This window comes from Chelon labrosus (assembly GCF_963514085.1).
Source record: "Chelon labrosus genome assembly, chromosome: 11".
NCBI classification, from domain to species: Eukaryota; Metazoa; Chordata; class Actinopteri; order Mugiliformes; family Mugilidae; genus Chelon; species Chelon labrosus.
Window position 1 is genome coordinate 14,417,631 of NC_140344.1, and position 121,896 is coordinate 14,539,526.

The following is a 121,896-nucleotide window of genomic DNA, read 5'->3' on the forward strand; positions in this document are numbered from 1 at the left end:
AAAATGACAGTCTAAAATCACTGTACACTCCCTTAAAGGCCAATCATGTATGTTAACATGATAAATGTAAAATGCCAGCAGTCACCCACACTGTACAACAGAATAATCTGACGTATTTCATTGTGAGACTGAGACCTCTGACCTCATTTGAATGATTTCTTGAGTGATCTATGGCTCAGCTGTGACATTTCAGCTGGCTCTCTTGTGAATGTTTTAGAAAATGAATTCTCCTGCAGGTCACGCCAGACCTCGCATTTCACATTGTGTCCCGTTACATTCTGCTGGAAGGCCGGTGCCAAAGGTCGGGTCAGGTGTGGTAAGAATAGCTGGAAGCTATTTCTTGTCAATACTTTCCTGCAGAGGCTCAGAGGAATGAAAGGAGACGCAGGGAACAGCAACGTTTGACCCAAATTCTCTAGCACCCTATAGTATTTCAGTAATTTCTCACCAACAACGTGACAGGGAAGGAAGTCACATGATTAGAAAAGGGCCAGATCTGAGGCACTTTATTTTAGGGTTGACTCAAACTTTTGTGTCAAGAGTTCTTTAGCAGACTATTAGTCGCGTGGTTGATTTAAGACATGAAGTTCAATAAACACACTGACAAGTGTTTATAAGTTTAAACCGCACATTAATAATGACATGGATATGAGTGATTACTGTGGTTTTTACTGTGTTCACTTGTGCCGCGTAAGGAACAGAGTCCATCCTGTATATGCAATAGATTTTTGTTTTTTCATTTGGTTGGCTTTTATTTTGCAGAAAGTACACAATGGATCAAAGACTGAATCGGCGATTAAAAAATGACCTGAACCTTTGTGTGTGAGTGAGAGTTTATTCAGTGCAGGAGGAGGAAATGTCAGTCACTCAGCGGGCAGCTTGGACCAGTATGAATGTTTTCATAAGAGATGAACAGAAAAGCTCCGCTGAGACCAGGGACAATGAAAGGTCACCGTTGTGTTAAGCACCAGCAAGTGCACTGCCACCTTACTTCTCAAGTGTTTCCGGATCAGGCGCGAGAGAGAAGTTGCGCGGGGTCGGTTGTCATTTCTGTGTACGGCCGGTGACTTCTGGCAGGGATTAAAGTGAAGCCTTTCTTTTTCCCCTACGATCAGATGACATAGATCTGTAAATGAGATTACATCATGTTCGGTGCAGTCTTCGCGGAGTGGAAACGGAAAGTTTTGAATCCAAATTTCCGTTCATAAAAAGACATCATTTCACTAACTGGTTGCTTAAAACACTAATGCAATAATGGACGTGGCTTTACATACATTCACGAGCACGCAGAAATATACACAAACCCATTGACCTGCTGAAGGCCCATCCCCCTCTTCTCTGTTTCTCTTTGCTAAGAAATACCAGCTTCTCAGGGCTCAGCCATCTGTGACACTCTGAACCTAGTGACCTGGTAAAAAAGCAGACCCCGTAAATTAGACTCAAACACTTGGCTGAAACCTGTCCTCCTGAGGATCGGTTGTCAGCCTCTATGTGCTTAGCTGTCTATTGAGGTCATTTCCTCTCTGTTCACACCCCTTTACCACCATACACGTGTGTCTGAGATGTACGTTCCACAGGGCAAAACCCAAAATATATGTTTGTTTCCATTACATCATTTATCCTCCATAATTACGCATGTTCCCCTGCCCCGGCCCTTACATGCCAGAGAATGATTTACTGCACCCCGCTGCTGTCCTTTGATAAGATGAAAAGTTCAGGAGGATTTATTCTGTATTGTCATAGAAATGTGCTCTGCTGTTTCACGGCCTTGATATTTACCGAGGGGAAACACAAACACTAGCGCAGACAGAGATATTTATCAGAGGGGAAGTGGTGAAGGTGTATCTGGAAAAATAACCCACAGTCTCACTGCATGGTCACGTTTTATTGACTAAATGAAAATACCACAGAGAGGATGGGCTTAACTCCGGACGGGCCAACCCGGTATGAAATCATAAGTGGAAGCACATTCACAAGAACACACAGGGAAAATTTAGCGCTTTATGGGAAGAGAAAATAAATAAAATTCCTGAGTCTCGCGGAAAAGCAGATTTATCGCCGTATAACTGGCTGTAATGTGGACTGTCCTTGACTGGATCAGTTTGCGGTGATGCATAATTAGCTGTGTGGCCATTAAACTGCTAAACTAAGATCCTGCTGAGCTGAGCTCCGAACGATTCTGCACGAATTCAGTCCTCCTAGAAAAGTTAATGGGCCAAGGGGGAGGCTCGGGCTAAAATTAGGAGACAGCGTTTCATCCTGACACTGAGATTTGTGCCCAAAGTCCACAGAATACCCCTCCACCTCCTCCCTCCTCCCTGTCACTGCTACTCTTTAGGCTGTTGGCAGATTCATTTGCGCTTGACCTAGTTAATGTCTCCGGAGAAATGGAGGAGTAAACACACGCAACTGCTCCTCTCCTCAAAACCTGGAATTTTCCACACTTTACACACCCAGTTCACAAGCGAGGCCATGTGAGGAACATTTTGGGGACGTAATCTAAAATATGGGGGGAAAAAATTCCCCCAGCCTGATAAGACATCAACATCATACCAGCCCTAGTTGTGAGGTCGCCTTTATCTGCTGAGGTACAGCTTGAAAACATTCTGCGCTACTGATATTAGACTGAGATTTGTCCCTGGTGGTCTGAACAGCTTTCAAGTAAGCACGTGTTTTCATTTGATCCGGCCTCTCATGTACACATGTCGTAAAATATGGTTTCTAAGCCAGCGAGAGGCGAACAAACAGCGCAGTACATAAAGAACAATTTTTTTTTTATTATTTAAACAATGACCAGTGCAGTAAAGCCCTCAACGTTCAGTCTCTCTCAAAATTTCCTAAACCTCACCCTTTTGTTTTAATGCCGTCCTTTATCTTCTTTCTATAGAAGTGGCCTGTACGCACGTGGCTGGTGTAGGCTTCGTCATGAATCCCTGACGTCTGCTCAAATATTTACATTAACATTAAAGCCAGTGTGACAGAATTACGACTGTTCTCGGCGTTCAGTACACGCTGTTTACTTGCTCCATCCATTCATCCACTAAGTCTTCCATTTCATATGCTGAAGGTATCACGGGCGGCTGATTCATTGATGCTTGCGCAAAACAAGATGCAGTTTTGCGTGAGCTCCCTTGTAGACCTATATAATTATTTCTGTCTCAGGCTTAGGGCCGTGACGCACCAGGCAAAAACTTTTTTTGTTTTCTGGTGTCAGGCAGTCTGTGAGAGTCTGTGACACTTGTTTTTCAGGTGAGTCCTGCACCGTTGGCACTAATCAGACTCAACGGCCTCATAGCCGATTCAGCATGTTGAATCTGTGGCAGACCATGTCGGTCAGAGTGATCTCTCTGATTGTCTGTTCAATACTGTTCACACGGTTCACACGGAAGGATTTCCTTATTTTACATCTTCTTCTAATCCGAAGATTCAAAGTAGATGCAAAAACTAAAAAGCGGACCACGTGATCAGCACGATTCAGGAGAGACCAGCTCTATCTATGTACTGTACGTGCTAGCTGGTTGTTGGTTATAGTCTTTGAAGCGTGTTCATGTGCAGACGCAGGTGACTGGAGGTGACGTCACAGTCGACCTTTGTCGCCAGTAGTTCTTTAATGCCAGCGTGTGTCCGTACATTTATGTTTTGCATTATATCTGTGTATGAGTGAACGTGTTTTCTTTAATGAGATCAGACGTGTTTTGATAAATCTTGCTGCACAGCGGCTAACGCTGTAGCGTCGCAAAGAAAAAACAGTCAGCAAATCTGAGCAGAAGTCTCTGGCCTGTGGTTGTGTTAGTCTGTCAAATAAGATCTTATCCAGCTAGTTAGAACTTATTCTTCATTGATAGGTGACCTTGTTTCTGTCCCATCTGATAGTCAGCTAGAGTCTAACCAGTGTCTTCTTCTTTGAAAACCAAACCGAGCCAAATATTTACAATGCATGTGATGTTACTTGTGCTCTGTGGTTCAGCATAGTTATTACAAAATTACAGTCCTCAAGGCGTTCTAGCTAACTCTGCCAAGGTAACATTACCAAACCTGTTTGTAAACCCTCACAAGTAGCGGCTAGCTGATTGATTTTACTCATTTGAAGTTTTGTTCACGTGGATTAAACAGTGAGTGTTGTAAAATGCTTGTCTGAAACTCTCGTTGGGATATTGTTTTAAAAAATGCACAAAGCGAGCTGTGAAATAAACCTGCTCGACCTGTGCTTCTTGACATAAATGTTTACCCTGCTGACAGCCCCAGGCCTCAGTAGACCTGATCTCACCTCACGTTCCTGAACATCATAAAAAAAAAAAAAAAGGATCCAAACAAGGATGCATGGTAACATGGTTGTACTTAGTTACTGGCGTGACGCCATGGCTTATCAAAGTAGGAAAACCACAAGAAGCCATAACAGTGTGAGTGGTGAGCCAGGAGCCCTAAACTGGATCAGCTAAAAGGAACTATTAATTATTAATTATTCATTTTATTATTTATTTCTTGGTGTGATATGTGAGAATGTCGTCAGGGAAAGACACTGACTGAGGTGTGTCTGTGCTGGAGTGCTGAGCTAAGTCTACTTTTACTTTTTCATTCAGTACGCCCTACTTAGTACTTGTTGTCTCTTGCACTTGAATAAATCAGAGCTATGATTAATGTTTACGAAAACGCCTGCACTTCACATGCTGTAACAACTAAATAGATTTTCTTTTGTTATTTTTTTTGCCCTTTTTTTTCCTCTTTGTTTGACAGGTACCGGTAAAGAGCGACAGGAGCTGACGGGGTGTGGGAGCAAAAGGGTTCAGACTGGCATCAAACCCGCGCCACCGCAGTGAGCACTGTTGCCTCAGAGTAATACAAAGTTTAAAACGTCATCATCTTGGCCATGATGCCAAAACTGTGCCCAAAATTGGGGTCTGAATCACACGGCTCTTTCTTTTTCTTTCAGCGCGACTGCTTCCTGAACTGCACCGGGAGGAAAAACAAAAGTCTGCGGCTCACATCATATCCGCTCTCTTCATTAGCTCCGTGGTGTCTTTATTTGACGGAAAAGATTTTGTGTGCAGAAGTGTACACGTACAAAAAAAATGGCGAAAAAAAAATAAAATCTTTGGGGTCTGAATTCACCTCGGGTTTAATATTATCGTGAAAGGGCAGCAGTTGTGTTTTATGACAGGAAAGTTCACGTGGAGGAAGGATGCTACTGTACATGTGTGCTCCTCTGGGCTAGCTCGGCAGGATGGCACAACAAAGAGACGAGGTACGACAAAAATAAAAAAATAAAAAAGGCTGACTGGCAGATCCCCGGAGGAATTAGGAGAGTGTAAAAATGTGAGAATGGGAGGCGAGGAGGGGCAGGGACAGGATTAGTGTACTGTATGTAGAGTGATAGGAGGTACAGTATGTGTGAGTGAGTTGGGGGCAGGGGAGAGAGAGAGTGTCACGTGTACGCCAGAATAAGCACGTAGCTGCAGCGGGGCAATCTCTGGACACAGCAGCAGCAGAAGCAGCAGCAGCAGCAGCAGCAGCTAGTCAGAGCCTCAGTCCCTCAGGTCCCTCATGCTCCTTCCACATGTATTTTCTGCAGAAACCACGCTCTGACACCTGTCCTCCCCCTCGCCTCATCTAACCCCGTCTTTTCTCAGACTTCTCTCCTTCTCTTTTCTCCGCCTCGAGCAAACTGCTAACACAAATCAGACCCATCTCGTGGCACTGATTCAGTTCTATTCCCCCTCCACTGATAAATATTTCCCTCGCTAAGCCCGGTGGATATTTTGAATGACTTCATCTCCGCATTACTGCACATGCTCTTGGAGCAGAATGCTTTGCTGTAAATGTATGTTGTTGACATTTGAAAGCCACTTCACATACACTCAATTCGCGCAGGGGAGCAGGTCCAGTAGGCGCCCCGCGGCTGAGTATAGGGTACAATCATCAGTTAATGCGGCGTCATGGTGTTTCTGTTTCAAAAGAGGCGATGGAGGGGAAGCGGAGTTTTCTCTGAGGCCCTCTGATTCTCAGCACTACTCCTCAAAAGAAGAACGCTGGAGAGATGCCAGGTACTTTTTCACTGTAAAAGGTTGGGATGACATGCGAACAAAAGAGCTGTAGTCCTAATGTGGCCCTCCTAGTGTTATGCAAGCGTGTGAGTGCAGCAGCAGCAGCAGCAGCAGAGCCACAATAATAAAAAAAAATATATATATATATATATAAAATACATAAAACCCACGTTGAAGCTTTTCTGCTCCTATTGGTGAGGAAAGCAGAAACCTCACACCTGGGGCAGGGCCAAGGACACGTGTTAGCCACAAACAACCCCCGCTATTAAAGATTTGTTCTGGGTGGAAATTTCTGAGGTCTGACTCTTTACCCACACTGTAAAGTAACTCCGAATGGGTGACTAATGGCCGTCTGCTGCTCAGCTGCAGCAGGGAGTTGCGATTGTGAGGCATCTCAAGGTGAAATCGCGCTCTGACATTCTGCCTCCCGGATGAGGGCACGGTGACTCCGCGTCATCGCATGGAACAAACATTATTGGTGACATTCGGCATAACTCAACGGCTTCTCTGGTGGCAAAGAGTATGACCGAATAATATTAGATGCTCAAATCCCCCCGTTGTTTAGTCCAAAATAAACCCTTAAGAGTACTTGTGCCGTTTCTTATTTTAAATGCGCATGCTACTAATTTAACGAGACATTGCTTTACAGAATGAGAGATGAAATAAAATGCTGCTGTTAAACTGACTGCACACATTCTTCATGCCTTATTGTGTAAATTGTAATATCCTGGAGCAAGAAGAGTTGTGATCGATTTGATAATCAGTAGCTTTTCCGGCAACTCACGTTTGATAAGATGAACTTTGTTTTTTGAACTGTGACCCTTTTTATAGACTACACAATCAACTGGTTAAATTTTTATTTTCATTATCAGCGGACTAAATTTACATTAGCTGCAGCTATATCACCAAGTCAACAGCTTATTTATGTACTTTTTTAAAAAACATAACCACAGTAGCTGCACAAATATTTGCAGAACAAACCGACAGAACAAACTTTTGATGATTAGCTTAAATTTTTCTCCTGTCCCCCAAAAACTTATCGGTCGGCCATTAAAATTTAGCCACCAAGCGCATTTATCAGACTCAAATTTGGCCTCACCACGAAACGAGTGAAACCGAGTGAAGTAATAAGACAGACTGATGAAAGGTTTCCCCGACAGGAACGTATTTTGAGTTTACAAAGTGCTTAAGCCGACTGGTTTTATCTGACTGGTGTCTGCGCCGCTTGCCACTGCAGTTTCGGGTCAAAACTCGCCGCTACGAGAGAGCTGCGACCGCCGGCTCCTTCTCCAAGTGAAGCTTGGCCGGTTGCCTGCTGAATTATCAGCCCATATCACATCACTTCTAGATAGGATCTCACACTAAAACGCCCACACGATGATCCCATAAAAGTGGTAGCAGAGGGAGCGTGGGCAGCTCTGCATTGGACATAAATTTGGCGGCTAGCCTGTTGTCAGCCATCTCATCAGCTCTCCACGGGGAGCCTCAAATTAAAACTTGGTCAAGAAGTCTCTGTATCGTGTCTACACGTAACGACTATCCAATTATCCGCTTATTTCATGCCACATGACCACAACCCACAGATGAATTTCTATTTAACAACAGGAGAATAGTGCGAGGAGAGCTGTCAGTGCTTGTCGGGTTCACTTTATTTGACTCTGGCTTTTTTTAATCTTTCATAAATCCTCTTACATAACCCTAACCTTCCCATTAAGATTACATTATACTGCTGCTACTAACTCTGCAAAGTTACATCATCTGGAATCAATATGAACACATTTGCTGATGGGAAAGATAAGCTGTAAGAGCTGCGGATCACATGGGGCCATCTTTAAAGGTCTTTTTGAAGTGGAAGGCAATACTGAAAAGCCAGTTTCTGTGAAGTGCGTACTGGCCCGAGTTCCAGCCCAGCGTAGGAATTATTCAATGTGCTGCAAAGGCAATGCTTGTGGTGAGCTCACAGTCCTCTGCATCATGCGTAGCCCTCCTCATCTGTGCGTGGAGAGCGCAGGCTGGAGCACTTACATAACCTAGTTAAAATATACCCCAGTCACATGTAACATTCAGCCCTGCAGATAGATATCCCACTGTCGCCTGAGCCGCTCTGGCAGCCGTTCAGACATTAGAGAGAGTATAAACACACACACACACACACACGCACACAGAGCCATAAAAGATTTGACAGTGATTCGCTGCCAGACATTCTCAACTGCCTGCATGTGAACTGTCTGTGTGGAGAATGGTCAGGGAGCTTTCTCTCTGGGTGAAGCACATGTGACTGACTGAAGTTGGCCCGTGAACAAGGCGCAAAAGGGAGAGGGCGGGTATATGACGGGGCGACGGAAGTCCAACCCTTTAAAGACGCACAAAAAAAAAAAAAAATGCAGCCAGTATCACTTCTCCTCTGACTACATAACCTCTAACACCTACTCTGAACGCGATTGGCTGCGCACACAACTGGCATTCCCCCCTCCCACCCCACACGCCGCTGCAGCATGCCCACACTACATGCAGTCACATTTCTAGTGTGTGGGCGGGGTTAACTCGCGGAACCAACGTTTACTGTAACAGGATGACATATCTGGAGGAGTAAGCTACACTAGTGAGAAGAGGAAGGCACGTTTTCGAACCAGGAGTTTCAAGAGTTACGGGGTCCAGGCATGGTGAATCTTTGATCAAATGAAGATTCAGTCCACAGTGGTTTCAGGTTCTCCTCCTTGCTTGTCATGTGTGGAGGTCATTATGCAACAAAAGCACTCCATTATGAAACGCAAGTCCTGTCTCAAACCAAACTGATGAGTGCAATTTAGGTTTTAATCCCTCGTAGACACAGACAAGATCTGTTTACCTCAAAAGCTGAGAGGTGACATGAAGAAGGTTTAAGGCTTTGCAAGCGCTACAGAAATAAATTATGTAATCTTGTTATTGCAGGGCTATGAATTGCCGCAAGGACGGAATATTCTGTACAACAACAATTGTCTTCAGCCAGCGAGCTTCTTAAAGGTCTCCTCCGCACCGTCACGGCTCACATTGTGTTTACGTCTGTGCTCCCTGCTGCAGCGTTTGACGTGTTTAACACAGTTATGAACATTCCAGTTGGTTTTCTCCTCCCTCCGAGCTCAAACTAAAACCTGCGCCTGGGTGACACTCCTGCTATTAGTGGTGAGCAGTCATAATGTGAACAGTTCTGTGGAAAGCCTGCTGATTGGCGTCCCCATTTAGAGGCACACTGCATGTGTATCTTGAGCACACACACACACACACACACACGTCAGCACAGGTCCAGATTTGGGTTTAGGACGGCACATGGCCCGGAGCCAGAGTACACAGAGCTGAGTCATATGCACAGTTCATTTTAGGGGATAGATGGTAGTGAGACGAGAGAGACACAAACACGTTCCCCTGCCAGTAGTACCCAAACACTCACATGTGCACCTGTATCCACTTGGAGCTCAGGACACGTTCTCTCATTATGTGCAAGTGATGCAAGGGTCAGTCTGGGCCAATAAGTGCTCCGCATGCCAGGAAATACTTTAATGGTAAGCAATTGCAAAATGAGAAACAGATTTTGGAATACTGTAAAGTGTACACGCACATAAGGACACATGGCTTCTATACTTATTTCAGTCTATAGGGTGAGGCACTGGTGTTCTCCCACGTACACGTGCTGCATTTCTCTGAGAGGCAGGGTTAGACAGGGACAGATGTTCACTGTATGCCCTATAATAAAGTGGGTGCGCGTCTCTGATTGGGCTTTTATTTTTTTTTATGAATGAGAGCGGGAGACATCCAGTCTCTGTGGGATACAGAGTCAGCCAGCCTCTCTGACAAATTGAAAATCGCAGTGCCAGTTTGCATCGTGTGACTCATTTCGAATCCTGACAGGAGAACGAACGGATAAAAGAGTTCCCCTTTGAGAGGAGCCTGCAAATTGCTGCTGTTGTTCTTCATGCAAATGACGAATCGCGAAATTGCGGTGCAGCTAAGAGGAGCTGGATTATCAGAAATGCGTAAACATCGCAGGAGATCACACGGAAGATTTGCTGAAACGTTCGGGGTAATCTGCATTTAACACAGAAAAGACACTAAAAAACACAAAGGACAGCTGAGCAGCTACGTATTATTACTAAGCACCACATAAAAGCACTGACAGGTGAAGTTAATAACACTGATTATCGTGTTATATTCTTGCCTGGCGAGGATAGGCAGTCGGTTCTTGAAGATGATGTGTTAGAGACAAGAAAATAGCCCATCGTAAGGAAAGAAGCAACTCTGATGAGTGATGGCCCAAATGGCCGCTCTTGTGAGGTGTTTTTGATAAACAGGAATTAGTACCTAAACTAACTAGATGTGCTTCAAGGGAGTACAACTGCTGAACTGACAACAAGACTAATTCACTTTGGGTAGGGGTCCAAGGCTGGTCTATAATCCCACGGATGAATTACTCTAGCACAAAGCTAGCGATGATAGCAAGGTGTCAGAACACATAACTACAACAGAAGCGTGAGGATCAGAACTGGACCACGAAGCAATAGAAGATTGTGACTTGTTTTGATGATTTAGGTTTAATAATATGTGGATGGTGGAGGATATGTGGAGGTTGTTTAGCTGGGGAAGAGGTGGCAGCAGAATGCACAATGCTAAGAAAACAGATCAGAGGAGTGATGATCTAGGCATTTTTTGTTGGGAAACCTTGGGTTACTTTGAGAGATACCTACTACCTAAGCAGACCATGTACACCCATTCAACATACCATAATAACAGTGACCTTCAACAGGACAATGCGCCATGCCACACTGAGAAAATTGCTCAGGAATGATTCAAAGAACCACACAAAGATGCACTGACTTGAACTCTAATTTCCCCAGACCTGAGATGTGCATGGATAACAATGTACAATGTAGTGAGGCCACACCCTGCAGTGTGTTAAATCTGATCTATTGCTTATGTCGTGGTGCCTAATAGGACAGGTCTTCCACTGAAGGTCTTGTGGAGTCCTTGAGTTGACAGGTCAGAACTGTTTTGGAGACACAAGGGCGAGGTACACAGTACCGGCCAGTTGGACATTGTATATCTTGGCATTTTATGCTAGGCATGTATAGCTCCACATGCTGCACGCATACGCCCAAAATATCTCTTTGATCCGAAAACAAATGTAGATGTCTGTTTCCTGCGCTTTGAAAGGGATGTGATGTATTCCACAGAGACGTGGGAGTCTCGAAGACAAAAAAAGGGAAATGAGAGTTCGCTGGAAAGCTGTAGGAAGCTCTCGGTCGTCACAAAGTCTGGGGGTCACCGGAGGACCTGAGCCCGAGGAGCGTAAACGACAGGAGACTGTTTATGGGATGTTTAAAAGATTGCAGCGGCTTATAGGACAATTAAAATTAACATGAGGGGCTCGCCGTGCCAGCATTCGTCTCACCCTGACCAGCTTTATGGGTGCTCTGGTGTCTGTGGAGAGCATTCTTCACAGCAGGATGTGATTAAAGGCCCAGTAATAGAGTAAACACACAGCTTGTGCACAAGGCTGCTGGTGCCCTTGTCCTGCCTGCCCGTCATTTTGACAGCAGAACATAAAACAAAAGTAGCCACATACTATACACTCCTCTATGATCATTTGACCACAACCGCTCTTAGAATCTAATTACCATGGTACACGCTCATTATAGAAAGCAGAGAAGCACTCCAAGAAGTCCTTCCGCACTTTATGTCTGACAGATTTGCACCCGGTTGTTAAAAACTGTCTGGGCAGCGTCTTTGGTTCAGTAAACATCTCGCAGAGCCTTTTCGCATGTGACCTGTTAGCGCTGCAGACAGAATAGGAAATATGTGTTGTTTAAAACACTGCTCGTCCTCACAGCCAGTCGAGGGAGATGAGGAGAGGAGGCTGCCTGTGCCTTTTGAGTGGGTGTCTCCCGAGCGCACGTGATCCCTGCTAGCTGTGAAAGGGTTCGTGACTCACTGGCTCCAGGCTCAGGATTCTCGTCTGGCCTCTGACAGAGTGCTCCTAATCCCACCCTCTCAGGCAGTCAAACAGAGGTCCTGTGAGTCATGCCTTTACCGTCACTGCTTGAAAAAAAACAAGAAAACAATGAAAAAAAACAACAACGCGTGTCAATTACACCTTCAATAGCAACCAGCTCTGCTTGTAAAAGCAATGTTATTTAGCTTTTAAAGAGGCGCAGCTTGAAATAATTAATAGTCCATTTGACTATAATCCATCTTAATTCATCACTGGATCTGACACAATTTGAGACGCCTCCTCATGACTGTACAACTGTACGGTACTTGTACATGTTTTTGTTTTAATCTGCTTCAATACACTTGAGCCGTTCTTGAGACGGAAGCGCACTTTTCATGTCCCTCAGCCCGTATTGTTTTTCCTAGATTCAATATGAAATTGCACAATCAGTTTAAGATCCACTGATTAAACTGCAAGAGCGTGCGTCTGTGAATGTCATCCAGGTCACGGTTTGTTTGTTTTTTCAACCACCTCTTCACCATTTCCTCCGACTGCAGGTAAATATCTGGTCGTTGCAGACCCCAGCTATGTGAGCCGTAGGCATCCACCACCCACAGATGTTCCAAAATAATAAAAGCTAAACTCCCTATGAGTCATGTGGAACTGAAGAGTGGTTAAGCGTCTCTTAAGAAAACCTACAATCCAGGTTGGCTTGGTTTCAGTTTTGTATTTTGGAAGAACCAAAGCAGTTCTACGCACTATAACATTACTATTCATTCATTTAGTGACTAAGTAATATGTTAAACCGACTGACAAATCTTCACGGATACTTTTAGCGTGGTTGTTTCTACCTTTAGTCACTTGTGCTTAACAGTTTTCCACCAGTAGTTTAAAAGAAAAGTGACAGGCTGACCAAATGGCCAGACAGTCCCTGTTTATCCCTGTTTAAATATAGTCTGCTGAAGTGTCCTTGAGCAAACTCTTTCATTAACAGTTGCTTCTGAAACTGCTGACTGCGCCTTTAGCGTGCCTCGTCTCAGCTTACCGACATGCCTCGAGTCAGGGCATCATCATCCAGATGATATAATGAGGAAGAATGCCTGCAGAATGACCAAAGCTAGCCCTGGGTTGACTTTTCCGCCCAGCTGCTGAAATGAAACCGATCCGCGTGTCCACGTGTTTGTGTCATTTCCATGTCATTTGCATATGTAAACCGGCCTCGCCTATTGCTCCGCGCCTGCACCGGGCGGGGCGGCCGATTGGTCGCACGCGTCGGCGGGGGGAGCCAATGGGAGAGCCGCTGGCCGCCGGTCCCGCCCCCTCAGACACGTTGCCTTGGGAGAAGCAACACGGGCCGATCACTGGCTGTACTGCCTCCACGCTCACACGCCGCACGTCCAGCACATCAGCTGCTCTCCGCCCGACAGTCCTGCTGGATTTACCCGCTGAACAAAGGAAGGAGTACGAGCAGCCGCTAGATCCCGGGAAGGTAGGCACCGTCCACACCTCGGACCACCATCCTCATACACATCTCCGATTCTATAAGTGTGTGTGGAGATAACCCTGAGGTGGTCCTGTTTTTAAAAAATATCATCCGGAGGAATTTGACATGACGATCGCTAGAAAGCAACCATTTGTGTTGGATGTTTGTCTCCAATATGTCACAGTTTAGGCTTGAAATACTCTATATATCCAGTGTGCATGTCTGGTTTTATATAATCTTAAGAGTGCATGCTGCCAAATTTACTATGAGGAAGTCTATTGTGTCTGTTACCCAACTGATCTGAAGCCTGCTTTCAGGGGGATAGATCGGATCATTCACATGTTGTTGTTTTTTTCCCTCTCTGGTGGAAGATAACGACGTTTGACCTCTGAGGTGTTTATTGTCATTGAATTTAGACATTGGTACGTGTGAGCACCTCCGTTAAGGAGAACCGCCTACACAGGTGGATGGAGACGCGGATTACTGGTATTTTATGTATCTTATATGACCCCCTTTTCTTGGAATAAACAGCAGGACTACAGCAGTGATTTTAATCTTTACCAGAAAAAAAGGAGTGGAGGCCTGTGTGGTGCATTCAAAGGCCCAGGGCAAGTGGATATTTGGCTGCATGTGTATGTTGCTTCATGTAGGAATCAAATCAAATCAGACAAGTCATGGCACTGACTTGATGCTATTTTAAGATGTATAGGTTATAGTCTGTAATCCTTATTAGATGATAAGAAGGAACGACTGGCTTCCGTCTTTTTTTAATGGCTGAAATGTGACCAAGAGGATTGACTCCTTATAGAAAGTATTGTTACATAACAAAGGTTTGATAAAGGGCACTTTGTGCAGACTTTGCAACAGGGTCAGATAAAAGTCTTTTACTGCCTCGCCTTATTGATCTGGGCTTGAATTTTAAGCATCCGGATTCAAAATACACAAAGTTTCCACAGAACTGCCTGTCACACCCAGGGGGCATATCACATTATAATCCTGGTATCTGTTGTATTTGTTGTCGCCTGCTTTTTTTTTTGTTTTGTTTTTTTGCGTTCAGCGAATCTGCAAATCTCTGCTCCACCCTGCTCGGTAACAATAAGATCAGAAGGTGGTCATCCCGAGACAAAGAACAAGGGAGCAATTAACTCTTCTGCCCTCAAATTTCACAGGAAGCGAGAGACATGCCAGACGTCAACCATACAAACGCCCAAAATAATCCTAGCGCTGAAAACGCAGTTCTCACTTCCTCCATGCACTAATCACTGAGGAAGCATGTTGAAGATCCCACAAGCAATTAAGCCTCAGCGAAGAGCATTTGGCCGCAGCTTTTTCTTCACAAGGCATTCTGCTGTCGGGAAGAAACCGTGCCGGTCTTCCATTTTGTTAAATTTCTTGTTCTTTTCTTGGCCCACAAGTGTCTCTTGTGTTGATGGGAGGTCCGCAGTCTGTTGAGGTGCTCGGTCGTCATGGTGGCAGACTCCTGCCCCCTTCTGAATAAACAAGCTAACAATGTTTATGAATGAGTGTGGTGGTGGCAGCTGGCGGCCCAGCTGACGGAGCCAGAGTGAAGGCGAACGCTCGGATGTAAAAAATGCAGAAATGCGTTTCGCGGGTGGCATCGTGACGTGGAAGGTTACAGTAATCTGGAGAGACCAAAACTCGAGCCCTGACGCATTTGAGAGCGGCGCAGCAGGATCGTGTGGTGTTTGCTTCTGATGGTGGCTGGCCTGTGTTTACTGGCTCAGGTGTTGCATCTGCAAAACAAACAGGTCATTGTGGTCTCAACAACTGTGGCCTCGGTGCCACCATCTGCTCGGAGTGCTCTGCTGTGTCCCTGCCTTAAATTCAGGTCTGCTTGGCTGGGGATGCACCGTTTTTTGGATGTTATTTTTTTTTCTTTTTAAACGTGCAGTGTTTGCTCAAGGACACTCCAGTTTGTTATTTTGGCTGCTGGGCTCACAATGCTGTTTAGCTGCCGTTTCTCATTTGAATAGAATTATAATCACTTCTGCCTTTTACTTCTTTTGGTCTTATAGCGAAACATTAACAATGACCCTTCTCCCTTGTCAGGTCAGTGATGGTCAGTGCTAGTTAGAGCCTGCAGCTGAGGATGTCTGCTACAGATTCGGACAACTCCATTGACTGGCTGGCTAGTGACAATGAGGAAAACGAGAGTGAACAGGAGTCTGACTGTACCAGAGAGCACAGCCAGACGGAGGCTCCTACATCCCTCGGCGCCCCTCCGCACCTGGGCCCATCCGAGGGCAGCCGCCGCCGGAGCAGCGAGGTGAAGGAGGGCGGTGGTAACTGGAGCGCGGTCAGGGAGGTCTCCGGCCTGGGATCTCCCGGCTGCGTGGAGAAATGGGGCAGAGGCGCCGCCACTGGGCTGTGTAAAACGCAGCAAGGAGAAAAAATGACTGGCAAAAGCACTCAGCAGGCACTGAAGAGACCTCACAGCTCCGCAGAGGAGGAGCGCAAGGAACGGCAGCTCATCTCCAACGCGTCGGAGAAAGACCGAATTTTCAGCAGAAAGGTGAGCCGTGATCTGTGACTCACACTTGTTTCCCACAGGAGGTGGTTGTCAACAAAACCAGATCATGCCCTGTCGCCTAGACTGACTCCCCTGCTGCTGGTTTTACACGGAGAGCCTGATGCATGACATTTCCAGTAAAGATGACCCTCCTTTATTTGTCACGCTGTAATTCTGAGGAACTAGTGTCATGAAATCGTAAATCAAACGTAACCTCAAACGGCCATCATGTTACATAACTTATCAGTAGCAGTTTGTGGAAGTTGGTTTTATGTCAGCTTTTGCTCTTTTCTTTCTAACACATGGTCTATAAATCAATCTCTTATCATTTTCAGTGCTTGGAGCTACAATGCTACATTCATCCACTGTCAGCAATCTTGAATGGCCTTCGTTCAGGGAGATACAAAGAAAGTAAGTCAGTCTTCTGTTTTTGTTTTGAACCTCAGCACATGAGCCTACATCTATCTGCGTCTCTCTTTGCTGCTATCTTTCTTCTGCCTCGGAGAAAAAAAACAATAGAGGGAGCAGACAGCGTGCCAGTCTTTGTTGAGTATGTGTCCCTGAGATTTGAAAGTGAGATGTCTGAGACGTGTATTGTTTTACGAATATTGAGTAACCACAAATGTTCCGTGTGTGTGTGTGTGTGTGGGTTGGATTTTAATTAGGGAGCTCTCTGGGTGAAGGGTCACCGTTTTAAAAACAGATCATAAAAACAATTTGAATGTTATTTTTCCCCCCTCTGAGAGGAAGAAATGTCACACTTCAGACTTGCTCATAAGCCCTGCTTGGCAGAGGTGAGTGGGAACATACTGTCCCACGGTCTCCAGTAAAGCAGCTGTTGTTAGTGAATTGTCAGATAGGGATTGTTAGGGCATTTGAAAGATAGCACCATGTCCAGACAAGCTCTGAAACTGCTTAGTTTGGGATCTTGGTCAAACCCAAACCTTGTATGACCCAACACTTCCTGGCCACATGAGCAGGGAGTCTGTTCCCTCACACACACATTTCACACAACCCATCTGCTGCGCAGACTCAGGCCTGCTGTCAGCACAGTTCATGTGGCTCATGCTACAACTTTCTTCTTTTCCAGGACTCAGCAGTTTCCAGGAGAGTGTGGCCATGGACAGGATTCAGAGGATTATGGGTGTCCTGCAAAACCCCTGCATGGGGTGAGTGTCCCCGGCGTGACCCACATAATGTGCTAGTGATATCCAGTATTTTCCCATACATATGCATGCTTTCATAAATAACGATCTAGCCTAGAATACGTGCTGTTGCTCAAGCGCTCTCTTCAACTGTGCTTTTAAACCTCGAGCACAATTAATATACGTCCTCCAACGCGCAGCTAGAAGAGCTGTTTTGTATCTGCGGGTCAGCGGTGGTCTACATTACGTTCTTGACACACGGCTCGCAGCAGGCTGCTTGCTACCCCCACACATTCAGGATACATTTACTGCAGAGATGGCCGGCTCTCACTGTAGCCGGGCATCTTGTTAAAAATGTATCAGGCTCCACTGCGGGAGCAGCACACTTGTGTCTGCTTGATTAGCTCTTCACTGGCCAGACAGCATAATGGATTGTGATATCACCCCTTTAAAGGAGAAAGCCTCGGCTCGTGTTATACGATCCCTTTAAAACATTTTACATACATAAAGTAGGCAGTCGTATATTTGCAAATTAGGTAAAAAAAAATATATCACGATGTAAATATTTTACAGTTAATCACTTTACCTACATAAACTTGTGGAAATCAAAAAATCTAGCCATTTAAAGCTCAGCGTGAATTCAAATGAGATTAAGTAAAAAAAAAAGTTCCCACGTGTGAGAAGTCGTAATCACGTTCACTCGGTGCTCCTTATCTTTTTAAGAGTACAATATCTTGGAACGATACCAACTCGGGATTGTTAGCAACGTGATACGATTAGACTCCGAATGAGGTGCGAGCTCCATCTTGCTGGGCAGTCAAGGTGTAGCAGCACAAGGCAAAGTGCTGCTCAGTCTGGCACAGACTAATTGAAGCCCTCACCCACCAGCTGCTGCCTTCATGTGGGAGACAAAGAGTGGGTGTGGCAGCCTCCCTGCAGACAAGGACAGCTGGGGTGGAGGCTGGAAGGTGGACTACACCCCTCCCTCGGTCGCTCCCCGTGCCTGCTCTGTGTTGCCAGCTGGCAGTCCCCGCAGCAACACAATAGTAGATAGGATCAAAGTGACTTTTTTAGCAGTCACTGTTGCGGATAATCTTTCACATGAATTTAACATGCTCCGTATGGAATACAGCAGGAAGGCCTCGATCATATGACACGAGCTAATCCCCACTCGCCATCCGGTTTTGACGTGTGGGAGTTAATGGGACGCCGGCTGTGACCACCTCCGACGAAAGCCGCATGGACTGGTTTTATTTCCACAATGGCGCTGTCGGAGGCCGTTGTGGCCTCGGCGTTTATATTTAGAGGCGAGCAGAACCATTATACGTCGAGCCACGTGTGAGCTCAAAACATGTGAGAAATGTACTTAAGACAATTCCCCCCCACACATGGAGCGCAGGCTCTGCTGACGAGTGTACGCGCTCGCTCGCTGTTCAAGATTGCATATTTCCTGTGTGAGCTTGATGGAGAGATAATATTTCAGAGAAGAGGTTGGCAAGATTTTTCGGTAGATTACTTGCATTCATGCTTGATAGCTTGAGTAAACATTTCCCTCTTTCTCTCTTTCTCTCTCCCCTTCCCTCCCTTTTTTTGTTCTAGGGAGAAATATATTAATATCATTCTTAAAATGGAGGAAATGCTGAAGAGCTGGTTTCCTAATGTAAAAATCCAAGATCAACACGCTGTCGCCCAGACAGAAGAAACAGCACCTACAAAGAAACTGAAGGTATGGTTGTGTGTGTGTGTATATATATATATATATATATATATATATATATATATATATGTATACTATTTTTTTATTTATATATATACATATAAAAAATAAAAGATTGCAGAGCTCTTGTGTAAGAGCTCGTAAACATGGCCTGCCGCCAAGAACATATGGTGACGACGCGGTGAAAGAGGGACTAAAATATCTGTTATTATTTAATCACAGGTCTAGGACAGGGAAAGGAGGATTAAAAGCTATTTTTACTGAGGCATTACTGCAGTCTCAGGTTCGCTAAGAACAATGACAGAGGAGAAAAGGTAATTTTGGAGGAGTGTCCCTAAGGGGATAAGAAAGGTCAGAAAGCTCTGGAACATTCCTATGCTTTTTATTGGTGAGGATTCATTTCCGTGGTTAATCGTGACACACCTTCCTGTGAACAGGAATTTCATGTTACGCGGTTTTTTGTTTTTTCACCTTGTGACTGGACGTGTGCTCAATCCTGCCGCTGTTATCAAGTGTTTTTTTACATACACGACAAACCGATTAGTCATTTAAGATGTGAATCATCGCCCACCTGCGCCATTCTTAGCTCAGAGCTTTTAATCTTCTTTCAGCTGACTGTTTCGGTTGTTTTTTTAGGCCAGCAGCTTTGCTTTTATTTTCATTTTCGGACGTGGCACTTAACCGTTTTCTGAAAATAAATAAATAAATAAATAAAATAGATCTCACTGGGCAAGACATGTCCGGCAACAAATGGCAGACAAATATAGCTAGTAGCCTCTACTGCAAACAGTGGTAACATTTGGTAGCTAAAGATCCCTCAAGAGCTGGTGAAAACAAAAACTAAACTGGACCAAAGATGCCCAGAATTAAATTCAAAATTCATACTACATTTGTAAGCAGGTAACATAGCTATGTTTTAGGCGGTGGTACGTATGTCTGATGTTATCGGCTTGTGGCATTGCCCCCAAGTGGCCAAAAAAATATGTCTGAATGTTTATCTGATTATTTTCTATTATTTATGTGGAAAAAAACAAAAAGAACCCAGAGAAAATTGGTTCCAGTTTAATGTTTTCAACCTAATGTTTTCACATTATCAGACTGAAATAGGTTTTCTAGGCAAAATGCAGCTGCAGTGTTGTTGATCAATTGTCACTCAGTAGTAAACTGTGGAAATTAAATCCAGTTTCCATGTCTCCCTACAGCTTTCTCCAGTGGCCACCACTGCAGCAGCGAGCCCCGTCACTGTCAGTGATCCTCCGGCCGGCGCCAAAGCCCTGAGAGTCACAGACCTCACTCCTCCCGGAGCCTACTCCGCCAATAACATGAAGTGGCTCCACACATCACCCATCTGCTCCCCCACAGCAGAGCAGGCCCAGGCTGGTCCCAGGCACTTGCTATCCCCCAGAGACAGAGACCTAACGCAGGACAGCGCTGTGTCCTCCAGCACGGACAGCCACACTAAGACTAACTCGGTGCCCAGAGGCCCTCCGCCGGGCAAAATCAACGCGCCGTGTCTAGAGAGGCTCCTTAAATCAACAGACAGCATCATCACACGCAAGGGGACAGGGGGTTTGATGGACAGCAGCTGGTCCTAGTCCACACAGAGGGCTGGGTGTCCAGCCGGAAGCGGTGCACAGCCCAGCCTCGCCTTGCCCACCCTGCCGGGAGCCAGTCAGCTCGCTCAGCTCATTCCAGCCTTCAGGGGAGATGGGAGCCTTCAAAAGGGATGTCACAGATTCCTCTGCGATGTGGAAGGAGTGTCGATGAACATGTTGTACTCTCTGTATGGCGATGTGCCCTCTCTGACATGACAAGTGTCTGCTTTTGTTCCCTTTTGTTGACTTTCTTTTTTTTTTTTTGTTTTTTTTTTCGTTTGCACTCTTGAGTAGCGCGTGTGAGAGTTGGAAGGATAGATTTTACATGCCGAGACGACCGGAGCAAGTATTTTCACAACTGAATAGGTCCCACTGGCTTGTAGATGTTAACGGTGCAGCTTGAGCATCTGTGAAACTGCTATTATGCCTGAAAGGGAAAGAACTGCAGGAGAAGCTTGTGCTGGAAGGAGGTATTTTCAGATATTCAGACATGTCAGTGGTCTACATATTGTGCTGAAAATGTGGGTGAAATGTGATGTTGACTACCCCCCCCACCCCCACACACACCACCACCCAATGACTCCACTCTTAAGTTTATCGATGTGACTGTTACTCATTTGTATTCTTTATAAATAAGTCTTTTGGTACAACTGTTCTACCTCAGTGAGCACCACGTCACGGTTAGTGAGTAGGAATGTGAACACTATGCTCAAAGTCTGGACACCTCACCAGATCTGCACTGAGCCAAACGGCCTCTGACAGCGAGGTCCGCAGTGCAAGTCGCCCTGCTTGTACAAACAGAGGATGCTCTCTCCGTGGGGGATGCTCTCGTGGCCTGACTGGTGCCATTGTAAAGAATGTCAACTGCAGATTTCTTTTCTGAGTCTCCCAGTAGAAGGCAAACAGTGCCTGTAACGTCAAGCTGTGCCTGTAAGCCGGTTTCATACAGAGAGAGAACCGTTCAGAGTACCTGCTCCTCCGTGGGATGTACAAATCAGGAATTCTCACTCTCCTGCCATTTTCCTGTATTGATTAAATTATTCAGATTTTGCCAACTACTTTCTGTGGTGGAGTAGAACAATTACTATTTTATTTTGCCACAGAACTGGACAGTATGCTAGACCAGCAGAGAGGGACAAGCTATTTTGTCTGTGTAAATCTTACAGAAAGGTTGTCAACTTACCCTGAAAAGTGGCCTTTATAGTGTGAAATTTTATACTTTCGAAATAAATGTGGTTATATTTGTTTGATGCAAGACGGCTGCAGATTGTTTTATTGTGAATTTCAAATACTCGGACCTTACTTTTCTTGGTACGCCCGCCGTTAAACTTCCCCAAAAGAGCCTCTAATGTTAGAAATACTGATGAATCTATGAGCTTCTTTGTTCGCTCACTTTGAAAGAGTCAATGTAAAGTCTCACACGAGATCTTAAAAAGCCCAATTATGCATCAAAGAAAGGGTGCTTTCTGATTTATATCACAGTTGGACCAATTATAGGGTGAGCCGACAGAGAACACTCAAAGGGAGCTTACTTCCTGGGGGAATAATACGATTTATTGTCGGTACGGCAGGGTGTCATTTTCAGTAACTCACGTTCTGCTTTTACGGGAGTGTTAGAGAATTATGCCAGATCGGTATCACTTCACGTTTCTCAGAAACCGTTACCACTGCGCTGCTTTCACATGCCTGTAGATGAAGCAGACACCTGAAAGTGCGTTTGTACGCGACCTCTTTGCACAACAAAAAGAATGGCCAAAGGAATGGGTCCGCATGTGAAATATATCTCATTTCAAAAGGCATTGAGCAAGCTGCTGGAGAAAATAAGAGGAAAACATGTTCACTTGTGAAGTTCTGGGTGATTCAAGACACATTTTTCTTCTCCTGCTCCCTGGAGCTGCAATCTGAACCTGGCTTTTAAGAAACCGTATCTGCACTGCTGGCAACAGGCAAACACCGGTCCCTGCCAGCTGCAAGAAACAATTTGCGACCACACACACACACACACCTAAAACTGAACACTGCCACCTGTAGGTGAAAAGGTAAACAACACGAGTTTGTCTTTTGTTGCTCTGCAGACAGAAAATATTTGAAAAAGGCTATATATAGTCCTGCTTTGGCACCCCTTCCTTTGACTTTTTGACTAAACTTCGACATTTTTTCATGAAACCACAGTGAAACCACCAACTGTGGATTCAGTTTCAGTCGCCTCATGTTGGATCCTTTTTATCTGGTGTCAGCTAACTGTGTCAAAGTGAAAACAGACATTAGTACATGTGCTTTAGCTTGGACAGCTATCTCTCAAACCAAAGCAATGACATTTAAAACTGGCACCCTGTTCCTCTGAGTTACACACTACGGTCACATGTCTCTTTTTCCGGACCAAAAAGGCCGATTTGGTCAATCAACCATTGTTTCAGGGCTGCTGCCCCAGATCCCATCTCCAAGGGCAAGGCTAATGGTCGATGGGGGGGGGGGGGCCCTCACGTGCAGGGACGACCCGACGGCCTCCATGTCTAACGGCAGCTGGCACAGATCGCAGCTGAAAGCGGAAGTTGTTATGAATGATAGGAAGAGCTGCATCAACAAAAAAAGGCACCACTCTCGCAGAGCTCTTTGTGGCATCAAGGCTGCCAAAAGTGAACATGTGATGTGATGGGCTGGGGAACTGCATGGAAAACAAAGGACAAGGAGTATAATTAAAAAAAGAAAAGAAAGAAAAAGAGAGAGAGAGAGGATTTGCAGATTATGATATCCCAACAAAAATGTGAGGTTGTGAAGGTCTACAAGGACATATGCTGAGAATGAAATGTTCTTTTTTACAGAATATTTCTCATATTTTGTCTGTTTTGTAATAACCGTGAATGGTAAATAAGGGATTTTCGGCATTATTGGAGGTTTGTGAAGTCAGAAAAGAAAGGTAAGTGCAGAAAAAAAAATAACCAGATGCCAGAAAATCCCGATAAGTGACAGTGAATTAGATCTTTTAGTCAGATACGTTCACTTAAGATTTACCTGGTAAAATAATTATCCAATATTAACACGGACAAGAAATCATATTGCTTTCCATTATAAAGGTTATGCTTTACAAAATTGATTGATGTCTGAGTTTTTTTTTTTGTCCTCGTACAGTATGTGACTAATCATTACTGGAGCGACCAGAGATGGGAGGCTTTTGTTGAGAGCGTTCAAAGGCGAGTGGGAGAGGAGAAAAAAAACACGAGGAGGGAGGGAGGGAGGGAGGGTGGGAGGACAGGTCCTTGGTTCCAGTTGCAAAAAGCTGCAAGGAATAATAAATAGGGCTTCGTTCTCTCCAGCTACTCTTTTATTGTAAATTGGCCCTGATTTGTGCTCCAGCTGTGTGTGAAATGACAAGGAGGTGAGCTTGAATCCCAGGTGGTGGTGTTGTTACGTACATGTACAGTATTTAATGATCCTGAGGGATAGAAAGAGGCAGACTGGGTGTGTGCAAAGTCGCTTCCCTGCAGATGACAACCCAATCAGGAAATCAGTAAACATAACTAAATCAGAAGTGCATTGTGTAACACTTCATGCTATAAAAGGGCCTAATTGCATCCGTGCAGGTAGTGAATAAACGGCAACCTCAACCTGTAAAGTAGTAGTAGCAAAATCTGATAATGCAACAGTTGGATGGGTTTTGTGTCTATGCTCATCATAGCTCTGGTTTTTAACACTGCAGTTTTAAAAGGCACGGTCATCCCAGACTGCACGTGTGTCACATGTTGTGACCAAAACGGATTTGCCATCAGCTGATTGTAACCTCCTCAGATTAAAAAGAATAGTTTTGTTAAAAAATTCTGCTTTCCACGAGACTGTCACAGGTTTCAGTCTGATCCCTGCAACGCAAGGAATGGAGTCATTATGTTATTATGAACTGCAGCTGATTCATCCGCACTCCACAGAGATAATGGTCTCATCTGTCAGAGAGCGGAGCACCTTTAATTAAGAGGCGTGTGAACCCAAAATATCCCCTGCTCAATTATTAGAAGAGCAGGTTATACAAATGATGAAACAGCCGCAGCAATCCATAGCTGCCCGGCACTGCGGCGGTCCTCTGTTTGCCAATCAACACTTAGTGTGTCTGGCTCGCATTAACACTGTGAGGTCGGTCTTTGTTTCAGCTCAGTTGTACAGCAGAAGCATTTTAATATATTTTACAAAGCTACGAATGCATTTCGTGACTTGTTATTAGCTTTAGACATGTGTAAATCCAAATCTGTGCTTCTTGAGGTTGACTTGCTATATTGCAGTGGGAATATTCTGGTCTCTTGAGCCAAATGACCACCAAGCACATTGATCACGGATGTAGACGGTAAAAGGCCCCTGCAAGTGCAGCGCAATTGATTTTGCCTTCTCCGATAGGTTACCCTCAGCCCTTTTAGGAGAAAGAACAATTTTCAAAGAGCACCATTGCTGATTCTGCGTGGGTTTTAGCAGCAGCATTGATATTGAATTTCTCTTCAGACGCCAGGTTTTTGATATTTCAAATGGCAAAAGCCAAACAGCGAACTGTGCCCGTAAAATGATGAACATTATGCAAAAGGAGGGTTATAAAATGAGGTAAATAAACATTTAATCACGGTGTATTAATGCATGAATGGAGACTGTCTAATAACACCATGACAAAGACTTTTAAAATAAATGATTAAACGCAGAAATGTTCCGCTTGCTAATTCATATTGTGGCTAACAGTCGTTAACCCAGCATCGTCACATAGTATCTTACACAAGCTCTGCTCTTCATGGGTTAACCGTCTGCACTGTTTTCAAGATGTGGACCGTCAGTGCCTCGGAGACTAATTATATGAGCAAGGCATCATCAAGCCCTGACACCACAACCATCCACATGTTGCCGGCTAATTACTTGCACTTACTCTTTTAGCAGAGGAGCAGGGAGCTGACTCTCGTGGGCTTCAGATCTTCAAACGACGCTTTAAAAGAACAAACAAGAAGCTGTTTAAGTCCGGCGCGTGTGGGCCTTTGGGAGACTGGAAACTCCTTTGGGTGCGTGTACGGTACAGTCTGTGTGGATTGTTTTGCAAAACATGCACCTGTACACACTGTCTGAGAGAAGGGAAAATGGACGTTACAGGTGTGTAGGAGCGTTCTGATGTACAAAGCCACGTAACACATTCAACAAGTGATTCACACAACCAGTTACGGCCTCTTGGCAAAAGGCTCGATTTGGCCTGTAAATATTATAATCATTATTAATATGTATGAAAATGCAAAATGCATCGTGTTAATTAAAAATGCTTTCAAATCCCTGAGGCACAAAACTGTGACACAAGTTAGCTTTGTCAGTTGATCTTCTAGCTCCAAAACACGACTTTGATGAAAAGGTCAGCCGATCAAATGACGGGCTTTTTGCCTTTAAGGGGGTGAACTAGTCCTCCTCTGTATACTAATGAGCAGCACTTGTCACCTCCAGTGGGTCTAATTGCGCAGGTACCGGTGAAGCAGAGGCCTGAAGTGTGAAGGGGAATGAGATCACTGAAAAAGACGTGCCACGTGGTGACACACCAGGCGCATGGAGCCCAAGTATGCCCCCCCACCCCCTCCCTTATTATGTCTCATTTCCAAGAATAGGGGGCAGACTGTGCTCTTGTAGGTATGAATAATGGAAGCAGCCTCCAGGAGCTCATTTCCAAAGAGCGATCATCACACTAAAGCACAGCCTAATGATCACACAGATAAAGTGAGAGGCTGGCATTCATGATTAATAGCCCCAGGTCTGACTCCAGAGCTACGCAGCATCTGTCGTCAGATCTTCCAAGCATCAGACGCATCAAGGTAAAATACCACGAGTCACTGGAGTCGGCTAGCATTTGTCAGTACTCGCACAGCTAGTTGTATTGTTTCATGTTTAATACCGGAGACAGTACATAGAAGTCATGTTGTGTGTTTTATTGGATGCACTTTAACAGCACTACAGATTACATCCTCCAGCATGTTCATACAGTTAAATCAAATGTCATTTCTGATGCTAAAAGTAATGAAGATAGTACAGGACTGATACATTAGAATGCATTACATTGAATACAGTGAACTGGTGATTTAACTGGTCAATGATTTAATTGCAAACTAAACAGAGCTTGGATCACTGTTTATCCTTTATTCATGAACATGTTGAATGATCATTATATCAGTAAACATCATTTTTTTCTTTTTATTTTATCTTAGAGCAGATGTTTCTTGTTACAACCACTAGGTGGCACCATTGTAAAAGAAAACACATTTACGTCTTTAACGCTTCATTTCTCATCATACTTATTTTTTTTCCACATGAGGACACTGCATGGGGCTGCATGCAATGATCTCTTTTTCTTCCGTACTTGAGACAGTAATGTTGAAATGATTCACGAGTGAGCTTTTTGTGTTCAATTGCGATTTTGTTTATGCATCATTTTACTTTGCCTTAGTTGACAGATTTACCTGAAAGTAAGTTAAGATTCCTCTCTTGAGGAGTGACTGATTTGTACCAGACTTGTTAATGACATATTACAGTCTGGCTTCATGACACATCACTGACTCAGACACTGCTTCAAAGACATCCGCGAGGACACGGCTTGTGTTACACGCATTGAGACCAGAGCACGATTTCTGACAGCGCTCCTTATTTGTCTGCGTGACCAGATCATCCACCACATCATCCCGCCATAAGTCTGCTGGAATCCCATGATCCCACACTATTGATCCCATCATGCCAGCTGTGACCCTGGTACATGAGAGGCCTTAGCGCTAACTGTACCGGCTGACTGGAAGGCATGTCATTTCACGCTCTATACCAATGACAAGGCGACAAAGGAGTCAGCTCAGATTTCAGTGAGACATGGCTGAAATATTTACAGTCACCAGCCCGCTCCGTTGCCTGATGGAGACGAGCGACCCGAGCCTGCACTAAATGTTTTCTCTTACTTCATCTTATGCCAGTAACTCACTGGCTGTCATTAAACTGTATGGCGAGCTGTTAACACAGAAACAACAGTGCAGTCATCAGAGAGAAGAGTGCCAACATTTACACATATCTTGATGCCAGCGTTCACTTATGTCCAACTTATTTCCATACGACCTTACATATACAGTACACATGCTCAACATTGTGTAATTCTGTGATGAGACAATGAAGCACAAAGAGGCAGATTCCAGATTGACCCACTTGTTGATTACGACTCCTTTCTCCTGGCCACTGCCAAAATGTATTTGGTTCAGGTCAAATTATCCCCTCAATCTCTTTCAGCTCAACTGAGCTCAAACAGCATTACTGTTGTGAGAATAATCAACTGAAAAGCGGCCGGAAGAAAAACCAGTAGCCACCATGGAGCGTGCATTATCACACTAAGTGCTTGTTGATGTTCAGAGATTGATTTATTGTCAGGATCCACTGGTATTTGCGTAACTAATTCATATTTTGGTCCAGCTGGGACACCGACTCATCGCATCTCAATGAAAAAAGCACATACATTCGTATATTTTGTATATTTGTGGTTGACATGTGGGGATCATCTACATGGGACGCTACCTTGACAGTAAAAGAATACATGAGATCAGGGGCTTTTCGCATTTTTACGTGTGATGAGTCATTGATAAAACGGACCAAAAAAACCCCCCAAAAGAAACAAATCACATTCATTAATTTATTAAACACATTTTCAATTTACAGTTCATACAAGCATACAGAAACAATGTGAATGGAAACAAATGAAAGCTCCATTTAATGAGCTAAGATAAAAGCACAAGTGGACTTTAAGACATCGGACTGACTCGAGTCTATTTACACCATAAATACATTAAAGACCTAACAGTTGCATTAAAAATTCAGTTCAATTGCAAAAATTAGTTTCACATATGTATAGAAAGTATTTATATACTGTCTTTATGTACACATAAGATGAAATGCAGTTATTAATGTATGAGAGCACTTTACAGTTAAGAACATCTTATGTCACATACCGTAAACAAGTTGCTCTGTATAGACAGGCTTAAGTTCATTATTGTCGAGGTGGCAAGTGAAGAGGTTAACGGTAAACAGTGTGTCTGCGCAGACACCGCTGCGTGTCAGGCAGAACAACATGTAAACGTTTGGTTGTGAAGATCTGCAGTGCTTTTATATATCAATACTTTGGACAACAACACCTCCGCGAATCCCTGCGTGTAAAGAGGGCAAAATAAAGAGGGCAAAATAAAGAGGGCAGAATCTAACTCTATGTCAACACTCAGACGTCAAACGACAGCTGATGACGTTTTAAGACTGCATTTACTAGAGGAAGCTGTCTACATTCTTGTGTATGCGCTAACATACACAACAGTTCCTGTCAGCAAACAACCTGGTTATATCTTCTTACATCAGAAAACACTAGCTCACATTTAGCAATGGAAGAACACTATTTAACATACAGCAGAGGATTCGCTGGCTTTGTGGGTGAAATTGCCTTGACCTCTAAAAAGGGCTGCCTTTACAGCCGTTGCTTGAATAGATACTGCAGAGGATCTTCATGACATGTAACAGCTGCAGCGTCACTGCTCTGCAGCCACAACACAGATGACTGACACTCTTAATGTTGCTCTCAGGAAGTGCTGCTTCTCTTTCTGGTTCTTGGTCTTCGCTTTAGAATTTCTTCTTCCTGGTCACTTTCACAATTCCTCTGAAAAAAAAACAAAAAAACAAGCACACGCTTGAGTTACGAAACAGCTGTACCACTTTTAATGTGGTGAGGAGAGGATGACAGTCTTAGAGGCCTGCTGCTGAAGAGGGCTCTCAGAATGCAAATAAGTCCTTGTGGTCGAAACCTAACATTTTTACAGCAACTTTGTTTTTAGTTCTCGTATTTCGTGAGAATAAGTCATTGAAATCATAAACATTGTATTCCATTTAAAGTTTGTGCTTTTCTTTGGAAAAAATGTGTTTAAGTCTGTAAAACAACGGTGTTTCTTCTGCTGATCCTTTACTGCCATGCTTTTATTGAAAGTTTTTGTAATAATTCACCAAAAAAAAAGGAAAATTACACTTTTTCTCTGCAAAACATGCAGTAAAAATAACTGTATTATTTCTATATTCATTTGAATTGAGATATTTTACTTTCATTTTATTAGTTTAGTCATTGTTACTAACTCCAAGACAATATACCAGAATGAATTAGTGCAACACAGTTCATATAGTAGCTACAGCAAAGTTGCTAAATACTGCACAGCAAATCATCTATAGCAGCTGTCACAGATGCTCCTTAGAAACAGGCTGGCGTCTGCTCAGTCTAATGTCTTTATAATAAATAAATAGCTGCAACCTACAGCCACTTTTCTTAGTTTATAGCTTTGGGAGTCTTACTGTCACTGCGCCGTTGCTAGGCAATGGTCAATGAAAAAGCCCAGAGCGTTTTACACATTGGTTTTTGTATGGATTAGTTGAATAATTGTGATTAGGTGGATTATGGTTGAGGTGCCACGTCGTGAGCATTAGAGGCGCTGGCAGACAGATTAGTTTACCTTCGAACAGAGAGCAGGCAGTTTTTATGCTAAGCTAAGCCAACCAGAGCTGCTGGCTGTAGCTGTATACAGACATGACAGCAGCATCAATCTATGCTGCTGTCAAGAGTGCCAATAAATTTGAATATTGGCACTCTTGACAGACTCAAGAGTGCCAATATTCAAATTTTAAAGCGAAGCATTGCTGCTAAACGACAGTGTGTTCCTACCTCGTCTTGATCGGGCGGCTTCTGGCCCTTCTTCATGATGCGGGTTAAGTGGTTGCACAAAGCCACGATTCTGAATGACAGCTGTTGAACAGATAAAGGCAAAGAGAGTGAGTTACAAAAACAGCAAAGGGTGCTGTATGGAAATAATCTAAGCAGGCACCAGATACTGTACTTTACCTTCCACCTGCGCCTGGCGTACTGCCTCTTAAAGTTCTCCAAGTTGACCACTGACAACCTCTTCACCATGGCCTGTCTGGAGTTCAGGGGCTGCAGAGACACAATGAGCAATGAAATGGCAGAAGATGAATATGTCCTGTCTATGTCTGAAAATGTTCCAAGAGTTTCAAATACCTGTCTATTTTTAACAACACAACACAAGAGGAACCATACTGAAATAACTGATCGAAGGAATTTAGAAACTGGATTCACAATGAACGACTGAAATTTATTTCAGGGTTGACAAAAATGCCTGAGTGCAAATAAAAAGCGATGAGACGCTAAACAAATTAACACTGATACACTGATAAGGAAGTGAGAAGTGTTTGAACACGCAAGATCTTATCATTGATGCTGGCTGCTTTTACGGTAAAAACAGCTCAAAGAACATCTCCAAAGCAAGAAAGAAAAAAAGAGATGTTTAAAATAAATAAATAAATTCAACCTTCAATGAAAGTGCACATTTGAATCCAAGAATAATTTCTACACATGTAACTTTACAAATTGGTAACCACTATTTTAAAAAAAGAAAACACTGTAAAAAAAAATCAATGGAATGAAACAAAAATTAATCAATTATAAAACTTCTGATACATTCCATTAAAAAAAAAAAATCACATTGTTTGATCCAGTGTCTTCCTCTGACCACAACACTGTAAAAAAAAACGCTGTTCCTTGAACGAATGGGATAAACTCGGAAAATCGAACAAGATCAAATACACAAAAAAATCTGGTTTAATCATCTATCACTTCAGGTTCAGAATAAATCCTGAATCGTGCCATAATTATCCTGCTGAAAGGAATAGTTTCTTGGACAATTTGCTCATTTGCTCCCTTATACAGAATTCAGAACAGTAACACTGTAAAAAAAAATAAGTTTAGCTCAGCTTAGTTTTTTGTTTTGTTTTTTCCAGACCTATGCTAGATTTCCGCCTGTATCTGGTCTTTTTGCTAAATGTAACCTGACACTCCATAATCTCAGTCCAAATTTCCTATTTGTACACCTACTATTCCTTTACCTGAAGAGAGCTGTTTCCACAACACAGTATTCTTTTTCTTGTTTAAACAAGAAAAAAGTCAGAAGTAGAGAAAATGTAAGGACCACTCAAGCTATACATTCAAAAGTCTCTGCCAAAGTTTCTGCCAAAATAAATCAATGTGTTGGATTTGTACTAAAGTTCAGTTTTCAAAACCACATTTGCATTTTTAAGGTCAACAAAAGTGTGTCTTCATTGGCGTTTGTTAGCCAGACTCTGTGAGTGGCTGTTTGGCCTCGGGGCACAGCTCCCCTCCATAGGACTGTTGCAGCAGCTCCTTCAGTGCTTGCTTTACATCTGTACTCAGACCGCCGCTCTGGATGCTGCTGTTGGCTCCTTCGGGATGCACGGAGCTCATAACCTGCTGCAGCCACTGCAGCTCAGAGTTCAGCTCCTGCCTCAGAGCATCAAGCTGGCTCTGCCTGTGGTTGTACTTCCCGCTGATGCTGTCCAGGCTGGCGTCTATAGACTTGAGGTCCTCCTGTAGAAGCCTCCTGGTGGCCTCGACTTTACGAAACTCGTAGCCGGCAAGGGAGAGTTGTTTCCTTGCAGTCTCACTCTGCTCCTTGTACCAGGCCTCCTTCTCATTGTAGATGGAGAGCAGTGCTTCTATGTCACCTTGCAGGGTTTGGTGTGCTCCTGCCACCTCCACCAGCCCCGTCTCCATCAAGCTGATGTCTTCCACCACATGAGCAAAACGCTCAAAGTTGGCGTACGTGTTGTTCTGTGGCATGCTGGAGTGAGACTGGATAGTGTACTCCTTTAGACGTTTCGTTTTCAGCTGCTCTGCTTTCTTCTCGACCTCAGGGGCAGTGCTGTCCTCTTCCATAGGGCCGCAGGACTTCAGACAGAAGGGTGGAGGGGGAACACTGAGTGAGAGGCTGTCTCATTGTTGCATCTTCAAAACACTATATAGCGGTGAAAATCCCAGCAGACGTGGTACTGTAGGATTAGTGTGTGAACCTACAGCAAAAGCCATGGCCGGTAAGAGTGCCAAAAAAAAAACCATTCTTGATGAGTATGTAAGACTTCCTGCTTGTGGCCAAACAGGATGAAGACTCCACAGCAAAACGCCATTCACATGCAGATCAGCAGCCAGTGTGGAAGTAGACTTCTTCAGCATTGAAGGTTGTTACATTTTCATGCCGTTAAAACACAATTAGTGAGACCTCGGTTTGATCACTCGAAGTTCTCTGTGAAAGACTATTTCAGACAGTATTACGATGTAGAGGATGAGTGTAGATATGTGTGTTGATAGGTGAAGGTTGGGGCACGTTGTCCTCTGTGTTACAGTGTATTTCCAGTGAGCCAAAACATACAGTATACACTCTGATCAGGCATAACATTATGACCTATTGTGTAGGTCTTCCTTGTGCCTCCAAAACATGGACATGGGTCTTCTGAGGGTGTCCTGTGGTGTCTGGCAACAGAATATTGTAAGGTGGGGTCTTTAGGTCCTATAGGTTGAGGGGAGGGGCCTCTGTGGATCATCCCACAGACACTTGATCACTTTGGGATCTAGTGAATTTGGAGGCCAGGTAGACACCTTGTGCTGTTTTTCATGTTTTTTGAGTTGTTCCTAAAGAATTTTTGTGTGTGTGTGTCTGTGTCAAGCTGCATCCTGCTGGGGATGGCTTCTGCCATCAAGGAGTGTCATTGCTATGGTCTGGTCTAGGTAGGTGGTACATGTCTAGGTAACATCCACACAAATGCCAGGACCAAAAGTTTCCCAGCAGAACATTGCATTGTCACAAGATGGTCAATGTTATTTACTTCTCCTGACAGTGGTCATAATATTGTGGCTGGTTGGTGTACAGTTTGTGACTGTAGTCAAATGCCTTTGCACATTTAACAACTCCTATAAGAACTGACCTTGTTACCCGTATGTTTCCTGCAACATTTGTCGTTAATGTTTGTAGAAGCTCAGTCCTGACCTCAGGACAGTTATGTAGGATACAAAACATGCAACAGTGAAGCATAAATCAAGTGCATACCTTAATCCAAGGATGGTTCAGGGTGTCTTGTATAGTCAGCCGTTTTCTGTTACGACAAGAAAATTAATAAAAAGCAGCTGAGTAAACACATCCAAACTACTCGATCAGACAGAGAGCATGTAGTTCAGTCATGCATTAGGATGTAAAACTCTAAGGAATACAGTTGGACCTCAACGAATATTCAGTTTCCTGGAAGTGCATTTAAATGGGAACCACATGTTAAGACACAAGAACAAGATTACACACGGTACCAAGAAAGACCTCAAATAATTAGTTTATAAGTAATGCTTATTTAGCTTATTTTATTTCACACTGTGTACCCAAAACAATTGTGCCTAAATCCTTGCTCTAGATTTCTGTAGACTGGCTGTTCTTTCATTCTCATTTGGATCAGGGCTGCACATGAGGATTTATTTCAGCGAAACCCCTAATGCTGGGCTTTGTGTTGAACTTGACCTTTGGCGTTCAGCTGTTTGTTACCTCGTGTCCTTTTCCAGGAGCTGTCGGATGAAGCTCTTGGCCAGCTCGCTGGTGTTGCTGAAGAACTCTTCATCAAACTCATAGTTCATCGCCGAGATGTTTCCCAGCGTTTCCTGCTTCGTGTCGCCAAGGAAAGGCGAGGCGCCACTCAAACTGAAACAACAGCACAGACGTTCAAATGCTGACTCAGACCTCCCTCGATAATCTCTTCAGATACATTAAGAGTCCAGTAAATAAACACAAATCTTCCCAACTTACAGTATATAAGTGATGACTCCAATGCTCCTGCGAAAAACAACATAAGGTTAATCCAAAGCTATTCACTGCAGCGTGTTGTATGGAGGTCCGAAGAGTCAGAGGTAATTAAAGGCTCTTACCACATGTCTGCCTCCAATCCCAGTTGCTCATAGTTGACTATCTCTGGAGCTGAAAATAGACAGCACACACTCAACATCACAAACAGCACCAGGCCAAACACCAAGCCTCTTCTTCAAATGTGAAAAGCTTACCAACGAATTCAGGGGTGCCAAAAATGTTTTTGAAATCTGCCCCGGCTTCTATTTTGTGTGCAAGTCCAAAGTCTATGAGCTTAATGCGGGGTAAAGGAACACTCCTGTCCAGCAGCATTATGTTTTCAGGCTGCAGAAGAAGAGAACAGAATCACATTTTTCAGCAGATTACTACTAATACCAAGATTGGGTAATACATAAACGGCACTAATATCAAAAGAAGTTACCTGGATAAAGTCACCTTTTGTGTAAGCATTAAAGCAAATAAGTTATAGTCATTGTTAGTGCACAGTTTTAAAGTCTGACACGGTGGCAATTTTTTTTCATGCACTCCCTTGCCTGTAGAGCGGCATGCTAAATGTGGTTCTTCTGTTAGCACACCACTAGCTTAGTGCAGTTCAGTAGCAACCTCCAGGGATGAAAAATGAAACCAGTTCCTCTAACGGCCACTTGAGACTGGCTCCAAAAGTGAGTCAATAGCCTGCTATAGCAATAGCAATACCTATAACAATAGCTATAGCAATAGCAACACGAAATAGCAATAGCATGAACAATAGCAACACGAAATAGCAATAGCATGAACAATAGCAACACGAAATAGCAATAGCAACACGAAATAATAGCTATAGCTATAGCAGTAGCAAGAGCATTAGCAATAGCAACACGAAATAGCAATAGCTATAGCAAAAGCAAGAGCATTAGCAAAAGCAGCACTAAATAGTAATAGCAATAGGAAAGTTTCGTTAAAATTATATTAAGGCTTAAAATTATGCGTAGTGAGGGTGGACACTTTTTGAGTAGAATGAAAAGTGGCCAAGTCCGTTTGGTGGACTTAGTCACTTTTAAACACATTCAGGTGGGATGTTTCCAGTCTTTGTGCTAAGATATTGTAAGCTAGCTGTTGCCAGAAGGAGTTATCGCTTTTCTGATCAAACTCTTTGCAGAAAAGCATAACACAACATTCAAACTTCCTGCTTCCATTCAAGAAGATGAGCTTATTTTGTTGTGGTTCAGATAGTGTTCCCCACAAATCAATGTGAAGGTCAGTAGCTTTGTAACATCCACACTGGCTGGATGAAGTACACAGTTTCAGCATTTTTCCATTAAACCTCTGATTTCACGGAAAATATTAAACGGTAATTAAAAGTGCACAATGTGTACACAAAATCAAGGACTTAGGCGGAATGAGCACTTCACTCATCCTCCTTTTTCCTTATTTGCCGAGCAAAGGCATGAAGAGTGAATAGGAGCTGTAGCTACAAACAAACAGGACAGACTTTCAGAGAGCAATGTGGGCGACACCGCTCTCTGAAAGCAAAGAGATAACCTTGTGGTGTCAGTATCTGAGAGTTTGGATAGCAGCCACAAAGCACAGGAAGGATGTGTGAATCAAAATAGCAAGACTCCACCAAGCACGTACATTAGACACCTGCTACACTATACACCAGAGTCCTTTTTGACATTGCATATGCCATACAGTACAGTTGGTGTGGCAGTGAAGAGTTTCATCTTCAACACGAGACAAATATAGTATAACAGTTGAAGCACAAATGGATCGTGTTGTACCTTTAGATCAAAATGTGCAATCTGCTTTGAGTGGAGGTACTGGACTCCATCCAGGATCTGTTTGATAAACTGAGTGGCCTCCTCTTCGCTGAGAGACTCCTTCTGAGACAGGAAATCAAACAGTTCTCCTCCTGAGACCCTGCAACACACATATACACTCAGTGACCGTGGGCTCAGATAATCTGGAGTAAGGCCTCTCTAGAACTTTATCTGAAGTGTGCTCTTGGATGAAGAAGTACTGGATGCCTTAGATATGTTTGTTTGGGGTGACAACCTGGATCCATTTAGAGTTAGCTTGTCCTACTTATGAATCATTGTATTTCTCCGTGCCATGTGGTGGCAGCCCATAATAAACACCGTGTTCTTTTATGTTCATTCAGAGATATGCAGCTAACAGTCCGTCAGTCAATTCACATTCATTATTTGATTAGACTTAGTTCTTCAATTAGTTCTAATTACAGAAGGCCCTCTGTGTTCCCAGGCACTAGCTGGACCCAGAGGGGGACGCAGAGGCCTCTTTTCAACACGAGCATTGTTGACTTTGTCAGAGACATTCGATTCTTTCTGGCACATGTGCTCCCGCCAGAAGGTTTTCAGCAAACACAGCTTCAACAAACAATGCGTGTACACAGGAATATGCTCATAGATCAGAACATGGACACCAGTAGGAAACATTCAGAGCACTGCCCTGCACACACATTAAAACAATAAAACGTAATGTGTAGATTTTAATCACTTCACTCAATCTAAAATACCAAAAAAAAGAAATATGAATAGGTGTTTGAATATTCTCAGAGGTAACACTGGTGCATGATCTAACTTTATTCTAGTAAGTGCTTTGTGACGTCTTGCACTGACTCACAGTTCGAGGATGAGCACCACATCTGTGCGGTTCTCGTACACATCGTGCAGGGCCACAATGTTGGGGTGTTGGAGCTGCTGCAGGATGTCCACCTCCCTTTCAATCTCCTCTCTTCTCACACCCCGTCTGCTGGCCCGACTCTGACGCTTCTTGATGAACTTGGCTGCAAATTCTGTCCCTGTGCTCTTCTCTTTGCAGCGCTTGACGATTGCAAACTGCCCGCTGCAGACACGAAAGAAACAGAAACACACTGAGATAAATAACAGCATTATTACTGTGATCTTGATGTGCCCAGTTAGTCAAATCTTTCACTATCAGTTGTCTCTGCTGTGTATTACATGTCATTTTAAGATAAAGACATTCTTTACACTTAACGACAGGATATGACTGGACAGACAGACATCAGGGGCGGAAGCAGTGTGTCAAAAATGGTTGAAATATTGTGGTGTATTCCATCACTTCCTGTTTCCCGTCGAGACAAAGAACAATCATCGGTGGTGTGGACAGAGCCTCTGTCCTCCCACCCCATCTAACATCCTGCCAAATTTCTAGCCATCCTCAAGTGTTTGGCGCTCTGCAAAAATCCCAAAAACTCTGAATATTTCACAACAGAGGTGTGGCTCAGAGACTACTTCTCACTGGATCACTGTGTTCTTGTTTCGTGTTTTACAGTCGATACAGTCGATGTGCTTATGACATCTAATTAGTGCGCTTGCATACCAGACTCCACCATTTAACACACTGGAACATTTTCCCTTGTTGTCACTCTCCCCCTAACGTAAGTCATTCACTCATTGCTGTCCTACTGACAGGCTCAATGAGAAGTGTGAAAATATTTTCCAACACTCTCGCCCGGTTATGTGGGGGAGCCTCTATGTCTTTATTATCAGACCAGCCCTTGTAATCTTAGACTTGACTAAGCATGCAAAGTCACTCCTACTGCTTTTACTCGCTTCCTGCTGCCATGCGCTGACCCGCCTGCTCTATACATTCAGACTGTGAAAATAAGTCATCCTTCAGCGTTGGGCTGTTTGAGAGTAGTTGCGTAAAAACAGAATTTATATGTTAGCAAATTCTGCATATAGTAACAGGAAGGGACTTTTTTATATAACTGTCCACACAAAGACTCCTGAGTGGTTGTCTAGTCTGTGTCTGGTGGGCTAAGAATATCCAAGCAAACACGCATCTTCTTCTCCATTTGCCACCTCTCTGCTGCTGCTGCTGGGGAGAAGGAAATGGCCTGCTGAGCGGCACGAGTGGACAGAGGAGAATGATGAAAAGGAGGCTTGCTACGAAGAGCTGCTGGATCACTTAAACATATGTCATCCAGCTGCTTTCCAGACTCCCACACACAGCCGGTTCCACCTGACTTTGAAGTGCAAGTGCTTAAACAGACCAGAGCATCACAAAACAAACACATCCATTCCGTGGTTTAAAGCGACTTTTGTCCCCTTAGATTTCCCTTAACCGCAGTTCCAGTTTGCCTCCTTTCGAGCCACACCCTAGTCCTGCGCTTACTCAGTTATGATCACATCTGGGAGCTCCGAACTTATTATTATGCTCGAAAACATTAGCCACAAACATGCACATGATGTGCATTTTTATCAAACACGCACAGATATCCACCCACTCCCACACTGGAGGGAAAGTGGAAATTTAAACTTGTGCAGCGACACTCCTGTGAACTAACAACTCAAAAAGCTTCACAAAAATACAATAGGATTAGTTGCACGTGTATTGTGTCCAAATTAATGCTTTTGAACAATAGATTTTAATGCCTCTGTATAGCTTCCGGATTGTGAAAAGGCAACTACTCAGCCACAGAGCCCCCAGGTAGTTCATTTAAGATCATTTAATATTTATGTGAACAAGTCTCAACAGAGGACGCAGGAGAGGAGAAGAACAAGAAGAAGAAGAGAGAGAGTGAGGTCATACAGTATACTCCACTACACATTACTACAACCGTCCGCAAAGAGTCACACACACACGGCGAGAATGAAAAACAAAAACAGAGCGTGTGGGGTGACCAAATACAGCAGGAGTGGAATCTCAAATACTCCCTCTGTCTGTTCTATTCACAGGACATCTCCACCCCTGAGTCCTCCCTGAAAGGCTGACCCTGTTAGAGATGACTATGATAATGTGTGAACTGAGGAGGAGGAGAAAAGTCGCCCAGCGAAATTCCACTTGCAAAAACAGGCCTTAAGTACCCCAAGGGGAGGAGCAGTCACATGGCAAGAGCAGCAGCAGCAGTGCCCTTGATTTGCCTCTTAAGCAACACTGAGGAACAGAGTAACCCCTCCTGATGATAGCCGTAGCTCCGATGCGAGAAAGCGCCCGACACAAATGTCAGCGTAGGGGCTTTATGTTAGCGTTGCTACAAAGTGTAGAGTAACACAGTGATGCTGGGGGTGGTATTCCACAACGGGCCAGGCGTGCCGTCTGTCTTAGCTCTAAGCCGCCCGGTGGAGCTGAAAGTACCATCTCTCTGCAGAGTTTCCACTTCCAACAGCTGAAGGTCATTATCCACGGCCAAGGTTGCAGGAATGCTCGGACAAGTGGCGCCGACCCAATATTTAAACACATTTCTCGACTGAGCAACCTCTGGGGCGGCGTGACAAACACTGCCAGATACGTAATTGGCCGAGCCCTGCGCCTAAACCACTCTCATGATCTGCAAATCTAATGTGAAGGAGGGCCAAGACAGCAGCGACGGCTTTTAAAAAATAATTGACCTTTGAAGATGTTATAGTTTCTGCTCGCTACTTCCTTTAAAACACAAAGACGCGATTCATCAACCGTGTCACATTGTGCACTTCATTTGAAGTCCCTCAACATTTGTGCCTTCAAAGTGTTCAGCCAAGCATCTGTGAAGCAGCAGGGCTGTTTGCTGACAGTAATAGGATGACCTCCATTAAATGGGAACTCTGGAAACGTCCAAAAGGTCAGCGTGGAGTTCCCTCCGCCAGGCCGCACTGAATAAACACATATTTTACTTTTACTTTACAGCAGGAATCTCTGCTCCCCAGCTCCATGTCTCTCTCCCTACACATCAGTGCCCCTGTTCTATACATACACTGCGTACTTTACCGCCCCTGTGTCACTTTACTGCCCTGCTCATCTGCAACACCTGTCTGCCTCGCGACTGTCAGCTCTTCTCACTTCAACACATCTAGCGTGTGAGCGCAGCAGCCTAAAAATGAGCGTTGCCGCCGTCCCTGCGTCCTCCCCACAGACAACGCACTTCTGCAAACTGAAAGCATTTCTCTAATTCATTTCCTTCTGCATGAATTACTTCTAAAGCGTATTATTGCAGTACCTGGAAATACCAGCCGGGGCTCATGTGTGGTGAGATGTGACCTTTCGAGTGTTCCCACTGTCTATTCTGAACTATTTTAAGGAGTAACAGCATTGTAAGACTGTATTTATGAACAGATGTTATTCACTATATATAGAATAAAACGTTGTGGCTTCACCTGAATGCTAACATTAGCATAAGAATGTTCGCCACCATCACTTTCTCTGTCAAGACAGCTGTGAATGATTGAAATGTTGTTATACATGCATTTAAATATAAAATAAAATATATTTACACCGATCAAGCATAACATTATGACCACCTGGGGGCCTTTGGGTCCTATGGGTTGAGGGAGGGGCATCTGTGGATTAGCTGTTTGGGATCTAGTGAATTTGGAGGCCAGGTCAACACCTTGTGCTGTTCTTCATGTTTTTTAAGTTGTTCCTAAAGCGTTTTTGTGTGCGTGCCTGTGTCAGGCTGCATCCTGCTGGGGATGACTGCTGCCATCAAGGAGTGTCATTGCTATGTGGTGGGGGTGCCTGGTCCGGTCTAGGTGGGTGCTACATGTCTAAGTAACATCCACATGAATGCCAGGTCCAAAGCTTTCCCAGCAGAACATTGTATTGTCACAAGATGGTCAATGGTGAGTTGAGTATATATCAACTTCACGGCGGTGCTACAGGAAAAGCGGTCACCACAAGGAGTCAACACCCAGAGATCACCTAATATTTTTGACTTGGCCATCTAGCACACCTAAAAACCAAACACAGACCCGCGACCGCATGTGCAAACCAATGTGAAACCTGTTTAGGAGTCATGCCACTAGTGGAAGTGTCATATCCTCTATGTTGTATATTACTATTTCCTGATTTCATCATTTGGACGAAGTTCACGTCTTTTATTTTTGTTCAGGCATGCAAAGACAATAGCTGTCCCCGTCTTACAGTGCATCCTGTGAAATGATGAGATTGTTTGACGATGACTCTTTCAGGGCCATGACGTTACTATGGGCCTCTAGTAAAGGTAAAACATTTCTTAGATTTAACAGTTGACCAAGGACAAGAATGAGTTTGAAAAGGAGCTCAAAAAGTCCAACCTCTGCACAGATGATCTATTTCCCAGTCTTTCAGTCTTTCTCAGTCACTGTCATAAGCAGACCACCAGTTTGGGATGTGTGTGTATTGTTTGTGTGGGCTGTACACACACTCTGTACGTCATCGTGTATTTCCTACTATACGTCATCATGTATTTCCTTCTGCATGTCTCCATCTGTGTCATCGCTCAGATGGTACGACATGTACAGTTGTCAGTAAATGCCTCACATCTAAAGCAAAGACTGGTTTTACAGATTAATGCAAAGCTGTGCGTCATTAGAGGAAAGAACCTCTCATCATCCCGTAGGGCATATATGACATTAAACAGGAGGGCAAAATGATGAATTAGCTTTCCTGTAAGGCAAACAGCTCAACAGTTCCACAGAGGACACAATGTGTCAAATGGTGCACAAAGATAAATTTTTTTTTTTTTTTTGGCCCCTCTGTCAAATTCCCCCACCCTCAAGAGGACATCTGAGTAACAGTTGTGTGGCGTGGAGAGGTGTGATCCCACAAGGCCATCAGAGCTGTGGGCGGCGTGAGATGCATTGCCCGAAGCTCACAAGACAGCTGTCAGAGAAAGACCGGCGATCAAATTCTGTTCTGTAGAAGCGAAAATCAAAAGCGTCCGTGGCTTACAACCGCAGTAGAGCCAGGTTTGTGATCTATGTGATAGTAACCTGTACGAAGCTCAACTCAGAGCAGAGCCACAAGCTGAGAGTTCAAAAACAACTGATACCATCAGTCCTCAAACAATATTTTTCCATGTCAGCCAATTAAGCTTTGAAGAAAAATAATTATTCAGCCTTTTACAGGTTTTATAACTCTTTAGAAAATAATTAGAACTCGTTACTAATGTTTTATTCATTCTTATAAATGCTTATAAGAATGAAATACTAAGAAGAAAGTATACTAGTGTGTATTACTAATCAATGACCATATTATATTAGTATAAGACTGATTAGAACGGTCAAAAACCAGTAACAATTTTTGCAAGTTGTGAACTGTATGATACTTTACTTTGTCTCCTTAGCTCTTAATAAAGTTAATAAATTATTTTCAACATATAAACCCTCAGTAATGGGTGTCTTCTCAGAGAGTTGGAGCCCTTATCGTTCATGCATGGTTGATGAACATGAAGGAAAACACGAGGAATGTCACCTGCATCATTTGTCTAGACCCTGATTGATAGTGAAAGGTTAGAGGTCAGACGCTTTCCTTTCACACCCTCTCCGTCTGTTAGTAAGTGGTGCACATGCCCAAGTCATCCTTCCGCGCAAAATGAATGCGTAGCTTCCTCAATCCACACCGTACCCTGCCAACTTCCTTTAATTTATTTCCCCAAGGGAGACCTTTTCCTCGATATCTTCTCTGCACAGGGCCGACTAACAGCGCTCAACTTCAACACACTGGTCCACCGCCCAGAATAAAGCTCTGTCAAAAGCAGTAAATCAGTTTTCATTCCCATTCCTGGACTGGCCGAACTGTTCCCAAACACGACTTGTTTTCTTAGGGTGAGTTAACACTTGAAACGTTATCTCGTTGACGTAAACTTCACCCTACTTCAGTGCAGCGACACTCCCCGGCTCGGGCTTAAACAGGCCAGCTGTTTGCATACCTCTGTGCGCCGAGGGGACCACTGAGTCAGTCGACTTGAAAGGGAGAGCTGAGCAACACTCTGACTGAGTGGGGATTAAATATCTTCTTCAGAATGTGATTCATTCAACGGCTTTTGCTTACCTTCCCAGTTCTTCCCCAATTTCGTAGAAGTCATCCACGTTCTGTTGCTTGAATACCGCCATGCCAGGTGTCCTCATTGAGGTAGTTATCTCCTCGATGTGCACCACTATATCCTGAAGATCTCTCTTTCCAGGAGTAGTCTTCCCTTTCCCCACAAGTCCAACCCTGCTGGTACAAAGAAGTGTTCCTGTTGCTTTCTGACTGCAGTGATGAAAGTGTTGACTACATGTTCCAGCTTGCTGTGCAAGCATACCATCACTGGATTACTCCTACTTTCACCATGTAGCTGAGAAAGCCTTTATCTTATAACAGAAAAGGAAATAAAATGACACTTACTCTTGCCTTCACTAGTCTAACTGCTGATTATTGGCTGTTAAATTGAAAGCGCGACTCATAAAACTGTGTCAGTCTGAGCAGCGTAACAGTGTTTAGTTCTTGTGATTAATAACAGGATTACAGATAAAAAAAATAAATAAAAGAGCCTTTCTGGATAATTAGGGCAGGGCATCTATTGTGAAACATTTTTGTCTGGCAAAAAGGCAGGAACACAGGCTTTGTAAATATTACAACATGACCACTTTTGTAAATAGGAATTTAAAAAAAAAAAAAAAAAAATACAATATGAGAGGGAACACAGAACACACAAGTGTGAGAACAACCAAAAAAAACTGTTCTCAAACTGAAATACCACAAACTTCCTATCTGGTGAGTTTCATGAGTTTCAAACAAGTGGCTCAAAACAATTCTGTTTTTACCTTCTGTCAGATGCAGAGCTGATGACAAACCGTTTGCATATGTCTCCCCAACGTTTCTCACAGCTGCTCTGGTCTTCTCATGGCTGCAGACGGCCGAGAAAGCTGCTCCTTTAGCGTCTCTTGTTGTTTTCTGTCACTTGCCGCTGCCCCATCAGGCTTTTTGTGTCTGCAGAAGTCCCTCCCCCTGATGGCTCTATTATGAAACTGCAGCACGGCAGAGGGAGGCCATCAGTTAAAGCTGAATGGCATTACTGGTGCTCATGCCGAGCGTCAATTTGAGGAACTGAGGCAGAAGCAAGGTGTCCCTCCCTCCCTGCCCCACACCACCCCCACCCCCCACTTCTTACCAACACCTGTGAATAAGACACAACGCATTCAGTCAGCCGTGGTTTATTGAACTTCTTTTGCATTAACAAAAACACACAGTGGCATACATGTACACGTGATTCTGCATACAACATTATTACATGATAGAGAATAATAATAATTAAAAAAAGAATAAGACTGATTTACGTAGACAAAAGTGAAGTGCCCTAAACAATATTCTGAACTGATCTCGTCACTACGCTTGTGCAACACGCTGCTGTGGGAAAGCAGAAGAAAGAGAGAAAGTAGAAACAGAAGAAAAGAAACGATTACCTTTAAACGTAGCTTATTCCAACGTGAACATCTGACAAAAAGATGAACAATGCAATCAAACTAGCCTCAGAGGAGAAGTCGTGCCTTGAGTAAACTATGAAATCTACCATGGGTTCTTAGGCAATGCGGACATTTGAAAATCTACAAGAACTTTTGACCTCTGGAGAGACCCGCTCTCAAATTTATACATGTCGATTTGATGTATCTTTTTTCTCCCTCCCACTCAACTCTGCCATTTGTTCACAGGTGGTTCAAGGAGAAACATGGCTATGGCTGATAATACTGCGGCAGAAAAAAAGGGCCGTTGATTTTGTAATGGACATTAAGAAATCTCCGTAAACATCACAAAGTGAAGCTGTAAACAACACACAAGCACGCAAGGGAAGGGAGGGCGCTACGTGAGGAGAAAAACACACTTCCCTCTCTCGGGAGAATCCCATTAGATCAGTTTTACAAGTGATTGATCAAATACAAACACGTTACAATGACGTGTTGAATACGAACTGGTTTGTTAATATGAAGGAACTGCAAAACAGGCGTATTCTGTAATAAAGTCACAGAGCTAAAGAGTACCTGTGGAATGTGGAAAAGATTTGGCTACACAACAGTCTCATAAATACTTCCGCCATAGGCTACAAATCATATTCCCGTTTTTACGCCTCAATCATGCCAACAGGCTACTCCGTGTGAGGGTACCTGTGAACAAAATGTTATACTGCCACTCTGAGGACAATGAACGCAAATACATCAGCATTTTTTTTCTGTGTTTTTTTTTTTTTTTTTTTTAGTTTGGGCTCAGAACAACAATTTCAGCATTGTACATGGCAACAAAAGAGGGGTTCGAATCATTTAAACACCTATCAATAAAGAAATGACAAGAACTTAATAAAACTAAATACACTTTCACAATTAAGAGCAGTATTCTTAGGTCAGGGCCATTTAAGGCAAATAAAAATAAAAAACAAAAAACAAGGTAGTTTGTTTCAAATGATGTTTCGGTGTCACTAATCAGGTAACAGATAGACCAGTGGTCATTATAAAGTTGAGTATGAGTTTAAGAACAAATATAGATGTAGTTTTTATGTTTCTTTTAAAAAAAGTAAATAAAACTGGACTGTTCCTTGAAACGACAATACTGGCTCCCGGCATTAAACCTGAACGGCTCAGGTTCGTGTGCCTTAACATATTCGATCGGAGCGAGAACAAGTCTTTCTTTTCGATCCTTCCTTTCTCTTCTACGACCAAATACAGCTGGGAATGATATGCGTGTTTACGGCGGCCTTAAGACTTAAGAGTCAGCGATGTTTCAGTTTCAGCATGAGTGATTCACGGTGATGCATCAAGAGACACGCGGATCGAATAGAACAAAAAATGTGCTGTCGGGTGGTAATTAGGACAATAAAAGAAAAAAAACGACTGAGGTAAAGAGAGGTGTGCAAAGAACTGGAGGGCAAAGAAAGCAGAAAAAAACAAGATAACTCCTTCAACAGGCAAATAAAATAATAATATTGAAAAATGACAAGTGTTTGAAAATACTGATTTGGAATTGCCGAGTGTTGAGCTTAGAAGTGAGGAGCCCTAGATGAAGTATACTGTTTTTATATAAACACACAAGCATACAGCAAAAAGGAGTTTACATAATTATTTAAAAAATTGGCAGGAATACTGATAAAAAGCCTTCTCGGCCTGTAATGTTTTGGTCCTTGTTTGTTGATTGTTCCAGCTCTGATGCAGAGACCAACTCCCAATGATTCACTGGGGGGGAAAAAAATAAACTCCCTTTACGCCTGCAACACATCACTGGTCCGCGGAGATGATCCCTTTGTCTTCAGCCTCAGGCCACGCGGCCTGGAAATGTGACAACCTCAGTTCTCCTCCTCGTCGTCGCTGACGAAGCTCCGCCTGTCCTGACTCGTCTCCCTCTCCCTGAGGAAGGTCTGTCTGATCGCCTCCAGCTCTGTCAGCTCAAGGCGGACCTTCTCCAGGTGGAAGGAGCGGCGGTTCTGGATTAGCCTCATGGGGAACGGGTTCATTTCCACAAAAGCGATGTTCATCAGCTTCCTGGAACATACAGAGCAACACAGTCCTATCAGTCTGGAAGGACTTTGACTTTGAGGTGCTTTGAAACCTGGTACAGACATTCACTGTCCCCAAAGGACGAAGCCTACTCCTCTATACTCTTTCTTATTCCACCAGCAGTGATAGTTTTACTATCATGGCATTCACATCAGTTTCATCAGTGCTTTGTGTTTAGTGCTGTGAAGGTTATCATATTCAGGCTCTGACTTTAGCTCAAAGCACAGCTAACACACGACGGCTAAACACTAAGACAAATTTCACTTACCTTGAATCCAAGATCGTGCGTGTGAAGTATCTAAGATATTTGAAGATGGCCGTGGAGTCCTGCAACTTCAAGAACTCTTCTTCTTTGTACTTGAAGAGAGCGAGGGCGAAGCGAAACATGATCTGTGGAGGAAAATGATCCGAGCCATGAAATCCATGTGTGCCGTAACGTTTTTTTTACAACTTCACAGTTTTGGTTCACTCTCACCACTCAATTATCCATAAAACAAATCTCTAAAAACTGCAAACGAACTGCTCGGCACATCTCAGCTGACATGGTTAGCAACTAGCCAGGGGACCATAGCTGAGCATTTTGCTAAAAAGCTAAATATTTCCTTCAGAAGTTGGAGGACACCAAAAAAAACACACTAAAAGGAGAGAGGAAATATTGGACATCAGGTACGCAAATACACTCCAAATCATTCATCGTTTATAAAAAGAGATGTGTCAGTGTGATACATATCACTGTACAGCTTGCATGGGGCCATGTATCATGAAATGATTTTCTGGCAGCTCAGGGCTCTACTGTAAGTCTAATATATTGTTTAAATTCTGATTTGGTTTAAATAAAAGGTTTTGTCAGTGGTAAAAAGACTGATAGATACGATAGAATGTAAGTGGAACCGCTTGGCAAAACCTGTGTTAACACTCATCTTGGTTGTGTCTCATAAGAAAAGAAAATCTTTGTCTTTAGCTCTGTAGATGTTTGACTTTCTTTCTTTCACTTCCACGGTCATTTAACTTTAAAGCAGTTGAACAACAGGTTGAAGCAGGCTTAAAATAAGGAGGGCGTGGAGTTAGGTGATCATTTTAAACATTTTTCATTGTTGTTCCATTATTGTTAATAAAAGAGCTTTACTGTTACCATAAACCTGAGGCTAAAGTCGCGTACCACCTTTAGAAGCAGCCTAATTTCATCTCAGCTGACTGAACAGTCACCTCACAGTTTCCAAAAGTCTCCTTATATCATACTTTACAACCCGTCAGCGTGCCCAGACGGAAACGTGAACTCTCACCTTCGGCCCCTCGAACAGAAAGGCGTCCCAGATCTTGAAGAGGATGTCGCTCACCACACTGTCCACAAACACCACCAGGAACCAGTTGAAGGTGATGAGGGAGAAATCGACCTTGTGCTGCTCGAAGTGGGCATGGAGCCGCGGCAGCTTCTCGTTCATCAGGTCCTTGAACACACGCTGGTCAACCTGCAAAAAAAAACAACAAGGACAGATTTATATTTTTGTGAATAACGGAGGGGCTGATTTTCACAGCAGATAAGGGCTCAAATCCAGCAGAGGGAGACGAGACATTGTGCTGGACATTAAACGACAGCAGCAGCAGCAGCAGCCTTAGTGATGCGATCATGACTATATAACATAACTTATTCACCTGTGAGCCAAGCAGAGTCTTGGTGTAATAGTCTCTTGGCATGAAGACCTCCACGATGGCTATAAGGCTCCAAAAGGCATCCTCTTGGTCTAAATAGAGCAAGGCAATTGCTGCCAGCCTGAGGAAATGGCACGCAATAAATATTAACGGTTACAACGCACAAAAGAGAGAGAAGGAGAGAAAGTAAATTCCTTGTAGTACCTGTTTAGTCCCTGACAATAGCCGATGTCTGGATTTCTCCAGGAGAAGGCCAGCAGGACGTTCCTGAGTTTCTGGATGCCGCCTGCACTAGGCGAGGCGTAGTGCTTGTTGTTGGGCAAAGTGCGCAGCAAGTCCAGCTCGATCTGCTTGGACGCCGGGTTGGGCTTGTCCCGCGCCACATTCAGCAAGGTCTCATAATAGTCTGGTGCCAAGTGGTCACGGAACTTCTTGACGTGGAAGGACACGCACCAGCGCCACAAGTGGGACCGGTGCTCGTGGGGGACGCCGCAGCGAATCAGGGACTTGAGCTCGGGGGAGCGCGTCAGGTCTCTGTTCATGGTGCTGGCCAGGTAGTTCTCCCACTTGACCCCGATGGACACCTCCTGATTCGTCATGGAGAGGGACTTCAGCTCCAGGGCTCTCACCTTTGCAATCAGCTTTTCCTCCTCTTCCTCCTCCTCGGGCACCGTCTTGAAGCCAAACACGTCGTACTCGCTAAGATGAAATCAAGGCACAGAGAAAGTGAGGGGAAAGGCATCATCAACCAGTGATTAGTGCTTAGGGGGGGGTTCTAGGAATACATGTAGTTGAGCCACAAAGAACGTGCCTGAGCTTGCACAGAAGTATGCGCAAACAGCAACACAGATACCAATTAGCAGATCTAGTTTTTCCATTCAAGACAATTCACATGCAGCAGTTAATGAAAGTAGAACAGGTCTTGCGACTCCATTGCATTTGCATCTACTTAGGCAACACCAGGGTCTTCTCATGAAGTGATCATTTCCTTAATTTGTATTTCTACGAATTACTACACACCAAAGGGTATGTAAATGAAAGTAAAACCCAGAACTTAAGAGCTCACGTTTTGCTAAAAATCCTGTAAGCATCCATTCACAAAGCTTGTGGAGTGAACATACCTGACCGTATTCGGCTTGAAAATCGGGTGCTCGTGCTGGTCCGAGGTCTCCACCTGCAGTGCATCCTCTAATAATCTGGAGATGACCTCCCGGGCGGGGCTCTGCTCCGAAGATGAACACACCGGCATCTTCAGCTCTTGAAGCAGCACCAAATACTTGCTCTCCACCTGGCACAGCTTGGCCTCCAGGGCCGTATACTGCGGCAAAGATAAGAGGAGAGGGGCAAAAACAAAAGGTTTCATTTTTCCTGCTTGGCATCTTTTTTTTTTTTTTTTAGGTGTGCGGACTTCCCCTAAAGCTACTCAGACTTCCTGTTTTTCTAACAACAGCATAATGCACCATTAACCACAAAACGCAAGCTAGTACCTTTGCTTCTAGAGCCTTTTCTCTACTCTCTGCATTCCTGCGCAACACTGTCAGCTCCAGGATCTCTTTGTTCAGGAACTTGTTCTGGGATTTGTAACCTTGAAGACTGTCCTGAAAGTGTTAAAAACATACAATGAGTTAATCAGTAGGAGGGAAGAACACGGAAAGAACATTTCTGATGTTCAACTAAAGCTTCTACAAACACAAAAATAACTTCTTTTACTAATTTCACAACCACACACTTCCCCTATTTCAGATTAAGTGGTTCAAATTCATATTATCTGCAGCTGTTTCATGTCCATCAACTATAAACTGGGTTATGTTTTTTCTTCTGTACCTTGAGGTAGTCCAGCTCCTGCTGCTCTTTCTGGGGCGGTGGTGAAGTAGTATCATTTGGGCTTCCACTCAGCTCAGCGCTCTCCTGTGACAGCTTAATGATGACTTCATCCTTGGCCTGGATGGTCTCCATCAGCATTCCCAGCTGGTCGTTAATCTCCCCCACCTTGATTTTCAGGCCCTTCAACTCCTGCTGCAGGCTCTCCTTCTCCAGGGCGAGGCGCTCCATGTGGCCACACAAGGACTGAATCTGTCCATCTTTTTCCTGAAGCAGGGCCTCCAGCTGGGTGATTTCTTCCTGGGTCACTGCCGAGGTCTCGGTCTGTTCGGAGGCTGCGGATGGATCTGGAGGCCGGGCCGGACGGCACGCTGTCGCCCGGTCGCACTGAGAGGTTCTGAGAGTCTGCTGGAGAAGTCTCACAAGCTCCTGGACGATAAAGGCAAGGAGCATTTAGTTCGGTCAACACATCGTCTTGAAAGATCAGGATCATGACTTAAAAAGTGATTTGCAGAAAATACGGATTTGTTAAACTAGGGTAAATATCTTTGCAGGGATTTTACCCTGCAGCACAACTAACAGCTCACCATATTTAATATGAACAGAATGAGATAGTTGCATATTGCGCAATTTGACGTGTGAAAAGTGTGACCTTTGGCACTATATTGCAACCTGTTACTGGGCCTCAGTTACATTACAAAATAATTTCAGAATAATGACGAAACCGCCAAAATAAGAGCATAGAATTTCTCATTTTCTTTTTGAACTTGATAACTATGCATTTTCGCAATGTCGTGTTGTTTGGGCCACAAAATTCAAACTAAATCGCTAGCATCAGGATGTGACACTTTATTTTACCACCTCAGCTGAGCAATTTCCTGAGAGAAACCCCCGCTGTGTTTACCGGAGCTATGCACATCACTACACAGGCAGCGTGGCTGAAGTGCGGCCAACGTGCAAATGCACAGGGGAGCATTTGGACTGATAGTTGTGACATGTGCACTCACACCTACGTGCACTGGGGTCACAGTGGCACTGTTAAACTGCCCGCAGTGAACTCTGCGGGTTGAACTGTGAAACGCTGCCGTCTTGCAAATGTCATGTTTAAACACCATGAGCAAAATTAACTCGGATATTAGGATAGTACATCAGAAAATCCTAATCTTATCAGGCGTAACATTATGACCATATTCCTACTATTATTTATGTCTCCCTTGTGCCTGCAAAACAGTTGTGACTCATCAGAGAATGGACATTGGCCTTCTGAGGGTGTCCTGTGGTGTCTGGTAAAAGAATGTTGTTAGTGGGGGTCTATGGGTTGAGGGGAGGAGCCTCTGTGATCTAGTGAATTTGGAGGCCAGGTCAACAGGTCAACTCCTTGTGCTGTTTTTCATGTTTTCTGAGTTGTTCCTAAACCGTTTTTGTGTGTGTGCCTGTGTCAGGCTGCATCCTGCTGCCATCAAGGAGTGTCATTGCTATTGGGTGGAGGTGCCTGGTCTGGTCTAGGTGGGTGCTACATGTCTAAGTAACGTCCACATGAATGCCAGTTCCGAAAGTTCCCCTGCAGAATAGTGTATCATCACAAGCTGGTCAATGTTATGTACTTGACCTGTCAGTGGTTTTAATGTTGTGGCTGATCGGTGTAAATCAATAGTATTAACTCTACAAAGTCAGCTTGGGTCTAAGTGACAGGGGCAGGGCTGACAGAATATTCCCATACTCTATGTCCAGTGATTGCGCAGAGACTCCCAGCTGAGTTACTCAGTCAGTTCCTGTTAAAGTTTGACGTGGAAGCTCACACATATACATTATTCATAAATCTGCCCAGCTTCTGCTGTTGTGACCAATCGGCTGGTCTGAAAACACAAAAAGGAGAACAGAGAGTAATGGGAAGGAGCACCACAGCTGTTATTGTTGTCCGGAGAACTGCTATTTCCTCATTCCTAGCTGAAGTGACTCATCATTTTCAGTGTACTGGTGAGAAAGAATTACACCGAGCCACTCAGTCACACACCTCAGGCATGTGCTGCATCAACTAAAATCATAGTAAAGCCACTCCAGTCAGTTTTCCCCTAACGGAGCTGGAAGAGAGGTGACTGTACCTTCTGACTGGCCAACTCCTCTCTGAGTTTGACCTGTTCCTGCTGCATCTGACTCAGTTCTTCCTGCTGGCTCTGGAGGCGAAGCTGCAGCTCCAGAGGCTTGCTGCCGTTACACTCCACTTCTGCGTTCTCGGCACCGCGCGGCTCAGCGGAGCGCCCCGGCCTCCCAGAGCCCGTCAGGTCTCGAAGCAAAAGTTTCTTAGGACGCGAGGAGTTGCGCACAAAATCGAAGCTAAACGCTGATCCGAAGAAATCAGAGAGAAGAAGAGTTAAGCAATTATGATCCGTTATTCCCAGGAGTGACGCAAGAAGGGCATTAAACCCTGGTCAGCGTGTGGGTGCATGCGTGAGTGAGTGAGTGAGTAAGCAAGCAAAGAGTGGACGTACATCTGTGTGCCTCTGGATGATGTTTCTGTTCTGGGAAGTCCTTGGGCGGAGCGTCCACCATCTCCCATTCATCTTGGGAGTTGCTGTTGCTGGTGTAAAACACGCTGCGTCTGTTCTCACTTGCTTTGCCCGGACGCAGATAGGACATGGAGTTCCTGGAAATAAAAAATAAATGTAAAAGCAGTTCAGATCCACAGGGATTCAGGGTTAACTGCGGGGAAACCTAATGTTTACAAGAAAAGTAACAAACAGTGTTGACATCTTTACGCCACTGCACTCCAGAGGACACGGACCGCATATAAAAGATGAATGCAGACACAGAGACGTCGCCCATCGTTTGTGAACTATTGTTTTAAAGCCTTGAGTGTGGCATTCAGGGCGGCGAGTGGGGTGGTGGTTAGCGCTGATGAGTCACAGGAAGAAGGTCCTGGGGTCTGAATCCAGGCCGACTGGGCCTTTCTGTATATAATATAATGTTATTTTGCATCTTTTGCAAATCCTCCTGGTGACTTATAAAGGCTTTGACTTCTCCTAGATCACATGGGCACCGTGCCACTCGCTGTCAAGTGCAATAAACTTAAAAATTAACCCGATGTAAGCGTATATGCTTCACAGATAAATAGCTCTGCAATGCAGCAACAAAAATCAATCATTTTGATGTACGACCCAACACTAGAGCATTTTAGTAGCACAAAAATAAAAACACCTACAGCTGCATGGTTTTACCGAAATAAATAACAAGCAAACTAACTTCTATATCTTTAGTAATATCTCTGTGGCGTATAGTTTAACTTGAACATTCACACCGTCACAACAAACACTACATCATTATTCCGCTTTGACCAGCGTAACAGAAATCTCTTTTCAGTTCTGCACAGAACTTCCACAAAGCAGACGAGACATCTTCGCTCACATTCTTGACGCCGTGAGAAGGTGTAGCCGTGAAGCAAATGCAAAAGGTCGAGCTCAGCTACTCAATCCGATCATTTTAAAAACACCTTGATCATAATGCCAGGTGAAGTTTGTTTTTGAATCGGAGTCTATTGCAGCCAGAGATTTTGTGCTGTCACGTTGGTTTCAAAAGCTGAACTAAAAACAAAACTGAACACAGCCCCCCAACCTGTCTAGTGCATGTAAATGGAAAGCTAATAAAAATATCGCCGCCTGAGATAAATGCATCTGAATCCTAATGGCGAAGGCATTCTTTAATCTTCAAACACAATTGTAACCGACTGTAACTCAACTCTGTCTCAAACTCTTTGTTTTTCACACCTACGAGGCAACGCGTTTAAACCGTCTCAAGGAGGGTGCAGCAGAAAGCGGCGAGCGTGTTGGCCTGTGTTGTGTTTCGGTCACATCCTTCAGCCGTCCGCCTCACGTCCATCTGACAAAACAGACTGCGCTTTAACCAGCGCGGCCTATTTCGGGTCACACAAAACTGTGATCGATGTTCTGTTATCACTGACCTTTGGCCGCTTTTGACTTGATCACGAGCTCTCGCCTCGCAACTGCCATATTTACACACTTGGACACAAAGCAGACAGCCGCTGTCAGCCATATGAGAGATTTTGCAACCGTTCAGAAAGAAAAATATTAGCACACAACTAGCTACTGTGTGCAAAATGTAGAAGAGTCCGCCATGGAGACTTTTAAAACACTGCAGCTCAAGATTTCTCTTAAGTGAACTAGCTTTCCATTATGGAAACAAAGCAAATTCCAGTCCACATGTCACATTTTTAGCATTTCAGCATGTCGCATCTTCTCAATAGATGTGTTGTACACCCAAAAGGGGAACTGTTGATGACTGCATACTAGAGCAACTAGTGAACTATGGATGTAACCGTTTCCTCTGCTGCAGTCAGCCTCAGGAAGAACTGAAGAGGTGTTTTCTTTCTTTAATACAGCCCTATTCGGGCATGTTGCAGACAAACTAGTTGCGCCTGTTTGGCAGGGAATCAGACACTTGACATTATAGTCTTAAACGTAAGCGTGGGTGGCTATTTGGTGGAAAGCTTTCCTCGAGCTCCTGGACTTACCTGAGTTCTGTACCAAAGTTTTTAAGGGAGAAGTTGAGGGGGCTCATGGATGCAGCGGCGGGCCCCCTGGCTGACTGGATCCCCACCATCGTCCCGCCGTCCGTGTCCGTGTCTATGGCAAAGTCGTTGCGCACCTTCTCCATGCTTTCACTCAGCTTCTCGAAGACGACGTCTGAAAACACAACACGGCATTGGATCACTCCTGCGACAGCTACTGTTCTGCAAGGCATGTGTCTTGCTTATAAAGGAAATGAAGTCATTATGACTAGAATCTGGAGTACTGCTTGAAGTAGGACAAAAATATCTGCGTGGTCGTGGCCACCTTTTCCGTCTATGACTTAACACTAGGCAGATATCAACCTGATAAAAAATTATTTTTTCTCTTAATATAAAATTAGCCGTGAAGGTGAATCAGTGAGATTCACTGATGGCAGAAAATAGGGCTGCATGTGTATCAACGTGTTTTAATTTTCAGCCCTTTATGGTCAACATCTATTACCAGAGGGAGCGACAATCTTTCATTATGTGTTAACCTTTCCACCAAACAGAGTGACATAAAACGCAGCTAGAGGGGAAAATAGTAGTTAACGAGAAAGCCACACAGCTCACTGACAAATGGTCATGGTCTTCTGAGAAAAACACATTTGATAATAATAATAATAATAATAATAATAATAATAATAAAACACTTTTCTATTAAAATGATCTTACTTAGAAGCACTTTTAGGAACTACTTACTCTTCTGCATTCACAAGCAGGTAGTCAAAACGTTTTTAGCTCAGAGATATTCATTCACGAGAAACAATGAGAAAGCATTCAGATCAGCGGTTGTGAGTTGGGACAGCAAGTAGGAAGTTTAGAATAATGCTGCCAGGAAGAGACAAGTGTCCCCACTTAACATTCACTTCTCAACTAAAGTACAATACAATGATGAGTATGTTAAAGGGGAACTATAGTTTTTTGCAACCTGGACCTTATTTCTGGCATAAAATACGATCGTTTACTCGCCCATATAACTTTTGTGTAATTTGCATTCCTTCGGGAGATATTTAGATCAGCGTGTATCCATGTAGTGGGAGTGACAGTCGGCTTGTTTACCTGTAATTTGCTACTGCTATGGTTCGTCCACGACCTCAGAATCGGAAAAATATTCAGCCATGTTGTAAAAAACTAGCAGTAGCAAATTACAGGTAAACAATCCGACCTCAACGGGGAATAGCACTAGCGTACAATAACAAAATATTGGTGAAATGAACGAGTTTCGCAGCAGATAATGCGTTATTTAGAGGCTGCGTTTCGGTGCCCCAGTCACTCCCACTATATGGATATACGCAGATCTAATCGTCTCCCAAAGGAATACAAATTACACAAAAGTTACATGGGTGAGTAAACGATCGTATTTTATGCCAGAAATAAGGTCCAGGTTGTAAAAAACAGTAGTTCCCCTTTAAACAAAAGAAGGTTTAGTCGAAGTAAAAAGAGTACATAACAGTCTCAGCTCTTCAACAGTGAGCTACCTGGCATGCAGCGTTAGATCCAGATAGCTGGTAATGTGGCTAGCTTAGCTCGGAGCTAATCGTACACAGATGAAAAATGTAAATATTTGTTTCATAAAGCTAACAAAATGAGCAGCCACTACCAGTTGCTACGAGCAACAGGGTCTCTATTGATGAAATCCTGGATAGTGTTTTATGTTAGACTAAATACCACTTTACTGATACTGAGGGTATCTGTGTCTTTTGAGGACAGACACACACCAAGAAGATTGTGGCAAAGACAAACATTGGTCACGTGTCTATGATGACGGGAGAACGGAAGCAGGATTTACACTTCATTTCACGCATAACAGAAAAAAACAAGTGGTGTTATTTAACACGTGAGTGGGTTTAACCACCCGAGAAATAAAAATGGACAAACACACACACACACATTTGTCTGAGTCTCAGTCCCTTATGAGCAACGATACGACTCCTTCTCCTTTTCAGAGGAATCGGGGCCGTTTGAAACTAAGTAAATACTTCACGTGAACAGCCGTGTCCTGTATTTGTGCTGCATTTTATACATCGAGAAACATTTAGCGACAAAATGCTTGTTTGTTGGAATTTGGCGGTGTTGGATAACATCGCTAGCTGCAAAACAGTTGCCAAACAAATACCTGCTCAGAGCAGCATCAGATCCTCTGAACAAAAGAAACAGACTGATTTTGATCATGTACTTTGAGATTTTAGGATATTTTGCTTCCATAACATGCCCAAAGAAGTACACGTTCAGGTTCAGGTTCATGTTTATGTCACTACACATCTACTAGTTTTAAACTGAAAATAGTGATTTCCATTAATAATGTATTAAATTATACACAAAGCATCTGTGCAGGCTGTTTCCAAAGCTTTTCCTGATACACTGCGCAATAAATGTGCAATACAGCAGCACTTACATAGCCTACAGTAAACTATTAAGTTTCATTCCTATCTATATTGTGAAGGTTTCCATATCCATATATATATATTATTCATTGGCTGTTTCATTTAACATAATAAAAAGAGATTTCCAGATTTCCCTCTGTAAAAATCTTTAACGCTGATGTGTCAAACCTGACAAGTGAAAACAAATATATTGCAGTCCTGATTAAAAACACGCCCCAGATAACGTACACGTGAACTCTTTTATTCCACCCTGCGCTGACTCTCATTTAATCAGCACTTGACACAGCCACTCCCATGTATTCGTTCTGTGGAAACCTGGCAACAAAATATCTCTTGAGTTTGCAGCACTTGTGTAAATGTTAAATCAATCGGATGCTAGTGTCTACTTGCAGCTTTTGGCTGCACAAAATGAGCGTCCAAAATTTAGCACGCGCTCACTGCGGGTGTGAGTATATGTACATCTGCCTACCATTATCTTTGCCGACGAGGCCGGTGGGAGGGTAGGCCAGCGTCGGGGAGCTCCAGCTGTCTCTGTTGCATGTGCCTCGCGTGCTGCTGTACTCCCAACGTTTCTGCTGCAACTGCTGGAGCCAGTAGTGCATCACCTGTCTGCTGGGGGCCTGGAAAAGACATAACAATAAAATGTCAGTCACCTGAGCGGACTGAAACGAGAACTTTTCTAAAGTTTCAGCGAGCTGTTTTTGAACTAGAAGCACATGCTACAGTTTTTACATGACAAAGAAAGAGGTGTAATCACACTTTAGAGTCTAAGGGCTCTACAAATAGCAGATCTGTCATGTGAATGAGGACAGGCTTTGGTTTCAGTCTCAGTTCCAGCCGTTGGCCATTGCAAGTTGCTTGCTTTTAAGGCTTCACGCCATCTGCTAAAACGAGATACCCAGTAGAGCCAAGCTGAGTGAAAACAGAGGCACCTGTCTTAATTCCAACGCAGTCATATGACAGCAAAGGACGCACCATCACATGAGATGACCCATGAGGGGGCATGTAAATCAAAGCCTGAACTCATCTCCAAACGCAAACCGAGGGCTGACGGTGCGTTTTGGTGCCAAACAAATGAAAGATGTGCCGTTTGAGATCTTGACTGACACACATGACCCACTTTTCTTTCTTTTTTTTTTTTTTAAGCCTAAAAAGTGGCTGATAGCTGATAAATCACGCCTCAGTCAGTGACATGATTCGCATGGTTGACTAAAAGCACAGCAGAGAATAAATCTGTAAAGTTAGGGATGGGTGTGTCTGCCTTTTCACAACGAGAAAGGAAGTGACAAATGACAGTAAAAACAGAGAGTGGGCCCCAGTGCTGTCAAAAAAAAAGAAAGAAAGAAAAAAAGAAAAGTTCATACCTTAAGGAGAAACTCTTTCCCGGCTGTGCGGATCTCAAACTGACCCTCTTCCCCCTCCACGTCGTAGACGAAGCACGCATCGCCTATGTCGATGTGTCCGAGTGGCAAGGCATCCTGGGGAGTCTTGAAGTAATACAAATAACATTTCCTTGGATCGTACACGAACCAGCGCGGTTTGAACCCCCTCAGAGGCCCCTTGCCGGACAGCTTGTTTAAGTAGCCGCACAGCTTGGAGGCCTGCTCCTTCGCTCCCTCGAGCTCGGCCACATCCACGGACTTGGTGGGCAGCATAATCCGCGAAGCCGAGCTGGAGGGTGCTTCGCTGCCATCCTCCTCTTCGTGCATCTTTCCTCGAACTTTCTTCTTCGTGCAGCGCAGCAGCGGATGCCCACTCCTGCTTCCACCCGCATGACTGCCTTTCGCTGGCTCGGAGGAGCATGGGAAATGTAGTTTTCCCTTTAGCGGCGAGCGTGTGGGGGTGTGGGCGTGTGTGTGGGACGACTAGGTCATGTGCGCGAGGCAAGAGTGCCGCTGGGTGGCGGTGTTTGACAAGATGAACTTCAAATAGTGAAGCTTGAGCGAGGAAGAAGCAACAACCCTGCAACAAAAGGTAACAATTTTTTCCATTACAAGTTTACATAGCTTGTGTATTAGATATATACCGTCCATTCATTCATTTATTGTCTGTAACCGCTTGGCCTCTGTAGGGTCGCGGGGCTGTCATCCCAGCTGTAATTGGGCGAGAGGCGGGGTACACCCTAGACAGGTCGCCAGTCTAGGCCTAACTAAATATGAATGAAATAAAATAAAATAACAAGATTGAAATATATTAGGTGAACATGTAACTCAATATTATCAGAAGAACGCGAAAAAGCATCTGAGCTGAAAGTCTCTGTTAGACAGAGTGTGTTCAGTTTACATTTTTACAAACTGGGTGTCTGTGGCGACATTCGCGGGAAAATTGTCACATTAACTTACTGCTAATGCAATATCTATTGACAGATATCTGGATGTGAATGCAGAGTGCCAAATCATTTTTACTTTACTAAAAGTGTTTAACTGGGAAAATATCATCGATGCATTAACATTTAATGTTCACGTTAATGTTGGACCTGGTTTAGACACATTTTATCAGCTTTACTAGATGTATTAATAGGGTGAAAATTATATATATATATAAAGTAAATATTGTTGTACACTGATCAGGCGTAACATTATGACCAGTGACAGGTGAAGTGAATAACATTGACCATCTTGTAACAATTCAGTGTTCTTCTCGGAAACGTTTGGACCTGGCATTCGTGTTAGACATGTACTGCCCACATAGACCAGACCAGGCCCGACACAGACACACACACAAAAACGGTTTAGGAACAACTAAAAAAAAACAAAAAAAACATGAAAAACAGCACAAGGTGTTGACCTGGCCTCCAAATTCACTAGATCCCAAACTGATCAAGTATCTGTGGGATGATCCACAGAGGCCCCTCCCCTTAACCCATCAACCCAACATTTTGTTGCCAGACACCACAGGGCACCCTCAGAAGGCCCATGTCCATTCTCTGACGAGTCACAATTGTTTTAGAGGCACAAGGGAGACCGACACAATATTAGGAATGTGATCATAGTGTTATGCCTGATTGGTGTAAATATAAAGTTATGTATGCTGGGTTATTTATTCATGGTCACTGGATTAAAAGCGCAATTAATCTCTCAAGAGCCGACATTTTTGAGTTTGAGTCACTTTAGCAAACAATGGCAAAAACTGTAGTCATCTTGCACATTTAGTTTGTTCTTGTGTTAATATGCAAACTAACAAATAACTATGTAGGCATAGGTAAGTGAAATAAATAAAGGTATGACTGGGTGTTCTGGGAGCCTAGTGGTTGAGATGCATAGCATATAACCGCAACAGGCCCGCTTTGATTTTGCCTGGGGCACTTTGCCGTTTGTCATACTCCCCTCTCTCCCCATGTTTCCTGTTTCTACTACACTGTCATAGTATCCAGTAATGGATAAAAAGAATCTTTAAATAGCATAGTATTTATATCTGACTTGTGACAGCGAGAAAATCAAAAGAAAAACAAAAATCCAAGCTTCACACGAAACAATATGCAAAGTACACGAGCGAAGGTTATTTAAAACTTTCCACTCACTCCGCTCTTTGTGAAACCTACAGTGGGCCTATGCTGATCTGTTCATTGGCAGCTGTTTTTTTTTTTTCTTTCTCTCCAGTGATGCTGACAGGTAGGCACTGTTACATGTTATTTGCAGTGTGACTCATGCAGTAAGTCTATAAGAAGAAACATACCAGGGTACGACTGGATCCCTCTTCTACATTTCCTAAGGTGCACATGTTCTAGATATTAGGTTGACTGACGGCTGCAGACCTGAACGTGCTGTAACATGATGTACTGTACAGTATGTGGGCTCCACTGTAGATGACTGGTTTTATGCCGGGAAATACACCTGTTGTCTTCCCCCGCTGAAAGTCTTCTTAAAGACGAAACTGGAGGTTCAAAAAAAATAAAGTAAAAATAGGTGTAGTACAATAAAAATCCCCAAACTACCTGTGATGACTGTGTGTTGTTATTGCAAGGTCCATTATCTTTTTGGTTAAATGTACCTTGGGAGTACTGGGTTGTTTGCGGGGATGCTTGTTTTACTCTGTAAAAAGTGAAGTGGCTCGGTTGTAATGACATTTTACAAGCGCCAACTGACTTGTGACCTTTTAAAGGCTCACATCCCCCTCTTAGGTGTGTCGCAAGAAGGCTGAAAAAAATATCGGCTAAAAGAGCCTTCAGCCTGGTGACTTTTTTTTTCATTTTTTTTGCATCTATTTACCTCGCAGCTGCTCTAGATATAAAAAACAATCTGATGTTCACATATTTCTAGTTGTTCGCTTTGTGCACAATAAGATAAGGTTTCTTTATAAACACGGAAGCTGTGATAGCATTTGACCCCAAACCTCACTACTCCCCCAGAGGAGCGCGTTATGACTCACAAAGACGTCTAAGCAGACATGTTGAAATTCTGTAGGTCATGGCACTGTAGCAATACTTCACCCACCACGCCAATAATTTCTATCACACGAACGCTGGAATCGAATAAGCGGAGAAACTTCCACATAAACAATGGCAGTGTGCGTCCTAAGGTCGTAGATGGAGCTATGTTGTCACAGGTGATTACTGAAATCCAGTCTCATCCCGCTCAGTATGACACAGACTGTTTCTGGTTATTGCGTCTCCCCCACAGGGAGTTCCAACTGCTCCCCACGGGCCTAAAACTAATGGAGGTGGTTCATGTGTGTCTCATCCATGGGGGGAACGTGTTAGCCATCATTTGTGAAAACCCCAAAATCAAGCCTGGGAAATATCTCATTAGTGTTTTTGTTTATGTCCCTCAAAAATCTCTGCAAACGTACTGAACCTTCCCAAATGTTTCCACTCTTTTACCTCTCTGCTCCTGCCTTACCAGCTCTGATGTGAAATTATTGCACACAGAAGATCAACTGCTGACGCACCTTATCTCCCATTACTATGGTAATCAGCCGCTCCGTGGGTAAAACAACTCCTCTTGCAAACCAATGCGCTCGTGTGCACTCAAACCACAGTTTCTGTGCAGCTTACTTTCCGTTTCTCTTCAGGAAGCGCTATGCTTTGTTCAGCTGTCTTTTTTTATGCAAATGAGCTGTGCCGTTGACGAGTAACACTGCTTTCCAGACCGGTGGAAAAATGTGTGTAATTGTAAATGTCATCAGTCTATATCTCCTATGTAGGGTCACACTCCCTCAAAACACTTTCAGTTGGAGATTACAGGCTGTTCAGAAGTTGAGAGAAGCATTTGAATGTTTGCTGAAATGACACCAGATTCAAATCACATACTGCTAATGTCAAGAAAAGGTACGTACTCTCTCCACTAGAAAACATGTTATAGGATCGGTGTATGAGCTTTACATTAAACTGGTAATTTACTTAATTTTTTTCTTCTTCCAGGGATTGAAAGGAATTGCTGCATCCTGCTTAAACAACAGAAACTCAGATCTGAAAAGATCCACTTTTCACAGTTAAGACCAAAGGGTCAAAAACATACAAAATCACCCTGCTTTAGGACCTGCCTGAGGTTTTGCTTCAAGGTAAGAACTGCTTCCAGTTCTCATCACAAATGCGAATGACCAACTTATTAACTACATACTTCCATGCAAAGTCTGACTTACATCAGCATGACAGGAGGTCTGTGTAAATAAATGCCTGGTTTGAGTGAGATGAGACTTTGGAGCCTATAGATTGCTGAGAGCGCTTGATGGAAATAAGTAGATATCATGGAACAGTAAATAAATGATATGCAATTAACTGTAGACATGAAAAGCAGAGGCTGGTTTGACCAGGCATTTCCTGAAACACCAGCTTTTCACTACAACGCTTTGTGGCTCTGGTTGACACCTCCTGGAAAATAAGCAAATTAGACAGTTGAAGTACTGCCTCGCAGCATACACAGGGAAGTGGACGTCGGCTGCCATAACTTAATGCCTGTGTGGCTTTGATCAGGATCGGACGAGGATGGAGCAAAGGGAAGCAACAGTGGATCCCGGTGCTGACGGGACCGAGGGGAGTCTCAGGGACCTGGCATCAAAGTGGTTCATCGAGACTCAAGTGCCGCACATCGTTAGCAATGGCCTCATCCCCACTTGGTTCCAGGGCTTCATTACCAGAAAGTAAGTATTCTAATATTACACTAATTTTTTAGTGAAGTTTAGTTTGTAAATTTCAAATATTTATATACACTGTTGTCCATAAAGTTGGAATTAAATACTTTTTAGCTCTTCTCATGAAAGGATCTTGACAACGCGATTCATATAAACAAGAATAAAAAAAAGGAATGTGTCTGAAAACAAAATGATTCCAAATAATGGGGGCACAGTGTGTATATATTTATAGAAAAGTCAAAAACTAGAAGCCAGGATGCGTAGACAGGTTGCTGACAAACTTTTTCTCTGATGGAAAGTGTCCACTCTGTAACCCACTCTCACCTACTGGCCTTCCGTCTAGCTGAAATATAAACACCTACGTAAACTAACTTCAAAAGCTGCAGTCATGTCACACCTGAGCACTGGTAAAATGGAATGTGTGGAAAGGTCAAGTAACTAAATGGACTTTCCTTCGAGAGCGTGTCATTTCCAAGGGGAATCACGTGATCCGCATCTCCCTGCTTGAAATCGGCCTCGCTATTCCCGCAAATCTGAGCCGAATGGGCTCGAAAAAGAATCAAAGTTCGTATTTTTAAAGCTGTTTTTGTCCCGTCTGCAGGGAGGCTGAAGAAATACTCAGAGAAAAGGATCTGGGCTGTTTCTTGATCCGCCTGAGCGACAAGGCAATCGGGTACATACTGTCCTATAAGTGAGTATTGGTTTAATTTAAACAATAAATCTACAGTATCTGTTGTGTTAAAGGTGTTTAATATTTACGTGCTCCTGCATATTTAATCCTCAGAAATCTATACTGCTTCACCACATTTTTAACTAAAAATACTTCTGTAAAGATCCAGTGGCATGTTCCAAATTCTCTGTAGATATTTATAACATTTTTCTAAACTATTCTTCCTCACATACTATTCATAATGGAAGATATTCAGGCTCCGAAAGTAACAAATATGATGTTTCAGTGCATTATTCATTGTCCCACATAATGGAGTATTGTTTTCAGTCATTTTAAGATGTATCTGTTTTTGTTTTTTTTTCTTTTTTAATTTATTTGCAAATTCATTTTCAGATTTCTCAGTCTATATCATTAGACCCAATGTGTTGGCAGCATCTTAATGAATTATTTTATTCCTATTACAGAGGCAGGGATCGGTGTCGTCACTTCGTGATCAACCAAAACGACACTGGGCTGTTTGTCGTCTATGGCGCCACCGAGGGACACGGCACGGTGCCCGAGCTAATAGAATACTACAAGATGAGGCCCATCGAGCCGTTCGGAGAGTATTTGACGTCTTCGTGTTTTGAGGTGAGGCGAAAGAATCCTTTTCAGTCCTCTCTCTTTAAAAAAGAACTGATCGTGAATGAAGGTCTAACTCTAGCTGTTTTTGTTCTCTCAGGAACTGAACGAAGAGCTGTATGATATCATCCAGGTTAGCCCCAAAGACCAACCTGCTGCTGCTGCTGCTGCTGTTGCTGTCAGGCCTGTGAAGAACATACGGAAAGAACAGAAGAGCCCACCCTCAGAGCAGCAACCTGCACGGCCATTAAAGAGCACCAGGACACAGGAGGTGGGTACAGTTAGATAGGCGTGATCCTAACTGATATATTGCACTGAAATCGTTAACATCTCAAAGCTGACTTTAGAAAAATGCCTTGTTTTGTAAAACAGGAAGTTCCACCTTTGCCTCGGAGGAGCAGACACCTCGATAGTGCCCCCATCAGCGACCAGGATAAGGTGCTGTACGCTCAGCTCAGGAAGCAGTCACCCAGAGAGACACCCAGAGCCCAATACGTCTCCCAGAACAATTTAACAGGACCTAATCCCGGGAGAGCCGAGAGGTCGAAAAACAGCGACCAGAACATTGGCAGATGTAGTCCTCCATCAGGACCAAAGTCGGTTTACTCTGAGGTCAACACACTGGACAACAAGAGCAGGTCTCTGCCGCTCCTAGACAGCATAGACGGGGAGCAGTCTTACAGACGGAGCGCGCCTCCCGTCACCCCACCGAGACTTTCCCCCAATCCAATCAGGCAAGAGAAGACGGACTCTCGCAGCCGACCAAGCAGCAGCCACATCCCGGACTACATGTGCGAGAGCGCCGTTTATCACCTGGCTGGCCGGCCTGGCAGCCCGCACACTACATCCTTCGACACTAGACCAGTAGTGCCCCAGCAGGACAACGACTCCGTGTACGCCGAGGTCTACACCGAAGCTTCCAACGGCAGCTTTCCCGATGACTGCACATATGAGCAGCTTCCTGACCACAGGGAAACAGCCAAGGCTCCTCAGGCCAACAGCAACAGCAGCTCTTATGAGCCTCAGGAGGACATCAGACGCAAACCCAACACTTCATCCTGGGGAGTAAAGGTTAGTAATCTAGTCAAAACACTTTAACTTAAACACCTTATTCTTAATGTCGGTCTTTTTTTCTTACAATTTTTTTTAAATCAATATATTTACCTCCTACAGAATGACAAATGGAAGTGGCTCTTCCCTGACGCCAAGAGGAAATGGTGAAGACCTTACCATCTAAAGAAGATAATGTTTACTAATTTCCCTAATCTGACACTACTGAGCTACTGGCTAACTCGGTGCCAGCTCCTTTTATCTATTCAACGTCAGTGGCAACTTTTGTATTTTTGCTTTTTCAAGTATTTATTTAAAAATGCTCATTGAGTTTTCTTTTCCGTTTGTACAGTATATCTACATAAAATTAATTGTACACTGAAATGTCCTAAAGCTATTAAACTAAACTGAGTAAATAAGAGGTCCTATGTTTGTTACTGTGTGGATGATGATGATGATGATGATGATGATAACTACAGCGGAGAAAACATTTGTTACTCAACCTGCATAAGGTTTCAGGGGGAAAAAAGAGGTGTTGAATCGATAACGTGATTCACAGATAACAGTAAATTATGTTACCGGAAATTTTCATCTTCTTCTCTTACCGAGAGAAAACATTAGTGTATATAAGATGTGGGCTGCGTATGCTACATCAAGCCCTGAGTGTGGGAGCAGTCGCCCGTTTTGCCAAAACAGGCTCTAGTTTTTAAAAAAAAAAAAAAAAAAGGTGACTGGTAACACAATAGCAGAAATAATTTACTCATCAAGAAATGTGGGGACAGGAAGTGTGAGTGTGTTGTTGAGTGAGAGAAAAAAATTTTCTAGCTCAAGATGCAAATAACATATAAATCAGAATAGAAAGGAGATTTATCATGGGCTGTCAAAGCTCTTCCCATCCGATGCGCCTTTCGTTTCGGTTTTCCGTCCCTGACTTGAAAAGCGTTCCTGTAAATCATCAGCCAATACTGAAATACAGTACACCGGGCGGAAATTCCTCAATACCGTCATGACTGCCGTAAAACAGCAGAAAAATGTTCTCACTACATTCGCTGCCACCATCTGTGCTTCGCTTCATTCACAGGAAACTTTATTTGCATACAGATTTCAAACGTCTGTATGTGACAGCAACAGGGAAGTGGGTTAAAGTTACTGAAATGTCATTTATCTTTTATAATCTGCTGCTCTTTTCCTTCCTAATTCTAGCTTTATAGGGACGGTAGAACCTGCAGCAAAGCTCGCACCTATGAATTTGTTAGTGAACAAAGTTCACGTCCTTAGCAGTTAAACACAAGCACAGCCGCCGCACTGTTTTATGTTGTGTGTGAGTAACAGAAGTCAGGAGGTAAGGTTTTTCCCCCCCTGTGTTGGTGGTAGTGTAAACCAGGATGTGCAAAACCACTTGATTATCAAACATCCAACCTGGAAGAGCAACAGCACTGTGGCATTTCTGTCAGCTTCTCTACCACAGAATAATAAAGTGCCACTGGAAAACGGACGTATGTAAATACTCACAGCGGATAATTAAGATGTCGTGACCGCCTGATTGCGTGTCAGTGGGTTTCTGCACCTGATGCTGACATCATTGGAATGAGCTATATTTATATATTTGAAATACAGATTGAAAAAAGAGAGATAATCAGATCATCATGATGTCATTTATAAAACATCCTGTAGACAAGATTTTCTTTATTCCTCTATTCACTATAAGCCTTTATTTCAAATGAATGAGCACTATATGAACATTTAAAATTTATAATATTCTATAAGGTTACACTGAAATAGCAGAATGATAAATAAATAAAAATAAAATGTCTGGAAATTATTTTGCAATAAATAAATTCAACTATATTTCTGAATGAATAAATAAATAGAGCTATGGTTGTTGACAAATACATTAAACACCATTAAATTGTAATATATTTAGAAAATATAATTTGCCAATTTTACTGCTTGTTAATGTTGTGGGATGAAGCCGAAATGAATCATTTAAGCTCACTTTCACCATCCAGAGGCACCACCTTAAATCAGATCACGTTAAAACAGACGGGGCCCAGGTAGCTCAGTGTGAGCACCACGCCCTGCTTGTCCCCTCTCAACCTCGACCTCCAGTTACGGCTGCTTTACAGCCCCAGTATCGCGATGCACCAGAAGCTCCTCCGCTGGAATCATAATTAACAGATGTTCCCAGTGAGACCAGCAATTAATGAAGCCACACCATCAGCACTCTACTGCCCTGAATTTTTGATACTGCGCTCATAAAGGGAACTTGAGATAATGAAAGGGAGAATTAACGGGCTGCTCCGATGACTGCACACTGCTTAACAGGCAACGCTGGAAAAATCCTTTGTTCGAAATGAGGCGCTCAGAGTCTCTTTGTAGCCTCCGAGCCCCCATAGCATTCACCAGAATGGCTCTGTTTTGTACACACGCTGTGCATTATCGACTGATCACTAGTATTTTGCAGACTGGGTGAAACTTATCTCTGTTTGGAGTGATTGTTATTACCAACAGAAGAGCAACTGAAACTCTTCTCACACAGTTGACATTTAAATGGTCCAGGTCTACATTGGGGGTTGCTTGTCATGTTGTCTTAGCCTGCAGCATGGTGTCCCCATTTCTTCTTGGTATCTGCTCTGTATTTGAGGGACTCTGCAACTTTTAACCGGGTCAGATCCATTTTGCAGGCGTTTGCACAAAGAAAATGTAATATGACTGTCAGCAGATGCGCGGCCTATGTCTGAATGTGCACATTATATCATGTTAGCACAACCTGAAGTGAACATGAAAACGACACAATAAACTGTAATATCTTGACACATATGTACCTCATGCAAATCTGCACCCTACACCCCAGAAACCACAACCCATTTATCTCCAACCATCACGGCTAAGACCATTTCCTTCCAGGTTTCCGTTGAGATTGACTGTGTGTGTGCAGGATGTAATCATGCCGGCGAATGCTGAGGCAGCGCGCTCCTAATGATCACAACCTCCTTAATAAGTTATTACAGCTCATATGATGAGATACGCAGAGGCGCAGTCATTTCCTGATCTTTACTGCGCGCACCCTTTGATCATCACGGGTGGGTGGACGGGGGGACTGGTTACGTGAAGGACTCATTGAAGCTGCAGACCCGGTCTTGAAACTTCTCCTTTTTTTTTTTTTGATTATCAGACAGAGAGAGGTCCTGTTTTTTTTCATGCTCTTCACCGACAGAAACGAACCTCCCAAACGCATTCAAAGTAATCCAGTCAGAGCCCACACGGAAAAACATTTATTCAAAGAAACATCTGGACACACACGGAATAGTATAAAATATATATCCAAAAGATGGCTGTAACTAACATCTCATGATAATGGCGGAGGCAGAAGATGGGAGCTACCAAGATGAGTTAAGATGACAAAGCCCTTTGACTAACTGGAAAACAGTAAGATATGATTGTCATCGTGTTCCAGTAACAGGAGCAAAATCACAAGCTAAACACTGCATGTACAAATACTGCATAGCTCACATGGAATATCTGTATGCCCTTGATGCCAGTGCTTTCATCCGCTTCAAGCGTCGTCCATGGTCTCATAAATACTGAAAATCTCGGAAGACTTGCACCCGTGTGCAATATAGGTAGATAAGCTGTTTCTGTTTTCTTGAATGTGTCATTAATCAGAGTCTGGCTCGTTCTGGCTCAGTCTGACATATTTCATTTACCAGTGTTGAACCTTAGAGTAGCAATCTTGAAGGTTTTCATTTGCATACATGTCTGTTAAGTCACTACCCACCGCCAGATGAGGCAACACCATATATGCAAAAATGTTTTTGATATATTTAGATCATTGCCTGGATACTGACTACCACAAAAGAAATTACTGCCATGTAATCTCTATAAATCTACGGTATATCTTTCTACTAATGTAAACTAAACATTTCCTACTGCTTACATTAAAATCTTTTAACGAGTGCGTTTAGGTTTGAAAACAAGACAACTGCCATCTTTGGCATTTTTATTTTTTTTTGACAGCATATCTTTTTTGAAACGTCCCATGAAGTAATGCAACAAAAGGGAGCAACCGCAGGTGACACACCTCCAACATCTCCACAACAAAACAAACTCGCACCGTGACCTGCGGCTCGTAGAGCTGTGTTAGCGGCACAGTTCAGGATTCCGTGAGCTGCGCTATTAATCCACATTACAACCGAACCACTCAAACTGGAGTGAAATCTTCGAGATTGCCACTTTAAACTGTGGAAAGAATCCCTGTATTTCCAATTTAGGTCAAGCCCTTTCATAGGTAGCAAAAGGAAAATACATTTTGATTAACAGTGACAATATTAGTGGCGATTCAGCTTCAACCTGTGTGTGTCCTCAATCTTGGGATACTTCACTGAGGTAAGGACATCAGGAGAAGGAGGCCCATAACTTTTTTCAAAGATGAAAGTGAGAGACAGTGATTGTGCCGCTGCCTGAAGGTACAATCCTGGAGTTCAGCACACTGTCCACTTTAGAAATCGTCCATCCAGTCCTCTCAGATACGTATATGGAAGGTACTAGAATGAAAAGAAACAATACGAGAGACCAGCGTTGAAATATACCGTCTCACTGTACATTTGGGATTAAACACACAGGGATCAACAGATCAGTAAAAAAGGAATAAAGGACAGTAGGACAGTATTTAGGTTTTAAATGAATGGGCACAACTGGTTTAGGGTTAAAGTAATGTTGTCAGGGTGGGATTGTCATAAAGAAAGCATACACAGTGTATATGCAAAAGCTTTAACCATTATTTGTTTGCAATTCCATTTTTTTACCTTAAAAAATCCGGAGCCCTTGTTATCATGTTTTCAAAGTCGGCAAAGGAGAGTTTGTTGTCTCCGTCCAAATCCGCCTCCTCGATGGCCTTCTCGCACACCAGCTCGACCTCTTCGGGAGTCAGCTCCTCCTTTGTCAGCCTATTCAGAGTCTTTTCCAGGTCCTCTTTGCACAGGTAGTTATCCACATTGAAATCTATGGGCAACAGTGAGTACAAGTGAATCGTTATTACCAAATTTGATTTCATTCAGTTGAGGAAGGGACGTTTTAGAAGCGTGCAGCTACCGTATATTTTAAAGGCGTATATGGCCTTGAGTTCTCGGGGAGCCATTTCACTGAGCACTGAGAACATGTCCACAAATTCATTGAAGCTGAGATTCCCCATCCCGTCCTCTGAGAAGGACTCCACGATCCTGTTGCGGAACGGGTTTTCCTGTGGATGAAAATGGATTATTAAGTAAAATAATTTCTGTAATCTAACATTTACAATATAGCACATATTACAAATAGTGGTATCGTGAACATGTGGCTGTTAGGTGTTTTCTGCTGATCATGGGGTTCAGCTGGAAAAAAGCTGACTCTCTGCAAGTACGGTGGAGCCAATATCTTCTCCTCTGTTGATCAACCGTAAGTTGCTCCTAGTGGTTTTTATATCCAAGATAATTAACTGGCTTTACGCAATTTGTAATAAATCAAAAAGAGATCCCGGAATTGCAGCGTTTCTACATCTTTTGAGGTCAATAAAATACCAGCAAAAGAAGACATAATAAAACAAAGACATTTTTAACTTGATAATCTGAAGGCGGTGGAGTCACTGGAGTCAGCTCCACACAGCTCATTAGCTTGCGGCGAGATAGGATTGTATTTATGGTTATGAAGTTGTGGGGGACTTTGGCGAACTGTGTATTGTCTGTGCCTCGTATATCACGTCTTCGGCGGTCTCCATCTTTCTCCTGCCACCCTTACAACCCCGCAAACATGTGACAGCTTTACAGGCCAATTATGCCAAGAAGGACACTTTACGAGGCTCTGTGCTAAAGCCTCAGTGGATAAGGAGCGCATATTAAATAGTACGGCATTCGTGTCTGGGCGCGCAGGAGAAAAGGTGTGGGTAAATGTGTTACGCAACATGCCATTTCTAAAATTCCTGGATGCGCTTTTCAAATGGCAGGTGCTTAAAAATAGACGGGAGAGGATGAATCTGTAGGAATAGTTGTTGTTGAGAGGCTGAGCGTTTCATGGCACATTAACTCTCCCAAGATCACAGAATGCAGCGTCACACAATCAGATCAGGGACGACGGTGGTTTAAAAATCAATTCTGTCCGGTGGAAGAGAGGGCGTATTGATTAGGTGTTAGTCAACATGAGCAGTGGGTGCCACGTTTGCAGCACAATCCAAAATAAGACAACATGGTGCAACATGGTGGTGAAAAACAAAGATCGGGCAAAAGAGGCTGATCAGTTTGAGAATTTGAGTTACTAAGCACGACTTATCATACTGAAGAGACTATTAAGACAGTTTTTAAAAAAATTATTATTAAAACCTTTGTTTAACCAGGGTCTCTCAAAGGTCTCATTGAGTTTTCTTTTTTTAAATCCCCACAAGTCTCAAGTCTCCTCAATATCAGGGATCAAACAGATCCAATATGAATGAGTCCAAACAAAAACCCACCTTTAATTCTGGCATGTTTACTATCAAGGCTAACGGCAGTTTACATTCAGGATCATTGGTGTAGTCCATTGGTACGAGATGTGGAGCCAACTCATGGTACCTGCCGTGCAACCTAGAATCAAAAATAAAAACACCTTTTGAACAACTGTGTTTCTATTCTTGCTTTTCGACTCAACTCAGTACAAAAAAGAAACAGGGACACTGGTTGTTAGAGGACAAACTCGCAACAGTTGAATTAGCCGAGTCTCTGCAATGTTACAATCCGGTGTCAGTGCTGGATATGACACAAGGCTGAAGGGCTTAGATAAATCCCTGCGTGACCGTGAATAATAACCTCTTTCTTTGATGTTGCATAACTGTGTTATAGCCGCTGCAGGCGTAGACAGAAACAACAGTGTTTTATGGAGGTCATAATGCGTAGGACCCCGTTACGCCCTCTGCCGATTGTCAATTTTGTTACCAATCTGCTGCTAGCCTCGGAGTCAAAGTCAATTCAGCATCACGGAGGAAGAGCAAGGACGAGGACACTATTTCTAATTGAGTGAACAGGGAGAGAAAAGGTTCGAAAGTAAAAGTAGTCAGCACAATAAGTGGGAAACACAATGAAAATAAACCTCTGTTTAAGCAAAATACATGCAATGCAGTCAAATGTAATCTAGCATACTAAACTACAGTCTCAAGGAGATGTTATCTTCTCCGCTTTAGAAACTACAGTGCCAGACCAAACACGCATGTTCTGTAATTTGATGAATTCAATCTTGAAAGTTTAGGCTATTTGAGAAGACGGTAACGGGACACACAAGTTCCTGCGAGCCTTGCAATGCACATCTATCAGCGTTATCTTATATTACACAGCAACATGCTTGAGCATTTGCATTTCATCAAGTATCTTCCAACATCTAGACCACTGATAACAGATACTGAAATGTGAGAATCGCTGGCCGTGTCACAGGAAGTGAGAAATGATGCAGCGGGCTACGCAAATCGCAAATGGTTTTATATTATATACAGACGAAGTTGTTGGAATGAAGTAGGACTGTGACACTTCTTTGGGTGGCAGTGAGAACAACACCTTTCCGGAGGTTTAGGTAACAAACTGAGCTAGTTCTACACAGATGAACCATCCATAGCTGGGCTCACGATACGGATCTACACGAGTTGCAGACACTGCTACATCCTGTTTGTATTTGCGTTTGGTTGGGCGGCAGAACGATTTAGGACATCGGTCTATGCAAGGAAAATTAGAGACCCATTTTAAACCCATTGCTGTAATTCAGTCTGAAGCAAGTACAAGAAACAGTGGTCCTTCCTACAGACTCTTGTATTGTGTGCGGTTTGTGATTTCTACCATTATCAGAAGCCCCATACATACATTACACGCCAAATTCAGAGCCACTTAAAGCACATCCTAATGATATTGCACATACTGACACTCTGGCAATGCTATTATGTACATAATTTTGAAAGGTAATCAAGATTGTGAGCAATCGGAATCATATAGCTGGCAAAACTTACCGCAGAATTTCTTTGCGAGTGAAAAACGTACAGTCCTGCAATGAGAGACAAGCAGAGTGTCAAAACTCAAGACCTGCGTCCGACAAAGGACTGAAATATGACAAACTGCTTAACGGTAACTTGCACAGAACACTCTGAGTGACACATCTGTGTGTCATATAACAAATAACATTACAGTTTCTCTGAAGTCATGTGAACAGCCATTACAGTAAAACTCCAGCTGAGGTGTCTGGTTTCTGTTAAACGATGATGTGTGAGAGCACACGTGGCAATGTGATCTGTCGTTGTCTGACATGTATGTGTTGGCGCACGCATTATCCAACAGCCACACTGGTGTCACCTCAGTTTACATTTGAGGATTTGTATCCATTCTGTCCTGAGCTGTACTCCTGGATGTAAAAGCAGAGAACAGTGAGCTGAGCAATGGTGACAGAGTGATTGGTAGTGAAGATGTTTGTGAATCTGACCAGCCATCAAACACTATGAAAGATGCCTACACACAACTAATAAGCTCAGTCTTCCTCGAACAAACAGAATCACTCAGGTTCAGCCGGCTGATGTGCTATCTTTAAATAATAAAGACATAAAATCTATTGAAAAATGGGTAAAATAACAACCGTTAAGACAAACAGAAAGTAACAGTAGTCTAAAAGTAGCGGGAGTAACCAGAGAGGCTCTTGAGAACCAAACTGAGCCCTGAGAGTAGAGTTTCACAGCATATCACGCTGACTTGGCATCAATTATTGAGTCTGCACCTCATCACATGATAAACCTGTGCACATGAAGATGTGTTTCTTCATGGGAAAACCTCCCGGGTCGTTGTTAGGGGGAACAAGAGGTCACGCCTTCTCAGATGATGAGATCCTCCGGTTTGCAATGAAATCAAAACCTCCTGCTATCATTGCCCGTCAAGACTGAGTCAATATTTAATCAGTGGTATCAGCACACTTAATAAAGAAATATTTAAAGAGGGGAGTTCATCTGGGAATTCAGGACCACCTGCTTGTGACAGACTGAAGTCAAACAATATAAGAAATATCAAAAAATATACACTAGACAGAAAGAAAGAAAGAAAGAGAAAGAAAGAAAGAATTGGCTTATATAGGATATGTAGATCTGATTACAGGCAGTCATTTTATACCTTAATCTGTTGATTCTGGAGTTGGACACATTATCCTCCAATAAGAAGAAGGCGTGCAAGCTTACCTGGTACGCATCAAGTTGCTCGTCGGTGAATATAGTTTGCTTATTTCCCATCTTAATCAAGTAATTTGTTGCTTGTACACATTCACAGCTCTGAACGTCCGAAGCCTTTCCTCAATGAAAGGCATTTAGGGGGGGCCAGCGGAGTCAAAAGACTCCGCACAGGATGGGTTTGATATCCTTGCAAACTCTCAAAAAGGGGTTATTCATGTCCTCCCGGAAAGATGTCCGCCATGATTGGAAAAACGTCAATGAGGAGCGTTTGGGGAAAAAAAAAAAAAAAAACAAGAACAGGGAAATAGTGGAGGGACAGTGTCCAGTTATGCCGGAGCCTGTGGATTTTCTTTGTGGAGCTGAAGGAGTGCAAACCGATCCGCTTCTCTTTAAGCATCCAGGTGGAGTCGAGGCAAACCAATGGGACCTCAGGTAAATAAATAAATAAATAAACAAACATGACCGAGAACCTGCTGGTAACGAAGATGATGTAACAACAGCGGGAAAATAATTATAATTACTTATTTAGTTTAGTTTCTTATTTTTTAAACTATTATTATTCAGTATAGTATATTATTGTTATTGTTATTATTATTATTATTATTATTGACTTTCTTTCACATAAATGTAGCCTACTGGATATATTTCTATATCTATCTATATATATATGTATGTGTATATAGATAGATAGATAGATAGATAGATAGATAGTGCAGGACTGCCATATTAGAATACCAACAATTTTACCAATTTTATTAACAGAGTGGCTTCTGAGTGTATAATATAATTAATAATGAATATATATAAGAATTACAGTATGCAGTACAAGTTTACAATCCCTGTTAGTTTGCTTAGAGCACTATTTATTTATTATTTGTTTTTCATCCTAATTGTATCAGACTTTACATATTAATGTATTACTTTCCCTCTGATTCAATGTGTATAATTACGGTTTATTTTTATTATTATATGTACAACCAAAAATCTATATTTTTTTGGTTGTGACCTTATTCTCACAATTCCGGAAAAAAAAAAAAAAAGTCACATCCTCCGGTTTATTTTTTAACAATGGCCCTAATCCTCTTCCGTAGTTTCACTACAAACCCCTCCAGATGAATAATTTTCGTCGATGTTTTAACAACAACTAAACTTTTAATTGGCGCAAAGAACCTGTTGCACCGAAGCGACATGAAACAAATGCAGGGAATAGACTATTTCCAGCCACGTCTTCGTCTTCCAGCAGTTTCTGTCTCGGCGCACCGCCTCCTCCCTGGGTGCTTGGCCGGACTGCGGAGGCTGAGGTCCGTCTCATCCTCCACCTGGCTGCGTGCTAATACAGAACAGCAGTACAGTGCTCGTGTCCTGACTTTACCTCAGGACAGATGACAATTTCACACTACCCCCCCACCCAAATAACCACTGCCTCTTCTTTCCACTGCACTGGTTAGGATAGCCGCTCTGTTTTTTTTGCGCTAGGCAGCTTTCGGAGCAGCAAAGTTACCCGGGATGGACTCCAAGCGAGAGAAGGACCAAGGTAAGTTGTGATGGATGGCTTGTTGCTACGCCGCCGTGCTAGCCGCTAGCTGCTTAATGCTAGCTAGCTGCGCCTTAAGCTGAGACGTAGCAACCCTTTATTTGTTACATTTTACGTGCGGCATCATCAGAGGAAGGAGAGAGGCAGACAGTTGCCGTTTTATTAAATAACACACCCACTTTCATCCGGCTGAACCATCCTCATGAATTCACGCAGACGCCGTCCTAGGAGCGACGTTCATTGCTAGCATACAGGTAGCTACCAACATTAGCTTACGTTATTTACGCCACTGTTGGCTTTAAACCAAACTTAACATCACCTCGGTTTTTTTTTCTGCAGATGCAGTGCATGCTCATCCCACCTACTACTGTTTTAATATTCTGAAGTAGTGTTATATACTGTTTACCATATAGTTTGCATATATAAAGTGATCTAAATAAACCTGTGTTGATGTACATCTTAAAATATCTAAATATGTTTTGTAACAACTTGTTTTTCAAGCCCTATTAAGAGTTTTGTTCAAACATTGTCATGCAAGAGAATTCAAGCGTAGGACAGACGCTGCCTTGGGAAATTAAACCAAATATATCTCCTTCAGTTGTTATTCAGGCATGCAACAAGACTCAGAACAGCACATCTGTCTGTTTGTGACCCTTTCCTCTGGAGCCGAGAGGGGGACAGCTCAGACATGGCATTCATGGACTGCTTGAATTTCCCACTTAGACATGAGTGCATGGGTTATTTGCTTGTTCCAGCGTAAGCGGTACGGACACAACGCTTCCAGGCTATTTCGTTTTGCAGCACTGACTCACGAATACAAACTGTGGGGTCGCGTTGCATATGCGAGGATAGAAATGTGAATGCGTGCTTTGTTACGCTGCAGCCTCGGCACTCTCATTCTTTCAGATGCAGACTGCGAGAGGATAACGGCCGTGCTGCTCAAGTCACGAACAGGAGAATTTGATTTGGAGTCGATACTGTTTCTCAAATTGAGAGGTCTTGGTAAGATGAAATGAATGTATCACTGTTTAATTCTGCAAACTTCCATTATTGCATATTATAATTGATTTTTTCTGTATATCCTTAGGTATACATGACCTTGGATGCATCGGAGAGTGTGTAAATTTGGAGAGATTGGACCTGTCTGGAAATAATATAACAAATTTAGCTCCTCTAGCGTCTCTGCGGCTTCTCTCCGTACTCAATTTGTCTGCCAACAGGATCTCCAATTTAGGTAAGATTTCAGGAGCGACTCCATATTTACATGCAGTCTATACTGTATATGCACCGATCAGCCACAACATTAAAACCACCAACCGGTGAAGTGAATAACATCGATCATCTTATCATGAAGCAATGTTTTACTGGAAAACCTGTGTCCAGGCCTTTCTGTTGATGTTCCTTGACACGTGCCACCATCTCAGCATTCATTGTCAGTGCATCGTGGGGCCACATGTTCCACAGCTAAGCGACGTATAGGCATTCGGCCAGCCACATGATCCGAGAGAATCGAACCACATTGACCAGCCTTCGTTCCCCACATGCGTCAATGAGTCTTGGCCGCTGAAGACATTGTCAGCTCACTGCTTTTCCCTCCTTGGACCATATTTAATACTGACCATTGCGGCCCATGAAAACCACGTAAGAGCTGCAATTTTGGAGATGCTCTGTCTCAGTCATCCAGCCATCACAATTTGGTCCTATTCAAAGCCACTCAAATCCTATTCAAAGCCACTCGCCAATTTTATCTGCTTCTAATACAACGACTTTGAGGACAAAATGTTATCTTGCCTGATGCGTCCCACCCACTGACAGGTGCCATGATAACCACATAATAAGTTGATCTTATTATGACTTGGCATGGGATTATGAGCAATCAATCATGATGTTATGGCTGATCTGTGTATATTCACTTATCAGTAAAATTTCATGAATAGATTTAAAAAAAAATTTTTACATTCGTAATTACTTTTGTATTTACAGAGCCCCTACGCAGTTGTGAGAGTTTACAGAACTTAAATGTGGCTGGTAATATCATATCCAGGTATGACTGTAAACACTGACTAGATGCTTGCACTAGTTGAGAAATGTTGATCTGCCACTAATTACCATGTTACACTGAATACATACTATCAGGATGACACTCATGTTAAGCATAAAACATTTAGATTCTTATTTAGATTATTTTAATTTTTTTAAGTAATCCTCAGAGTTGGTTGTCTAAAATCTCTCTTGTTTTTCACCAGTACTGAGAACCTACACTGCCTTGTTTCCGTGAGAAAACTAGAAAATATACGCTTTAAAGACAACACATATAATTATACTAATCCAGGTAAGGTGTAGTAACTTGTATTTTAAAACATTACAGTGGATAGAAAATCTTTGATTAGGGAATTCACAATGACTTTTTTTATGCCAGTGTGCAGGATCGCATCGTATAGAAACGTAGTTCTTGAGATGTTCCCCAACATAAAGGTGCTGGATGGTAAGATTTGTTCTTTAGGTAACTTCTAATATTATCTCTGAGGCTTAAATAAATGTGTGCCTGAAGGCGAAGATCATTTATGTAGGTTTTTATTTAATGTATTTAAATTGTAGGTGAAAGAGTCGTTGGACGTGGGAGTGACTTGTACCAGTTATGCAAAGACATTGATGATACCATCAAAGGTTTGTATTTTTTTTAACTAGTACAGAGACTTGTCATCAAATGCTATTCATCAGAATAAGTTTTTGATCATAATATCTAAGGCACGCAATCATTGCATGGGCTTACTGACATCTGTGATACAGTTGCATGGCCTTTGCTTAATTCTTTTTTTTTTATCATTATTATTTTTCACTAAAATGTTTTGGAACTGTTTGTTTGTCTTAGCTGGATCATACAAGAATGGACAACTTATTGAGCATCCTGATTGTAAGCCATGGGTGGAAGATACTTACTGGGAGATAAAGAGATCAAACAATGCCATTATTGAGGAAGCCTACAAACAATTTAACGGTGAGAGTTTGTTTTAACGAAAAGTGTTGCGTGCGATTTAAAAGATGGTTACGAGTTGGCATCCTGTGTAATCTTTAACCTATGTTTTTCTTTCAACAGATGTTCTTCATGAATGCAGACTCCTCAACAACCGAGCCACTCATGTAATTTCACAAACTGAAAGGTCCATGAGTCTGAAGAAGCAGCCGAAGCAATATGCCATCTAAGCTGGGCTATTTTTGCAATATAAAGCAACTGTTTTGTTGTGTTGCTGCACCATGGCTAATGTACTGTAGTTTTGTTTTTTTTTGTTTGTTTTTTTTCAAGTTACAGCGCTATATCCAAATGCTTATGAATGATCATTGCCAGGCAAATGTGCTCTGTTGCAGTGTGTGTGGCATTTGTTGAAAGTGTACACATCCTAAGCGTAGGGTATCGGACAGAAATGTAGGTGGTTTGAAAACCTGTACCCATACTGACTCCCCTCAGTTTGGCTCAAATATGTCTTAACTTGCACAGTGTGCATTTTCTACAATGTTGTAGCCCGCATTTATCCTGAGAGTTATGCTGCTTAAAGATTTCTATAGGTTTTCTGTGATTAAGAGCTTTTTTCCATTTTGCATTGCTGGATAAATTGGGGAAATAATGTGTCTCATGCTGTATGCTTTCTTTGTAGGTTAAATATTTTTGCAAAATAGTGATTGAATGATTGTCTCAGCTGTTTCTACTTGTTTTATACCATAAAGTTTACTATGTGTTCAACCAACTTGTGGAAAATAACATGCTTACAAAGCTTTGATTTTCATTTAAACATACATATACACAGTTTGCACACCAAGAGCCAAAGAATGAATATTAATTATGCATATTTAAAAAAAAAAAAGCTACCTGTTAATTCATGGTGAAATTATTTGAGTCTCAGATGCAGTCCACTGGCGCCACCTGCTGTTGGTAATCTGCTATGTGAGACACATGTCAGGCTTTTTTTAAACATAAGATCAGCAATAGTTCACGCATGATAACGTATTGCTCCATTTTCATATAAGAACCTTGCATTAAGTCAGTTTTTTTAAATTTCAAAATTTTAATATCTCATTTTTTCGTAAACAATAGCGGGAATATAAGCCCATTTATTAACAAATAGCCGCATTTTCCTATGCGAAGCGTGTGTTTAGTCGTGTTTTATTTTTCATTATGCGGAACTAACTAAACGTAAAGGTGTTAATCTATACCTCAATGCAACTTCCGGAAGACTTGTATAGAGTAAGAGCGACGGGCATATTTTTTTTAACGTTGCCATTACTGTAGAAATGGCCAACAATGTCAGAAAACTAGCACTCCAAATGAGCATTTTGATTATATAACCTCATAATAACTGAAATCCGCACGGATGAATCATCATTTGTTGTGTGTTTATATGGACTAGGTTTATTTTGAAAAATTAGCAAAACCGGAACTCTGCTGCGTACTGTCGTTAGCTTGACAACAGCCGCTGCTGCATCGACCTTGGCTAGCTCAGGATTGCAGGGATGGCGTGGAGGTCAGCGGTATGTACAAGGAAATCGGTGTAAATATGTAAACACATTTCGCCGAATGCATGGCATGTCAGTTCGTCAGCTAACGTCAGGGTCTTTGCCAGTCGTTCACACAGTAAAAGCCCGCAGCAGGACAGCCAGAGATAACGCACCCTGATGACTACTTAGCTAGGAGCTAACGCATAGGCTACATGCTTGTAGTTACTATAGCAACCTGAATCCCCACTGCTGTCTGTCTGGCTAGCCAGTCAGCTAACTTGCATGTTTGAGTTTATAAATTGAAACGTATTTTAGTGGCAGTTTTCAGCTTATTGCTCAAGTTAAACATTGTCTGTCAAGGCTACGTTACAGCAACACGTGTCTATCACCAACAGATTCTTAATCTGCTAAGAAACTTGGGTTTATCGATCAATGGCAAGGATAAAATCAAACCACAGGAAGTAAGTTAACTGTTAAAATGTCGCCGTTAGAAAGCGAGCTAGCTAGCAATCTCCTTCACATACTGATGTTATGTAAAATTATGCAATGGGCCTTTTATTTTTTTCCACATTTGAAGTCAAAGTTATGGAAGCCCATTTCCGCCACTTGATGAAAAAAAATTATGAGATACTAAATCATAATTATGAGATACTAAGTCAAAATTATGAGATACTAAGTCAAAATTATGAGATAGCTAAGTCATAATTATGAGATAGCTAAGTCATAATTATGAGATACTAAGTCATAATTATGAGATACTAAGTCAAAATTATGAGATAGCTAAGTCATAATTATGAGATAGCTAAGTCATAATTATGAGATAGCTAAGTCAAAATTATGAGATAGCTAAGTCAAAATTATGAGATACACTCTTGCTGTGTCTTAAAGTCATACTACATTTTGATGTGATGGGGTTTATGTGAATCATCCCGAACAAAACATTGTGTGATCCACTGATTTATCACTTAGGCCACTTACTTATTATGACAGGAGCTGGACCGATTCACACAAACCCCATCACATCAAAATGTAGTATGACTTTAAGACACAGCAAGAGTGTATCTCATAACTTTGATTTACGGTAGCTATCTCATAATTATGACTTAGCTATCTCATAATTATGACTTAGTATCTCATAATTATGACTTAGCTATCTCATAATTTTGACTTAGTATCTCATAATTATGACTTAGTAATTATGACTTAGTAACTCATAATTATGACTTAGTATCTCATAATTATGACTTATTATCTCATAATTATGACTTAGTAATTATGACTTAGTAACTCATAATTTTTTTTCATCAAGTGGCGGAAATGGGCTTCCATACAAAGTGCATTTTTTCCATTGGCACATCTGCAAATGATATGATTCTGCTAAGATAACTTGGTGCCTCGCTTCTCCTATTGGTCATCTAAGTTACAACATTCAGTTTCCCTTCTCTGCCCTTGCCGTTGTCGAATGCCTTTTGGGGTAGGGTATGGGCCTTTAATTTCCACTCATACACTACCCACTTGTTATGGCAATTTTCCGCCTTCTGACTAATTTGCTAATCTAAACTCACTGGGCAGTTCATTCTTATCACTAGCGTTCATAATGAACTGGCAAGTGAGTCTATCTATCTATCTATCTATCTATCTATCTATCTATCTATCGCTTGTTTTCATCCCTTGACTAATTGCACTGTCATGTTCACATATGTTTACTAGAGTGACCAACATACTCACAGTATAATTACTTACATGTTTGATCAGAAGGAGTACATTGCAAAAAAAAAAAGTTTACTCCAGTGAAAGTACACAATTCAGGGCTCGTTCTAGCATGTTCACTACTCTAGTACACAATGTTCCTGCTTTTGTCTGTTGCCAGAAATAGAAACAGTGTTTACCACCTTATTTATGCCGTTGAAGTGAGACAGTTTATACAGGGAACAAGTGTGCGATTTGTGACGTGTTTTGGCCTTTTTGTCTGGCAGGTGTCACGGGCGGTCGGCGCCTTGAAGAACGAGGCTCCACAGTCCAGGACGTTCGTCCGTGGGGTCTGTATCGCTTTCTACAGTAGTGATTTCTTTTGTGTAACTTGGTGCTCGTGTTTACGACTGTGTTTATAGGGGATTCGTGTCCTTATGTGTCTTTGCTTTGCTTCACAGATGCAGACTGTTACATTAATCCCTGGTGATGGAATTGGTCCAGAGATCTCCGTGGCTGTCATGAAGATATTCGAAGCAGCTAAAGTTAGCACTTTTATTATACATGTTTTGTTTTTGTTTTTTTAGTACACAAAACTCTTTATTAACCTGCAAAGTTATTTTTTGAGATTGCAATAGAGAGCAGTTTGTTTGAATTGATATACAACACACAAAATAGATAAAATGGCAAATATAGCTAAAGTTTGGAAACAGACCTTGATTTATGTTGTTAAAAAGCTGCATTATGGAAACTAATTTTGTACTTGTACACATGCTTTTTGATCTAGGCACCTATTCAGTGGGAAGAGAGAAATGTTACAGCCATTCAAGGACCTGGTGGCAAGTGGATGATTCCTCCAGATGCCAAAGAATCAATGGACAAGAACAAAATTGGCCTAAAAGGTAACTTGGTCAAAATACTTACTTTTGTAAAAACAACAAACTAACTTACTAAATAAATAAAAATAGGAAGATTTTCATTTAAGCTGTTTTTAATTCTGTTGGTTATCGTATGCTATTGCATTTACATTATCTAGGAAGTATGATATATTATCCATTCTGGTAGGCCTTCCATCATTTATTCATGTATTTATGGGAATAACTGTAAATAAAACAATTAAACTAGGGAAGTCATACTTACAGTTTTTGTTGAAGTAATATTTTTGAATTACTTTACAATCTACAGGTCCTTTGAAGACGCCAATCGCAGCTGGTCATCCCTCCATGAACCTGCTCCTGAGGAAAACCTTTGACCTGTATGCTAATGTGCGCCCCTGTGTGTCCATGGAGGGCTACAAAACACCCTACACTGATGTGAACCTGGTTACCATCAGGGAGAACACAGAGGGAGAATACAGTGGGATTGAACATTTGGTAAGACCTTTTAAGAAAACATGACTTGTCTAGTTGTCACAGTTTACTATTTTTCCACTGATATAACATTGTGTCTATTTGTTGTGTTCTATTCCATTTTATATGATTTATTTGTTTTTGCTTGCACTTGCAGACACCATTTGACGCGTAGTGACAGAACCTTTGATTATGAAGTAACTCAAATACTATCTGCATTCAGTATTCATAATTTTTGTTTCAGATCGTTGATGGAGTTGTGCAGAGCATTAAGCTCATTACAGAACAAGCCAGCCAACGTATTGCGGAGTATGCTTTTGAATATGCAAGGAATAATCAGAGGGCCAGTGTTACCGCTGTTCACAAGGCGAATATCATGTAAGTTTTATTCAGAACAAGTTACTCATTTCATCAAGTTATTTGCTGAAACTAAATGCTTGTCCACCTTTTTTTTTTTTTTTTATAGGCGCATGTCGGATGGACTTTTCCTGCGAAAATGCAGAGAAGCCGCTGAAAAGCACAAAGATGTGAAATTCACAGAGATGTACTTGGATACTGTGTGCCTTAATGTATGTTCCTTTAGCTTTCATGATGAATTTATTTAGTCGGAATAAATGTTATAGATGGATAAGACGCTCATTGTCTATCTCAATTACAGATGGTGCAGGATCCCACACAGTTTGACGTACTGGTGATGCCTAATTTGTATGGAGACATCTTGAGGTAAGTCTCTTTTATTATGAAATGAATGCGAATGATGACGGGTTCTCCATTAGTTTTCAGAGTAGGAATGTATTATAAGCGAGAGAGCAGTGTGAACTTTGAACCGTATCAATTTTATATCAGTCAAAGAAAAAGCAGCTAAAACAATGCTGATGATGTGATGACGTATTTGTACTGATGATTCATTTTGTGCGCCAACTAAAAGCACAGAAATAAAACTAAAGGTAACTTTGTTTTTACCATTGCAGTGATCTTTGTGCCGGATTAATTGGAGGTCTTGGAGTCACTCCTAGTGGAAACATTGGCGCCAATGGCGTGGCCATATTTGAGTCGGTATGTTGTTGTTGTTTTTTTGTTGTTTTTTTGTCTAAATCGTTTTTCTCATCTTGTATCAATTACTAGCATGATCTAGGAAACCAGTTACGCAGAATAAATGTATGTTGTATGTTGTATGATGAGTTAATAGAGGAACATTCAGGTTCATGTTTCAGTCAAATCTTTTAAATGATTGGATCAGTTGAGCACGTAACCGAGCCTAATTTGTTTTATAGATGCTGTTAAAACGTGTCTGGAAGTACTCTCAAGAGATTTCTGTTGTATAATTTTATGATTCTGGTCTAAGCAGAATTTTAATTTAGTATTTACTCCAACAGTGTGGATGTTCAAGTTAAGCTGTCCATTTATCATTACCATTTATAAAGGTATTTACATTTCTTGAATAGTTAAAACCATCCAGCAAGTTTATTTATTTATTTCTGTTTTGTGATAAGAACCAAAGTACATTTTTATTGCTTAAATGTTATTTTTTTGCACAATGACGAAGCTTCTTCTGTTATGTTGAAAATCTTCGAGGAATAGCTTGGAGGCAGGTATTTTGTTTTCTTAAAGCTTTGCAAAACTGTTTAACCTTCAAGCATATAGATTTGGGTTTGATTTTGAACTTTATTGTACTTAGTACAGTGGCACAGTGCACACATGACCTAAGACAATACAAGTAAAATAAGAAAAGCTTTCATCAATAGCAAAGGGAGGACATTTTTGTTTTGGATCAGGACTCAATATTAATATTAAATTATCAGGATCGGATTTGGAGCAAAAACAAACTTGAACTTGAAGTTACTGGATACCTCAACAGCGATGATGAGTTGTGATTCATGTTTCCTGTCAGGTTCATGGAACTGCCCCAGATATAGCAGGTAAAGACATGGCCAACCCCACCGCCTTGCTGCTCAGTGCGGTCATGATGCTCCGGCACATGGGTCTGCACGGCTACGCCAAGAAGATTGAAACCGCCTGTTTTGACACCATTCGAGACAAAAAGGTAATCTACTTTTAAAAAAAATACACCGTCGCCTTCATTTTCCTGTTCTGATTTATAGATGCTGATTTATAATGCCTTTGTCATCCATCATCAAGGTTCTTACCAAAGACCTGGGAGGGAACTCAAAGTGTTCAGAATTCACAGAAGCCATATGTCAAAGAGTGCGGGATCTGGACTAAAAGGATGCCGGTGAAGAGTAGGAGTTAACTGATTGTTAGAGTCTGGGTCACTTCATCATGATGTATCTGCACATTTTAACTAAGATATGAATTTAAAAAAAAAAAAGTCTCAGGAGATCCTGAATGATTCATTTCTCTCTGCACTCTCCAAAGTACAGTCTTAAAACTTTTGACCCACAAAGTTGTGTATATGTGATATGCATGTGTGATGTTTAATCTGTGGTAAATATTGTCTGTTTATTGGATGGATTTGATCATTAATGGATTCGACACAATCCTTATATTGAGAAACAATCATTAATCAACAAGTCAGACTCTCCTGTCATATTTCTGGATGTACTTCACACGTCTGTGGCTTCAAAAGTACAGATTTAAACATAATCAAGCTTCTGTGGCATAAAACCTTCAGACGTTTTGCACTAAGTCTTCTTTAACAGCAATCAGTTTTTCTTTCTGCAGATATCACGCATGTGTAAAGGAAATAGGTATTCTGTTGACGTTAGAAAAGACAAAAATCTATTCATTGTTGTTCAAATGATCCATGTGGGTGCTATAAGTACTCTCAGCTGCTATGACTGTTTGCTGTAAAGGTTGCGTCTGTATTTTTATTGAGTTGTTATTCAAAGTGGTATCAAACATTTACACAAAATGTCCGATGTACATTTTCTGCCATGGAAGTTAACGGGTAGGATGTTGGTGATGGGATGGGTGTTGCCGAGATATAAACATTTCAGGCTATGGAAAGCTGCATTAAAACGAAATGACTTAAATTCCTTAGTATTATACACAGAACAGAAAGTATTAAAACATTATTAAATAAAATATTATTTAAAAAAAAAAAAAGTGTGGTTCTGCTGTTATTTTCTGCACACAAGATTCAAGTATGATTAAATTCAATGCATGTCCATAAGTGATGAGAAGCAAGGGACATGTGATTTCACACTAACAGTTAAACAGGAATCTCTGAAGGAGCATGACGCTATTCTTGATAGAGGCTCTCTATGACGTTGTGGTACATCTCCAAGACAACGGGGCGACGAAGCTTCATCGTGGGACCTGGAACGAGGAAACGGGATAATGAGCAATACATTGTTGCTGTCCCAAAATGACCCTGCATTCCTTACATAATGTCAAAGCTATGATCAAGACCAATTAGTTGTTGAAATTTACCCAGTTCGCCTCCAGAAACGGAGAAGTCCTTCCACAAAATAGTCCACTTTTGTATGCGTTGTGCATTCGAGGTGGCTGCGGAGTTCACTCTGTCAATTCCCTCTTGAATTGCCTGGTACACGTCTTTGTCTCTTCCTCCGATTATTTCGGACACGTTGGTGGCTTGGCTGCCCAGCTCTCTGCAAAACTCCACGGCCTCCACACTAAGCTCCTCTGTTGGCTCCATGGTTTCTGCATTCGCACAACACTGAAACAAAGAACCATTATAAATCAGTGAATTATAAACCTGCTTTATCTTTTCAAACTTGTAACATGAAGAAACGTTACACTGAGTGCCTGTATTAAATTCTGTGAAAACAAAAATAATAATGGCAGATTACCTTCAGGGTTAAAAGCATGGATAGGAACTTCCTCTTGTCTCCAATCAGCATGGCATTGCTGATGATAGGCAGTTCCTTTTTCACTGCTTCCTCTATGGGAACAGGGGGAACGTTCTCCCCTCCGGCTGTGATGATCAGCTCTTAACAGAAAGAGAGGTCACCCTGACATGTCAGCTGACTCAGACCAAGAAGTCACATCGACTTTCCAGACCGACACGCACCCAAGTGTGTAAATGCAGCCAACAGCGACTGCAAATCTTTCACACAACATCCTCAATTTGCCGTGTTACCTTTTATCCTCCCTGTGATGTACAAGAAACCCTCTTCATCGACCTTCCCCAAGTCTCCAGAATGCAGCCATCCATCTTCATCCAAGGCCTCTCTCGTTTTGTCCTCCATGTTGAGGAAACCCATGAAAATGTTGCGTCCCCAAAAGCAGATTTCACCCGTCCCATCGGAGTCCACGGTGGCCATTTTGTATCGACAGCCGGGCACCACCTTGCCGCAGCTGAAAAGCCAGGAAAAGAAATCTGTCTCAGGCGATTCAGATTCAGTTCAAAGCACAGCAAAGATGACATGATATTTTCTTTTTTTTTTTTTACCTAGGTAGTTTGTAAGCTTTAGGACCTGACATGAAGTGAGGTCCTGTGCTCTCGCTCATGCCGTAGGCCTCATACAAGCGGATGTTCAAGCCCAGGAAAAACTGCACAGTTTCAGGGCTGATTGGAGCCGCTCCAGAGAAGAACTTCTGACAGCAAGACATGCCAAGCTCAGCCCGGAGCCTCTGCAGCACAAGGCTGTCAGCCAGGTAAAAAAGGAACGGTTTCTCCTCATCCCTTAAAAGAAAAAATAAAATAAATAAATCTAATGAATGAAATCGCCTGCTTTTTTTGTATTTACGTTTTGCTGTAGTAAGATTAAGTTCAACTGTGTCATCCGCAACGCATCTTCCAAATTGTCACAAGCATCATTCACAAAACTCGATCTGTACTCACTTTAGCATGCAGTTTTTATTGGCCTCCAGGCTGACTGACATGGCCCACGTTATCAGTTTCTTCTTCACATATCCACACTGACTTATTCCCTGCTTTATCTTCTCCATCATTTTCTCCCATACCCGCGGGACACCCATGTGGGATGTAGGACAAACCTCTCTCAGTGTAGTTATCAGGCTTCCCTGTAGAGAGAGCATAGCAGAGATATTTTAGCCCGGGGCAAAGCAGTCGGCACAAAACATAATTTTTTACTGAGTACACTACATTATTCAGCTTGTTCCTTACACGACTAATATTTTGCATCTAAGTTAGACTGCTGTCACGCCTCCAACATATCATATCCTTTTGTTTAGAGTAAACATGTGTGTGCTTTCCAAAGCATGCGTACTATTTACCTTCAAGGCGTCTGGTTGTGCAAAGTACACCAGCTCGCCCCACTGGATGCCTGTCCAGAGGTCGTAGATCTGAGCAGCGATGTGGCTGAGAGGCAGGTAGCTCACTAGGGACTCCTGTCTGCTGTCGGCTGGCTGCATGTCTCCTGCCCTGCTGGCGTTGCCGGCAGTCCATGTGATCTGTGTATTCATTATAAACCATGACAGAATATTGCTTGTTATTGCTTCCAACATTTCCTCTGCAACAGCGTGCAGCCACAAGCAGATTGTTATAGCAACTGGTCTCTGTTTAAGTACAGGTCACACAGAGGCTCACATTGTCATGACTGAGCATGACTCCTTTCGGCTTTCCGGTGGTGCCAGATGTGTAGATCAGGACGCAGCACTGGTTGGCTCTCTGGCTGCTGATAACGTCATCCAGGTGTTCCTCGGAAACATCCAGGCCGAGCTCCATGAACTCCTCCCACTGTGCAAAAACAGCAATATGCCGCTAAGGACACAGCCTTGGCAGTCATGTTTGCATCTGTGTCGTTTTATGTGGCATCCGAAGGACTTACAGAGTAGAGATTTGAGATCTTCTGCTGGACCTGTTCGCTGTACTGCACTATAGCTTTCAGATGGGGTAGTCTGTCACATACCTATGACAAAAGGGAGAATTTCACCACTGGCTGATTATCACTTGAATAAAGACAGGTACATATTTAACACAGGTTTAAAACTATTTAACATTACCTGTAATATCTTATCCAGTTGCTTTTGGTTCTCTACAACAATTATGTTGGCCTTTGAGTCACTGGCCACATACTGGCAGGCTTCAGGTGAGTTTGTGGCATAAATTCCTGTCATTATTCCTCTGCAAGGAACAATACAGATTAAGGTTGTTATACACATATGAGAAAGAATGTGTCACTTCATCAATAGGTCTTAAATAATGGTTAGAACATCAACTATATATTACAAACAGCTTCAGATGGGAGCTTAGTCTGGATATTGTAGTTTTTGGATGTGTATTTCTCACCCTGCCATGATGGCACCGACCGCAGAGAAGAACCATTCTGCTGAATTGAATCCCAGTATTGCCACGCCATGGAATCGCTCTAAACCAAGCTGCACACATCAACAAAAGTTTTTGGCATTTCTTTTTTTTTAACTCTATTGGTGTCATTTAGCATGTACTAAAAAACTAAGTCCTCTTTTTCAAACAATATACCTTTATAAAGCTCTTGGCAGCCTTCCGGCAGAATTGATAATACTCCAAGAAAGTTATCTTTTCCCACGTGTTGTTCTTCTTGCTGGCAAGTGCGTGCAAGTTTCCATATTTTTCAACCGAGGTGTTGAACATCTGGTGCACCGTGATAGGTTCCTCTGGGCATCCTTCTTCGATTCTCAGGCGCACAGAGCTACTGGCGTCAGAGGTCCAAAGGGAGTGAGACGGAGCAAGAGATGCCCCGGCGAGCTCCCCTTCTGCGCGTTGCTGTCCTGAAAACCAAACGCAGTTCTTTACAACATAGCACTGCAGTCCATTTCTGTGTCCACTCATGAACAACTTTTACCACTATCCCAGAATCACAGTGGAAGTCCTCTCATCCGGCGCAGTGGCATGCTCATAACTCACCCGCAGGAACAAGTTCTTCACCGACTGCCTGCATGTGTGCCATAGACTCTTGAGGTGACGACGGCACGCTGGAACACACAGAGAAAGCATGGGCACTGAACACTCTACCTCAACTTCTGACAGTGGTTTGGGTTGCTGTTTAGATTTCATCACATGGGTCTAATTTGCTGCTGTATTGTTGACTCAACACAATGTCAGGCTTTGGGCACAGCCAAAGCCCCCTTGCTTTGTTTGACAGAGTATATTCAGTGAAAGCAAAAGTACCGTCCATTCCTACTAAATAAAAATACTATTTTCATATATTCAGTATATACTTTACCTACTACATTTACAGTATATTCCTTAAATATATATAGAGTGGTGCAAATGACAAAACCCTGTTCAGCTGTCACCAAACATTTGCATTATGGTGTATTTGCTTGGGAACTGGTGAACCTGGTTCTCTGCAAAGTATTCAAACACATCCCACGGCTAAACTGAAAATATGCCAATGAATTGTTAACTGAAAGTAGTTATTACTTGTGCAGTTTAAAGAAAAGTTCATTTTAAGTTCAACTTACCTGTGCTCAAGTTGATCAACAGCCTTCTCTTCATCCGGAGATATCATATCCAAACCTCAGAACGCGCTTAAAAGTAGACACTTTTCAAATCAGCCTGGTGTGAAACAGAATATGTTTTCCTCCTGGAAACCCTCTATGAGAACCGCATTCAGTTCAGCAAGCCTGATGAAGTCATTAATGCTTGTGAAACAAATCAGAACGACCACGTGGGCGCTGCAATGGACCACTCGTTCAAGTCCACGAACTGAATCTAAATTAGCTCGGCCTTTTTATATGTAAAACACTCTTTTCAGAAACTTACCCAAATCACACACTGATGGTTCAAATACAGGAAATCATGCCATTATACTTTCAGTTTTGATCAAGGTCAATCTGCATTCGTTATATTTTGGGTGGAATGCTGAAATGTTTTAGCATCCCAGACATTTGATCAGGTGTGTTTTTATGTGGAACTTCAAAAAGTTGCATAAAGCTTTGAATGTTTTAGAGTTCCTTTCTTAAACCCCTGCGACCTTTATTCAGCCAAGTCAGCATCGACGGCTTTCAATAGAATTCCTTGCCATTGTGCAACTCTGCTGGAGTCCTCTGAAGAAGCAGGAATGCGTTGCAAGAATATGCAAGAATAATATGCATATAATGGATAGCAGACACAATCAGCCATAACATTGAGCCTGTGAGGTGATTAACATCGATCTCATTACAATGTATTGGGAAACCTGGGTCCTGGGATTTATGTGAGTGTAACTTTGAGACTTACCCCCACCTCAAGATTGTTGCATAATATGTCAACCCCTAATGGCAACAGCAAGCGAGTGTTGCTTGTATTACAGTGCCATATATTCCCCAGATAAGGGACACTCAGGCACCCAGCCATCCACATGATGTAAGAGAAAACATGATACATCAGACCAGGCCACCTTCCTGGACAGGGGTCAGCATGGACACCCTGACTGGCCTGTGGCCATGCAGCCACATATATAGCAAACTCTGTTCCACTGTGCATGTTCTGACACCTGTCTGTCAGAACCAGCATGAACTTTTTCAGCTTTCTGAGCAACAGTAGTTCTTCTATTGGCTTAGAGCGGACTGGTCCACACTGACTGTCCTTAACCCTGATCCCAGATTTGCCACTTTTCCTTCCCTGGACCACTTTTAATAGGATCTGACGACTGCAGACAGATGCTCTGACCCAGTGTGACCCTTGTCAAAGTTGCACAGATTCTTCCATTTCCACACGTTTTTTTGCTTCTAACGCGTCAGATTTGAGGACAAAATGTTCACTTTCTGCCAAATATACACTAACTTGCCAAAACATTATGCACACTAGTGAAAACAAACACATGCAGATGCAACAGTCCTGCACTAAATCTTAGCTTCATGACAGTTATAATGGTCTGTTTATGCTGAAACAGCATAAGAAAGGTGATAATTGAAATGTGTGACCATTTTGGAGGATGTAATTTGTGGTGCTCTTAAACAGTTATTGGTTATTCGGCCAAGCCCACAGACTAAAAAGGGGTTGTCCCACATAAAAAGTATTGAGGTAGAATGTATAAAAGTATGTATAAACTATACAAGTTTACATCAATAATATATAAAGTGAATAAGATATGATAATCCTTTAATTCATCTCACAATGGAGAGATATACAAACTATACACAAAATACAAAGTATATATAAAATATATCGAATAAAGGTACTATATATAAAAATATACAAATTGCTGTGTTAATACCATAACATTCCTGAAGCCAATAATTTAGCGTAGGACTGTTTTATTAAAGCATATGTTTTCGTTAGCGCACCTAATGAAGTGTCAAGTGAGTGTATAGCTACCCCATCCACTGACATTGTGCCATGATTAAGGAGATAATGATATTCACTTGATCAGTGATTTTGACCAATCGGTCATAATGTTATGGCCGATAAGTGCATCCAAGTGCACTAATCTTTTTATCATAATTCAGTTGAATATCATCCTGAAATACAGCCAAGGCTCCACATGGTAGCACGAAATAAAGTGTGTTCAAAATAAGACCTGCTGTTAACACTTTCATTTTCTATAACATTGTTTCATGATTAAAAGAACTTGGCCCACTGCCCCTTTTTTCTTTATTTTTTTTTTATTTTTTAAATTTAATCACCGTAATACAACCTTTCCAAGAATTAGGTCAAGATATATAAGCAGCTGATCCAGCAACCTCTACTGCCCTCCTTGTCTTTCTGCTCCGGTCTTTTCTAGACTCTCGGTCCCAGCCAACGAAACATCCGGCCTCCCCGGTTACAGCTCTCCAGAAAGTTCTGCAGCGTGGAGCGGCTATAAGAGCCGGCAGTCCTCCCCCTCACCACCAGAGTAACTCTGCCGACAGCTTGGATAGCACACAGCTGGCAAGTAAGTCCTCTCTGCTCAGACATTTGAAGGAATATTTAACCGGACAGATGAAGAATGCTAAGGCTTTCATTCATGCTGAATATAATAAAATAACGCTAGTGTTGTAATTTAACGTAAAGAGAACACGTGCTGCTTGTGGTAACGCTTCTTACGGTTATCTTTGTAGCGCATACTGTTAGTTTGTGAATTTTAATCGTTACTTACATTTAACTTTAACGCATTTTGAGCTAAGCCAGGCATTTACACCAATGTTGAACTTTATTTTGGTAATGACAAACGTTTCCGACATGTTTCCACTTCTTTAACGTCGGCACTGACAATTAAGCTCTTTGACAAAATAATACAAAATCCATATGTATTATAATGTATTTAAATGTTATGTTTGTTTCAGGTCAATCACCATGGTTCACGAAACCGGCTACTACGACCTGCTGGGTGTCAGCCCCACGGCTTCCATGGAGCAAATCAAAAAAGCCTACAGAAAGCTGGCGCTGAAATATCACCCCGATAAGAACCCCAACGAAGGAGAGAAGGTGAGGGGGTCAAAGCTATGTCAAAGCTTTACGGTGTTTGCCGTGTATGGACCGCAAGAAATGTGCTTTTGCTAATTTTAAACCGCACCGCCTGTTTGAAGAAGGGACAGCGGGAAGTTTCTAGAAACGTCTGGGCGCTGCGGCTCAGCCTAGGAACAGGAAGATAAGCCTCTGACTAGGTTGCGAAACCAGGGGTTTAAACAAGACATTAGCTCTTCTTTTACATTACATTAAAGTACATAAATTATAATTTGCCTGACTTTATTTGACACATTGTAGATATGCTTTTTGTGTGTGTGTTTTAACCCTTAAGTAATAATAAAGTGTATCATTTCAGGTTCATGGTTCTTTTATTGTCATTCTGAAAATACTGACAAACGAAGAAAACTTAATTTGTCACTCATGTTGAGCAGCAACAGCATTCATAATAACAAATAGCTTATCGAAACTAAATAAGAGAAGCTGCATAGTTTTAAAAACAGAATAGAGCAGTGATGGTCTCAGCCTCCAGCCTTCTGCCTGAGGGGAGGGGGGCAAAGAATCTGTATGCAGTTCGGGTGGGGTCCTTCAAGGTGCAGGACTCGCTGCCTCTGCACCTGTTGAGTACTGTATGTGATCTTTTTTACATGAATGTTGTAAACGCCCGTTTGTTTTCTAAAGTTAAACTTGAATGTTTCTGTTTCCACAGTTCAAGCACATATCTCAAGCATACGAGGTGCTGTCGGATCCAAAGAAGAGAGACCTGTATGACCAAGGAGGGGAGCAAGCTATCAAAGAGGGAGGCATGGGTGGAGGGTCTTCTCCAATGGACATTTTCAACATGTTCTTTGGAGGCGGAGGTCGCATGCAGAGAGAGAGAAGAGGTAGTATATTTATTTTTTTGGTTTTTTTTAAGAACTTCTGCTAGATGCTATTTGAAGTCCTATAACTTTAATACTTACGTGCTTTCTACAGGGAAGAACGTTGTCCACCAGCTTGGTGTTACACTGGAGGAGATGTACAATGGCACTACTAGGAAGCTGGCCCTCCAGAAGAATGTCATTTGTGAAAAATGTGAAGGTAAGTACAAGTGATTCAGAAACAAAAATTCCAGTATCACTCAAGTGTTTGCAGCAGTGTGGAAAATCAAATGATCCTTTTGTCTGTCACAGGATATGGTGGTAAGAAGGGTGCTTTGGAGAAATGCTCAAATTGCAAAGGAAGAGGGGTACAAATAAAGGTGCAGCAGATCGGGCCAGGTATGATTCAGCAGATCCAGAGCATGTGTCCAGACTGCCAGGGACAGGGCGAGAAATTTAACTCAAAGGACCGCTGTAAGAACTGCAATGGACTCAAAGTTGAACGCAAGAAGAAAATTTTGGAAGTTCACATTGACAAAGGTAAGAGTGTCCCTGTACACGAAAGCAATGCAGTTCATATTAAATGTGTTTTGGAAAGCAGACTAAACTGATGATAAATGTGTTGTGCAGGTATGAAAGATGGCCAGAAAATTACATTCCACGGTGAAGGTGACCAGGAGCCTGGACTCGAGCCTGGGGATGTAATCATTGTGCTGGACCAGAAGGAACACCCGGTTTTCCGGAGACACGAGGATAATTTAATAATGAAGATGGACATCAAACTTGTCGAGGCCTTGTGTGGTTTCAAGAAGACCATTCAAACATTAGACAGGAGAACACTCATCATCACCTCACAGCCAGGTAACGTCCTGAGCCGAACTCCAGAGCTGACTTGTCTGTTTCAGTCAAAAAAGACTTGAATTATTTCTTAAGCTCCGTATTTTCATCAACAGGTGAAGTAATAAAGCCCAACGACATCAAATGTGTTCAGAATGAGGGCATGCCAGTTTACAGGGATCCTTACGATAAGGGACAGCTTATTGTTCAGTTCCAGGTAAGTCGCAAATCACAAAACATTACACCAGCAAGACACAAATCTCAATTTCAATCTTTCTGACACATGGAAACATTCCCACTGGCTAATGGTACTTTCATCCTGCAGGTTGAATTTCCAAGTAAACACTGGCTCCCAGAGCACCTCATGTACCAGCTGGAAAGGCTACTTCCTCCTAGAGAGGATGTAATGGTGACTGATGACATGGAGGAGGTGGATCTCTGTGAGGTGGATGAGCAGGCACAACAGAGAAGCTACAGCAGGGAAGCTTATGAGGAAGACGAGGAGGGTCCCAGAAGCGGAGTGCAATGTCAGACACAGTGATTGTTGTCCATTCTACACTGTAATGCATGTCAGGATTTTTGTTAATGTTCGGAATTTATTTTTGTGTTGTTTTTGCAAAGGAGAAGGGTTGACCCACGCCTTTAAGTCTCTAGTTCATAGTGACACGCTGTAAATTTGTGACATTAAGTTTAAAACTATTCTCAATGCCAATTTTGTGTGATTTCTTTCCTGGGTACATGAATATGCAAGCAATGCGAGTAGTGTGCTCCCAAAGTATGAAAACTGTATTTTGGCGTTACTGTTTTGTGTTGTGTATTTAAGATCCATGTCTTTTTATATGTATGTGTTTCTCAAACAAATCTGTGGCACAAATTATTTTGTTTCATTCAGAAGCAAAACAGACAATATGTATGCTTTCTGTGAAGGTAATTTAAAGTGACAAACATTTTTGGCTACTTGTCAATAAAAGTCCCAGAATGCTTCAACTTTTATAACAGCTTTCTTTATTGATTTTTAGTAAGATCTTATTGTATTATACATTTAAAGAAATGTACTTATAAATTCATCATCAAAGCTGAACATCTGCACAATGACAAACTGTCACTGGCGAATGCACGACACAAATCAACGGTGAAATAAGAGATTTATGAAAACCATGGCTGAATTATAACTTTGTGAGGCACTTTTAATGTTGCTTCCTCCTGAAAGAGCAGCCTGTGGGTAAAAAAAACAAAAACAAAATTGGGTTAACCTAGAGGTTTTGAGAACAAATTACACACCATTAGCAGTGTAACTTATATGCATATATTACCCTCTGTCAGTCTGGCCTTTCCTCCTTTCGGCTGGCACAACACCGTTGAGCATCCAACGCACAGTACCACTGTCTGTGCATGGCTGAACATCATAGTGATCTTGTAGCAGCCTGCAACAAAATAGTAATAAAATAAACAAAAAGCCCCAACAAATACTATAAGTACATTAAACAGTTAACGTCATGAATGCCTGGCATGTAGAACGTCATACATATCAGTAATCGTAACAAATGGCCAAAAAACACTGCATCAAACCTTTAACTGCATCTGTTACTGTTCTCCTGGCATGTATTCATTTCATTTATTGATTTTATATGTACTTAAGTGATATACCTGGGCACTTCACATCCATGAAGTAGGAGTTGGGACTCTGGACAAGCCTTTTCTTTTTATGCTGTCTTCTCTCATGGTGAATGGAGGGATGGAGGAAGTCTTTAGCTAGCTAGAATGATTAAAAATAATAATAATAATAATAATAATAAAAATAGTAATTGGTCACATTTGACAGTGATAACTAGCTAAACAGAAAGCAGGTATGGTCAATGAGTTCATAAAGATCCGATATAACAAAAACTAAAATCTGAAATATTTTTTTTTTTCCCGGTGGTGGACGAAGATATTGTATTTTTTCTTTTAATACTTTTTTTTCTACAGCTACCTTGCATGATAAATGGCTGGCTAACGTTTTAGCGATACCACAGACGACGACATTAGCTTTTCTTTTGAAGTTGAGGCGACTAAAACAAACTGAAAACGGAGAAGGGCCTGAAACACTACGGGGGCGGACTATTTCTCGGACCGAAATGACTCCGCCACAGCTTGTGTCGCACACCTAATCTTAACGGTTGTGTTTCAGCAAGTAGTCACAGCCCTTGTCAGGCAGCTAGGTTAGCTAACTTCAACGCCATGTGCTGCTCAGCTGCTTCTTAATCAACACAAACACGGGTTTTTCACACGGCGATGACAACTACTCCACGGATGACGATAGGGACCGGACGGCAAGATGCACGGATAGCTGTCGACACTGTACATGGACGAAATCACAACAAAGCACCACAAAAGTTAGAAACTTACAGGCATTTTCGCGGTGATAGGTTCCCTCTGCGCATGCGTGTTCTGGTCGAACAAAATTCAGGCTGACTGGGGTGGCTGGGCTGCAGTGGTGCAGATGCAACAACTACCCGAAGTGGGCATGAGAGGTACAGCAGGGGTGTACGTAAGTGAAATAATTTAGTTGTAATAGTCAGTTTTTTGTCGCTTTCCTGATAATAATCTGACGAAAATCAAAAGGAGACATCAGATTAATGCAAAACATGCAAATAATCTCGTGTTTGCGGAATGAAAGTTGCACCCAAAGAGAGCAAGGGGGCCTTGCATAATCTAACCTAACAGTAGGCTACCACTTTGCATTTTGTAAAAACTAAACTCAACTAAGCAATATTCTGCATATTGCTTAGTTGAGTTTAGTTTTTACAAAGTGCATTCAGTGTAATTCGTTGGACCATATTTTCTGGTTGTTGCAGAACAAAACATATTCCTGTTGTGAATAACACTGAATGATATTGAATACACTTTGTACTAAACTTGCATGTGTGTAGCATACCAATTAATTATGCCAGCATGCACACAGTTACAATGTTAGACAAGGGAGTGGCAGGCTTGCCTTTAGTTTTTGCATGAAAGCTCATTTCAGCAGAAAACTCATTTTTAGAAGGTAATGAATTTATGGAATCCCAGACAGAGAAAAAAATTACATGCTGTATGCAGCACAGTGAATGAAGTGCTCCCTAATGGAGCTCCCTAATGGAGAATATATATATGGAGAATATATATATGTATTAATCCTGGGTAAATGTTATAAACATTGTTTAACCATTCTCATGTATCCCATGTTTATTGTAGATATCGCTGGGATGATTAAAATGCAAAATAGTATGGAAATATATAGCCGCTATTGCTGATATTTTAATAATAATAATTGATATACGGCGAAAAACACAGTTTTCGTCTAGGCTATTTATGCCTTAATTCTTCAAAGGAGGCCTGGCCATTACGAAACTTTTTTTTTTCTCCTCATTTCATAATAAAAATTACCAAGCAGCAGTTTGGGCAACATTTATTTTTATTTGTTTATGAAACCTGCGATGGTTAAAAACACCCCGGTGTATGCTTTTAAACTACACAGCCCACAATGCAAAGCGGGAGGTGACGTCCCTCCTCTCCGCACCGGTCTGCTGCTTGCCAGTCTGGCCGACTCTGCTACAGACAGCTGAGGATTTCCAGACGGGGGATCCCGGCCGGCTCGCTACGGCCTTGTGATATATCGAAACGTTGGAGCGTACAGTTTGTTGAAATGGCGAAAACGTACGATTATCTCTTCAAACTGCTGCTCATCGGAGACAGCGGAGTCGGCAAGACATGCCTGCTGTTCAGATTCAGCGAGGACTCCTTCAATACCACCTTCATATCCACAATAGGTGAGTACCCTGCAGACGCCCCTGCGGATAAATCTAATACACTGAAAGCGCACAACAACACAGTGAATTTAATGCTTTGCCCAGATTGTGGTAACTCCATACTCGTCCAAGGCAGTGATTTTTTTATTTATCATTATTTATATTAAACACACAATGTCTAAAAGGGGAAGGACTGCACAAGAGGAAGACAAAGGCATTGCTAATAATTATTATATTCTGTCCTTGAGGTGAACCTGTGAGGTTAAATAAAGATTGACATCCAGTATGTAGTCAAGACATTTCACCTTTGGAAACCTGATGGCAGTGTAGTTCATATCAGTATTGCTATATATACTATAGGCTACTGTATGTACTGCAGCTACTACTATTTACACAGAATTTATAGTGGATCAAATGTCAGCGTACTAAGCATCTGTTGTAGAAATGTGTGTTTTGCTGTGCAAGCGAGGCATATGACCAAAACGGTGATGTCATTTAACCAATCAATGCAGTAAGCATGATCTCATGTCGCTCTGTGTCGCCTGTTCATTCAAATGCAGGAATAGACTTCAAAATCAGAACCATAGAGTTGGACGGAAAGAGAGTGAAACTTCAGATTTGGTAAGTTTAATTTGAGTAAGCTTTTTCTTCTCTACTCTTTAAAAAAAAAAAAAAAAAAAATATATATATATATATATATATATATATATATAAAGTGAAAAAAAAGCTTCCCTCTTAAGCCTTTTGCTTTCTGTTTGATGCATTCAGGGACACCGCAGGGCAGGAGAGGTTTCGCACCATCACTACTGCTTACTATAGAGGAGCGATGGTAAGCTTTCTCTTTCTCACTTTGCCGCTGTATATCAGCCTTACCCTTGTATAACAGTGTTTAGCAATCGTTGTATTTTTTGTTTTTCCTCACAGGGCATCATGTTGGTGTATGACATCTGCAACGAGAAGTCCTTTGAGAACATAAAAAACTGGATTAGAAATATCGAAGAGGTGAGCTCTGAATTTTAACTTGAACTAGTAGTTTAGGTAAGATGTTGTCCATAAAACTAATTTATAGTCTGTAAATATAGCAATTTGACTTTTTTTGCCACTCAGACGGCTCTTTGGCTAACAGAGAACCGTTTCAGTTCTCATTCATAAATTAAGTTCTGGTCATTTTGACCGAAAGCAAGAACCAGATGCCTGTCAGGTCCAAGGAAGATGTCAGTATAAATAATGTACTAAGCTGGTGAAGACAAACAAAATGAAGAAGTGTATTGCATTGGTCATCCAAAGCAGTGCAACTTTTATTATCAGTATGGACATCTGCTAAATCTAAGAAGCTCAAAACCTCTGCTCGGTTAAAGCAAACGACATGCAGAACTTGCTGAGGTTTAGCCCCCCCACCGGAGCAGAATGTGCAACCGTTGTTTTGGACAAAATGTGTTTGTGTCACTACGAGGCGATTGTTTGTTTCGTGCCTGAACGAGAACCAGACCGGTTCTCTTTTGGTTAGTATCAGCCTTACATAATGAGTCTGCTCAATTCTCCCAGCATGCCTCATCTGATGTGGAGAAGATGGTCCTGGGCAACAAATGTGACATGACTGACAGGAGACAGGTGTCTAAAGACAGAGGTGAAAAGGTGAGTCTAAGCAGCCAGTCGATTTTGAAAAGCAGTCTGAACCTAATTCAAGCACAGTTTTTGGATTTGCATTGAGTGACACTAACATTACATTTTTATCTGTCTTAGCTGGCCATAGATTATGGAGTGAAGTTCCTGGAAACCAGTGCAAAGTCCGGCTTGAATGTAGAAGAGGTAAGTTGACAGGTTTCACCCTGGAAGTACCATTAAATATATCGATATAATTCATGAGTTATAATGAATATATAACGTTTTCTTGTGTTTCTGCCACACAGGCTTTTTATACTATGGGAAGAGACATATTACATAACCTGAGCTCAAAGACAGTAAGTAGTTAGGAGTTTCCTAAAATAGATCTGTCACTTAGTTTGATGGCCTGCTTGTTAAATACTGCATTATTACATTTCTTCACCATCTTCCCTTGCTAGGCTGACAACACTGCCAGCGGATCGGGAAAACCAGTGAAGATCACGGATAAAAAGTCGAAGAGAATCAAACTGTTCAAGTGTTCGCTCCTCTAGGCGGCCCGTCCCTGGCGTCTACCTTGCTAGCGTGAGCTTGCTGTTTTTGGAGGGTCCCAGCCTCTGGTGCTTCCTCAGCAGCGCCTGAACTCATCATAATCAGAGGGGCCCAGCTGAGGCCAGAGGTTCGTGGGCGGCTGAGAGGCGGCCTTGATTTGCTGGCCCAGAAGAGGATCAACGAGGACTGGGGCCTGATACTTTATATCTGCTCATGCAAAAGACTCGTGCATGACTATCAGCAGCGGTTTGTAGCTTGACGCCCGCTCACAGTGGGCAACTTTATTACACCTCCATTGGATCTCATAAAAATATTTCACATGGTTGTCTTATATATATGGAAAAAAAAAAGAAGTCTTTCATATATCGTAGCATCATTTTATACACACTACCTATTGTTATATTTACTATGATGATGCTCAAAGTTAAGCATATCAAGTCTCGGCGTTGATTGTATTTGTCTGTGTGAGTTTATGTATATTAATAAGCTTGTGATCTCCGGTTGCACTGTCATCATCTCTCTTTTGTTCATTTGTGCCTAGCAGGACTTGCAGTATTGTGAGAGAAAAGACAAAAATATGTATAAATGCCATCCACTTTATTCTCTTACTTTTTATTTATTCTTTCCTAATAGAACCATTATTTATACAGGTTTATGTGTCAAAATGAAACTGCGAAAAAGGGGGGGGGTTGTTTGTGTCTTGGAACCTGTGCTTAATACATATTGTATTGTATTATTATGAGTATTTGCATGAAAGCTCTGAGGGGTCATTATTAAGCACACAAGTATTTCAAAAGAACATGTTTACAGACGATATTTGAAAAATGTCTACAATATATAGGAAGTTCGTGTTTTTACCGTTCACACAGTGTATAATATGTCAGCACAACTAACCGTGTTTATACTTTACTTTTCTCCTGTAGAGACTGTAGACAAGTTCTCTTTACACCTCCAACATGAAAACACAATGACTGGGGAAAAGCTGTAACGTGACTGGTTGTCTTTGTAAGCTACTGTATGTTACACCAATGACAAGTAAAGACAGTGACGAAAGCAGATCTTTACAGGAGAGTGTTGATTGTCACTACCTTGCTCACCCAACAGTGAATGAATGATTGAAAGAGTTTGGTGAGGATTTTTTCTATTGTTCCCATTATGCTTTACTCTTCCTCTGTTTTGGGCTCCCATTTCTACTTCTGGACATCATCTTGCATGTTCCCGGCCTCTGTCTTCTTCCCCTCATCCCCCAGTCCAGCAGCTGACGCAGCCATGCTGGCTTCAACAAGGTCTCTTTCACTGCTAGAGGCTCTGGGCTCCTTGCTCACCACCAAAGGCTTTTCCTTCCTGTCACTGGCATTGCAGCTCTGCGACCTGTGAGACGGCAAATACTTTCCATCGGCTACAGTCAGATAGTCCGCGTTGTCAGACAGATTTCTCTTGGCCTTCACTTTTGCTTGATCTTCCACCAGTTCTGTTGCCAGAAGCGTCCCCTCACTTTCTGGAGGAACGGCGTCGTTTCGCTTTTTAGGCTCTGCTGGTGTAGCTGTGCCTTGAAACTGCTGGGCAAGACTCCTGACTGTCGATACTTTAGGTATGTGGCCTAAAGTGCTGGGGTGCACTTGATACTCCAAATTTTCTGGCCACTGATTTGGGGTTTTGGTGGCCTGCTCTACCAGTGATCTGTAGTCTGCGCTTTGCAGCTCATCATCCCCTGCCTCGGCTGGGTTGTAGACGATGCCGCTCATCGCCCGCTTCTTTGTGGTAGGAGACGTCTGGCTTTGGTTTTCAGTGGGAATATATCTCAGAGATTTTGTTCTCTTTGGAGAAGAGGAGGTTCCTAGAGGCAGTTTGGCCTTCTCTGAAGGCTCAGCAGCTTTCTCCGGTTCATCAGGCGGGTTAACATTGATGGTGCTCATAGCCCTCCTCTTTGTCAAAGGAGAGGCAGGTTGATCTTCAACTGGATAGTATCTCAAGGATTTAGTCCTTTTTGGAGGGGATGACGGCCTCAGTCTGTTTTTGTCTGATAGTCTGTCGAGCAGCATTGTGCTGCCTTGTTTCACGCTGGTTAAGGTCTCTTGACTTGATGCCACAGAAGCAGCCTTTGGTTCACATGGAGATATAAGAATATCCACGCATGAGCTGGGTCGAGATACCTGCAAACCACCAACCTCTAAGGTCTGACCGGCGTCCTTGGTGTTGAGGTTGCAAGTGCTGGAGGCTTGCCGCAGACTCCGCTCTCTTTCTAGGCCAGATTTAGTTGTCTCATCTGTGTCCCGCTGCTTGGATGCGAACTCCTCCATGTCCATGTGGAAGCGGTAAAGACTGTAACCGTCGGCACTGTTAATACTGCCCTGGCGAAGGAGAGAGGAAGGGTCACACACAGATGAGTTTCGTGAATAGGTTCTGGTCAGCTCTAGTCTGTCCACGCCTGCAAGCTTTTCCAACGCGACTGCCATACGTCCATGGATCTCCTCTAGCTGGGCCAGGCGCAGATCCACCGTCTGCAGGGAGGCCTTCATTGTGTTCTCCCTCTCATTCACCTCCTCCAGACGCATTGACATGTTCTCAACTCTGTAGAGAACATGAGAAACAGAGTTTACGGAAAGGGTAAATATATATAAATATGAACCTCTCTTGAGATAGCTGTTTAGGCCTACCTCTCTGAAGTAACCTTGATGCGTTCATCACTGGAAGACTGCTGCTCATCCTCCCTCTGACGGAAATATTCTTCCACGCACTGCTCTTCAAACTCGTACAGACTTTTTAGCTCCTCTGGATTTAACCTGAGCTCTGAAGGAAACAGATGACATGATGTCAGTGTCGTTCTTTAGCTGGCAGAGGTCCAAGGCTGCTTCATTGGTTTATGTGTGTTTGTTTGATTCGACAATAATGTTGGGTCCTGATTTTAAAGATTTCAAGGTATAGTAGACTATTTTTAACCAGTATGCGTTCTTCTCTATTCAGATAAAACTGTATGGATATATTTGGGATTAAAAGAGTAGACTAACTGAGGCCCCGGTCCTTCTCATCCAGTTCTCCCTCCTGCCTCTTCCTGGCACACCGTCGAAACAGCCTGCTGAAGAGGATGTAGAGGTGGCTGAAGATGATGAGAGGCGGGGGCAGAATGGGGCGGTCATGGAAAGTCATGATCAGCTGGTATCTCTGAAACTTCCACACCTGGTTGGAAATGGACTTGACTTCGAAGAAGGTGTTGCTGCGGGAGAAGAACCGCGAACCGCTGAGTACAAACTGCACCAGCAGATGTTTTCTACACAGTAATACAACAGGCATGTGTTGGAATGTGTATTTACTTGAAGACAGCAATGAGCAGGTTGACCAGAAGAATGTTCGCCACGAGAAGGTAACACGCCATAATGGCAGGTGTGAGCCAGGCGCCAGGGATGCACGGAGGCAGTTTCTTCCCATCCTCATCGTATAGATGTTCGCCACAAGGAGCTGTGGGGAAACGGGGTTATAGCTAATGACGTATCCTGACAGCTTAATCAAATTTTTGTTAGAATTGCATTTTTGGCGACTTACGGTTGATTTCCATTGCATAGACTTGGAAAAAAATCCCGCAGAAAAGGGGAGAAAGCGTTAGAATCAATGAACATTTTTTGTGCCGTGTTTCTGTCAAGGTCAAGCTGATGTCCACTAAAGAGCGGACCGGTGGAAGCAAAATGTTCTTCCAACTTATCAGTAATCAAACCCCATTAGTTGCATACTTTCAATTCTTGCCGTCTTTTATTTATTTTTTTTTGCTTAATGTTTTTGTGGTAAATCTGAGTTGACGACGAGTTTTACATCTTTGCTCAGGAAAGTTTGGACTTTTTAGGCAGCAGAAACCAAATACGCAACTTTCTGCATATATCAAAGCAAATGTGCTAGCACCTTCCTTCACCCTGACAGAAGAAACACTCACAGAAAAAGAAAACTTGAAGGCAGATGATCATAACTGAGGAGATGAGATAATATATTCTGCAACGCAATGCCATATTATTGCCATGTATTGAAGTAAGAAGTTTTACATATAAGCCAGCAGGGGGAGACAAAGCATAGAGGGGGGGTCACAGCGTAACAGACTGTAGCTAGACAAAACAGAATTTAACACATCCACGTAAAACTGATCATCTGCCCAGAATCAGGAAACAGAATCTTACTATGAATTCTAGTCTTACGGTCTATCGAGTCTGCAAAAACCTCTCCATAGATCATCCAGTAGGGCATGTAGAAGATGTTTCTGGCCAGGCGCCATGTTGGCTCCTCGTCCGGGTGAAGGATGGCTTGCCGAGCCACCCCAAAGCTCATGAGAACCACCAGCATGATCACGACAAAGTACATCATATCAATCATCTGAATGAAAAAGAAACATTTATTTAATTCATCTTGTTCCCATGCACGTGTTGTCTGACGTGAGGCTGTTGCATGATTTGTTTAACTGTCATTACCATCTTTCCTATCATCATCACATAGGGTCCAAGGTATTTGTTGACTCCGAAGATGTCCAGCACACGAATGTACCAGAAGATGATGTCTATGCAGTAGATGACTCTGCCGTAGCCCATATACGGTTCATGCTGCAGCCGTAGCATTAGCCCCAGAAGGAAGGTGATTATGGCGGCCAGGTCTGTGATGTTCCAGTACTCCTCCATCCACACACTTATCTTCTGTTTCAGCTTGCCTGGCTCTGACATCAGAATCTGAGCAGCGAGATTTAAAGTAGGCCATTAGCAGTCCATTAAAATCCTTTTGCACATTCTGACATTTAAAATAGCCTGCCTCTGTCATATTTGTGCCTTTTACCTGTCTGACTTTTTCAGTACCAAGCGTGAGGATGTATGCTATGACAGTCCACTCTTGTATAGATGGCCATCTCTCCATTTTCACCAGGATGATGTAGTTGTACAACATCAGATAGCCAAGATAGGAAATCTATCAGAAAGAGAAAATCATAACATCGCTTTTATTGCAAGTTCTACATATGTATACCGGAATTATTCATGTGCAAGAAAGGGAACTTACAGTGTTAAACCAGAATTTAGTGAAGGGTGCGTCGTAAAACTCGAAGAACCTTTTGGCAATGGGGATTTTGCGGACCTTAGTGCTGCCCTCCTCTTCATCTCCCTTTCGGGAAGTTGCATCAGTGTTTGGGTCCTACAACATCACAGGAAACTCTCAGCTTGTTGCCTATTACTCTTAAATTAACAGCGTGTAAACACAAATGAATCTGACAAGGTCAGCATGCACCAGGACCTTGCTGGATTTTGTGTCGTCGTCCTTTTCTTTTCCGTCTTCTTTGCCTCCAGGTGCATGATAGGAGGCGTCATCTCCAATACGGAAATCCAACAGGAGAATCAGAGGAGGACAGATGATTCCCAGAATAACCTAGATGAGACATCACGTTTTTATACTTATTACTGTTTGTTTGTATTAAGTTTATTATGACTGCTTAATACGAAACCCATTTTCATGACAACCTTAAGGCCGGGGTTTTTCCCAATCCGCAAGCAGCCCATCCACATGTCGGTGAGCAACATCTGGCTGCAGGTGTGAGCGATGAAGTCACGTTGCTTGGCAGCCACAGCCAGCTTCAGACAGGTGGAGTTGCTCCAGTTTACCAGCTCGTATGTTAGGAGTTTCATGGCCACCTGTTCATCGTGCTTGTAGGACTGGTCCAGCAGCTCGTAGGCCAACTGGCCAAATTCTCTGTGAAAGAAACATAACGGTACATTTCGAAGCACATCTCAAAAGAGTCTGAGATCACAAGCAATAAAAACAAAAACACAGAACGTCTACAAAAGCCTAAAGTATGCGCCTGCCAATATCTTTAAAATAACTCATGACAGCCTTATGATATTCAGTTTTGTCTGACTCCACCGGAGCACTGACTTTGAGTTGTTCTCCAAATCTTGGGAGATGTCGTCCACCAGTTCACTCTCCGAGCACTCGTGCGCCATGGCCTTGAACAGCTTGCAAGCCACCAAGGCCTTCGCCATGGCCTCCTCTCCGCGCTGCCAGAGAAACAGCGCCATCTTCTGGCGCTTCATCAGCACCGCCCACAGCATCAGCTCATGGAAGGGGTACTTGAATCGGCAGACCTCGGGGTCATCCACATCGATTTCCACCTCTTCCTCTTTCTTCTTTTTTGGCTTTTTCTTGCCTTTTGTCCGAGGTTCATCATCCTAACAAAGAAAAAGAAAAGAAAGTTTATTCTGCTGTATGGGTTTGATTCACTTAACTCATTAACATTTTTCATGATAAGGACACTCCACCTCCATTCCAAGAAGCTTCAGCGCTTTCGGCTGCAAGAAGAGAACAGAACATTGTAGTTAATATCAAATGTTACGTAATACGATGATCATCACCAATTATTTTCTTCATGGATGCGTACCCTTTTTAGCCCATATAAGGTATTGTAGAGGTTGCGGAAAACCTTCCTGGTGTAATTGCTCCTGTAAGCTCCACCCATGAGACACTCCAGCACCAGGCCAATGTCAATCAACGTGATCTGATAGTCTGGAGGAAGGTTTCCCTGCAGAATCACCACAATCATGTTTAATGCAGCACGTGGCTCAAGAGAATATAAAAGCGTAAATGGTCTCAACTGACAGACATGAAAAAGACAGCAGGGATGATCTCACCTTTTTGACATCCCTAACCACAGCATTCAGTGTATTGGGAGGGCCAAGTTTCTGATAGATAAGAAAGGAGAAGAAGGTTAGTGAGAATTGTTAACTCTTTTCATATTTGTCCGTATTTGTCCCTCAGAACAGTCAGAATTTGTTTTATATTAATTTGCCGCACGTTCTCAGACCCACCGTGTTGTACAGTTCCTCCAGCCGGGGAATGGTGAGGAAGTGGTGAATATTGACCCCGTTCTCAAGGAGCAGCCTGACAAAGTCCACTCTGTCCAACACCAGAGCGTCCATCATGGCCTGCTCCAGCGAGTTCACCTGAAAGAAGGTTACATATGAGGCACAATGATTATTTTTCCCAATGCCTTCATTCTATTCTCTTACATTTCCACCCAAAGTCTTCCCTATGAACCCCATCCTTACCCAACGAATCATCTCCAACTTCCTGGGATCTGTTTCCTCTGGAGGTTCGGGTTTAGCCTTCCCCTTCCCCTTGCCCTTTTTGCCACGGGTCTTGTTGCGGGGAGCGCTCGCCGGGCTCTTCGGTTTCTCTTGGACCACTCCTCCAGAGGTCGCAGTGGTGGCAATGGCACCGGCGGGCTGACAAGAGCAGCGATGGAAAAGAGTCTCTCACTCTGACATTTTCTTATTCGTATTTAAGAAACATAACTCTTTTAAATCAAGGCTGGTATCTCTACCTGTTATATGGACAGACCACACTCTACACTTTAAACAACCCCATTAGACATACAGTTGATTTCTGAATTATGCATGATGACTCTAAAATCACCTTTAGTGCCACATGCACCATTCTGCATGGTTATGTTCAAACATTTTTAAAAAGAATGCTTTTTTTTTTCTTACAGCATTTACTTTCAGTCCTAAATACATCCTTTATGACTTTGCAACTGTTGCACACTTGCACGGAATAATTAATCTGCACTGTACAAATGTGAGGACGACTCACTGGTAAATTGTGCCCGTAAACGAAAATGTGATTGCGAGCAATGTCCACCCTGTTCCAGGCCAGAGCCAAACTGAGCTGGTCGGCTGCTGACGCATTAGTGCCTGATGGGAGGAGGAACAGAGGGACGGAGAGAGAAGATAAAGGTGAAGAGAACAGGTGTGTGTGGCACGCAGTGAAAGAAGATATATCCGTGAGATGATGCACATGTAAAGTTTTCATCTATTTATGATGCCGTCTGATAATACCTTTTAGTAATGCTGTGAGGATGGCCATTTCAATATCTTGTTGTCCCTCTGAACCCATTCGAAAAACTGTGATCTACGTGTGAGAGAGAAAACGCAGACAGAGCCGAAGTGGTTAATGACAAACTGCATGAGTGAATGAATGGATGAATTATTTTGTGCGTGCGGTGATGGTAAACACGAGGCATCAACTGATTTTCAGCAGAACTCCTCACTGCACCGCTCTGTTGCTGACCTTTTCCAGCGCAAATGTCCAATTTACTTCTCAGACAGAGGGGCCGTTCTTGCCTTGTTAAGGGCTCGACTATATCGAATGAAATTATGCTGACGGACCTGTCACATGTGCGGCCGTAGTGAAAGGGATTAGACTGGCATCCGTGTGTGACCGGGCGCCAGAGATATGAGAGCTGTCCTCGGGATGCGTTAACAATAAGCAGCCCGTATCGGTAGTGAACACTGAAAACTTTTGTTGCACTGGGACGTTCACGTGTGTTTTGTTTTCCTGCAAACAGGGAGACGTTTATAACGGAGAACCCGGTTAAATGTTCCCTCCTGCGCTTACATCACGGCACATTTCAGCCCTCTAAATCAGTGTTATTACTCGCCTAACCCAGCTGTTCACATGGGATGCACTTAGGATGAAAGGATTATGTGGGGACGAGACAGCGACACTGTTTCACCTGTAGGTTAGTCGTGGCACTTTAGTTTAAGAGCAGGCGACAGTGCGGCCTCTTGTATAAAGAGCTCAAATAACTTGCCACGTTGTCTGGATTTGGAATCAGTGGCAACTAAATGGCGAAGAAAAAAAAAAAGACCCAAAGTGGTATGATCTTTAAAAAAAATAAATAAAGAGCAGTTTAAGTTGCTTATCTGAGTGTGTTGGCGCATTAGGGCGATCTAATACATGAGGGACAGAGAGTGTAGAGTCGCGAGTGGTGAAGTGAAACCACTCTGAGGACTGAAAGCCTGGGCAGTGGAGAGAGGAACCTGGCTGAGGATTAGGGAGATGGAGCCTCTCCTCCATCTGTGTGCTGCATGCTTACTGTGAATAGATGGCGCAAGGGCGTAAGACCCTGTGCTAAGCAGGTGGCTGTGGGCGCTGATCTTTCCCACCCAAATGTACAGAGTCCTGAGATTATATGCCCTGGGTATTACAAACTACTAATCACATCACTTATGCCGGCGGAAATCTGCTGGAGATGCGCAAATGCAGCGTCTATTTAGTTACTGAAGTCTCCCGAAAAACACTTTGGAGAAACACTCTTAGCCACGAGATTAATCCGCTATCTGTGAAGATTTCACCACAGTGTGTGCTGAACTGTGTTATTTACACGAAAGTAAGGAGTTTAAGACACACACACACACACACACACACACACACACACACACACGAGGGTTAAAGCTGAGACTGCCCCGGATTACGTGAGCACACATGACCACCAAAAGAAGGAGAAATGACAAGCAGGTTGTGGGGATTATGTTTATTCACTATGTTAATGGAAAGGCACGGATGAATGGAATGGATGAACCACACGATGGAGACCAGATGCTTCACAGCTCAAAGAATGTTTATTGGTGGACACAGACAGGATGATTTGAAACACTTTTAGGAAGAGTTTACCCAGTTTATTCGCCTACTCACCAGTTCCCTTTTCTTCATGCACTCCATTACCATAAGGAGGATCTGCTGCGACTGGCTTTTGGTATAATTGAAAGTCTTCTGAATAGTCACTAAAAGTTGGTCTCTGACGTCGTCATTAACGAGGCTGAAGGAGAGGAGAAATTTCAGCTTTTTTTTTTATTTATTTTTTTACCAAATGAGTAAAACTAGAGTAAAAGTAGTGGACAAATGGTCTAAAACATCACCCTCCATCCTCTGAGAACTTGTGTGCGAAGGAAATGATGTCAGATGCACGGCCGCTGCCGTCGCACACCACGACGGGAATGGGAGGCTCGTCTCTCAAGCTCTCCAGGGCGATGGAGATGACGTTGGGACCTCCCTCCACTATCAGGCACACCAGAGGGACACCCTGACCCAAACCTGGAGCACAACAGGAAAAAAAAAAGTCAGTCCTTCTGTTTATCCCTTTATTGCTAAGTTGCCTTATATAAACAGAAGTTTGAGAATGAAATGAGGCAGAGTATGTCGGGCTCTGATGCGTGAACAGACGAACCGGAGGGAGGAGGGAGTGAAGTCAGTGGTGACAGCTGAGCATCCCTTTGCTGTCCCTGCCTTATCCGAGCTCCAGGCATAGGATGACAAAGGGAAGCCCACAGGTCACAGAGGAGCTCTCCAATAACTGTCCAACAAGACTCTGGCAGCCACACCATGGAGGATGGAGCATGTTTTAATGACATAAAAGCAGAGCGCTGTAGGACTTACGCGTGTTGATCTTCTGCAGGGAGATGTGCTTCTCCAGCAGTCGGCGGAGTTTGACCTCTGAGCCGTACTTCCCGCAGGTTCCGTTGTCGGTGAGGATGAAGTGGGAATGGCTGTTGTTGAGCACAGCCAGCTTGCTCAGGGGGTTTGCCATGGTCTGATAGGGTCTGGTTACCTGGTACAGAGTAGGGGAATTAAAATGATGTGTTTCAAGTATAAATATTAGTATAAAAAGCCATTTTTATACGAAGTGAATCTGTAAATGTGCTTACATCTTTTCCGATGAGATCTTCCTTGTTTTCCAAGATTCCCCACGGAGCAATTCCTATTGCACACACCTTTCCTCGCGATTTGGAGGAATGGTCCTTTAAGGCGTCTCCAACGTGACGGATCACCCCTGGAAAAAAAAAAAGCGCTCTCTTAATAACCATTTCAGATACTTAATGGGGCTGCACCACGGGACATACTGTGGTAAATGCATACAAAATCCCCCCAGATTGTCATTTGTGATGAATTTTCCCACTAAAGCTTTAATTAAAGAGCTTAAACCCGTGACAATGGGTTGGTCAAAATCTCCACCAGGAAATTGCAGACTGGGTATTATGTGATAACAATTTAGCGCAAAGGTAATCTACTAATGTCACAAGCTGATATTTGTTAAGTGAATGTTAAAAGCGGCATCCCGAACTGTTGGCCTGCGTACCCGTGTTGACTCCGCCCGTGAAGATCCAAGCTCCGGTGGTGACGGCGGCTTTGATCAGGCCTTTGCCAAAGACTTGCTTGAGTTTTGGCTGGAGGTCGAAGTTCTGGAGACCTCCGTGTACGGAGATGAGCAAGGTGGGAAGCTCCAGCTGCCAGTCCTTCACCATCAAATGCAGGAGGTTGTCGGGCTTGGTGTCGTAAGAAACCCGTATGTACTAGAAACAGAATGGAAACGTGTAAGAGTCTCTTTGTCTGTATCTACATGTTTACAAGTGTAGATCAGATGTTCACACACTCCTCTAATGCCGTTGTCCCCGTTTACAGGACGAACAATGATCATTTTAAGTGGCTGGGACTCACCATGGCCTTGTTGATGAACCCTCCTCCCTGGAACTCAATGATCCCAAAGGAGTCTGTCGGGTACGTCCTGGTGTGCTTTATTACAGACCATTTATCCTTTGGTGTGTCAATCTGCACCAGCTGGTTGGCTTCCTCTATGGAGTTGGCGCCAGGAGGGATGGCAACGTGCTGCGTCGTCAGCTGACCACAGGAACATCTAGACAGATCACAGAAGGTATGAACTATGACATATGACACAGTTGTTTGGTCTGCACATGGAAAAAAAAACATGACACAGGCTCTTTCACAACTGTGCCCATTTCTGGGAAATGTGCGCCTCGACAAACAAAGGGCTGCACTGCATGGCTGCTCTTGGCAGCCCAGGAGCTTTGGAGCCCAGGATAGTAATCATGTCCTACGTGGCTCTAAATAAAAACTGCTTTAATCCTGATAAATGTCTGATAACCTCATGATTTAGTAAATGAATAAGGAGAAATGATTTGGAATTAATTACTGAGTACAAAGATGAGATGCCACACTTATATGTAATCATTATTCATATTTTAATGTATGTATTTATCCTTGGTCTGCCTTACACATCACGTCATGTTAACAAGGATCCAGCAGCTGATTAAACCATAATGTTAATCTTCTTTTATGGGTTTTTTCCTGCTTTTATTTAGTTATTCCACCACTAAGTGCTTTGTATATGCAAAGACACACTTTTATATAAACTTGAGCAGCATTCATGTTTTAAATCAACTTTGAGGAGAGTTAACATCTAAATCAGTAAAAAAAAAAAAAAAAAAAAGGAGCAACACTATCTTTTGAAACAGAATTTAACAGAAAAAGTTTTCTTTGTGAGTTCTGAGGTTAATATTCTCCAGGTTATTTCTAACACTTCACAATAATGACGTAGCTCCGTTTGCAATCCAAGGCCACATTGTTTCACCACATATAACAAGTAGCTGTTTCAAGTTTAAATTTAAAGATTGTAATTACCTGGTCGGGTCCTTGGTGGGAAATATGTGAATGCATTCTCTTTTGTTAAAGGTCCTTTCAATCCAAGCCTTCTGTGCCTGCGAAGACAAAATAAGAACGATTATGAAAGTGTTAGCTCACATTATGTGCCGTTCTGCCGCGGTCTCAGGGAGATCACTCCTTGCTGATATCTGTAAAGTTTCGCTATCAAAATCCTCTTAGTGGTAATCCTGCCTAAAAGATGAGGACTGTTGGCGTCCCACAAAGAAAGGGCAGAGAGGAGAGAATATGAAAATATTTCAACAGAGGCTAGAAATGAAGTTTGTATTGCATATTGCACAACAAGTAGCGAAAACATTTTACGTGACACACTTAAGTCAAACCTTTTGACACTTGATGCTGACTAACAGCAACTCTGTGGAACTGTCTGTTTCAATTGTCTGTTCAAGTTTGATAAGAAGCCTGTGTAAAGCATCACATAAAAAAAAAGTACTATGTCCCCACACTTTGTCAGATCCTCCTCTAATTGCTCTCTGATCTTTTTCCAGAGCTGAGCAAAAATAAACTGAGTTCAAAGTTTTTTCTGAGGCCTATTGTTGACAGTGGAAGCCCAATTAAAACCGAATCACTGGAAGCAAAGCTTTTCAAGAAAACACCGGAAAGTTAAACAGAATTGAAATCTTTAGCAGCGCTTTTGTCTCGAAAACACACCAAGAAACATCCCTGTCTGAATTCTACTCGTAAGCCTCGAGTCGTATGAGTGCAAACTTAAAGAGCGTCGCTAAACTCTGCTGAAGTCTTGTGACCTAACACAGTACGCTTACTGTTCTCTTTATCTGCTCAAATGGCCTCGTACTCAGCCAGCTGGATGGCTGCACCAAACCAAAACTGTCTGCTATATGTCCTGCCAGAAGAAAAAACATATCCAGACCAAACGTCTGGATTCCTTTTCTGTGCAGCGTATATGTTCTCTGTTTGCAAAATGATTAGTGTTAATGACACAGATCGTTCAATGTGAATTCAAGCATTTGCAGACTATGCGTTCTTCTAACATTCATTTTAACATATTATATAATATTACCTATTTTTCACTGCTAATACTTCTTTGTTGTACTCTTTTTTTCTGCATAAATTAGTTAAACTGCACCACTACCGTGTAAATGACCACATAAATATTTGTATTACATATATTGTGTGCTACAACAATTGCTGATTTTCCCATTTGACACATTCAAAAAATTAATTTCATTTAGTCTTAATCCAAAATAGCATCTAATATAATTATCATAGTCCCTCAGACAGTAACTACAGATAAACCGCTTTTCATTTATCCAGTACAGAGCTCTGATTTTTATTTATTTATTTATTTATTTTGCCCGTTCCTATTTAACCTGTAGGTTTTTGTATTTTGTTCTCTTATTATTTCAGTGACTTTCCATCCGAATCTTATCAAGCACCATTAATCACGCAGTGCCGCCTGCTCAAATTTAAAACATCCGAATTCCCTTCCCGGCGTCTACAATTCGCGTCAGATCCATCATCATTAGGAAATTTCCACCTGTCATAAAAGGGAAGAAATTAAGTTTTAAAAGAGTCGCTATCGCAGAATAAACTTACACTCTGAGCTGCCGAGTCCCACCTCTAGTGCTGCTGCAGGTTAAGGCTTGAAAGTGGAAGGGAAGTCTACGGTCTGCCGCTCCTCTGCTGGAGCTCTCCTCTGGTGCTGCACTCCCAGTGAAGTGGTCTCATTGAATCCCACAAGACATGAAACTTCTTCACTTTATGAGGGCCAGTTAATATGATGAGCATGTGAGCAGGGTCTTTGTTCGCCCAAGTCTCATGACTCCAGTTCAAGGTAATCCTTTTGGGAGTCCCATGACCCCTTCTGCATGCCCACAGGGTATTTTCATCCTTCGCTTGAACAAGGCACAATAAATCTACTTTGATAACCGGCCCCTAATCTCCCAATTTGTTGAAACTCCTTTCTTTGTGTTCACTTCACAGTGTGGAAGATCTTAGCTGGAGTGAGTAGTCGGTGCGGGTGCAGCGTCCAGCCTAAAAGCACTGCAGCCTCGATCGGAGGCTCCCCAACTTTTCATCCGAAAATGTTCACCCCCTCCAACTACTTTGATTTCAACGCAATTTGCATAATTGAGAGAATTGGATGCAGGCATTCTTTTAGAAGGCGCCTTGTTAAGACATGACTGGCCTCCAGTTGGGGGCAAGGTCAGTCATTGCTAATTGCAGTTAATCTGTGTTTCGACCCACCATGCTTTTGTGGAGAAAAGGAAAACTCAACAGACAAGCTAGCCATTATTCTCTTAATGTTACTTTTTAATGGATTTGCATTTAAAAACATTGTTGATTTTGAGTAATAATAATAATATAAGTCTTCCTGCAGGTGAAACAAGTCTAAAACAAAAGAAAAGGTGTCTCTGTTGTCTTCTGTTTGCTCACAGAAAAGTCAAATCCAACTCATTTGGGTGAGTTTAAAACAAATCCTGTTTAATTAAAGTTATGAAGCATGCTTAAATAGCTGGAGGAAAGCATTAGCTGACAAGAAGCCGAGATGGAGTTAACAAGCACAGAGCTGTACACGTCCGCTTAAAACCTTCCTCGCGTGAATAAGTACTCCTTTTATGGTCGAAGTGAGCAGTCTGTGGCTGACCGTAACTCGTAGTGAGAAAGAGGCCGGTGGTTGATAGCACAGAAAGACGGAGACAGAAGTCCTAACACGCCCCCCGAATACCCCACTTTTCGTTCTGTAAAAGTAAAATTAAATAAATAAATAAAAATAATGCGCGTGGGCCGCTGTTAATTATAGCCGAACAAAACAAAGAGCGTTTCCAGAAGATTTTGGCCAGTATGACGCAGTTATTTCAGCTTACTTAAACTCATTAACCACAGCAATTAAAACCAAAATCCAGTCAGCAACCGGCTGGCTCGTTAAGAGCTGCCATTGAGCACTTCGGCTGCAAAAACCTTAAAGAATTGGATACTGCGGGATCCGATTGTGTCACACCGAGCAAATTAACGCGACTTAAGACGTGCCCCGGAACAATAAGCAACATTCATTCCAACAAGCGGTCATTTCTGAGAAAATGATCAGCGGAAACAAAAGAGAGTTTTGTGAGATGGTTGTTATAATTGCTGGCTTGTTGAAGAGGAAGCAGGAGGGGTGGTGGGGCTAAAAAATAGTTTTCATTAGCTTTACTGGGGCAACAATGTTTTTGGGACATCAGTGCGTGACATGCTAACACAAATCGTTGCACCGCTCGAATGTGCACACTTCTTCTTCTAAATCTCTCAAAGGATAAACTTTTAGCAGTTTCACGACGCAGTACATTAAGTATGTGTGTAAGTCAAGACACACGTTCAGGCCACCTACACAGTATGCTATACACTGGAATCACATGGTCCCGGTCTCCTGACCCTCAGCTTAGCAAGAAACTAGATCAGAGCTAATTTGTTCCAGTGAAGCTACAATTACACGGCCCGTTCAGCCCCAACAGTCATACGGTGAAGGTATAAGGATGCCTGTATTTGTGTACGTCAGCATCTGACCTAGTTGATTTTCGCGCTTTTTGGACACACCTAATTGTTCACACCGCGAAACGTATGCGTCACATTTATTGTGGAAGGCAACAGAAGCCTCGTCAGCACAAGTGAGGTGGATCAGAGAGGATTTGGGGGTCCAAAGAGGAATGGGATGTCACCGGGGTTGAAGATAAAAGCAACTAATTGCTCCGCTTAGGCACCGAATGCCGGAGTGGTTAGAGCCTGATGCACTGTGACAGGAAGGAAACCCCTGTAGACTCCTTTTACTGTCTAAAAATATATATTCCAGACTCGTGGTAAATCCGCATGGCCTGAATATAAAGCTGCCTTTACGCCCTTTTCACTTGAGGGGGAAAGATATTTCCACAAGGGTTCTAGGCACCGGATAGGCAAATTTGCATTAACTGTGAAGCTAACTGTTTTCAGTCAGCCCTGTTTGTAAATGCACTCATTGTCCTCCCGAATTTGGAAATCCAGTTAGCTATCACGAGTCCAACGTGTCACTGATTATCCCTGAGAGTTGAGGGAGTCATAAGACATGTTTTAAAGCTGTTGTTTTTCTGTTTTCCCTAAAGGAAGGTTGGACTGAAAAGGAGACTTTAAGCAATGCCTCAAAAACTAACAAGGTACCTTGTAGTAAAAAAGAAGTATTATTATTTCCCGTCCAACTTGATAATCATCATCTTGCAAATGCAAACAATATAACACCAGTTTTAAGAGTCTTGAAGGTGATTGTGAATAAATGTTGGAATTACATATCATAGAAACAGTGTATTTTACACTACATTTTACGCTACATTTTCTGTGGATTTTTGAAAATCAAACAGCCCCTGTTGCAAATCTGGCTTCAGCTTGTGTTTCTTAAAGTGGCGCATGGTGCATTTTTGAAATCTGCTCTGTGCAATGTCTGCATGACATTTGTATTTAGGAACGGCTGATATTTAGTAGATCTGCGCAGCACACATCTACTAACGTTTGGTGATGGTGACCCGGTAGATCAGTTTTGTTTGCTTCTCTCCTCGGCCGTACTTGTTGCTTTGCCTGATTCAGATCTCAGGCATGTAAGAGTTGTGCAACGGCGCGGCGCTGAGTCCTGAGTCAGTTATAACTGGACTAATTCTTGTAGCCCTGTTCTTGCAGTCATTTGGGGCTTTTGCTTCGCCTTTTCTTTCTAGGAGGCGTGCAGTTTTATCCAAAAGCTTTCGTGGTCTTCTAGATGTTGTCATGATGACCACAGCTCCAAATGTAATTTCTAAACGACATCTCAGGCAGTGAAAATTGTACGCAGCACATTGCCTTCATATTTAAAATGTTCATCTATGTCTGTTTGCTGCAGGCATTGATAGGATTGTATATGTGTGTGTGTGAAATAATAAGAAACATATTTAACTTTACAATGAACTTTTGGCAACATTGCAGGATCTGACTTGTTTTGCTTCACACAAAGATATCTGCTGTAGTTTACGCTGCCCTGAGCCACAAAGCTTTTTTTTTTTTTTTTCAAGGCTTCTTGGCCTGAGCTGAGCCTGACACTTAGATCGCAGTCATATGAGCTCGTAAACGCAGAGTGAAAATCTCAGGATTTGTTTATCACATTTGAGCTGGTTTTGATGCCTTTGTGTTAACAAAGCTCATTTTGGTTTAAGTGTGCAAGCACAAGACTCATCTCAAATTATTCACACCCGTCAGGCTCCATGCCGTTTCAGTGAGCTACTCCTTAGTTAAAGTGAAATAGACGCTTTACTAAACTAACAAGGTGAATATCACACGTTCCAAAACAATACAAACACATTGAACTTAACACACTCTCAATATATAAAGACTCAGGGCTTGCAATAAAATATTTCCCTATTTCTAAATCACTACCCAGTGGATGAAAAATAAATCCTCCCTCCATACCGTGATCGACTCTACATGATGTGTGTGCCTATCATTTGAACAAAGACGATAAATCCACGATGGACGCTGTTATCTCTCGGCCGTCTGGTCCGTGCCACTGATGAGTTTATATTTAGTAACATACCGGACCTCTTTAAAAGTGCAGCGCTATTCACTCGAGAGCCATGACATCGCCTACTGCTTTACAGGGAAAAACCTCAAACAAAAAGGCTGCGGATTAAATACTGAATATTATGGAAAAAGTATGTTAATCTCACCAAACCATGCTGTAATGTATATTAAACCGCTACACTGGAGTCGTCTATTGGTGTCAGATACACTGTTGGGCCTCAGGAGTTGTTGAATTTCATGCTATATAAAGTCTAAACGACAAAGAAAACTAGATGTTTACCCACTATTTAAAAGAAGAAAGTGTTCTTTTCTTTCATTCATCACTAGTCTGTGCTTTAGTACTAAAAACTGTATAGTTTATAGTACATGAGCTCTAACTCCAGGATATATTGGATTGTGGGAAGTGCAATGCATATAAAAACTGCATCTTCCTTATTGCTTTCAAGGACATGTTCACGGGAGTATGTTAATCACATGAGAGCAGACTTTAGAAAGACGTGAAAGTCTTTAATCTGTCGTGGCCCTGGCCGTCCACATCGGGCCATTATGGAGGATTAAACTGCCGTACTGGAGAGAGTGGTCGCTCGGCTTTAAACACCACTTAACGGTAACTTTTAAAAGGCCGGGAGCGCAGACCATGCTCTTTACCAGTATGCGAGCGGCAGATCTGAATGAAGCATGTCTTTATGCCCAACAGAGAGTGCTCTGAAATGATTGGTTGACGGTGAATAGTGATAGTTCCATGTGACATGCTGTGCAGCACGAGCAGTCGGAATAATCGGATATATTTGCTTCATGAACAGCACCAGATGTTAGGCAAAATAAATGTTATAACTCAAGAAAAACCCACACACATACACAAAAAATAAAAAAATAAATCTCTTAAAGGCAACACAGAATCACCTGTTGAATGTGACTTTGCATCCTGCGGGCTTCATCTTACCTTCTGCGAGCCAGATGTGCTGCGTTTGAGGGAGGACCTCTTAAAGGTGCTACCCGGGCCCTTGCTGTCCATGTTGAAGACTTACAGGGAGTCAAGAGAGGGATCCTTCCAGAGCGGCGACAGGTCAGGGTTCAGCAGCAACATTCAAAAACCAACCGAAAGCCGCTACAGACCCGGTCATGACGGCAACCTCTGGATTCACTCTTTAAAATTATTCAACTTCGCTATGAGTACAGGTTTCCGAGCTTCTCTCTCCCCTCTCTGCGGCTTATTCCCAACTGACAAGACAGAGATCCCAGCCGGGGATATAAATCACTCGATGACACACTTGACACATAGACCCTTTTCCTCTGCCGGGCATCCCATAATCAGGCTTAGTGCAGCCAGCTCTTACGAAGCCTCAGAGTCTAATGGATAGAGATTTAATAAATGGTTATTGAAGGTAAATCTACTTTGGCACACCACAACCCCAAAAAAGGCTTAGAGAGAGACCATGCAAGCTGTAAGGCTAAAGTTAGCCGGAGCTAGACCAAAGGTTGTCCCACCAGATGGCAAGGGAGACAGGAGAGTCCCATCAGGGTGCACGCACATGCAGACATGCAGGTGTGTTCAGATGCAGAGGTGCTCAAAGGAAGAGAAAGCACACAGTGAACAGTACTTTGACAGATGACAATTTTCCAGTATGTTATTCCACATAGTTAAAATATTTTACATGTATATTAGAACTGACTATAACAGGAGCAGAGTATTAATGCATGCTCCTTTTAACCTCTTATTTCCACTTACTGGAAACACTTAACACGTGTTTTCTCTACCACATAAAGTAGTTGTGCAACACAGATGCAGAGCAGCTTGATGCTAAGCATTGTTAAGAACCCCACCTGTTACATAACGCTTGCAAAATGAAACTATTACTTACTGGGACCTTGAATGCCACAACGCATTTGGCCAACCCGGACAATTAGAGCAAATAATTTTCTATTCATTAACGGAGCTTAGAAGATGAGGGGCAAAACCTCAGACCATTAGCGGTAATAAACTGTATTAATATGATACCAAATGTTTCACTTCAAGGCCTGTTGCACTGTTATGCAATGCCATTATGACTTTTATATCTTCTAAATGTTAGCTAAAAAGAAAATGTGACATTTAAGTGCCTGGACTTCAGTGGTAATCTGTTTTTTTTTATGGGAGATTTCACAGAGAGTGCACAGTTTAAAATGTTTTCTATGTTTCATGTGAAAATCTAATTTAAAAAAAAAATTTGATTTTCTAGTTTGCTTTCATACGGGTTCATTAGATATCCACCTGCTCCCTCTGCTGGATACTAACTAGCATTGCTTTAAGGCTGAGTATAAGCAATTCTTTTGAAAATGATTTCCAAGGTCACCTCATCTCTATTAATTTCCATAGCAACACCCAAAACCATCAAGAAAACATCTATAGAAGGGCAACATGGCAGATTTCATGAATGGATATCTGCCTGACAATCCAATAAGCTCATCAGATAATGAATATAACTCTCATGTCAGAATCACCGACACACGCGGTCTAGTCAGCTAATCCAAAGTATGAAATCACCAAGCATCTGTTCTTGTTACAGCGAGCTTTCAGAACATACCTGTTGTGGTCATTAGCCGGATGATTTCATCAGGTCAAATAATAAACGTGGGCCGTGAATGGATGGTTTCTTTTCTTTTCTTTTTTTTTCTTTTTCTTCTCCTCTTCCTCCACTCCGGCCATGTGTC

At 42.6% G+C, this 121,896-nt stretch overlaps 13 protein-coding genes across 17 annotated transcripts; 6 read left to right on the plus strand and 7 right to left on the minus strand.

The window, feature by feature from the left end:
• Positions 1 to 13,295: 13,295 nt before the first annotated feature.
• Positions 13,296 to 21,722, plus strand: ciartb (circadian associated repressor of transcription b). The gene is made up of 6 exons (XM_084554997.1): positions 13,296 to 13,492; positions 15,557 to 16,019; positions 16,352 to 16,427; positions 17,107 to 17,185; positions 18,761 to 18,887; positions 20,081 to 21,722. The coding sequence occupies exons 2-6, from the start codon at positions 15,597 to 15,599 to the stop codon at positions 20,471 to 20,473; spliced, it is 1,098 nt and encodes a 365-aa protein (XP_084411123.1). The 5' UTR covers positions 13,296 to 13,492; positions 15,557 to 15,596; the 3' UTR covers positions 20,474 to 21,722.
• Positions 21,723 to 28,041: 6,319 nt separating this feature from the next.
• Positions 28,042 to 43,872, minus strand: dapk2b (death-associated protein kinase 2b). 2 transcript variants are annotated; one of them, XM_084555183.1, is made up of 12 exons: positions 43,734 to 43,872; positions 42,979 to 43,143; positions 36,847 to 37,068; positions 35,985 to 36,123; positions 34,419 to 34,548; positions 34,287 to 34,335; positions 34,168 to 34,194; positions 33,910 to 34,062; positions 33,430 to 33,475; positions 30,360 to 30,449; positions 30,183 to 30,263; positions 28,042 to 29,135 (listed from the first exon to the last, which is right to left on the minus strand). In XM_084555183.1, exons 2-12 carry the CDS (start codon positions 43,053 to 43,055, stop codon positions 29,058 to 29,060), a joined length of 1,092 nt encoding a protein of 363 aa, XP_084411309.1. In that variant the 5' UTR covers positions 43,056 to 43,143; positions 43,734 to 43,872; the 3' UTR covers positions 28,042 to 29,057. The 2 variants fall into 2 exon arrangements, with proteins under 2 accessions (XP_084411309.1, XP_084411308.1); XM_084555182.1 differs by having other exon boundaries at positions 42,979 to 43,146.
• On the minus strand, positions 30,426 to 33,416 carry LOC311495658 (death-associated protein kinase 3-like). Its single transcript, XM_084555184.1, has one exon. The coding sequence runs from the start codon at positions 32,262 to 32,264 to the stop codon at positions 31,641 to 31,643; it is 624 nt and encodes a 207-aa protein (XP_084411310.1). The 5' UTR covers positions 32,265 to 33,416; the 3' UTR covers positions 30,426 to 31,640.
• A 1,895-nt stretch (positions 43,873 to 45,767) lies between the features above and the next one.
• tbc1d2b (TBC1 domain family, member 2B) lies at positions 45,768 to 58,601 on the minus strand. Its single transcript, XM_084555386.1, has 13 exons — positions 58,232 to 58,601; positions 57,337 to 57,487; positions 54,445 to 54,616; positions 52,409 to 52,563; positions 52,022 to 52,260; positions 49,923 to 50,348; positions 49,586 to 49,696; positions 49,220 to 49,416; positions 48,303 to 48,797; positions 48,102 to 48,219; positions 47,732 to 47,917; positions 46,717 to 46,838; positions 45,768 to 46,433 (listed from the first exon to the last, which is right to left on the minus strand). Exons 1-13 carry the CDS (start codon positions 58,574 to 58,576, stop codon positions 46,238 to 46,240), a joined length of 2,913 nt encoding a protein of 970 aa, XP_084411512.1. The 5' UTR covers positions 58,577 to 58,601; the 3' UTR covers positions 45,768 to 46,237.
• Positions 58,602 to 60,816: 2,215 nt separating this feature from the next.
• Positions 60,817 to 65,665, plus strand: LOC311495265 (uncharacterized protein). Its single transcript, XM_084554660.1, has 8 exons — positions 60,817 to 62,133; positions 62,227 to 62,366; positions 62,779 to 62,945; positions 63,538 to 63,627; positions 64,071 to 64,236; positions 64,328 to 64,498; positions 64,600 to 65,298; positions 65,401 to 65,665. Exons 1-8 carry the CDS (start codon positions 62,079 to 62,081, stop codon positions 65,446 to 65,448), a joined length of 1,536 nt encoding a protein of 511 aa, XP_084410786.1. The 5' UTR covers positions 60,817 to 62,078; the 3' UTR covers positions 65,449 to 65,665.
• A 3,385-nt stretch (positions 65,666 to 69,050) lies between these two features.
• Positions 69,051 to 74,527, minus strand: cib2 (calcium and integrin binding family member 2; the record flags this gene model as incomplete). Its single annotated transcript, XM_084555899.1, has 4 exons — positions 69,051 to 69,821; positions 70,083 to 70,278; positions 70,369 to 70,516; positions 74,477 to 74,527. 4 exons carry the CDS (start codon positions 74,525 to 74,527, stop codon positions 69,800 to 69,802), a joined length of 417 nt encoding a protein of 138 aa, XP_084412025.1. The 3' UTR covers positions 69,051 to 69,799.
• A 1,289-nt stretch (positions 74,528 to 75,816) lies between these two features.
• On the plus strand, positions 75,817 to 79,727 carry lrrc61 (leucine rich repeat containing 61). 2 transcript variants are annotated; one of them, XM_084554464.1, is made up of 9 exons: positions 75,817 to 76,001; positions 76,908 to 77,003; positions 77,089 to 77,235; positions 77,985 to 78,045; positions 78,248 to 78,333; positions 78,421 to 78,486; positions 78,600 to 78,668; positions 78,874 to 78,999; positions 79,099 to 79,727. In XM_084554464.1, exons 1-9 carry the CDS (start codon positions 75,974 to 75,976, stop codon positions 79,203 to 79,205), a joined length of 786 nt encoding a protein of 261 aa, XP_084410590.1. In that variant the 5' UTR covers positions 75,817 to 75,973; the 3' UTR covers positions 79,206 to 79,727. The 2 variants fall into 2 exon arrangements, with proteins under 2 accessions (XP_084410590.1, XP_084410589.1); XM_084554463.1 differs by lacking the exon at positions 75,817 to 76,001 and having other exon boundaries at positions 76,642 to 77,003.
• A 467-nt stretch (positions 79,728 to 80,194) lies between these two features.
• On the plus strand, positions 80,195 to 86,580 carry idh3a (isocitrate dehydrogenase (NAD(+)) 3 catalytic subunit alpha). 3 transcript variants are annotated; one of them, XM_084556044.1, is made up of 12 exons: positions 80,479 to 80,525; positions 80,888 to 80,953; positions 82,469 to 82,531; positions 82,643 to 82,726; positions 82,969 to 83,083; positions 83,367 to 83,554; positions 83,775 to 83,908; positions 83,997 to 84,099; positions 84,189 to 84,253; positions 84,502 to 84,586; positions 85,422 to 85,574; positions 85,670 to 86,579. In XM_084556044.1, the coding sequence occupies exons 1-12, from the start codon at positions 80,508 to 80,510 to the stop codon at positions 85,751 to 85,753; spliced, it is 1,158 nt and encodes a 385-aa protein (XP_084412170.1). In that variant the 5' UTR covers positions 80,479 to 80,507; the 3' UTR covers positions 85,754 to 86,579. The 3 variants fall into 3 exon arrangements, with proteins under 3 accessions (XP_084412171.1, XP_084412170.1, XP_084412169.1); XM_084556045.1 differs by lacking the exon at positions 80,888 to 80,953 and having other exon boundaries at positions 80,195 to 80,525; positions 85,670 to 86,577; XM_084556043.1 differs by lacking the exons at positions 80,479 to 80,525; positions 80,888 to 80,953 and having other exon boundaries at positions 81,771 to 82,531; positions 85,670 to 86,580.
• A 96-nt stretch (positions 86,581 to 86,676) lies between these two features.
• acsbg1 (acyl-CoA synthetase bubblegum family member 1) lies at positions 86,677 to 90,361 on the minus strand. Its single transcript, XM_084556042.1, has 12 exons — positions 89,901 to 90,361; positions 89,709 to 89,797; positions 89,423 to 89,543; positions 89,248 to 89,328; positions 89,007 to 89,156; positions 88,694 to 88,870; positions 88,299 to 88,480; positions 87,906 to 88,139; positions 87,594 to 87,811; positions 87,304 to 87,443; positions 86,924 to 87,170; positions 86,677 to 86,809 (listed from the first exon to the last, which is right to left on the minus strand). Exons 1-12 carry the CDS (start codon positions 90,228 to 90,230, stop codon positions 86,733 to 86,735), a joined length of 2,046 nt encoding a protein of 681 aa, XP_084412168.1. The 5' UTR covers positions 90,231 to 90,361; the 3' UTR covers positions 86,677 to 86,732.
• A 2,873-nt stretch (positions 90,362 to 93,234) lies between these two features.
• Positions 93,235 to 96,328, plus strand: dnaja (DnaJ heat shock protein family (Hsp40) member A). The gene is made up of 8 exons (XM_084554999.1): positions 93,235 to 93,258; positions 93,650 to 93,791; positions 94,480 to 94,654; positions 94,746 to 94,850; positions 94,943 to 95,170; positions 95,261 to 95,491; positions 95,584 to 95,684; positions 95,793 to 96,328. Exons 2-8 carry the CDS (start codon positions 93,660 to 93,662, stop codon positions 96,006 to 96,008), a joined length of 1,188 nt encoding a protein of 395 aa, XP_084411125.1. The 5' UTR covers positions 93,235 to 93,258; positions 93,650 to 93,659; the 3' UTR covers positions 96,009 to 96,328.
• A 127-nt stretch (positions 96,329 to 96,455) lies between these two features.
• On the minus strand, positions 96,456 to 97,949 carry rps27l (ribosomal protein S27 like). Its single transcript, XM_084555001.1, has 4 exons — positions 97,856 to 97,949; positions 97,115 to 97,223; positions 96,781 to 96,891; positions 96,456 to 96,683 (listed from the first exon to the last, which is right to left on the minus strand). The coding sequence occupies exons 1-4, from the start codon at positions 97,859 to 97,861 to the stop codon at positions 96,655 to 96,657; spliced, it is 255 nt and encodes an 84-aa protein (XP_084411127.1). The 5' UTR covers positions 97,862 to 97,949; the 3' UTR covers positions 96,456 to 96,654.
• Positions 97,875 to 102,549, plus strand: LOC311495519 (ras-related protein Rab-8B). Its single transcript, XM_084555000.1, has 9 exons — positions 97,875 to 97,997; positions 98,967 to 99,258; positions 99,798 to 99,858; positions 100,006 to 100,066; positions 100,162 to 100,239; positions 100,783 to 100,872; positions 100,981 to 101,046; positions 101,148 to 101,198; positions 101,301 to 102,549. The coding sequence occupies exons 2-9, from the start codon at positions 99,135 to 99,137 to the stop codon at positions 101,391 to 101,393; spliced, it is 624 nt and encodes a 207-aa protein (XP_084411126.1). The 5' UTR covers positions 97,875 to 97,997; positions 98,967 to 99,134; the 3' UTR covers positions 101,394 to 102,549.
• trpm1b (transient receptor potential cation channel, subfamily M, member 1b) lies at positions 102,548 to 120,321 on the minus strand. Its single transcript, XM_084554998.1, has 27 exons — positions 120,149 to 120,321; positions 113,659 to 113,735; positions 112,678 to 112,873; positions 112,319 to 112,532; positions 111,888 to 112,012; positions 111,619 to 111,790; positions 111,102 to 111,276; positions 110,878 to 111,001; positions 109,239 to 109,311; positions 108,994 to 109,094; positions 108,450 to 108,626; positions 108,210 to 108,344; positions 108,033 to 108,083; positions 107,783 to 107,923; positions 107,664 to 107,693; positions 107,281 to 107,573; positions 106,869 to 107,097; positions 106,645 to 106,776; positions 106,414 to 106,545; positions 106,195 to 106,323; positions 105,840 to 106,091; positions 105,552 to 105,744; positions 104,932 to 104,952; positions 104,703 to 104,847; positions 104,400 to 104,605; positions 104,049 to 104,181; positions 102,548 to 103,962 (listed from the first exon to the last, which is right to left on the minus strand). The coding sequence occupies exons 1-27, from the start codon at positions 120,218 to 120,220 to the stop codon at positions 102,582 to 102,584; spliced, it is 5,109 nt and encodes a 1,702-aa protein (XP_084411124.1). The 5' UTR covers positions 120,221 to 120,321; the 3' UTR covers positions 102,548 to 102,581.
• Positions 120,322 to 121,896: the final 1,575 nt, after the last annotated feature.

Excerpts from the sequence above, each read along its gene's own strand:
- trpm1b (XM_084554998.1), bottom strand. The coding sequence starts at position 120,220 with ATGGACAGCAAGGGCCCGGGTAGCACCTTTAAGAGGTCCTCCCTCAAA. Across the intron at positions 108,627-108,993 it reads TTTACGGGCACAATTTACCA|CCCGCCGGTGCCATTGCCAC; the intron begins GTGAGTCGTCCT and ends TGCTCTTGTCAG. Across the intron at positions 108,345-108,449 it reads AGTTGGAGATGATTCGTTGG|GTGAACTCGCTGGAGCAGGC; the intron begins GTAAGGATGGGG and ends ACCTTCTTTCAG.
- tbc1d2b (XM_084555386.1), bottom strand. The coding sequence starts at position 58,576 with ATGCACGAAGAGGAGGATGGCAGCGAAGCACCCTCCAGCTCGGCTTCG. Across the intron at positions 52,261-52,408 it reads TCATCCAGAGGCACACAGAT|CGTTTAGCTTCGATTTTGTG; the intron begins GTACGTCCACTC and ends TCTTCGGATCAG. Across the intron at positions 46,434-46,716 it reads CGCACGATCTTGGATTCAAG|GAAGCTGATGAACATCGCTT; the intron begins GTAAGTGAAATT and ends TGTATGTTCCAG.
- acsbg1 (XM_084556042.1), bottom strand. The coding sequence starts at position 90,230 with ATGAGTGGACACAGAAATGGACTGCAGTGCTATGTTGTAAAGAACTGC. Across the intron at positions 87,812-87,905 it reads AAAGCTTACAAACTACCTAG|CTGCGGCAAGGTGGTGCCCG; the intron begins GTAAAAAAAAAA and ends CTGGCTTTTCAG. Across the intron at positions 86,810-86,923 it reads CGTTTCTGGAGGCGAACTGG|GTCCCACGATGAAGCTTCGT; the intron begins GTAAATTTCAAC and ends TCCTCGTTCCAG.
- dnaja (XM_084554999.1), top strand. The coding sequence starts at position 93,660 with ATGGTTCACGAAACCGGCTACTACGACCTGCTGGGTGTCAGCCCCACG. Across the intron at positions 93,792-94,479 it reads ACCCCAACGAAGGAGAGAAG|TTCAAGCACATATCTCAAGC; the intron begins GTGAGGGGGTCA and ends CTGTTTCCACAG. Across the intron at positions 95,171-95,260 it reads GGAAGTTCACATTGACAAAG|GTATGAAAGATGGCCAGAAA; the intron begins GTAAGAGTGTCC and ends TGTGTTGTGCAG.
- rps27l (XM_084555001.1), bottom strand. Across the intron at positions 96,892-97,114 it reads CATGGATGTGAAGTGCCCAG|GCTGCTACAAGATCACTATG; the intron begins GTATATCACTTA and ends ATTTTGTTGCAG. Across the intron at positions 96,684-96,780 it reads AAAGGCCAGACTGACAGAGG|GCTGCTCTTTCAGGAGGAAG; the intron begins GTAATATATGCA and ends TTTTACCCACAG.
- LOC311495265 (XM_084554660.1), top strand. The coding sequence starts at position 62,079 with ATGTTTGCTGAAATGACACCAGATTCAAATCACATACTGCTAATGTCA. Across the intron at positions 63,628-64,070 it reads GGGTACATACTGTCCTATAA|AGGCAGGGATCGGTGTCGTC; the intron begins GTGAGTATTGGT and ends TTCCTATTACAG. Across the intron at positions 64,237-64,327 it reads TGACGTCTTCGTGTTTTGAG|GAACTGAACGAAGAGCTGTA; the intron begins GTGAGGCGAAAG and ends TTGTTCTCTCAG.
- ciartb (XM_084554997.1), top strand. The coding sequence starts at position 15,597 with ATGTCTGCTACAGATTCGGACAACTCCATTGACTGGCTGGCTAGTGAC. Across the intron at positions 16,428-17,106 it reads TTCAGGGAGATACAAAGAAA|GACTCAGCAGTTTCCAGGAG; the intron begins GTAAGTCAGTCT and ends CTTCTTTTCCAG. Across the intron at positions 17,186-18,760 it reads CTGCAAAACCCCTGCATGGG|GGAGAAATATATTAATATCA; the intron begins GTGAGTGTCCCC and ends TTTTTGTTCTAG.
- LOC311495519 (XM_084555000.1), top strand. The coding sequence starts at position 99,135 with ATGGCGAAAACGTACGATTATCTCTTCAAACTGCTGCTCATCGGAGAC. Across the intron at positions 99,859-100,005 it reads AGAGTGAAACTTCAGATTTG|GGACACCGCAGGGCAGGAGA; the intron begins GTAAGTTTAATT and ends TGATGCATTCAG. Across the intron at positions 101,199-101,300 it reads ATAACCTGAGCTCAAAGACA|GCTGACAACACTGCCAGCGG; the intron begins GTAAGTAGTTAG and ends TTCCCTTGCTAG.
- idh3a (XM_084556043.1), top strand. The coding sequence starts at position 82,337 with ATGTTCCTGCTTTTGTCTGTTGCCAGAAATAGAAACAGTGTTTACCAC. Across the intron at positions 84,100-84,188 it reads TGGATACTGTGTGCCTTAAT|ATGGTGCAGGATCCCACACA; the intron begins GTATGTTCCTTT and ends TCTCAATTACAG. Across the intron at positions 84,587-85,421 it reads GCGTGGCCATATTTGAGTCG|GTTCATGGAACTGCCCCAGA; the intron begins GTATGTTGTTGT and ends GTTTCCTGTCAG.
- LOC311495658 (XM_084555184.1), bottom strand. The coding sequence starts at position 32,264 with ATGGAAGAGGACAGCACTGCCCCTGAGGTCGAGAAGAAAGCAGAGCAG.
- dapk2b (XM_084555183.1), bottom strand. The coding sequence starts at position 43,055 with ATGAGGACACCTGGCATGGCGGTATTCAAGCAACAGAACGTGGATGAC. Across the intron at positions 37,069-42,978 it reads ATTGGGGAAGAACTGGGAAG|CGGGCAGTTTGCAATCGTCA; the intron begins GTAAGCAAAAGC and ends TCGTGTCTGCAG. Across the intron at positions 30,450-33,429 it reads TGAACCATCCTTGGATTAAG|CCCCTGAACTCCAGACAGGC; the intron begins GTATGCACTTGA and ends GTGTCTCTGCAG.
- lrrc61 (XM_084554463.1), top strand. The coding sequence starts at position 76,862 with ATGCGTGCTTTGTTACGCTGCAGCCTCGGCACTCTCATTCTTTCAGAT. Across the intron at positions 77,004-77,088 it reads TCTCAAATTGAGAGGTCTTG|GTATACATGACCTTGGATGC; the intron begins GTAAGATGAAAT and ends GTATATCCTTAG. Across the intron at positions 78,669-78,873 it reads CATTGATGATACCATCAAAG|CTGGATCATACAAGAATGGA; the intron begins GTTTGTATTTTT and ends TGTTTGTCTTAG.